The 141,191-nt window shown below is 51.2% G+C and overlaps 3 protein-coding genes and 1 long non-coding RNA gene across 16 annotated transcripts; 3 read left to right on the top strand and 1 right to left on the bottom strand.

The window, feature by feature from the left end:
* Positions 1-21,024: 21,024 nt before the first annotated feature.
* Positions 21,025-42,260, top strand: APOBEC3A (apolipoprotein B mRNA editing enzyme catalytic subunit 3A). The gene is given in 6 exon segments (XM_050806372.1): positions 21,025-21,147; positions 22,469-22,622; positions 24,362-24,597; positions 24,599-24,654; positions 25,072-25,187; positions 41,924-42,260. Coding segments are annotated over 6 exon segments (606 nt in total). The 5' UTR covers positions 21,025-21,118; the 3' UTR covers positions 41,939-42,260.
* On the top strand, positions 33,020-138,509 carry LOC126963734 (DNA dC->dU-editing enzyme APOBEC-3G). Of its 13 annotated transcripts, none has more exons than XM_050806295.1 (9): positions 127,105-127,218; positions 127,438-127,617; positions 129,093-129,246; positions 131,975-132,272; positions 132,516-132,630; positions 134,788-134,941; positions 137,056-137,341; positions 137,785-137,900; positions 138,176-138,509. In XM_050806295.1, exons 2-9 carry the CDS (start codon positions 127,568-127,570, stop codon positions 138,188-138,190), a joined length of 1,188 nt encoding a protein of 395 aa, XP_050662252.1. In that variant the 5' UTR covers positions 127,105-127,218; positions 127,438-127,567; the 3' UTR covers positions 138,191-138,509. The 13 variants fall into 13 exon arrangements, with proteins under 13 accessions (XP_050662251.1, XP_050662258.1, XP_050662257.1 ...); XM_050806296.1 differs by having other exon boundaries at positions 127,134-127,218; positions 127,443-127,617; XM_050806298.1 differs by lacking the exons at positions 127,105-127,218; positions 127,438-127,617 and adding an exon at positions 90,160-90,201.
* Positions 41,043-42,721, bottom strand: LOC126963791 (uncharacterized). The gene is made up of 3 exons (XR_007729234.1): positions 42,654-42,721; positions 41,891-42,074; positions 41,043-41,102 (listed from the first exon to the last, which is right to left on the bottom strand). It is a non-coding gene; the product is annotated as an uncharacterized LOC126963791 (long non-coding RNA).
* On the top strand, positions 61,016-68,997 carry APOBEC3C (apolipoprotein B mRNA editing enzyme catalytic subunit 3C). The gene is made up of 5 exons (XM_050806375.1): positions 61,016-61,020; positions 63,101-63,187; positions 64,554-64,710; positions 66,414-66,693; positions 66,918-68,997. Exons 2-5 carry the CDS (start codon positions 63,171-63,173, stop codon positions 67,034-67,036), a joined length of 573 nt encoding a protein of 190 aa, XP_050662332.1. The 5' UTR covers positions 61,016-61,020; positions 63,101-63,170; the 3' UTR covers positions 67,037-68,997.
* Positions 138,510-141,191: the final 2,682 nt, after the last annotated feature.

Here is a 141,191-nt window from a genome sequence, read left to right as displayed (position 1 = left end):
GCAGGAAACTGGGACAGAACATGTAGAAAGATTTTATATCTATAAATCATATATAATTTTTTTCTATGAAGGGATGCCAAGAATGGAGGAAAATGTGACTACACAGGGTGGAGATTGCAGTCCATGTGGCTTGCTGATGGAAAGGAGCCTCCAGTAGGGGAGATGGTGTGGAAAGCTACAGAGAGAAATCCACTGAAGGAGAGGCCCAGCCCTGAGCAGGAGCAGAAGGCTGGGCTTTGACAGGGCACAGACTATGGCAGACCGTGGAGTGAGGAATGGTGTCTGTTTTTGTTTGAGTCTGTTTCCACCTCCTAGAATAGTACCTGTCACATTGTAGCTACTCAGTAAAAACAATGTTGCATGAATGAATATGGACACCGAAGGAGGCAGGGTTTTAGAGGTGGAGTGAAGGTGAGTGTGATCCTTTCTGCTTTTTGGTGCTCAGTGACTGCTGAGGTGGGGTCATGGGCCGAGGACTAGGAGGCGATGGGCTGGGAATGGGTGGCGGCGGCAGTAACCGTGCGGGAGAGGAGCTGTGCTCACCGTGCCCCAGGAATGCCAGAAGGATTCATTTCTCATCCACTGGACACCACCAGCTGAATCGAGGCCCATCTTTCCACCCCTGAATTGCAGCTCCACCTTGATTATATACCAGCTTCCCAAATATCCTTGATTTTATTTGTGTGTGGCATTTTCCTCATCTCTATTTCTGCGACTAGTGCGTATACGGGTCTTTTGATTACAGTAGCTTTCTAGCTTTCCTAGTTTCTTTTTTTTTTGAGATGGTGTCTCACTCTGTTGCCCAGACTGGAGTGCAGTGGCACAATCTTGGCTCACCGAAACCTCTGCCTCCTGGGTTCAAGCAATTCTCCCGCCTTAGCCTCCCTAGTAGCTGGGATTACAGGTGCACGCCAGCATGCCTGGCTAATTTTTGTATTTGTAGTAGAGACAGGGTTTCACCATGTTGGCCAGGCTGGTCTCAAACTCCTGACCTCAGGTGATTCCCCCGCCTCGGCCTCTCAAAGTGCTGAGATTACAGATGTGAGCCACCATGCCCGGTCAGCTTTCCTAGTTTCTGATATATTGTAGGTACCCCCTCATTTCCTTCAATCACAATTATTCTGTCACTTGGACTTAAGTAACCCACTTACTACTTTAAAAAAAGAAAGAAAGCTAAGAGCAATCATGCTGATTCTATTTGTATTTGTGCTGTATTTCTGTCTATCAATGTATTTGGGATATTGTATGTCCGTTAGTAAAACTGTTCCCTTCTTTTTTTTTTTTTTTTTTTTTTTTTTTTTTTTTTTTTGAGACGGAGTCTCACTCTGTCCCCCTTGCTGGAGTGCAGTGGCCGGATCTCAGCTCACTGCAAGCTCCGCCTCCCGGGTTCAGGCCATTCTCCTGCCTCAGCCTCCCGAGTAGCTGGGACTACAGGCGCCCGCCACCTCGCCCGGCTAGTTTTTTTGTATTTTTTAGTAGAGACGGGGTTTCACTGTGTTAGCCAGGATGGTCTCGATCTCCTGACCTCGTGATCCACCCGTCTCGGCCTCCCAAAGTGCTGGGATTACAGGCTTGAGCCACCGCGCCCGGCAAACTGTTCCCTTCTTAAAAAATACAGGCTTTGAAACTGTGTTTTCTTTCAAAAATGTTTATATTGGAGTATAACTTAGAGTTAACTGCAAAAGCTTAGGTTTGCAGCTGATGTAACCATTGGCCAGATGGGGTGGAGGCTCTCACCAGAATCTCAGGTGGCTCCTGCATGTCATTCGACTTGTTCCCCTCCACGGGAAACTGGTGTTCTGACTTCTATTATCATCGATTGATTTTGCCTGTTCTTGAACTTCATATAAATTATACAGTATGAATTCTTTTATGTCTGACTTCTTTTGTTCAATATTACTTTTGTGTGGTTCACTGATGCTTTGTATGCTAGGAGTTCATTCATTTTTGTTGCTGTGTAGTATTCCACTGATGAAGAGAGTACAATATATTTACCATGTATAACATATTCACAATAGATTTTAATATATATCTTAAATTATAATATATTAAAATTGCATTATATATAATTCATATATTTAAATAATTTTATATATTATAATATATTTTAATATATACCATTGTTGCTGGACAGACCGTTATTTCGAGTTTTTTGGCTGTCATGAATAAAGCACCATGAATGTTCTTTTTTTTTTTTTTTTTGAGAGTCTCGCTCTGTTGCCCAGGCTAGAGTGCAGTGGCACCATCTCTGCTCATTGCAACCTCCACCTCCCAGGTTCAAGGGATTCTCCTGACTCAGCCTCCCAAGTAGCTGGAATTACAGGTGTGTGCCAACATGCCTGGCTAATTTTTGTATTTTTTTTAGTAGAGATGGAGTTTTGCTGTGTTGGCCAGGCTGGTCTCAAACTCCTGACCTCAGGTGATCCGCCTGCCCCAGCGTCCCAAAGTGCTGGAATTACAGGCGTGAGCCACCGCGCCCAGCCTGTGAATGTTCTTATGCAGCCTTTGGTGGACATAGCATCCATTTCAGTTGGATATTATAACACCTAGGAGTGGCATTGCTAAGTCATGGAGTAGATGCTTGTTTCGCTTTAGTAGCTGCAACCAAACATTCTATGCTGCCCCTTTTATGCTGCCATCAGCAGTATAAGAGAGTTCCATCCTTGACAATATTTGGTGTTGTCAGTCTTTTGGATTTGAGCCATCCTGGTGGGGAGGGGGTAGTGGTATCTCACTGTGGCTTTACTTTACATTTCTCTGATGATTAATGACGTTGACCACATTTTCATGGGCTCACAGGCCATTTTGATATTCACTTTCGTAAGCTGCTTCTTCAAGATTTTGGCCCATTTTATAACGGGCTGTTTTTCTTACTGATTTTCTGGAGCGCCTTATGTATTTGGGAGATAAACCCTTTGTTAGGTAGGTGTAGTGCAGACATCTTTTCCCAGTCTATGACAGACCCTTTCACTCCCTTAATTGTGCTTTCTGATGAGAGTCTGTGCTTTTCTTACTGATTCCTGGTTATCATGTATCGTTTTATTTCACATTGTGGATGAGGTTAAAAGTTGTTAATATAACACACACTAGTTAAGACAACATGTGGAGAGGGGAACGTGGCGCGGAGGATTTTCTCCTCTAGGCTGCTTCCAGTTTTCGGAGTCAATCATATTGACCCTCTGGTTTTAGTTCCTTGAGTGGTTTCCTCCAGGAACCACTATTTCTTGATTTATTAGTTCTTGATGGTATCTACTGCCTTCCCTCCACGAATATGAGAGTTTCGCTCTTATGATTCTCCAGAACTTCCCCTCCCCTTCTCTCCCCTCCCCATGTAGCTGCATCACTGCCCTCAGGTCCCCTGTGGGCAAATGCCCACAGCTTCAAAAGCTTGCTGAAACTCAACCAGAAGCAGAATCACTTGACTCAATCTTGTGAATCAGCCGCTGACACTTCCCTCACTCCTCTTCCAGCCTTCCTCCTCATCCCATCTTCTGACCTCTTTCACTTTTGCCTTCACATTATTAAGGTTGAAAATGTTTATATTCATTTTGTGAACATATCTCAGCCTCCCATGTCCTGTCTATAGATTGAATCTAAATGTTGAAAACCCAGTCTTTGAGGTTTCCATCACTGTACTTATAGGAACTTGCATCTCACCAACCTCGGCCATGATGACTTCCCTCTCCCGGACCTTCCTGTCTTAATGCTGTTCCAAAGAAAATCTTCTTCGTGTGGCCTGCAAATGGTTCTGCCTTTTTGATTTTCCACCGATGATGCTTACAATCATGCCGTGATCTTGTTGGCCTCCTCCTTGGACCATGGCTGTAGAATGTGGAAAGGTGTTAACTCTTCAACCTTTTTTGTCTGTCCAGTGCAGAAAAGGGTTAACCTTTCCACTCTGTGAGCTCTCCCCATGTTCCTTTTTTTTGAGATGGAGTCTCACTCTGTCACCCAGGCTGGAGTGCAGTGGCACGATCTCAGCTCACTGCAACCTTCGCCTCCCGGGTTCAAGTGATTCTCCTGCCCCAGCCTCCCAAGTAGCTAGGGTTACAGGTGCCTGACACCACACTTGGCTAATGTTTGTATTTTTAGTAGAGACAGGCTTTCACCATGTTGGCCAGGCTGGTCTCGAACTCCTGACCTCAGGTGATCAACCTGCCTCGGCCTCCCAAAGTGCTGGGATTACAGGCGTGAGCCACCGCGCCCGGCCTCCCCCATGTTTCTAGGTAGCCATGGTTAGTTTCTTTTGCTTGCAACCAAAGATCTCTAATAGGTAGAGAAGGTGATCCAAGATTCCAGGAAACAGGAAACAGAAGGAACATGCCATGGGGAGATGAAACAGGAGGAGCTTGGAGTGAGGCTAGGGCAGCACGGACCGCTCCACAGCACCTGGCTGTGTAGTTGCTCTCAGTTGGACTTGCCTGTCCAGCATCCCTTCCTCCACTGCCTTCGGGGAACCACTTCTCCTTTGATTGTCATCTTGATGGATTCGTGGACAGACACCCCAGGCCCCTGCCCTCTCCAGGACTAGGGCCAGTTCAGAACCCAAGTTCAGCCAATCTGACTCCCCTGGAGCTCTGACTGAACAAAATAAGACAAAACCAGAAAACACTGTCACAGCAATGTGGATCCCAGTAGTTGAGCCCTCCAGGACTGTGCATGGGTTCCTGCTCCCGGACCCTGGACCATCACTCATTCTTGTGCTTCCTGAGCCCAGATTCTGTAATTTACCCTTCAACCCCGTGAGCTCTGTTATGTTTCTCATTAGCTGTGGTCCACTTATTTTGCTTGAAACCGAAGATCCCTAATGGATAGAGAAGGTGATACGAGATTCCAGGAAATGGGAAGCAGAGGGAATGTGCCGTGGGGAGACAGAGGCGCCACAGCCCCCATCAGAGGCGCCACAGCCCCCATCAGAGGCACCTGGCTCCAGGCAGTTTTTTTCTCTGGTTCTTGAGCTTCTCTCCTCCCTGACTCACCCTCCCTCCCTGAAGGTGCCTTCTCTGCTCTCACCCTTGGGATGGCCTCTTCCTTCCCCTTTTCTGGTCTCCTTCCCTCTGGGTCCCTGCCCTGTCCGAGGCCTCAATGCTCCCTTCTCAGCCGATGCCTCCCAAGGTTGACTCCAGCTGAGCTTCTCAAAGCTCCATCTCCTGGCCAAGAACATTCGGTGTCACCTTCTAGCCTGTGCTGACTCCTTCCTGCTTGGTCCTGTCACCTTCCTGTTTGACCTTTTTTTCACACTTGTCTTTCCTCACTGGGGGCTTTGGAGCCCAGCAGACCTAACCTCAAGTCGGGTTTCTGCCTTTTCCGGGCTGTGTCTTTGGACAGTGGCTTCACCGGTAAAATGAGGGTCATGACGCTTGCCTTCTCTGCAAGGAGACTGTAAAAGTTAAATAGGAGCCTGTGTGTGCAGTGTGGATACAAAAAGTGATCAGTGTTCCTCTATGAACAAAAACAGAGAAAAAATCCTCCCAAGACCCTTTACCTCCACCTCTTTTTTTTTTTTTTTTTTTTTTTTTGAGACGGAGTCTCGCTCTGTCGCCCAGCCCAGGCTGGAGTGCAGTGGCGCGATCTCGGCTCACTGCAAGCTCCGCCTCCCGGGTTCACGCCATTCTCCTGCCTCAGCCTCCCGAGTAGCTGGGACTACAGGCGCCCACAACCGCGCCCGGCTAATTTTTTGTAATTTTTAGTAGAGACGGGGTTTCACCGTGGTCTCGATCTCCTGACCTTGTGATCCGCCCGCCTCGGCTTCCCAAAGTGCTGGGATTACAGGCGTGAGCCACCGCGCCCGGCCTACCTCCACCTCTTATGAATCTAAAGGTCTCTTGCTGCTGTGTTTTTGAGCATAAATCTATGTTTATTAATTTATCTCTAGGTCATTTCTCTCATTTCCTTTTTTCCTTCCTTCCTTCCTTCCTCCCTTCCTCCCTTCCTTCCTCTCCTTCCCCTTTCTTCCTTCCTTCCTTCCTTCTTTTTTTCCCTCCCTCCCTCCCTTCCTTTCTCCCTCTCCTTTCCTTCCTTCCTTCCTTCCTTCCTTCCTTCCTTCCTTCCTTCCTTCCTTCCTTCCTTTTCTTTCATCTCACTCTGTCATCCAGGCTGGAGTGCAGTGGCACAATCGTGGCTCATTGCAGCCTTGACCTCGTGGGCTCAACTGATCCTCCCACCTTTCAGCCTCCAGAGTAGCTGGGACAAGAGGCACACACCCGGCTAATTTTTGTATTGTTTGTAGAGATGGGATTTCACCATGTTGCCGAGGCTGGTCTCGAACTCCTGGGCTCAAGTGATCCGCCCGCCTTGGCCTCCCAAAGGACTGGGATTACGGGCGTGAACCACCACGCCCAGCCCTCTCTAGGAATTGTGTGTGAGCTGACGATATTTCAGTGTGTGCCTAGTCCATCATTTTGAAGGCTAGGGTTGTCGGTCGTTCTCGAAGGGGGTCCAGCCTCTTGACACCTTGGTCTTAAAGCTCAAGGATCTCGAAGAATTAAGCCCATTTAGGCCGATCCTCTGTGTGCAATCAATGTCCTACTCACAGGGGCTGCTTACTGCCCATGCTTCCCTTTTGCCCTCCTTCCCATCTCCTGGGATTGGAGAGCTCATGGAAGCACCGATTCTGCATCTCCTGAGGAGACCTGCTGGAGACGACTCAGGAAGGGTGCGGGAAGGTGCCCTTCGGCAGCTGGTTCAGGTTTGACTCTGAAAGCATGGGGGTGGGGCAACCTCGACTCTCTTTAGAACACTGTCTGCTGTGCCGTCAGTCTCCTGAAGGTCACACAGGTGGCAAATACACGCCCCTGTCTCTGGGCTCACCTGTGGGTGAACAGAATTGACTGTGACTCGTTCAATATCATGCACTCAGACGCCTCTGCATATGAGACCCTTTGTGTCATGATTGTCTCAGCCATTCATCGCCCTCCAACCTGGCTGACCCCTATCTGCCCTTAGGATTCATTTCAGGGACCACCTCCTCAGGGAAGCCTTCTTAGCTAGCCCTGTCCCCTCTGGGTTGTGTGAAACGCGCCACCTCTAAGCACCCCCACCTCCCCAGCACATTCCCCTCATCGTGTGGTGGCTACCCGTTGTGCCCAGGGATGAAACTCTCAGTGTCTTGAGGACAGAGTTGGTGGCTATTGATCTGTAGGGAGTGAAGAAAAAACTTCCCCTTCGTCCTCTGAAGTTTTGCTGAAAGAGAAGCTCACGAAAGGCAGACAAATTGGCCGGGTGCGGTGGCTTACCCCTGTAATCCCAGCGCTTTGGGAGGCCAAGGCGGGTGGATCACCTGAGGTTAGGAGTTCAAGACCAGCCTGGCCAACATGGTGAAACCCCCTCTCTACTAAAAATACAAAAAACTAGCCAGGTGTAGTGGCAGGCTACTATAATCTCAGTTACTCGGGAAGCTGAGGCAGGAGAATTGGTCGAACGAGGGAGGCGGAGGTTGCAGTGAGCTGAGACTGCACCATAACATTCCAGCCTAGGCAACAGAGCCAGACTTCTCCAAAAACAAAAACAAAAAAACAATGACAACAAAAAACAGACAAATTGGAGAAAAGGCACGCACATTTTATTTAACGTCTATGATGGAGCCTTCAGAATGAAGACCAAAAGGTATAGGGGAAGTCATCCATTTTAATGCTTAGTTTCAACCAGTTTTGGGCAGCCATGTAGAAATATAATTGGACAAAAAGGGTTTGATCGAATGCTAATAGACTGAGGGGGAAATCCAGCAGGGCTTGTCTCTCTAGATTCTTCTTGGCCTCTCTGAGCAGCGTTCCTTCCTTCTGGGTGTGGGGTAGGGCCCTCTCTGGACTGGGAGTCATATGACTTACAGTCAAAGTAGGTCAGAGAATTTCTTTTTTCTTTCCTTCTCTCTCTCTCTCTCCTTCCTTTTTTTTCCTTCCTTCTTCTTTCTTCCTTCCTTCCTTCCTTCCTTCCTTCCTTCCTTCCCTCCTCCCCCCTTCCCTTCCCTTCCCTTCCCTTTCTTTTGAGACAGGGTCTCGCTCTGTTGCCCAGGCTGGAGTGCAGTGGCACGATCTTGGCTCACTGCAACCTCCACCTCCCAGGTTCAAGCAATTCTCCTGCCTCAGCCTCCTGAGTAGCTGAGATGACAGGCACCTACCACCATGCCTGGCTAATTTAGATATTTTTAGTAGAGATGGAGTTTTGCCATGTTGGCCAGGCTGATCTCGAACTCCTGACGTCAGATGATTCGCCCACCTTGGCCTCCCAAAGTGCTGGGATTACAGCTGTGAGCCACTGTGCCCGGTCCAGAGAATTTCTTTATGAACAGTTTTTATACAGAAAGGCAGAGAGAAAGTTACAATAATATTTTGGCTGGTTTGGGGACAGAAGTAATATTTTTAGGTTTTATGGCTGTTTGCAGGGTGGGGATAGAAAGGGGGTTCTAGTTCCTATGGCCAGCTTAGCAAGAGAATGAGACTGAGGACAAAAGGGCAGGCAAAGGTCAGAGAAAAACTATTGCTTCGGAGGCTGCTTCTCAGGCCTTCATTTTGAGATACTGTTTTCTGAGTCCCAACACGTTCTTTCACTGAGTTTTCCCCAAACATTGAATAAGCACTGACCATGTGCTAGGAGTTCAACACCAAAACGGAGGGGTGATTTTAGTCAAATGGGAGATACTTTCAAAATGTGTGGCTCACAGCAGGGAAATGAGAGCACTGGGGACTACTGGAACAGAACTGCCTGGCCTGGGAGAATCCAAGGAAGGCTTCCTGGAGGAGGAATGGCAGAGTGGACCTCTGCTACTGCAGCAGGAATGCCCCCAGCTGCTGCTGGGGAAAGGCTTATGTTGGCTGGGTTTGCATTTGGGGCAGAGTGACTGGCAGCTCCCCCTGCCCAGCGAGGGTAGTTCTGGGGAGAGTTGCCACGCTCGGATCCCATTTCCCATCATCCCCAACACTGCGTTGGTTCTTGCCAGCAGAAGTGAAAACATAAGAAGCTGGCAGGACTTCCCAGTCTCCTTCCCCTTCTATCCCTGTGTGCAGAGGCCTCCGAGGAGCCTGGACCTTGATTTGCGACCTGGGGGAAATTGCCCATGTGCTTGGAGGAATGCCTGCATGACACTCTTGTGTGAGAGAGAAATAGACATCTGGCCGGGCGCGGTGGCTCACGCCTGTAATCCCAGCACTTTGGGAGGCCGAGGCTGGCAGATCACAAGGTCAGGAGATCGAGACCGTCCTGGCTAACACGGTAAAACCCTGTCTCTACTAAAAATACAAAAAGTTAGCCGGGGGTGGTGGCGGGTGCCTATAGTCCCAGCTACTCGGGAGGCTGAGGCAGGAGAACGGCATGAACCTGAGAGGTGGAGGCTGCAGTGAGCTGAGATCGCACCACTGCACTCCAGCCTGGGAGACAGCGAGACTCCGTCTCAAAAAAAAAAAAAAAAAAATAGACATCTTTTCTATTAAACCACTGCAGTTTCGGGGTTTATTTGTTCCCTATGCAGTGCCTCTTACTTCACCAGCACCCAGCCTATCAGATCGCTTGAGCTCCCAACCTCTGGTGGAGCTGGTCAGCGGGATTAGGAAGTGATACCTAATACAGTCTTTGAAAGTCTCTGTCACTGAGTCACTTGATCCTCATTCACTCAATGCTCATAAGCCGAGTACCTGGCGCTGATGATGCAGAGATGACACTGCCCTGTTCTTACAGGAGCCACAACCCAGTGGAGAAAACAGGCGGAAAGTCCAACAGCCACGCCCGCCTCTGTCTACTCGCTTTCCCCCAGGGCCTTCCTGGATTGATGTTTCCTAGAGAGTTGGGGGAGACGTTCCAAGCTGAGCAGGTGAAAGGAAGAGTCCCAGGGAGAGGGCCGTTGGCCAGAGAGGTCAGCAGCAGGTGGGAGCAGGGACATGTCATAGGTGGAGGAGAGAGACGTTGGTCCTGGGGCTGCTAGGGGCTGAAGTGCTGATGTTAACTGCCGGGATCACTGTCAGCCAATCAGGGCTGCCACGTACAGTTGCTCAGCCTTGCACTGCTCAAGGAGGATGAGTAGAGGCTGGCACGTAGGGAAATGTGTCTGTGCAGAGCAGGGGTACTTTTTTCTGACTATCACAAAGGTGCCAAATGAGTCGGGTGCCCCGATACCAGTGAACTCAGGATCAGCACTTCAACTCATTGCTTATCAGTGATGAGACTTCACAGATGTGGGGGTGAGAAGTGGGGGTGAGGGTAAGAGAAATAATGGAGCCACTTCTGCTGCAGCACAGGAGTGGCACTTTCTCGCTTAAGCCTCACGGCACCCACGTGGGCAAGGGGTTCTTCTGGTGCGGGGGAGGGAGTTAAGGTTAGGTGGTTTGCCCAGATCTATGTTCGGGACGTCTCAGAGCCTCAACCTCCCCGTCCATGTAATAGCAATTGACAGACTCCCTCTGAATAGGGTGAACCTGTGTCCCTTTTGCCCTGGATGGGGCTGCTCTAGCCTGCTGTCCCTGCCATGGGTGACAGCACCCCTGTCACTCTTGAAAGGGTCCTGGTTCAGATGAAAAATGCCACAGTGACCCTACTTCGCAGGCAAGGTATGAGGCTAGAAATGATCAATTGCCAGAAAGATCTTGACAGGGCAAACGCATCACCTGACAGCACAGTCAGGGAGGACAGAGCCTGTGGGAGAGGCGCTGGGGCTGCCCAGACAGGCATCTATCTGGGAAGCTGCACAGAAGGGGCTGAGGGTGCAGCTGAAGGACAAGCACCTGAATTCAAACTCTGTCATCACTCACAGAGCTCCCCACTGCTGGCCAGCCCCGGTCAGAAGGGACAGGCCAGGCAATAAGCGCAGAGCCAGCAGTGAGTCTCCCTGGTGGAAAGGGCCCACACATGTGCAGTCAGGGGACTTGGGAGCAGCCCTGTCCCCACCCCTTCCTGATCCCAGCCCCCTAGAGAGGAAGCCCAGAGGTGGGTGAGGGGCCTACCATGCCTCTTGCCACTTCCTCCTGTGTGTCCTTAGCCAGGAGACATACCCTGCCTGAGCCTCAGCATCCACATCTGGAAGTTGGGGGTAATGAGAGTTGCTCACCTAGGGGGATGGGGTGAAAATTAAACAAGATTCTGCCAGCAAGGTCCCTGGGTTTGCCCCCAACTCCTCACAACCTCCCTCTCTCTCCCACTTCCTGCGTCCCTCCCTCCTCTCCCATCATTGTCACTGTCCCCAGGCCTCCTCCCTGTGCCCTCTTTCCACTCTTTCACCTCCTGTTCCATTCAACACCCCCGCTCTTCCAGAATCAGGGAAACTGAAGGACGAGCCTCAGTCTCTAAGGAAGGCAGAGACCTGGGTTGAGCAGCAGAATAAAAGATCTTCTTCCAAGAAATGCAAACAGGCCATTCACCACCATCTCCAGCAGCTCACAGACACCAGCAAAGCAAGGCGCTCCTGACAAGTAGATTTTTTTAAAAATCAGAGTGAATTAATTTTAATTAAAAACGTGTCTTGGCTGGGTGCGGTGGCTCAAGCCTGTAATCCCAGCACTTTGGGAGGCCGAGACGGGCGGATCACGAGGTCAGGAGACCGAGACCATCCTGGCTAACACAGTGAAACCCCATCTCTACTAAAAAAGACAAAAAACTAGCCGGGCGAGGTGGCGGGCGCCTGTAGTCCCAGCTACTCAGGAGACTGAGGCAGGAGAATGGCGTAAACCTGGAGGCGGAGCTTGCAGCGAGCTGAGATCCAGCCACTGCACTCCAGCCTGGGCGACAGAGCAAGACTCCGTCTAAAAAAAAAAAAAAAAAAAGTATCTTACGTTTTGGCCGGGCGCGGTGGCTCATTCCTGTAATCCCAGCACTTTGAGAGGCCAAGGCAGGTGGATCACCTGAGGTCAGAAGTTCAAGACCAGCCTGACCAACATGGTGAAACCCCATCTCTACTAAAAATACGAAAATCAGCCAGGCGTGGTGGCATGTGCCTGTAATCCCAGCTACTCAGGAAGCTGAGGCAGGAGAATCACTTGAACCCGGGAGGTGGAGGTTGCAGTGAGCTGAGATCGTGCCACTGTACTCCAGCCTGGGCGACAGAGTGGGACTTTGTCTCAAAAAAAAATTATATTATATTTCAAGCATTAAATTATAAGATTATGGTTAATACTCTGGGAATAGTTTTCAATTTATTAATGAAATGATTATTTTAATTGGCTTCAAAGCTACACTTCTAAAATAAAATGTGAAGAATCTTCCATAATTTGTTAGGTAATTGCACCACAAATTGCAAGTGTGTAAATAAACATTAGGAAATGAATAAATGTCATTCCTTTTGGAGTGGACCTTCATGTAGGGCAAGAGTCACACTAACTCCTTCTGGGATGAGAAAACACAGTTAACTCTTCCGGGACAAGCACCTGAATTCAAACTCTGGCCTCACTTGCAGAGCTCCCTCCTGCTGGCCAGCCCTGGTCAGAAAGGACAGGCCAGGCAACAGGAGAGCCAACAGCGAGTCTCTCTGTTGGAAAGGAGCCACACATGTGTAGTCAGGGGGCCTTGGGAGCAGCCCTGTCCCCACCCCCTTCCCGATTCCACCCCCTAAAGAGAAAGCCCAGGAGGGAGGGTTTCCACATGGAGGATGGACTCTGCCCCTGGACAGCAGCCCCCTCCTCCCAATCTCAGCCATGGCGGGCACTGGCACTCTCTTGCCTTTCCATCTGCAGAGCCTGAAGCCCTTGGGTCCAGCCTCCCGGCCCTGGTCACCCTGGAAGACAAGATTGTCCAGAAAGGGCAGCCTTCCCCAGGTCTCCTCTCAGCAAACTTCTGCTCACATATCTGGGGCCAAACTGTGCCACAATGTTGACAGTGACTGTATGGGCCTGGAGGAAAATAATTAGTGGAGGGGATTAGGAGAAGCAGGGAGAGGGGATGGCGCAGGAGGGCAGGAAGAAGTCTGGCAGCCATGTAGGCCCGAAGGGAAGAGCTAGCAGACTCTGAGATCCATGGAGACATGGAAGGAAAGGAGAAGAGAGGAGGGAGGATGGGGCGGGGCAGGGTTGCAGGCAACTGCGGGAGGACGGGAGGCAGAGGACACGAAGGAGCCAGGAGGACAGGGGCGTGGGAACAGAGGGCGCTGGAGGGAGGTCTGTGACTGTAGGGACCATCAGAGCTGCCCGAGGGACTGAGAGTAGGGTTCTGTCACTACACACAACAAGACTCAGGCCCGTGGCCATGCTCAGGATCCAGGCTCTGCCCCCACATCTGCTCCTGCAGATGCGGCTCTCCTGCTGGTCACCTGGTGGCCCCCAGAGGGATGGCTGGCCATCTCCAGGCACTGGGCCTCATCCCAGGGAGGAAGAAAGAGGTTGTGGCCAAGCTGTGAGTGAAGCCCCAGGGGACAGGGGGCCTGGGCCCTTGGAAGGTGGGGTTCTGGGGGACGGTGGTCAGGTCTCCCTGGGACCTGCCCTGTGACATGACTAACTGTGGGGTTCTTTCACCAAGGTAAGCCCCTCTTGCCTCCCCTACACTGGCCTCTTTGCCCAGAATGACCGCACAATTTTCATCACTTACTTCCAATGAGTGGAGTCAGGGCTGTTGTCAAACCCAGAGTCACAAGCAAAGGGCAGGGCATCACATGGGGGTGGTAAAGGCTCCTCTGGGGACCCTCCAAGCCTGGCTGCCATGATGTGCCAGGACAGGAAGCACACTGTCCTTCCTTAAGCTCCCACAGTGTGCCCAGCCTTTGATGGAAGTCTCAATGTAATTATAAATGCAGGCTTGAGGTTGCCAGTATCAATCATCTACCCAACTAATCTATAAATGAATGCAATCACATTAAAAATGTTGATAGGACTTTACTGGGACCTGACAAGCTGGTCATTGCATTCATAGGACTTGGATCCACTCATCTGATTTAGAAAACTACGAAAGATAAGGAGAGTTGAGGTAGAAAATGTCAATACATGGCTGGGCACGGTGGCTCACACTTTGGGAGGCTGAGGCAGGCAGATCATCTGAGGTCAGGAGTTCAAGACCAGCCTGGTCAACATGGTGAAACCCCATCTCTACTAAAGATACAAAAATTAGCTGGGTGTGGTAGCACATACCTGGAGTCCGACCTACTCAGGAGACTGAGGCAGGAGAATAGTTTGAACCCAGGAGGCAGAGGTTGCAGTGAGCCGAGATCACACCACTGCACTTCAGCCTGGGTGACAGAACAAGACTCTGTCTCAAAAAAAAGAAGTCAATACTATCTTAAAGCTATAGCAATCAGAAGAGTGTGCACGGGCTGTACAAAGTCTCGATACAATTATAAAGCTATAACATTCAGAAGAGTGTGTGTAGGAGGGTGGACGGGTGCTCAGAAGGAAGCTCTAAAGCCACAAGGAAAAACTTCACCCCTTTGGACTGGAGATGGGCTGTGTTCTGGCAAATTACACAATGCAAGGTGGTGACATTCTTGCCCACTAGGGAGTCATCGAGGAAGGTCACATTGCCTAAGAGTAGCAATTTATAAAATCTCATTAGAGAGTGCCTGTGTAAATTCTTTATTTCTGGGCCCCCCGTGTACTTCCTCACTAGTAAGGAGGAGAATCGGGTGAAGCTCACGGTTGTGGATTGCTGCAGTGTAAACAGACTTTACAAAAAAGAGCTTCAACTGGTGTCCTGCCCCTCTAGGGCACTCACTGGGGCCTTCATGCTGGCATTGGAAGAGTGGGCATTGGCAAGGAGAGTGGCTGAAGAAGACAAAGAAAAGCAAGCTTTCACCTGCCCTGGGTGACCCGTGAATTCTAAAGTGTCTCCCAAGGAATACTGGGAGACCCCAGCAGTTTACACTTGGTGGGTTGAACAGGGAATGTTAGTATGAATTATTCATCCAATATTGAGCACCTACCTGTGCACAGCACGCTTGCCCAGTGAGAACGGCAGGGCTGCTGCTCCTGCTCTGTGCCCGGGAGGGAGGCAGACACACGGGCTGTCATGGGAGAAGCTGAGCTCAGCCCATGAAAAGGCTCCCATTCACAGGCACAAAAGCCCTGAGGAAGAAGCCAGCTTGGTGCACTTGATGGAACATCACCCACTTGGCTCAACAAATGTGTGGTGGTGTGTGCCTGTGTGTGTGCGTGTGTGTGCATTCTGTGTGTGCATGCGTGTGTGCGCATGTGTGCGCATGTGTGTGCGCGTGTGCATGTGTGTGCATGTGTGTGCATGTGTGTGTGTGCGTGTGTGTGCATGTGTCGGTGCATGTGTGCATGTGTGTGTGCATGTGCGTGTGTGTATGTGCATGTGTGTGCATATGTGTGTGCGTGTATATGTGTGCATGTGTGTGCATGTGCATGTGTGTGTGCGTGTGCGTGTGTGTGTACATGTGTGTCTCACACATGCATATTTATCTACATATGCAAGAGGATAGGAGGAAACACAGGAAAACACTTTTGTAATCTTGTTTTGAGAAAACTGGCATACACAAGGCACACAATGCCAAACACTACGGCCCTCGGGCCTCCCTGCCACGGGGATGCTGCCTTTTCTGCTCCGGGTGTTTCCACGAGGCGGGCATGGAGTCTTCCCTGGAGAATCGACATACCGTGGAGAGACAGGTAAGAATTTTTACACTTAGGAAGGGCGGAGCAGCCATGACCTTAGGTGTGAGCCCCAGGGAAGACAGCCTGATATATTTGACTGGGTTATATTTGAAATTTCTGCACAGTGGAAGACACCATGCGGTACACACAGGAGCCTGCGAGAGCACCTCTGCCCAGCATGAATGAATGGCCAAGTGACACGAGTGACACTATGAGCTTGGTGCCCTCTCCATCCAGAGCCAGAGGTGGAAGCCAGGCCCTTCCTCCCAGCTCAGACTCCTACATCCCCAACTTGAGCCATGGTGCACATGCTGGGCACTTACTGTGTGCACAGCAGAGGGAGCTGAGCTGCATCCAGAAACAGATCTAGGAGCTCACAGAGCCAAGGCCTGGGTCTCCATCCCTGGAGGAGGGTGGTGCCGAGAGCAGGGCCCCCAGCTCTCACTGGCCCGGAGCTCACCGTGCAGGGGCAGCCCAGGCCCTCCGGGGATGCCACTGGGGTGTCGGCGGCCAAGGAGCAGAAACAGCTGTGGGTGCTTCCCTCGGAGGACTGGGTGGGGCTGGGACCACGAGGACCTGCCCACTGCCTTCTCTATGGGGCATCTGGCTGTGTCTGGGAGTATCTCGTGGAAGGGCCCTTTCTACCATGGGGGATCGGTAGTCCAGACTTGTCTGGGAGCCAAGGATACCAGGCATGTCAAGTAGGTTCTTCTAGAAGGTTTTCCCTCCTGGAATGTCTGTGTCTCTGCCCCTCTCCTGCTGCCTGCATCAGGAAGGGAGGGAGCAGATGGGCTGGTGAAGTGAGTGATGTCAATCACATGTATCTACCGTCCAGGGCTCACTCTGTGCTGAGGGTCCTTCCAGGAATATGTGGCTCACCAGCGTCCCACCCCATAGAGAAGGTCAGGGGCCGGCCCTGGCAGCCAGGGCTGGAGCAGGAGGAGGCTGACCAGGAGTGTGGGGGTGGGAGAGGGAGAGAGGGACCCCACTGTGCCACCCCAGCACAAGGGACACTGGTCTCTCCGATTCCTGGCCTTCCACGAGGCGGGACGCCCCTCCTCCTCCTCTGGGCTCCTCCTCTGCCCCGCGGGGCGGTGGATACAGTGGGGCTTCCACCTCAGGACCTCAGGAGCCGCGTACGTGGCACACAGTGGGCCTCCTCGACAGCTGCTCATGAGCAAACAGGCCCAACCCCTTCTGGTGGGAAAGACGCAGACACACAAGCACACACAGACAGCGACGGGACAGAAAGGAACCTTCCCCAGGGTTTCCCAGACACACCCAGATGTCTACCTCAGCTCTGCCCCAAGTCAGAGGATTGCAGCAATTCTTACCGGGAAGAGTAATGGGGAAGCCACGTCATCAACCCCAATCATTTCGTTTTCATTTCTGGGTTCTGACAGCAGCCCCAGCTCCACCCCTTGAAGCAAGTGGCCGAAAAATGGACAGCGTGTAGTCACTCTGGTCAAAGAGGCCACCCCAGTGGGGGCACGGGGGACAGAGGGCCCCACCCTGGGAGGAGAGCACTGTCCCCTGTCCAAGGGCAGGTGCAGCCACCCCTCCACCTCCCTTCCCCCCCACCCTCTGTCTGCCCCCAGCTTGGCCCCTTTGCCTGGAGAGATCCTTTGGCTGTTTTGATCACTTGCTTCTAGGATGAGGAGGGCAGGGCTGTTGTCAGAGCCCAGAATCAAAGCCAGAGGAGCAGGTGGACACTGAGGTTGTCCCTTCACCCTGCTCCATGGACAGTGTTGAAGTGGGCATCTGGGTGTGTCTGGGGTATCCCAAGGAAGGGTCTTTTTGTCATGTCACTCTGTTAGGGGTGGTGCACAGAAGCAGGGAGTCCTTTCTGTCCCGAGCTCCTCAGACTCCCAGCTTCCCTGGGTCTCATCTCAGAGCTTTGCCTATGACCTGGGAGCCCTGTGGGTCCAGGGGAGGGGACTGGACACAGCCCTATGAGACTGCTGAGACCTGGACTAGGAACTGGCAGCCTGTGGTTCCTCTGGGCTGTAGGGGTCGGGGCCCCACAGTGGTGGCAGAGCCGGGACCTCATACACAGCAGCATGGACTCCAGACCCTAGCGGGACCTCTGTTCTCGTCCCAGGGTGACATGAGCTGAGTGGCCCAGCCATCAGGGGCTGCTTCAGGGTCCCTCTGCCCTGGTCTGTCCCTCTCACCCAGTCTGGACCCCTGTGGGGCACTTGCCCTGTCCCCAGAGTTCCTTACAGGGGACCTGGGCAAATCCCAGGGAAGCTTGCACCTGTTAAGGAGGCCGTTCTCCTGCCTCTCCCTTGGGGATCCAGCTTCTTCCTCTCCCCTTGGAACTTCCCCAGGCTCCCCTTGGAAACTCCAGCAAGACCTGGTATTTTATCACATTTTCACATTTATCACATTGATTGTTCAGCCAGCGTTCCAGGGACAGAAATGGGGGAGGGGCTGTCCTTCCCCAGGAAAGGGTGGAGCCTCCTTCCATCTTCCTCACAGTTGGCCTAGGAAGGGTGCAAACTCTTAACCACCCCTGGGTTCCCCTGTCGCCTTACAGACCCGCCCTGCCCCGGCTACAGGGGGACCAGGAAGGGGCCAGTTGTGTCTGGGACATTCCTGCCCGGAGAGAGTCAGGCCCTAGTGCACAGAAGGATGTGGGTGTGGTCGGTGCGGGCACTGACAGGGGGTGGGGCACGTAAGTCTCTGGGGAGCTCACTGAGAGGTTCCAGGTTGTAGCCCTTATGGAAGTTCCTGGGTCTGGGGGCTAGAGTGAGACTGTTCCCCACTCATGTCTGGGCAGCAGATGCCCAACCAGTGGCTCCCTCTGTCCACCCTTGGCCAGGGAGGGTCCTGGCCTCCCTCTCTGTTGGTGGGGACCCCCCCAACACCCTCTCTTCTCTCCTCTCTGGAGCCCTGCCTGGGTGCATAGCTTGTACAGTGAGTTACTGAGAACTGAACTCTGGACAGTACCTGGGCCCCAATTTGCTTTGAACATTTTAGTCTGAGGCCATCTTTGTCATCAAATGAGAAGGTTCACAGATGTACAGGTGTGCTGATAGTCCAACCTTCCTGGTTTGTAAAACTAGAAGGAGAAATAGACAACATGCCTGTTTCTGTGATGTGCTGTAAAGTGGATCTTACAGATTTGGAGACATTCTGGAAGATCCAGACCTGTCTGGATCAGAGAGGGGAGCAGGCATGGGGCAGTCGTGAGTCCAGTGGGGCCTGGGCTGGCAGGAGCAGCAGGGAGGAGGATGTGCCCAGGGTGGGTGAGCTGGGGAGACCCTGGAACCCAAGGCTGAGGACCCAGAGGCAGGAGACGCAGGAGACGCCCCAGGGATGCTGAGCAAAGCGTTGTCCCGTGATGCAGCTGTCCTGGGTCTCCCCGTTGAAAGCTCATGTGTGGGCTGTCCTGGCCGTGGGTCCAGGGCTGTATTTGCTCCAGGGGCATTTGATGCAGTTTAAGCCAGGGGAAAGGCCATCGCTCTGGGCAGCAGGAGCCACCGGAAAGGGTTGGGGTAGGGTTGGGTCCTCCCACAGTCCCACAGGGCACAGGAAGTAATTGGGGCTGAGAGTAGAGGTGGCTGGATTGAGATGACACCACCAAGGAAGGACAAGCCTTTGGGGGAACATGAGCAAGGACCACAGCCCATCTATGTCTGGGAACCCCAAACTTGGTACAGGTGTGGTCTCTGCCCAGGTGGGCTGTGGGTACCATGGGGCGTCCCACTCTGTGTGCCTCGAGTGTGAACTGGGAAGGGTGGTCTCTGGTCAGACTCACACAACACACCAAGATGAGCTCACACCGGAACCACCCGACACTCAAATGGGAGTTGACAGCCCCCAGGGGACATCTTCTTGACTAGAGGAGTCCAACATCGGGAGACAGAATTGGAGGGGTCCTCACAGCAGGGAACAGGGCCTCCTCTGGCCTGTCCATGAGGAGTGGCGCCCACCAAGATGACAGGGACACTGCTGAGGAGGGAGGATCGCTCCCACCTTCCTCTGAGGTTTCCACCTCAGTGAGCACCGGCCGGCCTGGGAGGGTGAGGAGCTGTGCTCGGTCTGGGTGGCCAGGGTGGGACTGTCCCCAGGACGTGGACTCCCCTGCATGGGACAGCTGGCCAAGGACAGGGGGGTCTAGTGAGAGCCAGGACAGGGGATTAGGCAGGACAGAGGCAGCCCCCGGGCCCACAGGGCCAGCACTTTCTAGGGGCAGCTGTGCTGCGTGCAGCAGGTGGACCTGGGAAAGGATGGCACCAGACCTGCCGCCGGGACTCAGGGACTCACTTGGGGCAGGAGCACAGTGTCCCTCACATTTCTGCAGGGCCCAGAGGTGGGAGAAAGGGCACAGGGTGGCCTTTCTCAGGGGGGATGTGTCCCTGCCGGGGACTCTGTTTGCTGGGAGGGGCTGGACCTCTAGGTACCTTTCAGAGCCTTTAGCATCTCCTCTGGATAATGGGGATGAAAACACTCCTCACCCTAGTTTACAATTATTAGGTACACTGATGCATAGGAGGATGCAGGACCTGCTCATCTCCCATCTCCACAGCCAGAGAAGACGCAGGACGCTAACAGACAGCCCAGGATGCAGCAGGTGCCAGGGAGCCTGGACCAGGCACATCCTGCACTGGCCACAGTGGAGGACATAAGGGTGGCTGCCCTTGAGCCTGCTCTCTGGGGCGCTGAGTGTTATTCAGGGCCTTTCTCCAGGGTGTGGATACCTGTCCTCTCACCTGCCCCCTAGTCTCCTGCCTTTCAGACTCCTGCGGCCCAAAAGGAGCAAAGTGGGGCCAGGTCTACATCCCCATTGTCACTCCACAGCGTCCGGTGGGTCAACTGTCAGAGTGGGCACATCAAAACCAAAGCTTGCCCGAAGGCATGGCAGAGAACTTCCTTGTTCTGATGCCCAGGGTGGGTGAGCTGGGGAGACCCTGGAACCCAAGGCTGAGGACCCAGAGGCAGGAGACGCAGGAGACGCAGGAGACACCCCAGGTCGCTGCTGAGCAAAAGTTGTCTTTTTCCTTCCTTCTTTTGTTTCTTTCTTTTCTCTTCTTTCACCTTTCTTTCCTTCCTTCTTTCTTTTTTTTTTTTTTTTTTTTTTTTGAGACGGAGTCTCGCTGTGTCTCCCAGGCTGGAGTGCAGTGGCGTGATCTCGGCTCACTGCAAGCTCCGCCTCCTGGGTTCACGCCATTCTCCCTCCCTCAGCCTCCCAAGTAGCTGAGACTACAGGCGCCCACAACCACAAACCCCTGGCTAGTTTTTTGTATTTTTAGTAGGACGGGGTTTCACCTGTTAGCCAGGATGGTCTCAATCTCCTGACCTCGTGATCCACCCACCTCGGCCTCCCAAAGTGCTGGGATTACAGGCTTGAGCCACCGCGCCCGCCCTCCTTCTTTCTTTCTTTCCTTCTTCCTTCCTTCTTTCTTTCTTTGACACGCGTGGCCTGAGTTGGAGAAGGGGTGGGGCAGGGTATCACTGACTCAGCAGCTTCCAGGTCGCTTTGATGATATATTAAGGCTCTCGAATCCTAAGAGAATGTTGGTGAAGATCTCAACACCACGCCTTGAGCAAGTCGCAGGACGCGGGAGGACATTGACCAGGAACCGAGAAGAGACAAGCACATGGACGGCAGCCCAGTATCCAGGCCCAGGTATGGGAAGCCCCTCTGAGCACCTCTGTGCCTCGCCTCCTCTTCGAGCTTTTCTGATGAGCACTCACCTCTCATCCTCAAACCCCTGGGGCCTCTCTTTTCCTCCTGACCCTCTCTCTGGACTTGGCCTCTTGCTCTAGGTTCCCAGTTTTGGTCTCTCCTTTCCTTTCCTTTCTTTCTTTCTTTTCCTTCCTTCCTTCCCTTCCTTCCTTTCTTTCTTTCTTTCTTTTCTTTTTTTTCTTTCCTTCCTTCTTTCTTTTCTTTTCTTTCCTTCCTTCCTTCTTTCTTTTCCTTTCTTTCTTTCTTCTTTCCTTCTTTCTTTCCCTTCCTTCCTTCTTTCCCCTCTTTCTTTCCCTTCCTTCCTTCTTTCTTTCTTTCTTTTTTTTTTTTTTTGAGACATTCGTTCTGTCGCCCAGGCTGGAGTGCAGTGGCACCATCTTCCTTCCTTTCCCTCTTTTTTCTCTTTATTTCCTTCCTTCTCTTTCTTTCTTCCTCTCTCTTTCTTTCTTTCCTTTCCTTCTTTCTTTTCCAGGATTCCTCGATCCCTGACTTTCTTTCTTTCTGCTCGGCTTTCTTGCTTTACTTTCTTGAGCTCTCACCCAGCCTCTTTCTTTCCCTTCCTTCCTTCTTTCTTTTCCTTCCTTCCCTCCCTCCCTCCCTCCCTCTCTTTCTTTCTTTCTTTCTTTCTTTTGCTGCTGCTTTCAGAGATTTTTCTTTTCTTTATGTCAGGATGCTTAGTGAGGGGCTTCCTTCCTTCCTTCCTTCCTTCCTTCCTTCCTTCCTGAACTTCCCCCATCTCAACTGCCTGAGAAGCACATTTGGGAGACCTCAGGGCACCCTAAGGGATGTGGAAAATCCTATGAATTATCCGAAAAGAAGTCCTGGCAGGTTCCTCTCCCCAGTAATCCCCCTCAGGAGGGTCACTGTCCTGATGCTGGATGTGGTAGGAGTTAACCCTGCAGGCAGGAGGAAGCCCCAGCGGGTCCATCTCCAGCAGGGATTGAGAGAGAGCTGAGCCAGGACAGGGGTGCATGGTGAGGCCAGGGAAGGAGACCCAGCTCTACCCCAGGGAGAGGGACTAAGCACACTGAGCTGACCCTGGGGAGACCCTGACAAGGCTTACACAGGCCGCAGGGCTGCAGTGATCTCCCAGTGAGCCCCAGAAGGGGTCAGAGGGGGAGGTTTGGAGGCGGTGCTAAGGGATGTGGGGAGCAGGGGGAAGGAGGGTGGGGTGCAAGGGAGGAAGTGTGGGGAGGGAGGAGGAGGCAGAGCAGTCCAGGAGGGCTCTTCCTCCTCTGGGCTTTCCCCCTGCTGTCCACAGACACTTGATGGATCCAAACACGTTCACTTTCAACTTTAACAATGACCTTTCGGTCCGTGGACGGCACCAGACCTACTTGTGCTACGAGGTGGAGCGCCTGGACAATGGCACCTGGGTCCCGATGGACGAGCGCAGGGGCTTTCTATGCAACAAGGTGACCAACTCAGCCACCTGCATCCAGGCTGGGCCCTCCCAGTCCATGGACATGCATAGGCAGAAGGTTCTGGGTGGTACCTGTGGTGTCCCGCAGAGTGTCTGTCACCTGTGCTTCCTGCAGCTGCTGCTGCTTGGCCCTGGGATTGGGGGCGGGGGGAACTTCGGCTTCAGTGACTCTCCATGGCCAGGTGGGGTGGAGTCTGCCTGACGGCAAAGTGCTTCCTGAGGAGCCTCCCAGGATCCCCTCACGGACGCAGCTCCCACCAGGAGCGATTTGGAACTGTGGGATTTGAGAACTCAGGGCCTACCTGACTCACAAGGCCGGGATGCCCCTGTGCCTGCTCTTTGGCCTCATCCTGCAGGGAGAGAGACTGAGGCAGGAGAGGCCGATCAGGGGTTCTGTCCGGCCCGGGGTGGAGTCCACAGCAAGGCCAGAACAGGCCTCATGTCAGGATGCAGGGATGTCCAGCATTTGGGGAGGAGCTGGGCCAGGCCAGGCTGAGGGGCCCTGAGCCAACGGGACTTTCTTCCCTGGACCCTACCCAGCACAGCCTCTGTCTGGAGAGGCCAGGTTCTGCTTGGCTCTGGTGCTGGAAACTGGGGGCTTCTCTGGGCTCTGTGAACTCAGTGTGGGCCTTGCTGGACCCACACACACTGCTTAGAACATCCTTTGAAGGGTGCCAGTCTCCATCACTGCCTAAGCAGTGGGACTCCCCCAGGAATGACCCACAGCTCCTTCTCAGCACAAACCGTGTCATCCACTCCACCATGCGATCCCTCTGAATGGAGTCCCTCCCTGTTCTTGTCCCCATCACAATCTTTGCTGCCCTGCTATCCCCAGTTTGACCAGTTCCTAGTCTTAGTGGAAAATCCTTTTCTCTGAAGTTTGGAGAAAATATCATATTTCTATAAGTCATGATAATGACAATTATCCCATGTCCCAGGGACCTTCCCATGTTGGAGTGAGTCTTGCTGGTCTTCCCTTCCCCACTACTTTTGGTGGCCTTTTGGCCTAAGTCTATATCACTTCTGGGCTCAGCACAGGTTGTGGCACAGAATGGAAGCTTCTAGAATTATGGGCCTGAGATGGGATGGCAGTAGGGGAGTTGATGAGTAGAGCAGGTCAATCTCCCCTCGAAAGAACCACACTCACTCAGGGGCATCAGACCAATGACCCTGGGGCTCTGCCAGCTCCTTGTCTCCCTCCCATCTCTGTAGCTTCTCCCTGCAGGGCTGGGCCTGGGGTGAGGGTCCTGAAGGCTCTGACCTTGGGTACAAAATTGAAGGGGGTTCCAAATGCTCAGTAACTAGAGAAAACACATTCTAATTTAATAATTAATGCAATATTTTAAAAAGGCAAATTTAATACAAATGGATCATGACAAATAAAACCGAAGATTTTAACGAAGACTGACAGGAGAGTGCTGTCACGTGTATATCGGAGGTGGGGCAAAATCAAACCTCATTGCTTGATCTGATTTAATGTTTTTGCTTATATTTCTGCATAACATTTGATTTGAGACAATATTTTGCTTATCAGTGGGCGATTTCACTGCATAACATTTGATATTTTTAATACTGCAGCGCCCGGCTAAATTTTGCATTTTAAGTAACTGGGGTTTTCTCGGACGACCCCTCTAAAGTTTTGTGCTGAGGCCCCCCTCCCCAGCCCCACCTGGTCCTGGCCCTCCCTCCCTGTTCACCACACATCACCTCACACTCTGTTTCCTTTTCTAGGCTAAGAATGTTCCCTGTGGTGATTACGGCTGCCACGTGGAGCTGCGCTTCCTGTGTGAGGTTCCTTCTTGGCAGTTGGACCCGGCCCAGACGTACAGGGTCACTTGGTTCATCTCCTGGAGCCCCTGCTTCAGGAGGGGCTGTGCCGGGCAAGTGCGTGCGTTCCTTCAGGAGAACAAACACGTGAGACTGCGCATCTTCGCTGCCCGCATCTATGATTACGACCCCTGTATGAGGTGGCACTGCTAAGCTGCGGGATGCTGGGGCCCAAGTCTCCATCATGACCTACGAGGGTAAGAATGGAAGGTTTGGGTGGGGTGGGGTGGGGTGGGTGGGGGCAGGAGAGGTCACTGGGAAGAAAAGGAGAAAGGCCTTGGTCCCCTGCCTGCAGAGACGATGGCTGCGCTGTGGGACCCGACTTTGCGGTCTATGGGAAGAGAGAGGCCAGACCAGGAGATGTGGGCCCGGGGAAGGCAGGGAGGGTGGCTGGAAGTGGAAGCAGAACTTGGGGCTTCCAGAAAAAATGAGAACTGGGCTGGCCCAGATCCCAGTGGGAAGGGCCTGATGAAGGAGCTCAGTCCCTAGGGGAGGGAGAGGGAAAGGAGGGACCGAAACCAGGACGTGGGAAGTCTGTCCTGAGAGTCACGGGCTCTTGGTGCCACCCCGTCCCCACAGCCGGAGTGTGACTTATCTCCCCTGTCCCTTTTCAGAATTTAAGCACTGCTGGGACACCTTTGTGGACCGCCAGGGACGTCCCTTCCAGCCCTGGGATGGACTAGATGAGCACAGCCAAGCCCTGAGTGGAAGGCTTCGGGCCATTCTCCAGGTGACGGCTTCCTCCCTCTGTCTGGTGCCCCATCGGCCTCCCCCTCCTCCCCTCTCCCCGGGCCTTGCCTTCCCTCTGCTCAGAGCCTCCTCTGGGTTCCTGCTCCCCCCAGGGCGCCCAGCTCCATCCCTCCCTTTCCTTCTCACAGCCCCCCTTTCTCTCCCACCTCCCGCATCCCTCCCTCCTCTCCTGTCATTGTCACTGTCCCCAGGCCCCCTCCCTGTGCCCTCTTTCCACTATCTCACCTCCTGCTCCATTCAACCCCACTGCTCTTCCAGAATCAGGGAAACTGAAGGATGGGCCTCAGTCTCTAAGGAAGGCAGAGACCTGGGTTGAGCCTCAGAATAAAAGATCTTCTTCCAAGAAATGCAAACAGGCCGTTCACCACCATCTCCAGCCGCTCACAGACACCAGCGAAGCAAGGTGTTCCTGACCAAGTAGATTTTTTAAAAATCAAGCGAATTAATTTTAATTGAAAATTTCTCTTACATTCTAAGTATATAATAGTAAGATTGTGCTCAATATTCTCAGAATAGTTTTCAATTTATTAATGAAATGATTAATTGGCTTTGTATCTAGACTAATAAAACATTAAGAATCTTCCATAATTGCTTTGGCTCAGCAATTGTATCATGAATTGCAAGTGCTTACATAAACACTAACAAATACAAAAAATTAGCCGGGCGTGGTGGCGGTCGCCTGTAGTCCCAGCTACTCAGGAGGCTGAGGCAGGAGGATGGCGTGAACCGGAGGATGGCGTGAACCCAGGAGGCGGAACTTGCAGTGAGCTGAGATCACGCCACTGCACACCAGCGTGGGCGACAGAGCAAGACTGTGTCTCAAAACAACAACAACAACAACAACAACAAGTTAGCAAATGTGTAGATGTCTTTCCTTGTGTAGTGGACCTGTAGTGGGGCAAAGGTCACACGACATCCCTCTGGAGCCAGAAAACTCAGCTAAACCTCACAGGAGAAGAACCTAAATGCAGACCCCACCCTCATTCACAGAGCTCCGGGCGCTGATTGGAAGGGACAGGCCCAGCAGTAAGAGGACAGCCAGCAGCTGTCTCCCTGTTGGAAAGGAGCCACACAAGTGCAGGCAGGGGCCCTCCGGAGCAGCCCTGTGTCCACCCCTTCCTGATTCCACCCCCTAGAGAGGGAGCCCAGGGGAGGCCGTGGCTGAGATCCAGGACAGGGCCAGTCAGCGGAAGCAGCCCAGGAAAGGGGGCAGGTGTCCAGGCTGGGCCCAGAGAGAGGGCTGGGGAGAGGAGCGGCCCAGGAGGCAGAGCCCAGCCACAGAGGGGAGGGGAGCTGAGCCCTGGAGACAGGAGGCTCTGGAGGCAGAGACACCAGGGCTAGGGCAGCAGGTGTCAGGGCTGTGGCTTCAGCTTGGGGTCTGTCCTGGGCCTTCCGTGCTGGTTCCCACCTCTGGGATGTGTGACTTATGTGCCTGATTACAGCAGGCGGCTCCCACCTCACGAGTTTCTGGAAAGTCCGCAGAAGCCGCGTAAAAGACCAAAAACCGGCCTCACACGCAGCTACTCCTGGGCAGAAACGACTCACTGCTTCCCTGGCCTAGACACACACAACGCACAAACACAACACACACAACACACACACACACACACACAAACACACACAAAACACACACACAACACACAAACACACATAACAAACACACACAAACACGCACACAACACAAACACACACACACAACACACACACAAAGACACACACACACCACACACAACACACACACACAAAACACACACACACAACAGCACACACAACACACAACACACAACACACACAACACACGCAACACACAAACATGCACAAGACACACATACACAACACACACACAACACACACATACACACAACACACACACAACACACACACACACACAAGACACACACAAACACACAAACACACACAACACACAAACACACACAAGACACACATACACACAACACACACAACACACGCACCCACACACAGTGACAGAGACTTGACAAAAAGAAACCTCCTCCAGGTGCCCCAGAGCACTCCAGGGCACACCCCAGCCCCGCCCTGAGCCTAGGACTTCCGCGTTTCCCACACAGGGGCGGGTGCGGGAGGGACCGGGTTGTCCAAGCCGCCCTTTGCTTGTGTCTCTGGGTTTGACAACCGCCCGAACTCCACTTGTTGGAAGTAAGTGATGAAAAACGTGCAGTCATTCTGGGAAAGGGGCCAGTGTAGGGGAGGCCAGAGGGGCTCAGCTGGTGAAAGAACCCCACAGTTAGTCATGTCACAGGGCAGGTCCCAGGGAGACCCGCCCCCTGTCCCCCAGAACCCCACCCCCCAAGGGCCCAGGCTCCCTGTCCCCTGGGCCTCAACTCACAGCTTTGCCCATGACCTGGGAGCCCTGTGAGTCCTGGTGAGGTGACTGGACACAGCCTCATGACACTGATGGGACCTGGGCTGGGAACTGAGAGCCTGTGGTCCCTCTGGGGTGTAGGGAGACGGGGCCCACAGTGGTGGCAGAGCCAGGACCTCGTACACAGCAGCATGGACTCCAGACCCAAGCGGGACCTCCATTCTGGTCCCAGGGTGACCCGGGCTGCATAGCCCAGCACCTGCCCAGGGTCCCTCTGCCCTGCTCTGTCCCTCAATATTCTGGACCCGTGCTAGGTACCTGCCTTGTCTCCACTTACAGGGGACCAGGGTAAATCTCGGGTGAAGCCTGCACCTGTGAAGGAGGCCATTCTCCCTGCTCCCATCCCTGCCGCCCACATGGGGAACCAGCTCCTTCCTGTCCCCGGGGACCTTTCCTGGGCTCCAGTGGAAACTCTAGCGGGATGTGGGGTCTTTCATTTTCCCTCAGTGTTGCAGAGGCTGAAATGGGGAGGGGCTTTCAGTCCCCAGAAAAGGGCACAATCTCTTTCCTTCCCTCCAGCTGGCCCAGGGACGGTGCACATTCTTATCCCAGTCACCCTGAGGACTGCAGCGCTGCTATGAGCCCAGAGTCACCGCCAGGTTCTATGGATGCCTTACACACTCTTTCCTGACCTCACCTCAAGAGGACCAGGAAGGGGCCAGTTCCCACTGGGTTTTTGCTGCCCTGAGAGAGTCAGTCTCCAGTGCACAGAGGAACGTGGGTGTGCAGGGTGGTGGCACTGGCAGGGGGGCACAGCAGTCCCAGGGGAGCCCTCCCTGTTGTTTCAGGTTGTGGCACTTATGGAAGATCCTGGGTCCAGGCGCTGGAGTAAAATCGTTCCCATGGAAGAGGTGAAGGTTGCAGTGAGCCGAGATCACACCGTTGCACTCCAGCCTGGGCAACAGAGCAAGACTCCGTCTCAAAAAACAAAACAAAACAGCATCTTAGAAGATGCAAAGACAGCTTAGAAGCTATCTTAAGAGCTTGAAGCGTGCTGCCATGCCAAAGAAAGCATTCCCAGTTCAACAAAACTCTTAGGCCGGGCGCGGTGGCTCAAGCCTGTAATCCCAGCACTTCGGGAGGCCGAGATGGGCGGATCACGAGGTCAGGAGATCGAGACCATCCTGGCTAACACGGTGAAACCCCGTCTCTACTAAAAAATACAAAAAACTAGCCGGGCGCGGTGGCGGGCGCCAGTAGTCCCAGCTACTCAGGAGGCTGAGGCAGGAGAATGGCGTGAACCCGGGAGTCGGAGCTTGCAGTGAGCTGAGATCCGGCCACTGCACTCCAGCCTGGGCGGCAGAGCGAGACTCCGTCTCAAAAAAAAAAAAAAAATGAGGCTAAAACAAAACTCTTAGCGAGCTTTCTTAATCTCATAAAAGGTTTCTAGATAAAAGGTTTGTCTACTACAAATATCTGCTAGATGGTAAAATCAAAGTCAAGAAAAAAGGCTGGCTCCCGAAACCCCAATCCAGCATTGGGTTAGAGGCTTCTGCCAACAGAAAAATGGGCAAAGGATATGCACAGGCAATTTATAGAAAATATGAAATAAGCAATAAAATATGCAAAATTGAACAGCCTTATTAATACACGGGTAAACACTAGTGGGAATATCACTTTGGAGAGTGTGGCAGATACTAAAGGTGGGCTCACCCAAATGAATAAAAATAAAACGTAATGCAAATAGTAACCAAAAGAGAGCAGCAGTGGCTATGCTAATATCAGATAAAACAGATTTTAACCAGATGTAGTGGCTCATGCCTATAATCTCAGCTACTCAGGAGGCTGAGGTGGGAGGATTGCTTGAGCCCAGGAGTTCAAGACTAGCCTGGACAACATAGTGAGACCCAATCTCTTAAAAAAATTTAGAGTTTAAATGATGAAATGTTATAAGACATGAAGAAAGACTTTTTTTTTTTTTGGTCGGAATTTCTCTCTTGTTGCCCAGGCGAGAGTGCAATGCCGCGATCTTGGCTCACCGCAACCTCCGCCTCCCAGGTTCAAGCGATTCTCCTGCCTCTGTTTCCCAAGTAGCTGGGATTACAGGCATGCACCACCACACCCAGCTAATTTTTTGTATTTTTAGTAGATATGAGGCTTCACCATATTGGCCAGGCTGGTCTCAAACTCCCAACCTCAAGTGATTCTCCCACCTTGGCCTCCCAAAGTGCTGGGAATAGAGGTGTGAGCCACCGTGCCCAGCTGGACATTATATATTAATAAAAGTTTTAAGGCATCAAGAAGTATAACAGTTCTAAAAATTTACACACCAAGGCCGGGGTATTGACTGATGCCTGTAATCCCAGCACTTTGGGAGGCCGAGGTGTGCTGATCACCTGAGGTCAAGAGTTTGAGACCAGCCTGACCAACGTGGTGAAACCCTGTCTCTACTAAAAATACAAAATTAACTGGGTGTGGTGGCCCATGCCTGTAATCCCCGCTACTTGGAAGGCTGAGGCAGGAGAATCGCTTGAACCCAGGAGGCGGAGGTTGCAGTGAGCCAAGATCTTGCCATTGCACTCCAGCCTGACTGACAGAGACTCTGTATCAAAAAAAAAAAAAAAAAAATTAAATTACACACTTAATAATAGATCATCAAAATATATGAGGCAAAAATTAACAGAATCGAGGGAGAATTAAAGTTCTACAATAATTGGAGACGTCAGTGCTCGATGCTCAATAATGGACAGATGTTCATCATTGTTGACCGGATGGTCTCGAATGGGGCTTGTCTCTGGATCCGTCAATCCCTAGGCACTTTGCTTTAGGAGGCAACCAGATAGAAAAAAAGGAAGGAAATAGAGAACTCAACACAATAAGCCAACTAGATCTAACAGACATATACAGAACACTTCACCCAATGACAGCGGATAGCCACTGTGGAAAACAGCACGGCAGTTCCTCAAAAAACTAAAAATAGAATGGCCAGATGATCCAGCAATTCCACTGCCGGGTGTACACTCAAAAACATTGAAGGCAGAGTCTCAAAGAGATATTTGTACACCCACGGAAACAACCCAGGTTTTCATCAATACGTGAATGGAGAGGCAAAATGTGGTCTACACATACAATGGAGTGTTATTCAGCCTAGAAAAGGAAGGAAGTTCTGACCCATGCTACAACATGGATGAACCTTGAGGATATTATGCTGAGTAAAATAAACCAATCACATAAAGAGAAACACTGAATGATTCCACTTACATGACGAACTTAGAATATTCAGAATGGCCAGCCCAGTGCAGTGGCTCATGCCTGTAATCCCAGCACTTTGGAGGTCCAGGTGAGCGGATCACCTGAGGTCAGGAGTTTTGTTGTTTTTCTTTTTTTTTTTTTTTTTTTGACAGGCTGTGTCATCCAGGCAGGAGTACAGTGGTGTGATCTTGGTTCACTGCAGCCTCTGCCTTCCCGGCTGAAGCAATTCTCCTGCCTCAGTCTCCTGAGTGGCTGGGATTATAGGGGCCCGCTACCATGCCCAGCTAATTTTTTTTTTTTTTTTTTTTTGACAGAGTCTTGCTCTGTTGCCCAAGCTGGAGTGCAGTGGCATGGTCTCGGCTTATTGCAACCTCTGCCTCCTGGGTTCCAGTGATTCTTCTGCCTCAGCCTCCTGAGTAGCTGAGATTACAAGCGCATGCCACCACCTCCGGCCATGTTTTGGGTGTGTTTTTAGTAGAGATGGGGTGTCACCATGTTGGCCAGGATGGTCTCAATCTCCTGACCTCGTAATTCTCCCACCTCGGCCTCCCAAAGTGCTGGGATTACAGGGGTGATCCACCATCCCTGGCCAATTTTTGTATTTTTAATAGAGACAAAGTTTCACCATGTTGGCCAGGCTGGTCTCGAACTCCTGACCTCGTGATCCATCGGCCTCGGCCTTCCAAATTGCTGAGATTACAGGTGGGAGCCACCTCACCCGTCAGGGTCAGGACTTCAAGATCAGCCTGACCAACATGCCGAAACCATGTTTCTACTGAAAATACAAAAATTAGCCAGGCATGTTGGGATATGCCTGTAATCCCAGCTACTTGGGAGGCTAAGGCATGAAGAATCGCTTGAACCCAGCCCTGGGCTGCCTCCCCTCTGGCTTCCCTGCCACCCAAATCCCAGCCAGGCTCTTTGCCCTGCTATGTGGTCGCCCTACAGCTGCTTCTGAATGTGCCGCCTCCCCCACCTGCACCAGCCCAGGCCCCCTGCTGAGATTCTCCCTTAAAGTCATGGCCGGGTTGGTGCTCTCCGCCCTGGGAGGGTGCTCCCTCTGTGTGCTTCCCACCATTCCTGAGCTCAGGAACTGGGAGAATTGAACCAAAGGATGATTGGAGCAATCAGGTATTTTGTCCTCAGCACTTTGATGAAATTTCTGTAATATTTACTTTGCTTAAATACAGTCTTAGGAGAGGGTGTGGGGGCAGGAATGGTCTCTGAAGCACATGATAAATCATGTCATCCAAGGATGACTCCATGGTGAGCAGATGTCCCCAGACAGGTTCCACTCTAAGGTCACTCTTCATCTTTTAGAACATGACCAGTGGCCCAGTGCGGTGGCTCACACGTGTAATCCCAACACTTTGGTAGGCCAAGGTGGGTGGATCATGAGGTCAGGAGTTTGAGACCAACCTGGCCAATATGGTAAAACCCTGTCTCTACTAAAAAAAATACGAAAATTAGCCAGGCATGGTGGCGCATCTGTAGTCCCAGATACTCAGGAAGTTGAGGCAGGAGAATCACTTGAACCCGGGAGGTGGAGGTTGCAGTGAGCCAAGATTGCGTTGCTGCACTCCAGCCTGGGTGACAGAGTGAGACTTCATCTCAAGAAAAAAAAAAAAAAAAAAAAGAACATGACCAGTAACATGGAATGTGAGAAAAAAATGCAATAATCAGGAGAAATGCTCCTTTAAAATTTAGTGAAAAGAGAGCCCAGTCCTCAACAGCTTTCCCTGCAGGGCCCGTGATGCAGAGGCAGAGGCTGGACAGGGCTGGCCTGGAAAGGGGCCCCAGCTCCATCTGTCCCCAGCTCTGTGGCCTGGGCAGGTTACCCCGCCTCTCTGTGCCTCTGGCACCTCCTCTGTAAGATGGGAATGGCCCCTGCCGGCCTAGGGCAGCATCACAAGAGCTCACATCCCTCGCAGCACTTAGAAGAGTGGCCTGGGCCTCAGAATTCAGTTCTACCATGACTTTAAAATAATGTTAACATGCAAAGTGAAACATCAGGAAGGAATTGAGCTGAAAGGTTAAAAGCTATTTTTTTACGGGTGAAGAGTTTTATTCTCTTTTGCATTTTCCTAATGGGTTGGAGAGTGGGTTGGCAGAAATACTAGGAGAGTGGGGAATGTACCCCTGGAAAGGCCAGAGTTGGACCTGAGCTGGGAGAGATCGCCCCAGTTGGGAGAGATCGCCCCAGCCCTGGCGCCCCTGCCAGCATCCCCGCCTCTTCCTCTCCCCTCAGTCTTCCTGCCTGGGAAGACAGCACAAATTCTCAGGGCTGTGGAGGTGTGGGGGAGGCCCAGGGCCATCCCAGGAGCTGTGTTCAGTGGACATGAGCCCCAAGGACTCCAGGGAGGGCTCTCTGTATGGGACGGTTTCTCTCTTGTGCCTTCAGAAATCCGATGGAGCGGATGTATCAACGCACATTCTACTACCACTTTGAAAATAAACCCATCCTCTATGGTCGGAGCTACACCTGGCTGTGCTACGAAGTGAAAATAAGGAAGGACCCCTCAAAGCTCCCTTGGGACACAGGGGTCTTTCGAGGCCAGGTACAACCCAAACTTCAATCAAATCACAGGCAGTGTTGCAGGAATTAGAGGACTGGAGAGACTGATATGGGTGAGACAGGAGGATTTATTTAGGTGCGCCAGCTCAGTAGACTCACATCCAAAAAGGCTGAGCCCTTAACAAAGACAGATTGAGGTACTTATAGGCAAACTTACAGAAGCAGAACAAAGGCAATTAATCAAACAGTGACAGGTCACATAATGTGTAGCATAACTGATGACTTGGCATAACTTGTGGCCTTGTATACCTGGTGGCCTAGAAGCTATGTCTAAAGAAAAACAGGAGCTGGCTAAATACAGACATTTGTAAAATATAGTTATAATTAATGGTTCTGGAAAGGAGAGACAGTAAAGGAATTTGTCTTTTTAAAAAATTTTTTTTATTTTCTTCAACCTTGCTCTGGAGGGGTGTGAGGGTGGTGTCTGGAGCCCATTCCTTTGGCGTTGACTTTTCAGGCAGTGTTATCTTATAACTGTCCTTGGAGTGAGCTGGCTAGGTGGAGGAAAACTAGTTCTTTTCTTTTTAACCCGTGCTACAGCAGGACCTAAGCAGCTGGGAATGCAGAAAACACAACAATAAGGAAAATGCCCAGGGGTGGGCTCTCAATTGTGTATTTTTTCCCACACTTTTTTTTTTTTTTTTTTTTTTTTTTTTTTTTTTTTTTGAGATGGAGTCTTGCTCTGGCGCCCAGGCTGGAGTGCAATTGCACAATCTCGGCTCACTGCAACCTCCACTTCTTAGATTCAAGCGATTCTTCTGCCTCAGCCTCCTGAATAGCTGGGATTACAGAAGCCCACCACCACGCCCAGTTAATTTTTTCTATTTTTAGTAGAAACAGGGTTTCACCTTGTTGGCCAGGCTGGGGAATTCCTGACCTCAGGGGATTCACCTGCCTTGGCCTCCCAAAGTGCTGGGTTTACAAGCATGAGTTATCATGCCTGGCCACGTCCCAGATTTCTTTTCTTTTCTCTTTTTTTTTGTTTTTTTTGAGACCAGGTTTCCCTCTTGTTGTCTGGGGCTGGAGTGCAATGGCTCACTCAACTTCCACCTGCCGGGTTCAAGCAATTCTCCTGCCTCAGCCTGCGAGCTGCACAGTCACGTGGGGGTGAAGGTTGTTGCCAGAAGCTCAGGGGATGCTCCAGACAGAGTGGCCTGGGATGTCGGGTCACTGCTGCTGCATGCCACGAGGACAAGAGGAAGCAGGAGTTTAGTCTGACACGCTGCCCTTCCAGATAGAAGGCAAGGGACAGAAAGAGGGGCTGACGTCACCCTTGAATAACCACAGCAGTGACACCCACAAAGGTGCAGTCCCCACAGCCTCACAGCTGCGTGTAGGTGCCACCTCTTAAGGCCATTACCATAGCAATTAACACTGAACATGAGCTTTGGAGCAGACAATCACTCAAACTAATCAGGGGGATGGAGGAAAGGAGCTTCAGTGGCAAGATCCCCTGGGCTCCTGTGCTGGCCCCTCCTCCCACTGCACCAACCCTGCCCTCTCCTCCTGCTCCCCCTCTCAGAGCATCCCCTGCCCCTGCTCCTCTCCCAGGTGTATTCCAAGCCTGAGCACCACGCAGAAATGTGCTTCCTCTCTCGGTTCTGTGGCAACCAGCTGCCTGCTTACAAGCGCTTCCAGATCACCTGGTTTGTATCCTGGAACCCCTGCCCGGACTGTGTGGCGAAGGTGATTGAATTCCTGGCTGAGCACCCTAATGTCACCCTGACCATCTCTACCGCCCGCCTCTACTACTACTGGGGTAGAGATTGGCAGAGGGCGCTCTGCAGGCTGCGTCAGGCAGGGGCCCGAGTGAAGATCATGGACTATGAAGGTGAGAGGAGGAGGGGTCAGGGGAGTGTGAGTGGGTGGAACAGCATGAGAGATGGATGGATCTGCAATGCCATGGCTGGGGGTGTCCCAGGGCAACCTACAGGGGCAGGGCCAGGGCTGACCACAACTGACCACCAGGAGAGCAGGCCTGGGAGGGCAGGACCAGGGTCAGGGGAGAGCCTGACTGCTTCCCTCCTCTTCGTCTCAGAATTTGCATACTGCTGGGAAAACTTTGTGTACAATGAAGATCAGTCATTCATGCCTTGGTACAAATTCGATGACAATTATGCATTCCTGCACCGCATGCTAAAGGAGATTCTCAGGTGAGGGTCTCCCTCTGGCCTCATGGTCTCTCTCCTCTCATCTCCTGCTCATCCTCCTAAGGCCTCCCTTGGCCAGGCCCTCCTGCCCTCCCTCCTGACCCACTGCCTGCCCTCATGGTCACACCGCCTTCCCTTAACTCCTGGTGCTCCCTCCACACCGCCTCCTCCCTGCTTTCCTGGGCCCTTCCTGTGAGTGAGAGGCCCCTTCGGCCTCCAAGGCACCAGGGTCTTGGACTAGAGGAACAAACAGCAGGACAGGGTGGCCTGAGACACCAGCCGCTGCCCTTCTGTGACATGGGGGCAAGAGGAGGCAAGAACTCAGCCTGCCAGGGAACAACTCTGGGCAGGAGATGTGGAAGGAAGGAGCTCAGTGTGGCGGCACGCGTGGCATCCTGGGGGGACATCTGAGGGCCATCCGCACCTGCTATTCCTCCCTCCAGTGGTGGCCTCTGAGTGTGAAGGCATGGAGGGAAGCAGACACCTGCCCCTCACTCTCCCTCCCTACCACATAGCTGCTGGGTGGGGGCCGTCCCTGGGATGATTCCTGAGGCCAGGATCCAGGGATCCCTCTGGAGGTCCTCCTACCCAGGTGAGAAAGCAGCATGGAGTGAGGCCTGCACTCAGATGGGCCTGGGAGGTCACTCACCGAGCCGGTGTCTCCTGGAACAAGGGCCCTGGAAGATAGAAATAGAAGCCAAGCCCAGGACTAACATCAGGGCCAGGACAAGCCTGCCAAGGAGGCTGCATGTGAAGCCCCAGATCAGGGACCACTGTGCACTCTGCCCGCGGGGCCTCTGCTGCCCCTTCCTGCCTGGTGGCCCTGCTGGGCCTCAGCCCTGGCCTCCCCCTGCCCCAGCCCCAGCCCTAGGCTCTCTCCCCTCTGCTTCCTCTGCCACCCCCACTCCCAGCCAGGCTCTTTGCCCTGCTATGTGGTCACCCCACTGTTGCTTCTGAATGGGCCGCCTCCCCAACCTGCCCCAGCCCAGGCCCCCTGCTGAGACTCTCCCCTGAAAGCCATGGCTGGGCTGGTGCTCCCCGCATTGGGAGGGTGCTCCCTCTGTGTGTTTCCCACCATTCCTGAACTCTGGAACTGGGAGAATTGAACCAAAGGATAATTGGAGCAATGTGGAATTGTGTTCTCGGCGCTTTGATGGAATTTCTGTAAGATTTACTTTGTTTTAATACAAAGTCTTAGGAGAGAGTGTGGGGGAGGGAATGGTCTCTGTACCAGAAAATAAGTCATTTCTTCCAAAGATGCCTCCAGTGTGAGCAGAGGAGGATGCACATGACCCCAGACACAGGCTCCTCCTCCGTGAGCACCATTCGCCTTTTAGAATGACACCTGTAACCTGGAATGTAGGAAAAAATATGATGATCAGGAGAAATGCTCTTATTTTAGGCTGGGCATGGTGGCTCACGCCTGTAATCCTAGCACTTTGGGAGGCTGAGATGGGTGGATCACTTGAGGTCAGAAGTTCAAGACCTGCCTGACCAGCATGGTGAAACCTCGTCTCTACTGAAAATACAAAAAATTAGCCAGGCGTTGTGGTGGTGCCTGTAATCCCAGCTACTTTGGAGGCTGAGGCAGGAGAATTGGTTGAACCTGGGAGGCGCAGGTTGCAGTGAGCTGAAATCGTGCCATTGCACTCCAGGCTGGGTGACACAGTAAGACTCTGTCTTAGAAAAAAAAAAAAAAAAATGAAGAGTAGCCTTGGCCTGGAAATTCGGTGTGATGCCAATGTAAAAATAATAATCATCATCATCGGACCGGTGAAATGGGAGGAAGGAATTGAGCTGAAATGTTCAAGCAGTTGTTTTAAGGTGAAGAGTTTTATTGTCTGTTGCATTTTCCTAATGGGTTGGGAGATGTGTGGCAGAAAAACTGGGAGGTTGAGGGTGTCCCATTGGTAGAAGAGAGCTGGGGTTCCAGCTGGGAGAGGTCACCCCAACCCTACCGCCCCTGCCAGCATCCCCTCCTCTTTCTCTCTCCCAGTCTTCCTGCCTGGGAAAGCAGCAGACATTCTCAGGGCTGTGGAGGGATGGGGGAGGCGCAGAGCCCAGGGCTGTCCAGGGAGTGGTGTTCAGTGGGCATCAGCCCCCAGGACTCTGGGGGTTGTCTCTGCATTGGCGGGTTTCTCCCTCGTGCCTTCAGAAACCCGATAGAGGCAACGTATCCACACACATTCTACTTCCACTTTGAAAACCTACTGAAAGTCACAGATCAGAACGAAACCTGGCTGTGCTTCACCGTGGAAGTTATAAAGCACCACTTAACTGTCTCCTGGAAGACGGGCGTCTTCTGAAACCAGGTAGCACCAAAGTCTTAGTTACACCCCAAATAGGAGCTAAGCAGCTGGGGGTGCCGAAAACACAACAATGAGTGACGTGCCCGGTGTGGGCTCTCCTGTGTGTACTTTCCTGCCACATGTATTTTTTTTTTTTTTTTTTTTTTTTTTGAGATAGTCTTGCTCAGTCACCCAGGCTAGAGTGCAGTGGTGTGATCTTGGCTCACTGCAACCTCTGCTTCCTGGGTTCAGGAGATTCTCCTGCCTTAGTCTCCCGAGTAGCTGGGATTACAGGCGCCCACCACCATGCCCAGCTAATTTTTTTTGTATTTTTAGTAGAAATAGGATTTCATCATGTTGGTCAGGCTGGTTTCAAACTCCTGTCCTCACGGGATCCGCCCCTCTTGGCCTCCCAAAGTGCTAAGATTACAGGCATGAGCCATCGAGCCCAGCCTCCTCCCACATTAAGTCCGTGGCCCAGATCTTCCTCCCTGACTCTCCTGGGATCGGATGGTGGAGGGGGTTTGTCTCTTCCCAGAAGGCCTTGCTTAGAGCCCAGCACCCTCACTCTTGACTTTCTTTCCCAAAATCTTGTCATGGAGCTGTGCGTCCGGAAGTCCTCGGAAACAGCAGCTGTGGGAAGCGGGGGCTGTGGTGTCCGGCACTGTGTCTGGGCCAGTCACTGCTGGGCTGGTGGGGCCGCCCCCGCCACTGCCCTGATTCCTCGATGTCAAGGACACATCATCACAGGATGGTGAACCCTTGCTCCTCACCGTGCTGCCCCCATAGGGGCCACTGACCTCCCACCCACCCTGTCATGTCCCACCCACCCCTGCAGCCCCCACTGCCCAGGCAGGAGACTTTTCAGAGTGTGTTCAGGGAGGGAGCCGCCTGTGCTCTGGGCAGGCCTGGCCTACAGCAGTGCTGGCCTCGGAAACGCCCAGGACTCAGGACTGAAGCACAAGTGTTTCCAGTTCCCACATGCTAAAAAAGTGACAAGAACTTCTCTTCGAGCTTTTCTGATGAGCACTCACCTCCCACCCTCAAACCCCGGGGGCCTCTCTTTTCCTCCTGACCCTCTCTCTAGACCTGGCTTCCCTCTCTAGGTTCTCAGTTTTTGTCCCAGCGCTGGTCTCCCCTCCGATGGTGCCAATTCCAGGTCTTCCCCCTCCTGGGGCAGGTGCACAGGGAGCCTGAAAATCCCAGTGGATAATGGTGCTGTGCCCCAGCCAGTGAAGGTGGTTGGAGAGGGGATCCTCCTCACTTGTCTTTAAATGAGCATCTGCTATTTCTTACAAATGTTCCATGTCTCTGGACTTGGCCTAAGCCCTTTTATGTTCAGTGTCGTCTCATTCTCCCTAATATTAACGAAAGGGGGTTGCTTGTAGGACCACTTTTCTTTGAGGAAGCCTTGTTTCCTTTTCTTGAGAACACAAAGTGAGTGAGTGGTAGAGCCCAGATTCATACCCAGGTCCACTCAAAATGATGGCGAACAGAGATTGATTGATTGATTGATTTCTTTTCTTTTCTTTCTTTTCTTTCTTTCCCTCTCCTCTCCTCTCCTTTCTCTCTTCTTTTGCTGCTACCTCCAAACACCGATTTTTCTAATTCTGGTTATGTCAGGATGTATAGAGAGGGGCTGGGAGAGGCCTTCAAGGTGGGGCTGGTGTTTCCAACCCAGGAGTCCTGAGCTGCCCCGTCTGGCCTGAGAAACACGTTTGGGAGACCTCATGGCATCGTAAGGGATGTGGAAAATGCTATGAATTATATGAAAAGAGGTCCCTGCCAGGCTCCTCTCCCCAGTGATCCCCCTCAGGAGTGTACCTGCCCCGATGCTGGGTGTGGTAGGAGTTAACCCTGCAGGCAGGAGGAAGCCCCAGCGGGTCCATCTCCAGCAGGGGCTGTGGGTAAGCAGAGCCAGGACGGGGGTGCATGGTGAGGCCAGGGAATGAGACCCAGCTCTACCTCAGGAAGAGGAGCAGGGTCCTCCCCGGAGGGCCTGAGCACACTGAGCTGACCCTGGGGAGGCCCTGAAAAGGCCTAAACAGGCTCCAGGACTGTGCTGACTTCCTGATAATCCCCCAGAAGGGGTCAGAGAGAGAAGATCAGTGGCCCCCACAAAATGAGTGGAAGCCCCTCCTCTGACAGGTGTCTCAGTATATGGGGAGCAGGGAAGGATTGGGGGGTGCAAGAGAGGAGCAAGGGGTAGTCCCAGGAGGAGTCTTAGGTCTTTTGGTTTCCCCCACCTTTGTCCACAGACACTTGATGGATCCAGACACGTTCACTTCCAACTTTAACAATGACCTTTCGGTCCTTGGACGGCACCAGACCTACTTGTGCTACGAGGTGGAGCGCCTGGACAATGGCACCTGGGTCCCGATGGACCAGCACTGGGGATTTCTATGCAACCAGGTGACCAGCACAGTCACCTGCATCCAGGCAGGGTCCTCCCAATCCAGGGACATGCATGGGCAGAAGGTTCTGGGTGGTACCCGTGGTGTCCTGCAGAGTGTCTGTCACCTGTGCTTCCTGCAGCTGCTGCTGCTTGGCCCTGGGGTTGGGGGGGGAAACTTTGGCTTCAGTGACTCTCCATGGCCAGTTGGGTTGAGTCAGTAATTAGAGAAAATGCAATTTAATTTAATAATTAATGCAATATTTTAAAATGCAAATTTAATGCAAATAGACCACAATGAATAAAACTGAAGATTTTAACAAAGACTGACAGGAGAGTGCTGACCCGTGTATATCGGAGCTGGGGCGAAATCAAACCTCATTGCTCCTGATCTGTTTGTATTTAATGGACAATATTTTGCTTATCTTGGGATTTCTGCATAACATTTGATATTTTTAATACTGCAGAGAAAATCATGCATCCTAATAACTGGGGTTTTGGCGACTCCTCTAATTTTGTGCTGGAGGCCCCCGCCTCCCCAGCCCCACCTGATCCAGGCCCTCCCTCCCTGTTCACCACACATCACCTCACACTCTGTTTCCTTTTCTAGGCTAAGAATGTTCCCCGCGGTGATTACGGCTGCCACGCGGAGCTGTGCTTCCTGGACCAGGTTTCTTCTTGGCAGTTGGACCCGGCCCAGACGTACAGGGTCACTTGGTTCATCTCCTGGAGCCCCTGCTTCAGCTGGGGCTGTGCCGACCAAGTGTATGCGTTCCTTCAGGAGAACACACACGTGAGACTGCGCATCTTCGCTGCCCGCATCTATGATTACGACCCCCTGTATGAGGAGGCACTGCGAACGCTGCGGGATGCTGGGGCCCAAGTCTCCATCATGACCTATGATGGTAAGAATGGAAGGTTTGGGTGGGGTGGGGTGGGTGGGGGCGGGAGAGGTCTCTGGGAAGAAAAGGAGAAAAGCCTTGGTCTGCTGCCTGCAGAGACGATGGCTGCACTCTGGGACCCGACTTTGGGGTCTATGGGAAGAGAGAGGCCAGACCAGGAGATGTGGGCCTGGGGAGGGCAGGGAGGGTGGCTGGAAGTGGAAGCAGAACTTGGGGCTTCCAGAAAAAATGAGAACTGGGCTGGCCCAGATCCCAGTGGGAAGGAAGTGCCTGATGAAGGAGCTCAGTCCCTAGGGGAGGGAGAGGGAAAGGAGGGACTAAAACCAGGACGTGGGAAGTCTGTCCTGAGAGTCACGGGCTCTTGGTGCCACCCCGTCCCCACAGCCGGAGCGTGACTTATCTTCCCTGTCACTTTTCAGAATTTGAGTACTGCTGGGACACCTTTGTGGACCGCAAGGGACGTCCCTTCCAGCCCTGGGATGGACTAGATGAGCACAGCCAAGCCCTGAGTGGGAGGCTTCGGGCCATTCTCCAGGTGACGGCTTCCTCCCTCTGCCTGGTGCCCCATCGGCCTCCCCCTCCTCCCCTCTCCCCTGGGCCTTGCCTTCCCCTCTGCTCAGAGCCTCCTCTGGGTTCCCTGCTCCCGCCAGGGCGCCCAGCTCCGTCCCTCCCTTTCCTTCTCACAGCCCCCCTTTCTCTCCCACCTCCCGCATCCCTCCCTCCTCTCCTGTCATTGTCACTGTCCCCAGGCCCCCTCCCTGTGCCCTCTTTCCACTATCTCACCTCCTGCTCCATTCAACCCCACTGCTCTTCCAGAATCAGGGAAACTGAAGGATGGGCCTCAGTCTCTAAGGAAGGCAGAGACCTGGGTTGAGCCTCAGAATAAAAGATCTTCTTCCAAGAAATGCAAACAGGCCATTCACCACCATCTCCAGCAGCTCACAGACACCAGCGAAGCAAGGCGCTCCTGACCAAGTAGATTTTTTAAAAATCAGAGTGAATTAATTTTAATGGAAAATTTCTCTTATGTTCTAAGTATATAATAGTAAGATTGTGCTCAATATTCTCAGAATAGTTTTCAATTTATTAATGAAATGATTAACTGGCTTCATATCTAGACTAATAAAACATTAAGAATCTTCCATAATTGCTTTGGCTCAGCAATTGTATCATGAATTGCAAGTGTTTACATAAACACTAACAAATACAAAAAATTAGCCGGCGAGGTGGCAGGTGCCTGTAGTCCCAGCTACTCAGGAGGCTGAGGCAGGAGAATGGCGTGAACCCGGGAAGCGGAGCTTTCAGTGAGCCAAGATTGCGCCACTGCACACCAGCCTGGGCGACAGAGCAAGACTGTGTCTCAAAAAAAAAAAAAAGAAAAACAAAACAAAAACAACAACAAAAAACGTTAGCAAATGTGTAGATGTCTTTCCTTGTGTAGTGGACCTATAGCAGGGCAAAGGTCACATGACATCCCTCTGGAGCCAGAAAACTCAGCTAAACCTCACAGGAGAGGAACCTAAATGCAGACCCCACCCTCACTCACAGAGCCCCGGGCGCTGATTGGAAGGGACAGGCCCAGCAGTAAGAGGACAGCCAGCAGCCAGTCTCCCTGTTGGAAAGGAGCCACACAAGTGCAGGCAGGGGCCCTCCGGAGCAGCCCTGTGTCCACCCCTTCCTGATTCCACCCCCTAGAGAGGGAACCCAGGGGAGGCCGTGGCTGAGACCCAGGACAGGGCCAGTCAGCAGAAGCAGCCCAGGAAGGGCGCAGGTGTCCAGGCTGGGCCCAGAGAGAGGGCTGGGGAGAGGAGCAGCCCAGGAGGCAGAGCCCAGCCACAGAGGGGAGGGGAGCTGAGCCCTGGAGACAGGAGGCTCCAGAGGCAGAGACGGAGCCCAGGGCTAGGGCAGCAGGTGTCAGGGCTGTGGCTTCAGCTTGGGGTCTGTCCTGGGCCTTCTGTGCTGGTTCCCACCTCTGGGATGTGTGACTTATGTGCCTGATTACAGCAGGCGGCTCCCACCTCACGAGTTCTGGAAAGTCCGCAGAAGCCGCGTAAAAGACCAAGAACCGGCCTCACACGCAGCTGCTCCTGGGCAGAAACGACTCACTGCTTCCCTGGCCTAGACACACACACAACACACAAACACGCACAACACACACACACAACAACACACACACACACACCACATACAACACACAAACATGCACAAGACACACACACAAAACACACAAACCTGCACAAGACACACACAACACACAAACATGCACAACACACACACACAACACACAACACATACACACACACCACACACACACCACACACACACAAACACATAGCACACACACACAACACACAACACACACGCACAACACACAAACATGCACAAGACACACACAAGACACACACAACACACAAACATGCACAAGACACACACAACACACACAACACACACACAACACACACACAAACACACACACAAACACACAACACACACACATGCACAAGACACACAACACATGCACACACAACACACAAACATGCACAAGACACATACACCACACAAACACGCACAAGACACACATACACACACAACACACACACAACACATACACACAACACACAAACACGCACAAGACACACACACACAACACACAAACATGCACAAGACACACACACACAACCCACAAACATGCACAAGACACACACACAACACACAAACATGCACAACACACACACAACACATACACACACACCACACACACAACACACACACAAACACACAACACACACACATGCACAAGACACACAACACATGCACACACAACACATGCACACACAACACACACACACACAACACACAAACATGCACAAGACATACACACAACGCACAAACACATGCACACACAACACACGCACCCACACACAGTGACAGAGACTTGACAAAAAGAAACCTCCTCCAGGTGCCCCAGAGCACTCCAGGGCACACCCCAGGCCCGCCCTGTGTTTCCCACACAGGGGTGGGTGCGGGAGGTACCGGGTTGTCCAAGCTGCCCTTTGCTTGTGTCTCTGGGTTTGACAACCGCCCGAACTCCACTTGTTGGAAGCAAGTGATGAAAAACGTGCAGTCATTCTGGGAAAGCGGCCAGTGTAGGGGAGGCCAGAGGGGCTCAGCTGGTGAAAGAACCCCACAGTTAGTCATGTCACAGGGCAGGTCCCAGGGAGACCCACCCCACGTCCCCCAGAACTCCACCTTCCAAGGGCCCAGGCCCCCTGTCCCCTGGGCCTCAACTCACAGCTTTGCCCATTACCTGGGAGCCCTGTGAGTCCTGGTGAGGTGACTGGACACAGCCCCATGACACTGCTGGGACCTGGGCTGGGAACGGAGAGCCTGTGGTCCCTCTGGGGTGTAGGGAGACGGAGCCCCACAGTGGTGGCAGAGCCAGGACCTCGTACACAGCAGCATGGACTCCAGACCCAAGCGGGACCTCCATTCTGGTCCCAGAGTGACCCGGGCTGCACAGCCCAGCACCTGCCCAGGGTCCCTCTGCCCTGCTCTGTCCCTCAATATTCTGGACCCCTGCTGGGTACCTGCCTTGTCTCCACTTACAGGGGACCAGGGTGAATCTCGGGCAAAGCCTGTATCTGTGAAGGAGGCCATTCGCTCTGCTCCCATCCCTGCCGCCCACATGCGGAACCAGCTCCTTTCTGTCCCCGGGGACCTTTCCTGGGCTCTGGTGGAAACACCAGCGGGATGTGGGATCTTTCATTTTCCCTCAGTGTCGCAGAGGCTGAAATGGGGAGGTGCTGTCACTCCCCAGGAAAGGGCACAATCTCCTTCCTTCCCTCCAGCTGGCCCAGGGACGGTGCACACTCTTATCCCAGTCACTCTAAGGACTGCAGCACCGACATGAGCCCAGAGTCACCCCCAGGGAGACATGCCCTCCGTCCTCACAAATTCTGCCCTGACCTGACCTCAAGAGGACCAGGAAGGGGCCAGTTCCCACTGGGTTTTTGCTGCCCCGAGAGAGTCAGGCTCCAGTGCACAGAGGAACGTGGGTGTGCAGGGCAGCGGCACTGGTGGGGGGCACAGCAGTCCCCGGGGAGCCCTCCCTGCTGTTTCAGGTTGTGGCTCTTATGGAAGATCCTGGGTCCAGGGGCTGCAGTAAAATCATTCTCACTCACATCTAACCTACCCTGGGCTGGCTCGTGGGAGTCAGAAGCCCAGACAGTGGCTCCCCCTGTCCACCATTGGCCAGGGAGGGTCCCGGCCTCCCTCTGTGCTGGTGGGGGGCCCCACCCACCCTGTCTTCTCTCCTCTCTGGAGGCGCTGCCCTGCTCTCTGGCTTGTACAATTTGCTACTGAGAATTTAACTCCAGACAGTATTTTTGCCCCAGTGTGCTGTAAACATTTGAGTCTGAGGCCATGTTTGTCATCAGATGAAATGGTTTACAGATGTAAAACTATTGTGTGTAGTCTAACATTTCTGGTTTGTGAACCCATCCATGTTGGCCTCCCAGCACACCCTGCTGCAGCCCTCGGTAACACCAGAATAGAGCCTGGACCCAGGCTCTGGGGCAGACAGAACCTTGTTACCAAAGCCTGCTGTGGCCACCCAGGCTGCTTTTCCTTAACAGACCCCCTGGTCAACTGTAAGCAGGTGAGAAAAATGTGACTTCTCAAGTGTGCTGTTCAGGTCACACCCTCTAGAGGGCGAGCATGCAGCAGAGACGTGCGGCATAACCCTTCGTCCCTTGCCTCAGCAGAGTCCGGTGACAGGTCGCAGGACCCCCAGGCCACACTGGAGAAGACCCTGCAGCTCCGCTTGGACACCCAGGAGTCTGTGACCTACAGAACCTGGGCCAGGTGCTGGGAAACACGGGGATGGGGCTGGCCTGCACCTGCCCCTGCTTGTCTTATTTTTTGTTTTTTTGTCTTTTTTGAGACGGAGTCTTGCTCTGTCACTCAGGTTGGAGTGCAATGGCGCCATCTCGGCTCACTGCCACCTCGGCCTCCTGGGTTCAAGCGATTCTCCTGTGTCAGCCTCCTGAGTAGCTGGGATTACAGTAGCTGGGATTACAACACTCTGGGTGGGTGCCACCACACCCAGCTAATATTTTATATTTTTGGTAGAGGCTGGGTTTCACCTTGTTGGCCAGGCTGGTCTCAAACTCCTGACTTCAAGTGATCTGCCCACCTCGGCCTCCTAGAGTGCTGGGATTACAAGCATGAGCCATGACCCCCCGCCTGCCCGTCCTTTTTGGGTTTTGTCTTTGCCACCCAGAGTGGCATCACCTGGATGACCTGCCCTAAGGCTGCAGGGATGTACGTGAGTCTGTCCCAGTCCAGGACACCAAGGCTAGTATCAGATGGGCTTTCGTGGCTTCTGGGCAGAGCTCAGATCTGCACCTTCCATGTGCTGGAACCAGGGAAGGATGGGGCCGGCTCCCCCAGTTCTGCCTTCTGGACGGGTGCTCCATGGACAGAGACCCTGAAGAGCATCATGCCAGGTGAGGCCTCAAATGGTAAAGATAAGAGAAACAGAACTTGAGGAGAAGAAATACAGAGGCCAGGCCAAGGCCGTGCACACTGTGGTCACTTTTCTACTCTGACCCCCTCCTCTGGGGGCTCCTGTGACTGTGAACATCCTCCTCCCAGCTGGACAGAACCTCCTCTCCCTGGGCCTTCTGCTCTGGCCGTGTCCTCCCTTTGGCTGGGTCCCGGGTCTCAATGTTGGTCACTTATGACACCAAATTGGATTCTTCAGCTGGACACTCCCCAGTCTCCTGGGCTGGACTCTGCAGTCACCCTTGGTGCTCCCAGCCCTTCCTCCCCTGTTCCTGAGCCTTGCTGTTTGTGCCTTTGGGAGGACACGCAGGCTATCAGCCTATGTTTGTCGAGTGCTACGGTCCTTGAGTGTGCATAGCCCCAAACTGGGAGCTGGCACTGGGTGTTATGACTCCCCTCGCTGTAAACTTTAACAACTCAAACAGAAGCAGAAATAAGCAACATCTACTGAGTGCTGACCACCCACCAGGCTCCGTTCCTTATGCCTGAAGGGGAGCAGCTCACTGAACCCTTGCGCCCAGCCCTACAGTGAGGCGCCATCATTTTCACCTTCTCTGTTCAGATGAGGAAACTGACTATTGCAGTTAGAGGTTGCAAAGCAGAGCTGAAAGTTGATCTAGCCAGGTAGGTCTCTATCCAGGTGTTCAAACCTGGCTGAGACAATTGAAACAAGTCTTGAAATCAGTTACAAAGATTCTTCCTTTCTTTTTTGTATTTTACCATTTACCTAACTTTACATGCAACTTCCTTAGTTCAGATACAATGTTTCATTTAAAAAAAAAATCTGGGCTGGATGGGGTGGCTCACGCCTGTAATCCCAGCTCTTTGGGAGGCTGAGGCAGGCAGATCACTTGAGATCACGAGTTCGAGACCAGCCTGGCCAACATAGTGAAACCCCATCTCTACTGAAAATACAAAAATTAGCCGGGCATGGTGGCGGGCACCTATAATCCCAGCTACTTGGGTGGCTGAGGCAGCAGAATGTCTTGAACCTGGGAGGCGGAGCTTGCAGTGAGCCAAGATCGTGCCACTGCACTCCAGCCTGGGAGACAGAGTGAGACTCATCTGAAAAAAAAAAAAAAAAAAAAGTTAATTAAATTTTAAATATAGAATTTTTGTTGTTTTTCTTTGTTTTCTTGAGATGGAGTCTCGCTCTGTTTCCCAGGCTGGAGTGCAATGGTGCAATCTTGGCTCACTGCAACCTCCACCTTCTGAGTTCTAGCAAGGAGGCAGAGGTTATCGTGAGCTGAGATCGCACCACTACGCTCCAGCCTGGGTGATAGAGCAAGACTCAGTTTCCAGGAAAAAAAAAAGAAAGAAAGAAAGAAAGAAACAAAGAAGACATTAAATCTGAAGACCTCAGAGCTGATGGCTTCCCAGAGCTGGGCAGGTCCACACTCCCTCAGCCTCAGGACCAAGTGTTTGAGTGACAAGGGGCCTCAGAAGCTACATGTGGGAGTCCTGAGACTTCCACTCTGTGCTGCTACACACATTGTCCCATCTGTCCTGTATCTTTTCTTAAAGCCAAGGAAATGCATACTGGGTGAAGACTAGCATGTCTCTTTTGATAGTGAATCCAAACCACAAGCCAATACTACTTGTCAAACAGAAAGATGTTGCAACTATATCAATAGATTAAAGGAGAAAAGCCACATGACCATCTCAATGATAAAAAGTAGAAAGTATTTGCTATTAAAATAGCATCTTAGGGCCGGGCACTAATCCCAGAATTTTGCCTGTAATCCCAGCATTTTGGGAGGCTGAGGCAGGTGGATCACTTGAGGTCAGGAGTTCATGACCAGCCTGGCCAACATGGTGAAACTCCATCTCTATTAAAAATATAAAAATTGGCCAGGTGTGAAGGTGAACACCTGTAATCCCAGCTACTCGGGAGGCTGTTGTTGATGGGCATTTGGCTTTGGGTGTGATGACCATGGCAGAGTGGAGGAGGACGAGGGGGGAGCGAGGGGGCTGGGGGCCACTGGAACCTCATTGTGGGTTGTGAGGCTTAAGTGAGTTTATTCATATTCATATTATAGCTACATATATTATAAAGAGCACCTGGCCCATAGTGAGCCATTTAGAATATTGGTTGTTATCTATCACCAGAAATCTGTCCCTGTAAACAGGGCGTTAAAAATCATCTTGATGGTCGGGCACAGTGGATGATGCCAGTAATCCCAGCACTTTGGGAGGGGAGGCAGGTGAATCACCTAAGGTCAGGAGTTTGAGATCAGTCTGATTAACATGGTGAAACCTCATCTCTACTAAAAATATGGACATTAGCTGGGCGTGGTGGGGTGTGCCTGTAGTCCCAGCTACTCGGGAGGCTGAGGCAGGAGAACTGCTTGAACCCGGGAGGTGGAGGTTGCAGTGAACTGAGATTGTGCCACTGCACTCCAGCCTGGGCGACAGAGTGAGACTCCGTCTCAAAAAAAAAAAAAAAAAAAAAAAAAAAAAAAAAAAAAAAAAATCTTCTTGCAGGCAAGGTGCAGTGGCTCACGCATGTAATCCCAGCACTTTGGGAGGCCGAGGTGGGTGGATTGCTTAAGCCTAAGAGTTGAAGACCAGCCTGGGCAACATAGTGAAACCCTGTCTCTACAAAAAATACAAAAATTAACTGGATGTGGAGGTGTGCACCTGTAGTCTCAAATACTTGGGAGGCTGAGACAAAAGGATCACCTGAGCCTGGGGAGCTCAAGATTGCAGTGAGCTGTGATTGAGCCACTGCACTCCAGCCTGGGTGACAGGGCAAGACTGTATCTCAAAAAAAAAAAAAAAATTTAAAAGTTGCATAAGACCCATACACAGAAAACTACAAAACTCTACTAAGAACTAAGAGAAAGTTTTTTAAAATACCTAAATCAATGGTGAGATATACCATGTTTTGGGATTGAAAAACTTAATATCAAGAGGTTAAATCGGCCAAGTGTGGTTGCTCATGCCTGTAATCTCAGCACTTTGGGAGGCTGAGGGAGACAGATCACTTGAGATCAAGAATTTGAGACCCTGGCCAACATGGTGAAACCCGGTCTCTACTAAAAATACAAAAAATTAGCCAGGCATGGTAGTGTGTGCCTGTAATCCCAGCTACTCGGGAGGCTGAGGCAGAAGAATTGCTTAAACCCGGGAGGCGGAGGTTACAGTGAGCCGAGATCATGCCACTGCACTTCAACTTGGGTGACAGAGTGAGACTCCATCTCAAAAAAAAAAAAAAAGTGAAATCTACAGATTTGATGCAATCCTACTCAAATTCTCAGGGTTTGGGGGCAGCTCTTCTGCCCCCTTGTGGAAGCTCTGTAATGTGTGCACCAAGTCAGGATGCGCCCCCTTCCCGGTAGTCAGATTTCAGGGTGAGCCACAGAAAGACCACCCTGGCAAGTCTGCTGGGAGGAAGCGAGGCTGTAGCCCTTTTCTGGCATGCTCACGTCTCCTTGGTGTGAAGCAGCACCTGGGCCTGCCGCTGCCAGGAGTGGTCCTAGATGGTCCCTGATTGTCTCTGATCCTGAGCCAAGTGTGTGTCTTTAGCTCCTTGAGGAAGGGCCCCAGTAGGACACGATTAAAGTCAGAGGCAAGAACGATGACATGGGTTCTGTCTCTCCTCGTGGGCTCCACAGCTCAGACCTGTGGGTTCTAGCTGGTTCTTGCTCTCCTCATCCCTTTGTGACGGCCCCTTGCACCACCCCGCCGCAGACTTCAAGCTCCAGCATCAGAGGCGGCGAAGACAACACTTCATGGGGGTTGCTTAACCAGCCTGCAACTGGGTAAGGTCAGATTCGTATGTTTTAAAATTCGTAAAAGAAATATATACATCTTAGTGGTTCTGTTTATTGGCTGAACCCCAACTAATAACCCCTAAAAAGCATTACTGTGGAAGGGTACAGTGGCTCATGCCTGTAATTCAAGCATTTTAAGAGGCAAAGTTGGAGCCAGGCACGGTGGCTCACACCTGTAATCCCAGCACTTTGGGAGGCTGAGGCGGGCGGATCACAAGGTCAGGAGATCGAGACCATCCTGGCTAACACGGTGAAACCCATCTCTACTAAAAAACAAAAAAAACAAAAAAACAAAAAACAAAAATTAGCAGGGCGTGGCGGTGGGTGCCTGTAGTCCCAGCTACTCGGGAGGCTGAGGCAGGAGAATGGCGTGAACCTGGGAAGGGGAGCTTGCAGTGAGCTGAGATCATGCCACTGCACTCCAGCCTGGGCAACAGAGCGAGACTCCATCTCAAAAAAAAAAAAAAAGAGGCAAAGTTGGGAGGATTGCTTGAGCCGGGGAGTTTGAGGTTGCAGTGAGCCATCACTGCACTCTAGACTGGGCAACAGAGCAAGATCCTGTCTCTAAAAAATTAAAACATTAAATTTAATTAATTAAAATTTAGGCCGGGCGCGGTGGCTCAAGCCTGTAATCCCAGCACTTTGGGAGGCCGAGGCGGGTGGATCACGAGGTCAGGAGATCGAGACTATCCTGGCTAACATGGTGAAACCCCGTCTCTACTAAAAATACAAAAAACTAGCCGGGCGTGGTGGCGGGCGCCTGTAGTCTCAGCTACTTGGGAGGCTGAGGCGGGAGAATGGCGTGAACCCGGGAGGCGGAGCTTGCAGTGAGCCGAGATCACGCCACTGCACTCCAGCCTGGGAGACACAGCGAGACTCCGTCTCAAAAAAAAAAAAAAAAAAAAAAAAATTAATTAAAATTTAAAAAAATTTTTAAATGTTTAAAAAGCATTATTCTCTGCTGGGCTCAGTGGCTCACACCTGTAATCCCAGCCCTCTGGGAGGCCAAGATGGGCATATCACTTGAGGTCAGGAGTTGGAGACCAGCCTGGCCAACATGGTGAAACCCCATCTCTACTAAAAATACAAAGATTAGCTGGGCGTGGTGGCACACACCTGTAATCTCAGCTACTCAGGAGGCTGAGACAGGAGAATTGCTTGAGCCTCAGAGTGGGAGGTTGCAGTGAGCCAAGATCATGCCATTGCACCCCAGCCTGGGTGACAACACTGAAACTCTGTCTCAAAAAAAAAAAAGAAAAAAAGAAAAAAGTATTATTCTCCTACATCTCTCCAAAATTACTTAAAATATTTTAAGGGACAAATGGATATTGATTTCCAATGAGTTCAGGGTAGGCTGTGCTGCCATGGTGTCAGTATTTGAGCTAGATTCCTGTTCTTGCTATAGTAACATGTTATTGCTCCTAAATCATTCATATGTTAAAGACAAAATCATAGTGTGAATTAGGCACACTTAGAACTCACTGATCTTTTTTTTCTTTTTTTCTTTGAGACGGAGTCTCACTCTGTTGCCCAGGCTGAAGTGCAGGGGCACGATCGCAGCTCACTGAAACCTCCGCCTCCTGGATTCAAGCAATTCTCCTACCGCAGCCTCTGGAGTAGTGCTCTAGCAAATGAACTGAACCCAAAGAGTGGGTCACGGGAACCTCAACTTGAAACCTGTTGGTCAGACACTCCAGGAGTCTGGGGTTTCTACTGGTGTCTAAAGCAGGGGCAGTTCTGGGGACTGTGCCCTCAACCTGTGAGAGCTGACACCATCTCAAGGTAGTGCTGGATGTGACTGAGAGGACACCGGCTGGTGTCTGCTGAAGAATGGATTGCTTATCTGTTGATGGGAAGAAATCCCCCACATTTGGTCACAGAAGTTTTCTGTGTTGATTGTTGTTGTGTTGGTGCGAGAACAGAGGAAAAATACGGCTTGAGTTGTGTTTTTCTACACACTCAGTTTCCCACGCCCTCTTTATTCCCGGCCGTTGCTTGTTGCTTATTGCTGAGGTCTCCCGGCCAAAGCTGAAACCCTCTTCACAAACCTTGCCAGAGCCTTTCTGTGGTGTGTCTGTCTGACCCTGACCCATCTGAAGCTTTCTTCAGGATGTTAGGTCCATAATCTCTCTTTGACCATGGTTTTAACTCCCGGTCACCCATTCTAGGGCAGATGGAAAAGTCTTGCTTGGCCTTCTAGCATACTTACATAAATATTCCATAAAAGTAAGAATCACGCCGGGTGCGGTGGCTTACGCCTGTAATCCCAGCTCTCAGGGAGGCCAGAGGCAGGAGGACAGCTTGAACCCAGGAGTTGGAGACCTGCCTGGGCAATATAGCGAGACCCTGTTCTCCACAAAACGGAAGAAAAAAAAAGACAGAAAAAAAAGGTGTAAAAGTAAGAATCACCAAAACTGACTCAAAATGAAAAAAAAAAAAAAATCACTCAATGAGGTCGATCATCAATGAGGACACTGAAAAGGTAACCAATCCTTACCTAACCTCAGGCCTTGATGGCTTTACTGGCAATTTATACCAAATTGTCAATGAACAAATCATTCCACATTACAGAAACTACTCCAGAGAAAAGAAAATGATGGGAAGCTTCCCAAATCATGACCCAGGATTATCACAACCCTGATACTACAACTGGGCAAAAATAGAACACAATTTTTTAAAAACTATAATTCATGAGTAACTTCAATCAAAGAGACGTGGCAGCCCAGGATCTGAAGAATCCCTGACTAAAAAGGCATTAAATCCAGCTGGGCGCCGTGACTCACGCCTGTAATCCCAGTACTTTGGGAGACTGAGGTGGGCAGATCGCCTGAGGTCAGGAGTTCAAGACCAGCCTGGCCAACATGGTGAAACCCCCCTCTCTAGTAAAGACACAAAAATTGGCCGGGCATGGTGATGCATGCCTGTAATCCCAGCACTTTGGGAGGCCAAGGTTGGCAAATCACCTGAGTTCGAGACCAGCCTGGTCAACATGGTGAAACCTCGTGTCTACTAAAGATACAAAAATTTAGCTGGGCGTGGTGGCATGTGCCTGTAATCCCAGCTACTAGGGAGGCTGCGGCAGGAGAATTGCTTAAACCGGGGAGGCGGAGGTTGCAGTGAGCCAAGATTGTGCCACTGCACTCCAGCCTGGGTGACAGGGCAAGACTCCGTCTCAAAAAAACAAAAACAAAAACAGAAAACAAAAATTAGCCAGATGTGTTGGCAGGCACCTGTAATCCCAGCTACCGGGGAGGTTGAGGCAGGAGAATCACTTGAACCCAGGAGGCAGAGGTTGCAGTGAGCCGAGATCACGCCACTGCACTCCAGGCTGGGTGATAGAGCAAGACTCAGTCTCAAGAAAAAAAAAAAAAGACATGAAATCTGAAGGCCCCAGAGCTGATGGCTTCCCAGAGCTGGGCAGGTCCACACTCCCTGAGCCTCAGGACCAAGTATCCGTGTGTTTGAGTGACAAGGGGCCTCAGAAGCTACATGTGGGAGTCCTGAGACTTCCACTCTGTGCTGCTACACACATTGTCCCATCTGTCCTGTATCTTTTCTTAAAGCCAAGGAAATGCATACTGGGTGAAAACTAGCATGTCTCTTTTGATAGTGAATCCAAACCACAAGCCAGTACTCCTTGTCAAACAGAATCATGTTACAACTATATCAGTTGATTAAAAATATAAAAATTGGCTGGATGTGAAGGTGAACACGTGTAATCCCAGCTACTTGGGAGGCTGAGGCAGGAAAATAGCTAGAATCCAGGAGGCGGAGGTTGCAGTGAGCTGAGATCACGCCACTGTACTCCAGCCTGGGCAACAGAGCAAGACTCCATCTCAAAAAATAAAATACAATAAAACAAAACAAAACAAAACAAAATAGTATCTTAGAAGATGCAAAGACAGCTTAGAAGCTATCTTAAGAGCTTGAAGCGTGCTGCCATGCCAAAGAAAGCATTCCCAGTTCAACAAAACTCTTAGCGAGCCTTCTTAATCTCATAAAAGGTTTCTAGATAAAAGGTTCGTGTACTACAAATAACACAAAAATGGGCAAAGGATATGCATAGGCAATTTATAGAAGAAATGAAATAAGCAATAAAATATGCAAAATTGGACAGCCTTATTAATACACAGGTAAACACTAGTGGGAATATCAACTGGGAATATCACTTTGGAGAGTGTGGCAGACACTAAAGGTGGGCTCACCCAAATGAATGAAAATAAAATGTAATGCAAATAGTAACCAAAAGAGAGCAGCAGCGGCTATGCTAATATTAGATAAAATATATTTTAACCAGATGTAGTGGCTCATGCCTGTAATCCCAGCTACTCAGGAGGCTGAGGTGGGAGGATTGCTTGAGCCCAGGAGTTCAAGACCAGCCTGGGCAACATAGTGAGACCCTATCTCTTTAAAAAAAAATTGAGTTTAAATGAAGAAAGGTTATAAGACACGAAGAAATACTTTTTTTTTTTTTTTTTTTTTTTTGACAGGGATTCACTCTTGTTGCCCAGGCTAGAGTGCAATGCCGTGATCCTGGCTCACTGTAACCTCTGCCTCCCAGGTGCAAGTGATTCTCCTGCCTCTGTCTCCCAAATAATGGGGATTACAGGTGTGCACCAGCACGCACAGCTAATTTTTTGTATTTTTAGTAGAGACAAGGTTTCACCATATTGGCCAGGCTGGTCTCAAATTCCCGACCTCAAGTGATCCTCTCGCCTTGGCCTCCCAAAGTGCTTGGATTACAGCTGTGAGCCACTGTGCCCAGCTGGACACTATATATTAATAAAAGTTTTAATGCATCAAGAAGTATAACAGTTATACAAATTTACACACCAAGGCCAGGTGCATTGGCTCATGCCTGTAATCCCAGAACTTTGGGAGGCCAAGGTGAGCTGATCACCTGAGGTCAGGAGTTCGAGACCAGCCTGACCAACATGATGAAACCCCGTCTCTACAAAAAATACAAAATTAGCCGGACATGGTGGCGCATGCCTGTAATCCCAGCTGCTCGGAAGGCTGAAGCAGGAGAATCACTTGAACCCAGGAGGTGGAGGTTGCAGTGAGCCAAGATCTCGCCATTGCACTCCAGCCTGGCCGACAGAGCGAGACTGTATCAAAAGAAAAAAAAAAAAAAGATTTACACACTTAATAACAGATCATCAAAATATATGAGGCAAAAATTAACAGAATTGAGGGAGAATTAAAGTTCTACAATAATTGGAGACTTCAGTGCTCGATGCTCAATAATGGACAGAACAACCAGATAGAAAAAAAGGAAGGAAATAGAGAACTCAACACAATAAGCCAACCAGATCTAACAGACATATACAGAACACTTCACCCAATGACAGCGGATAGCCACTGTGGAAAACAGCACGGCAGTTCCTCAAAAAACTAAACATAGAATGGCCAGATGACCCAGCAATTCCGCTGCCGGGTGTACACTCAAAAACATTGAAAGCAGAGTCTCCGAGAGATATTTGTACACCCACAGAAGCAACCCAGGTTTTCATCAATACGTGAATGGAGAGGCAAAATGTGGTCTACACATACAATGGAGTATTATTCAGCCTAGAAAAGGAAGGAAGTTCTGACCCATGCTACAACATGGATGAACCTTGAGGATATTATGCTGAGTAAAATAAACCAATCACATAAAGAGAAACACTGAATGATTCCACTTATATGACGCACTTAGAATATTCAGAATGGCCAGCCCAGTGCAGTGGCTCATACCTGTAATCCCAGCACTTTGGGAGCCCAGGTGAGCGGATCACCTGAGGTCAGGAGTTTTTTGTTTGTTTGTTTGTTTGTTTGTTTTGAGACAGGCTGTGTCACCCAGGCTGGAGTGCAGTGGCATGATCTCAGTTCACTGCAGCCTCCAGCTCCCGGGCTGAAGCAATTCTCCTGCCTCAGTCTCCCGAGTTGCTGGGATTACAGGGGCCCGCTACCATGCCCGGCTAATTTATTTATTTATTTATTTATTTATTTAATTTTGAGACAGAATCTTGCTCTGTCTCTTAGGCTGGAGTGAAATGGCATGATCTCGGCTCACTGCAACCTCCACCTCCTGGGTTCAAGCAATTCTTCTGCCTCAGCCTCCTGAGTAGCTGAGACTACAAGCGCCCGCCACCACACCCAGCTAATTTTTTTTTTTTTTTTTTTGTATTTTTAGTAGAAACAGGGTTTCACCGTGTTGGCCAGGATGGTCTTGATCTCCTGACCTTGTGATCTGCCCGCCTCAGCCTCCCGAAGTGCTGGGATTACAGGCATGAGCCACCATGCCTGGACAATTTTTGTATTTTTAGTAGAGACAAGGTTTCACCATGTTGGCCAGGCTGGTCTCAAACTCCTGACCTTATGATCCATCTGCCTTGGCCTCCCAAAGTGCTGACATTACAGGCGTGAGCCACTTTGCCCAGCAGCGTCAGGACTTCAAGATCAGCCTGGCCAACATGCCGAAACCACGTCTCTACTAAAAATACAAAAATAGCCAGGCATGTTGGGATATGCCTGTAATCCCAGCTACTTGGGAGGCTAAGGCACGAAGAATCGCTTGAACCTGGGAGGCAGAGGTTGCAGTGAGCCAAGATCGTGCCACTGCACTCTAGCCTGGGTGACAGAGCGAGACTCCATCTCAAAACAAAAACAAACAAACAAACAAACAAAGAGTATTCAAAATGGTAAAGACAGAAAGTAGAATGGTGGGTGCCAGGGCTGGCAGAAGAGAGAATGGGGAGGAGGGAATGAGAAGTTTGCGTTTAATGGGTGCAGAGTTTCAGTCTTACAAGATAAAAAGAGCCTGCTTGGCGTGGGGGCTCACGTCTGTAATCCCAGCACTTTGGGGAGCCGAGGCAGGTGGATCATTTGAGGTCAGGAGTTCAAGACCAGCCTGGCCAACATGGTGAAAGCCTGTCTCTACTAAAAATACAAAAATTAGCTGGGTGTGGTGGCGCCTGCCTGTAATACCAGCAACTTGGGAGACTGAAGCAGGAGAATCGCTTGATCCCAGGAGGCCGAAGTCGTGATGAACAGTGATCGTGCCACCAGCACTCCAGCCTGGACGACAGAGCGAGACTCTGTCTCAAAAAAAAGAAAGAAAAAAAAAAAAAAAGGAAAAAAAAAGAAAAGAGCCATGGAGAGGGATGGTGGTGGTGGTTGCACAACATTAAGAATATGTCTAATGTGTTTAATACCGCTAAACTCTGTACTTAAAATTGTCAAGATGGTAGATTTTATGTTATGTATAAATTACCACAACATTTTTAAAATTGGAAAAAAAGAAAACCAGGAGCAAAAATTTTACCAGAGCAATAAGTAGATGACAGGCACATGAAAAAGACATTCGACATCATTAGCCATTAGAGAAGTGAACATTAAAACCACAATATTACCACGGACCTATCAGACTTATCAATGGCTAAAATAACACAGTGGCAGCGCCAAATGCTGGAGAAACTGGATCATTTATACATTGCTGGGGAGAATATAAAATAGTACAGCTATTCTCCAATTTAGTTTAGCAGTTTCTTTCTTTCTTCCTTCCTTTCTTCCTTCCTTCCTTCCTTCTTTTCTTCCTTCCTTCCTTCTTTCTTTCCTTCCTTCCTTCTTTCTTGAGATAGTTTCTCGCTCTGTCACCTAGGCTGCAGTGCAGTGGCACGATCTCAGCTCACTGCAACCTCTGCCTCCCGGGTTCAATTCATTCTCCTACCTCAGCTTCCTAAGTAGCTGGGACTACAAGTGCGCACCACCACGCCCAGCTAATTTTTGTATTTTTAGTAGAGACGGGGTTTCATCATGTTGACCAGGATGGTCCCTATCTCTTGACCTCATGATCTGCCCGCCTCAGCCTCCCAACGTGCTGGGATTACAAGAGTGAGCCACCGCGACCGGCCAAGTAGTTTCTTTTTTTTTTTTTTTTTTTTTTTTGAGACGAAGTCTTGCCCTGTCGCCCAAGCTGGAGTGCAGTGGCGCGATCTCTGCTCACTGCAAGCTCCGCCGCCTCCTGGGTTCATGCCATTCTCCTGCCTCAGCCTCCCTAGAAGCTGGGACTACAGGCGCCCGCCACCATGCCCGGCTAATTTTTTTGTATTTTTAGTAGAGACTAGGTTTCACCGTGTTCGCCAGGATGGTCTCGATCTCCTGACCTCATGATCCACCAGCCTCGGCCTCCCCAACTGCTGGGATTACAGGCGTGAGTCACTGTGCCCAGCCAGTAGTTTCTTATAAAACTAAACATGTACTTAACATACAGTTCAGCAATTGCACTCTTGGGCATTTATTCCAGAGAAATGAAAACTTATGTTCACATTTTTAAAAAAACAACAAAAACCTGTGTTCATTGCAGCTTTGTTCACAATAGCCAAAAACAGCAACCAATCTAAACATCCAGTGGGCGAATGGTTCAACCTGCTGTGGTACATCCGTGCCATGAATCGTGCCCTGCAATGGAAACAAACAACCTATGGAAATCAGCAACAATTCAGATGAACCTCAAGGGTATTATGCTGAGTGAAAAACGTCAATGACGAACAATTCCATACACACATTCCATGTATAATCATATACTGATGATTCCATATATAGCAAAAGAAATCATATCAGAAGATCCCATATATATATATTCTAGATATATATTCCATACAATCATATACTAAAGATCCAATATATATAACCTTCTTTTTTATATTTATATTTATTATTTTATTTTATGTTATTTTGAGATGATGTTTCATTCTTGTTGCCCACGTTTGAGTGCAATGGCGCGATCTGGGCTCACAGCAACCTCTGTCTCCCGGGTTCAAGTAATTTTCCTGCCTCAGCCTCCCGAGTAGCTGGGATTACAGGCAAGCACCACAACACCTGGCTAATTTTGTATTCTTTTTTAGTAGAGACAGGGTTTCTCCATGTTGGTCAGGATGGTCTCGAACTCCCAACCTTAGGAGATCCCCCCCACGTCAGCCTCCCAAAGTTCTGGGATTACAGGTGTGAGCCACCGCACCCGGTCTATTTTTTTTTTTTTTTTTTTGAGATGGAGTCTTGCTCTGTCGCCTAGGTTGGAATACAGTGGTGAGATCTCCACTCACTGCAACATCCACTTCCCGGGTTCCAGCTATTTTCCTGCCTCAGCCTCCCAGGTAGCTGGGACTACAGGTGTGTGCCACCATGCCTGGCTAATTTTTTTTTTTTTTTTTTTTTTTTTAGTCGTGACAGGGTTTCACCATGTTGGTCAGGCTGGTCTTGATCTCCTGACGTCAAGTGATCCCGCCCACCTCGCCTTCCAAAGTGCTGGTATTACAGGTATGAGCTACCGCAATCAGCCATTTTTAACCTTCTTCAAATAAAATTACACAGGTGGAAAAAGTTTTTCTTTTCTTTTCTTTTTTTTTTTTTTTTTTTTTTTTTTTGAGACAGGGTCTTACTCTGTCGCCCAGGCTGGTGTGCGGTGATGCAATCATGGCTCAAGTGATCCTCCCCCCTCAACCTCCCTAGTAGCTGGAATTACAGGTGTGCACCATCACATCTGGCTAATTTGTTTTTGTTTTTGTAGAGACGGGTTTCACCATGTTGGCCAGGCTGGTCTTGAACTTCTGATATCAAGTGATCCGCCCGCCTCGGCCTCCCACAGTGCTGGGATTACTGGTATGAGCTACCACACCTCGCCCGAAAACATTTTCAAAATAATAAAATGGGCTGGGCAAGTGGCTCACGCCTGCAGTTAGAGGCCTGGAGACTTTAAGTAAACCACCCAAGGTCACACAGTAAGGAAGGGGGGATCTCAGAGTTGCCTGGCTGCAAAACTGGTGTCCCTTCCCCACTGTGCCTTAACTGCCGCCTTACAGCTGGGTTTGACGATGCCTCCCTGGTCTAGGGTTATTATTCCATTTTCTTCTACGAAGTGTGTTTCTGATAAACGGAATTGATTATTTTCCACCCATGGTCCTTTGTCCATCTCTTTCTGATGGCAACAGAAAACTTCACCTTCAAGGGCTGCGCCTCTGCCCACCGCCGCACCGTCTGAAAAGTAAGGAGCGCCTCTGGTCGGCCGCTGCATCGTCTGGGCAGTGAGGAGCGCCTCTGCCCCGCCGCGGCACCGCCTGGGAAGTGAGTAACGCCTCTGCCCCGCTGCCCCACCGTCTGGGAAGCGAGGAGCGCCTCTGCCCGGCTGCCCCACCGTGGGCAGCGAGGAGCGCCTCTGCCCGGCTGCCCCACCGTCTGGGAAGCGAGGAGCGCCTCTGCCCGGCTGCCCCACCGTCTGGGAAGCGAGGAGAGCCTCTGCCCGGCTGCCCCACCGTCTGGGAAGTGAGGAGCGCCTCTGCCCGGCTGCCCCACCGTCTGGGAAGGGAGGAGCGCCTCTGCCCGGCTGCCCCACCGTCTGGGAAGTGAGGAGCGCCTCTGCCCAGCCCCCACACCGTCTGGGAAGGGAGGAGCGCCTCTGGAAGGCTGCGGAGCAACCCTCCAGCTGTGAAGTGGCAGCCCTGTGTGTGATCTTTCTGCTCTCCCCAAGTTTTCATTTTCGACAGTAAAATGTACTTTTAAATTAAAAGATTTATATTGGGGAAGGGGGGGGGGAGAGAGAGAGAGAGAGAGAAAGAGAGAGAGAGAGAGAAGAAAGGAAAGAAAGAAAGAAAACTTCACCTTCCAAAAACAACCACTAGGAGTCCGCTTTGTGCAGAGGTAGGACAAGCTTCCATGCGGGTAGGGGCGCTGCTGCACCCCCTCCCACCCAGGCATCCTCCTCCCTATCTGCCTTCGGGTGGCAGCCAGAGGAGTTCAGAGCCTCTACAGAGAGCACAACTTCTCCAGCTGGACTGAAGGGGGCCTGCCCCTCCACACCTGTGGGTATTTCTCGAAAGGTGGAGATGAGAGACTGAGAAAGGAAATAAGACACAGAGACAAAGTATAGAGGAAGAAAAGTGGGCCCAGGGGACGGGCGCTCAGCATACGGAGGACCGGCACCAGCACTGGTCTCTGAGTTCCCTTAGTATTTATTGATCACTGTCTCTACCATCTTGGTGAGGGGGACGTGGCAGGACTATAAGCTAATAGTGGGGAGGGGGTCAGCAGTCCCTGATGTAGGGTCCGGCCCTATGGGGCTTAGCAGGTATTCTCCCCGTGTGTGGAGACGAGTGATTGTAAGAAATAAAGACACAAAACAAAGAGATAAAGAGAAAACAGCTGGGCCCGGGGGACCACTACCACCAAGACGTGGAGACCAGTAGTGGCCCCAAATGGTTGGGCGCACTGTTATTTATTGCACACAAAACAAGGGGGCAGGGTTAGGAGGGTGAATCGTCCAAGTGATTGATAAGGTCAAGCAAGTAACGTCATCATAGAACAGGGGGCCCTTCCCTACAGGTAGTCAAAGCAGAGAGGGAAGGCAGCGTAAGTCAGCCTTTTCTTCTATGCACTTATCAGAAAGATCAAAGACTTCAAGGCTTTCACTATTTCTTCTACCGCTATCTTCTAAGAACGTCAAAGAGGAACCAGGAGTACGTGAGGAACATGAAAGTGGACAAGGAGCATGACCATTAAAGCACAGCACTACAGGGAGGGGTTTAGGCCTCCGGATGACTGCGGGCAGGCCTGGATAAGATCCAGCCTCCCACAAGAAACGGGTGGAGCAGAGCGTTCCCTGACTCCTCCAAGAAAAGGGAGACTCCCTTTCCCGGTCTGCTAAGTAACGGGTGCTCTCTTGGCAGGGGCGTCACCGCTTGACCAAGGAGCCTTCAAGCGGCCCTTACGCAGGTGGGACAGAGGGCTCACCTCTTGTATTCTCGGTCATTTCTCACAACATCCCTTCAGCACTTGACCATATACCCACCAGTTACATAATAATATTGATATTACTCTTAATAAAGGAGTGTAATATTAAAGAGTAATAAAGAGTAATATTAAAAGCTAATGATTAATGTCTATACTAATGATTGATAATGTCCATGATGATCTCTACATCTAATTTGTATTATAACTATTCTTATTGTAAGTATATTCTTTACTATACTGAAACAGTTTGTGCCTTCAGTCTCTTGCCTCAGCACCTGGGTCATCCTCCACCCACACCTCTGAGGGGCTGACCTGCGCCCCACCTTCTGGAAGCTGGGAGGTTGGAAGAGGGAAGGCATGCAATGGACCCAGCACACAGCTGGGAACTTGAGGCACACCTAAGCCTTCACTTGTGCTGTGCGGAGTCCACACTTCCTTCCCCACTGGAGTCTCAAAACCTCCCTCACTCAACAGGGAGGTGCTGCTCAAAGTTCTGGGCACACATTAGGGCTGGGGAGGGGGCGGTGGAGAGGGGGCTCCAGCCTGTCCATCCACCAGACAAGGGGGCACCTGCCCCTCTCTCAGCCTGGTCTGGACCCGCCTCCCAGGCTCTGGCTGCAATGCCTTTCTCTTTCTCTTTCTTTCTCTTTGCAATTCCGTTGGGTCCTGCCCAAGACAGATAAAGACAGAGCAGCCTGTCTTTGTCTGAGCTTCCTCTGCCAGTGGGAGGGGCCAGAAGAAAACCAGAAAGAGGGCCAGAGTCAGAGAAACGTAAAGCACCCCAGGGTCTCCCACACCAGTGCCTGAGCAGGAACGGGGAGGGGCCATGACTCACAAGGCCCTGGGAGGTCACTTTAAAGAGGGCTGCCCAACTGCAAGGACTCTGTAAACGGGAAGAGAAGCCACAGCACTTCAGAAAAGAGTGGGACTGGACAAGCGTATCTAAGAGGCCGAACATGAATCCACAGATCAGGTACCTCTGCCCGCTCTGTCTGCCAGGCCCCTCCTGCCCCTTCCTGCCTGGTGGTCCTGCTGGGTCTCAGCCCTGGCCTCCCCCTGCCCCAGCCCCACCTCTGGGCTCCCTCCCCTCTGTCTCCCCCGCCGCCGACACTCCCAGCCAGGCTCCTTGCCCTGCTGTGTGGTCGCCCCACTGCTGCTTCTGAATGGGCCACCTTCCCCACCTGCACCAGCCCAGGCCCCCTGCTGAGACTCTCCCCAGAAAGTCACCACTGGGCTGGTGCTCCCCACCCTGGGAGGGTGCTCCCTCTGTGTGTTTCCCACCATTCCTGAGCTCTGGAACTGGGAGAATTGAACCAAAGGATGATTGGGTCAATCCGACATTTTGTTCTCAGCACTTTGATGAAATTTCTGTAAGATTTACTTTGTTTCAATATAAAGTCTTAGGAGAGGGTGTGGGGGAGGGAATGGTCTCTGTACCAGAAAATAAGGCATTTCTTCCAAAGATGCCACCAGTGTGAACAGAGGAGGATGCATATGACCCCAGACACAGGCTCCTCCTTCGTGAGCACCATTCCCCTTTTAAAATGACCCTGGTAACATGGAATGTAGAAAAAATATGATGATTAGGACAAATACCCTTATTTTACCCAGGGCACGGTGGCTTATGCCTGTAATCCTAGCACTTTGGGAGGCTAAGGCGGGTGGATCACTTGTGGTCAGGAGTTCGAGACCAGCCTGGCTAACATGGTGAAAGCCCGTCTCTACTGAAAATACAAAAAATTAGCCAGGCGTGGTGGCGGGCACCTGTAATCCCAGCTACTTGGGAGGCTGAGGCAGGAAAATCCCTGAACCCGGGGGCCGGAGGTTGCAGTGAGCCGAGATTGTGCCACTGCACTCCAGCCTGGGGGACAGAGCGAGATGCCATCTTAAAAAAAAATAAATAAATAAAGGTAGCCTTGGCCTGGGGAATTCGGTGTGATATCATCATCGGACAGGTGAAATGGGAGGAAGGAACTGAGCTGAAATGTTCAAGCAATTATTTCAGGGTGAAGAGTTTTATTGTCTGTTGCATTTTCCTAATGGGTTGGGAGATGTGTGGCAGAAAAACTGGGAGGTTGAGGGTGTCCCATTGGTAGCCCCAGAGCTGGGGTTCCAGATGGGAGAGGTCACTGCAGCCCTGCTGCCCCTGCCAGCATCACCTCCTCTTTCTCTCTCCCAGTCTTCCTGCCTGGGAAAGCAGCAGACATTCTCAGGACTGCGGAGGGATGGGGGAGGCCCAGAGCCCAGGGCCGTCTAGGGAGTGGTGTTCAGTGGGCATCAGCCCCCAGGACTCCGGCGGGGGGGGTCTCTGCATTGGGGTTTCTCTCTTGTGCCCTCAGAAACCCGATGAAGGCAATGGATCCAGGCACATTCTACTTCCAATTTAAAAACCTATGGGAAGCCAACAATCGGAACGAAACCTGGCTGTGCTTCACCGTGGAAGTTATAAAGCAGCACTCAACTGTCTCCTGGGAGACGGGCGTCTTCCGAAACCAGGTAGCACCAAAGTCTTAGTTGCACCCCAAATAGGAGCTAAGCAGCTGGGAATGCAGAAAACACAATAAGTGACGTGCCCGGTGCGGGCTCTCCTGTGTGTACTTTCTTGCCACATGTCTTTTTTTTTTTTCTTTTTTTTTCTTTCTTTTTTTTTTTTTTTTTTTTTTTGATATGGAGTCTCGCTCTGTTACCCAGACTGGAATGCAGTGGCGCTATCTCAGCTCACGGCAACCTCTGCTTCCCGGGTTCAAGTGAGTCTCCTGCCTCAGTCTCCCAAGTAGCTGGGATTACAGGTGCCTGCCACCACACCCAGCTAATTTTTTTGTATTTTTAGTACAAATGAGATTTCACCATGTTGGCCAGGCTGGTTTCAAACTCCTGACCTCAAGTGATCCACCAGCCTTGGCCTCCCAAAGTGCTAGGATTACAGGCGTGAGACACCATGTCTGGCCTCCTCCCCACATTTTTTAAGTCCGTGGCCCAGATCTTCCTCCCTGACTCTCCTGTGATCAGATTGTGGAGGGGTTTTGCTTCTTCCCAAAAGGCCTTGTTTAGCACCCAGCACCCTCACTCTTGACTTTGTTCCCCAAAATCTTGTCATGGAGCTGTACATCCGGCAGTCCTCGGGAAACAGCAGCTGTGGGAAGCAGGGGGTGTGGTGTCCAGCTCTGTGTCTGGGCCAGTCACTGCTGGGCTCGTGGGGCCGCCCCTGCCACTGCCCTGATTCCTCAGCAGAAGGCAGGCAGGGACCAAGGCAGACCCCAGAGGGCCAGGCCATAGCAGGGGCTGAGGATGCCTGGTGAATGGATAGCTGGGAGAAAATATGGCAGAATTCACACATAAGTCTATGAGACAGGGAAAGACTTAATAAAATAAAGAAGGAAGGGGCCGGGCACGGTGCAGTGGCTCATGCCTGTAATCCCAGCACTTTGGGAGGCTGAGGCAGGCAGATCATGAGGTCAGGGATTCGAGACCAGCCTGGCTAACATGATGAAACCCCATCTCTACTAAAAATACAAAGATTAGCCAGGTGTGGAGGTGCATGCCTATAATCCCAGCTACTCAGGAGGCTGAGGCAGGAGAATCGCTTGAACCTGGGAGGCAGAGGTTGCAGTGAGCCAAGATTGTGCCACTGCACTCCAGCCTGGGTGGCAGAGCAAGACTCCATCTCAGAAAAAAATAAAAATAAAAGAATAAAGAAGGAAGGAGAAGGATAGAACAAGGGAAACTCAATGAATAAAACACCCTGGGGCCTACTATGTACCCAGAAAAATGAAAAGTAAAGAAATAAAATAAGGCCATGTATGTGGTTTACCCTCATAGTCCCAGAGCTTTGGGAGGCTGAGGCAGGAGGATCGCTTAAGCCCAAGAGTTTGAGATGAGCCTGGGCAACATGGTGAAACCCCGTCTCTACAAAAATTACAAAAAAAATTAGGCAGGTGTGGCGGCACACACTTGCAGTCCCAGTTAATTGGGAGGCTGAGGTGGGAAGATTCCTTGTGCCTGGGAGGTCAAGACTGCAGTCAGCCCAGATTGCACCACCGCACTCCAGCCTAGGCAACAGAGAGACACCCTGCCTCAAAAATAAATAAATAAGGAAACACCCCCGGGCTCTGGCCCACCTTCTGCTCCCATTGCCTCACCCCTGCACTTCTCCTGCTCCTGGTCTGAGCTCCCCTGCTCTCCTCCTCCTCCTTCCCCAGGTCGATCTTGAGACCCATTGCCATGCAGAAAGGTGCTTCCTCTCCTGGTTCTGCGAGGACATACTGTCTCCTAACACAGACTACCAGGTCACCTGGTACACATCTTGGAGCCCTTGCCTAGATTGTGCAGGGGAGGTGGCCAAGTTCCTGGCCAGGCACAACAATGTGATGCTCACCATCTATACCGCCCGCCTCTACTACTCCCAGTATCCGAATTACCAGCAGGGGCTCCGCAGCCTGAGTGAGAAAGGAGTCTCTGTGAAGATTATGGACTACGAAGGTGAGATGTGGGGTGGCTGAGGTAAGCGGGTTCGGGAGGGACAGCATGAGGGGCAGGTGGGTCTCCAATGCCGTGGGGCGGGGCAGTGTCCCCTGGGAGTCTGTGGGGACGGAGCTGGTGTCCACTGCAACTGGCAGTCAGGAGACCTGGCCTGGGAGGGGAGGGCCCAGGGCCTGGAGAGAGGCCTGCTGGGTCCTCACTGCTTTCTCCTCGTTTTTTCTCAGATTTTAAATATTGTTGGGAAAAGTTTGTGTACGATGATGGTGAGCCATTCAAGCCTTGGAAAGGACTAAAAACCAGCTTTCGATTTCTGAAAAGACGCCTACGGGAGATTCTTCAGTGAGGGGTCTCCCCGGGCCTCATGGTCTGTCTCCTCTAGCCTCCTGCTCATGCTGCACAGGCCTCCCCTCCACCCTGGACCAGCTCTGTTTCTGCCTGGTCATCCTGAGCCCCTCCTGCCCTCAGGGCCATTCCACTGTGCTCCCCTGCCTCACCGCCTCCTCCCCGCTCTCCCAGGCTCTTCCTTCAGAGGCCCCTTTCTGCCTCCATGGCTACCCATCCACCCCCTCAGACCCCATTCCTCCAGCCTGCGTGCCCCTGACCTGGCTCTTCCCATCTCCCCAGCATAACCAAATCTTACTAAACTCAACCTAGGCTGGGCATGGTGACTCACGCCTGTAATCCCCCAGCACTTTAGGAGGCAAAGGTGGGAGAATCGCTTGAGCCCAGGAGTCCAAGACCAGCCTGGGTCACATGACAAAGCCCCATCTCTACCAAAAAAAAAAAGCTAAATGTGGTGGCATGCACCTGTAGTCCAAGCTACTTGGAAGGCTGAAGTGGGAGGATTACTTGAGCCCTGGAGGTGGAGGCTGGAGTGAACAGAGATCGCACCACTGAACTCCGATCTGGGCAGAGTAGATCGAGACCCTGCCTGAAAATAAATCAATAAATAAACTCAACCTAAATGGGTGTGAATATATGTAAATTGAATACCAGAAGTTTTGAGAAACATCCTTTGTAAATTTCATCCTACGAATTGGGTCATTCATGTCATACCCAGCTAAAACAGAGGCCAGGAGCCAGAGAGGAAAAGCAGTCAGGCCACACGCCATTGCTCCCGAAATGGACTTCTCTGCAAGCCTGACTCCTGAAACTGTGCGTTGTACCCTGAAACCAGCTTTATCCATAGCTTCTGCGATAAATGGCTGTAAGTCTTGGACTCCTTGCTCCAAAAGCAGCAACTCAGCAATGGAACCTCCCAGCTCCCAACCCTTCCTAGTGCCCACGGGCTTTCCCAAAGGGCAAGAGAACATTTCTCCTCCTATAATTGCCATCTCTTTGTTCTCCCGACATGGTGAACACCATCCGGACTGCGTGTATGTCCCAAATTACAATTCTTTCTTTGCTAATGAAATATGAAATTTAGAGGCTCTTCTCCACACTTTAAATTTGACTTGACATTTTCAAGGCAGATGTAAGTTATTAGAGAATGAGACTCTATAAAAATGACCCCTTCATGCCGTGGCCTCCATAGAAGATGCCCCGGGCCAGGTGTCCACACGGCGGGCATTTATTTTCTCGAAGATCTGGAGGCTGCAGGTCCAAGTTCGAGGGTTGGGTGGAGTTGTTTTCTCTGAGGTCAATTCTCCTGGCTGGCAGGGAGTCTCTTCCAGCCGTGTCCTCTGTGGCTTTTCCTCTATGCACCTGCACCTCTGGGGTCTCTCTGCCTCCAAATATCAAATATCAACCTTTTTTTTTTTTTTTCTTTGAGACAGAGTTTTGCTCTTGTTGTCCAGGCTGGAGTGCAATGGCACGATCTCGGCTCACTGCAACCTCTGCCTCCCGAGTTCAAGCGATTCTTCTGCTTCAGCCTCCCAAGTACCTGGGACTAAAGGCATGCGTCACCACACCTGATTAATTTTGTAGTTTTAGTAGAGAAGGGATCTCACCATGTTGGCCATGCTTGCTCTCGAACTCCTGGCCTCAGGTGATCTGCCTGTCTTGGCCTCCCCAAGTGCTGGGATTACAGGTGTGAGCCACTGCCCGCCTGGGATCATATGTTACATGCATATTTGTTTGATAAGCCTGGACTGCAACCACCTACATGAATATTCATAGCTCCTCCTGTAGCCTGTTGAATATGTATGTTTAGCGAACCTCTTCAGCATAAAGCTCCTGCCCCAACCCCTCCTGCTTCTAAATGTCTGTCTCTGGTGTTTCCCAGAGGCTGCTTTTCCCAGGCTGTAGGATGGCCACCTTGCAGGCTATCACCCTTATCAAGAAATAAAGTGTTCTTTGTAAATGTATACCTTGTATAATTTTTAGGTCTCTGCACCATGGGAGCACGCTACCAGGGGAAGGGAGCTGTGAGACCCACAGGGAGGCCCCAGACAGGCTGGCGTGGGACACCAGCCGCTGCCCTTCCATGACATGGGGACAAGAGAGGGCAAAACTTCATCCTACCAGGGAGCAACTCCGGGCCGGAGATGGGGAAGGAGGAGAAGCAGGAAGGAAAGAGCTCAGTTTGGGGGCGCACATGACATCTTGGTGGGACATCTGAGGCCCACACCCACCTGCTGTCCCCCACTCCCATGGTGGCCTCCTAGTGTGAAGGCCTGGGGGGAGGTAGACGCCATGCCCTTCACTCTCCCTCCCTGTCCCCATGGCTGCTGGGTGGGGGGTGTCTCTGGGTTGATACCTGAGGGCAGGATCTGGGAGTCCCTGCAGAGGCATCAGCCTGTCTGTCTTGATGGTGGAGAGGAGGCTCCAGCTGGGCGGGACCACCAGGGGAGGGGCCTCTGCTCTGCTGGCTCAGCGTGGTGTGGACCCACCTCCAGGCCTCTGGCTGCAATGACTTTCTCTTTCACTTTGCAATGGCCTTGGGTCCTGCCTCAAGGAGCAGCCTGTCTTTGTCACAGGTCCCTCTACACAGGGGAGGGCCCCAGATAAAACCAGAAACAGGGTGAAAGACTGAGTAAGATAAGCATCCCATGGCCTCCCACACCAGCGCCAGAACAGGAAGGGGGAGGGGCCAAGACTCACAAGGCCTTGGGAGGTCACTTTTTTTTTGAGACAGAGTCTCCTCTCTCACCGAGGCTGGAGTACAGTGGCACGATCTCGACTCACTGCAACCTCCGCCTCCCGGGTTCAAGCGAGCCTCCCGAGTAGCTGGGATTGCAGGTGCCCACCACCACACCCGGCTAATTTTTGTATTTTTAGTAGAGACGGGGTTTCTGCATTTTGGTCAGGCTGATCTGGAACTCCTGACCTCGTGATCCGCCTGCCTCAGCCTCCCAAAGTGCTGGGATTACAGGCGTGAGCCACCGTGCCTGGCTGGGAGGTCATTTTAAGGAGGGCTGCCCAACTGCAAGGGCGCTGTAAGCAGGAAGTGAAACCACAGCGCTTCAAAAAAAAGAGCGGGACTGGGACAAGCGTATCTAAGAGGCTGAACATGAATCCACAGATCAGGTACCGCTGCCCACTCAGTCCGCCCGGGTCTCTCCGGCCCCTTCCTGTCTGGTGGTCCTGCTGGGCCTCAGCCCTGGCCTCCCTCTGCCCCAGCCCCAACCCCAGACTTCCTTCCCTCTGGCTTCCCTGCTATCCCCACTCCCAGCCACGCTACTTGCCCTGCTGTGTGGTTGCCCCACTGCTGTTTCTGAATGGGCAACCTTCCCCACCTGCCACAGCCCAGGCCCCCTGCTGAGACTGTCCACTGAAAGTCATGGCCAGGTTGGTGCTCCCTGCCCTGAGAGGGTGCTCCCTCTGTGTGCTTCTCGCCATTCCTGAGCTCAGGAACTGGGAGAATTGAACTAAAGGATGATTGGGGCAATCAGGTATTTTGTTTACAGCGCTTTCTGTAAGATTTACTTTGTTTAAATACAAAGTCTTAGGAGAGGGTGTGGGGAGGGAATGATTTCTGAAGCACAAGATAAATCATATCATCCAAGGATGACTCCACAGTCAGCAGATGACCCCAGACAGGTTCCACTCCAAGGTCACTCTTCATCTTTTAGAACATGACCAGTAACATGGAATGTGAGAAAGAACGCAATGATCAGGAGAAATGTTCTGATTTTAAAATTTAGTGAAAAGAGAGCCCAGTCCCCAACAGCTTTCTCCTGCAGGGCCCTGTGATGCAGAGACTGGACAGGGCTGGCCTGGAAAGGGGCCCCAGCTCCATCTGTCCCAGCTCTGTGGCCTGGGCAGGTTACCCCACCTCTCTGCACCTCTGGCCCCTCCTCTGTAAGATGGGAATGGCCCCGGCAGGCCTAGGGCAGCCTCACATGAGCTCATACCCACGCAGCACTTAGAAGAGTGGCCTGGGCCTCAGAAATCGGTTCAACCATGATTTTAAAATAATGTTAACATGCAAAGTGAAGCATCAGGAAGGTATTGAGCTGAAAGGTTAAAAGCCATTTTTTAAGGGTGAAGAGTTTTATTATCTTTTGCATTTTCTTAATGAGTTGGGCAGTGGGTTGGCAGAAATACTGAGAGGGTGGGGAATGTACCCCTGGAAAGGCCAGAGTTGGGCCTGAGTTGGGAGAGATCGCCCCGGCCCTGGCGCCCCTGCCAGCATCCCCTCCTCTTCCTCTCCCCTCAGTCTTCCTGCCTGGGAAGACAGCACAAATTCTCAGGGCTGTGGAGGAGTGGGGGAGGCCCAGGGCCATCCCAGGAGCTGTGTTCAGTGGACATGAGCCCCGAGGACTCCAGGGAGGGCTCTCTGCATGGCAGATTTCTCTCTTTTGCCTTCAGAAATCCGATGGAGGGGATGGATCGACACACATTCAACTACAACTTTGAAAATGAACCCATCCTCTATGGTCGGAGCTACACCTGGCTGTGCTACGAAGTGAAAATAAGGAAGGACCCCTCAAAGCTCCCTTGGTACACAGGGGTCTTTCGAGGCCAGGTACGACCCAAACTTCAGTCGAATCGTAGGTACGAACTAAGCAACTGGGAATGCAGAAAACGCGTAAGTAAAATGCCCGGTGGCGGGCTCTCAATTGTATATTTTTTCCCACATTTATTTTTTTTCTTTCTTTCTTATTTATTTATTTATTTTGAGACAGAGTCTCCATCTGTCGCCCAGGCTGAAGTGCAGTGGTGCGATCTCAGCTCACTGCAACCTCTGTCTCCTGGGTTCAAGCGATTCTCCTGCCTCAGCCTCCTGGTTAGCTGGGACTACAGGCACCTGCCACCACGCCAGGCTAATTTTACTATTTTCAGTAGAAATGGGTTTTCACCATGTTGAGCAGGCTGGTCTCGAACGCCTGATCTCAGGTGATTCACCTGCCTTGGCCTGCCAAAGTTCTGGGATTACAGGCATGAGCCAGTGTGCCTGGCCACATCCCACATTTCTTTATTTCTTTTATTTCTTTCTTTTTTTTTTTTCTTTTTTTTTTTTTTTGAGACAGAGTTTTGCTCTTGTTGTCCAGGCTAGAGTGCAATGGCTCAATCTTGGCTCATTCAACTTCCGCCTCCTGGGTTCAAGCGATTATCCTGCCTCAGCTGCCTGAATAGCTGGGATTACAGGTGCCTGCCACCATGCCCAGCTAATTTTTTGTATTTTTAATAGAGACGGGATTTCACCATGTTGGCCAGGCTGGCCTTGAACTCCTGACCTCAGGTGATCCGCTCACCTCGGCCTCCCAAAGTGCTGGGAACACAGATGTGAGCCACTGCGCCGGGCCTCCACTTCCCGCATATCTTAAGTCTGTGGCCCAGACCTTCCTGCTTGACTGCCCCAGCCACTGCCCTGATTCCTCCATGGCAAAGATGCATCACAGGATGGTGAACCCTCACTCCTCACCCTGCCACCCCGACTCAGGACACTAAGCTCCCCGCCTTGTCCCACCCATCCCTACGGCCCCCTCCGCCCAGGCAGGAAACTTTTCAGTGTGTTTGGGGAGGGAGCCGTCTGTGTGCTGGGCAGGCCTGACCTACAGCGGTGCTGGCCACGGAAACACCCAGGACTCAGGAGTGAAGCACAAGTGTTTCCAGTCCCCACACGCTAAAAAGGCGACAAAAACTGGTATAAGTAATTTTAATATTTAATTTAATCCAATGTAGCTAACATATTACTTCAACATTGATTAACATAAAATTATTTGTGAGATAGTGAAGTTTCTTTTTCTTCTCACACTGAAATGAGCAGTGTATGGTGTATTTTTCATGTGCTGAGGTCTCTCATCAGAGCCCCGTTTCAGGTGCACAGTAGCCCCCTTGGCCAGTGCCCCCCAACATGGGACAGCGCAGGTCCAGTGGCTTCTCCAGCAGATGGCAGGGAAGGAACAAGGCCGACCCCAGAGGGCCAGGCCACAGCAGGGGCTGAGGATGCCTGGTGAATGGATGCCTGGGAGAATGGATGCCAGAATTCACGCACGAGGCCTGAACAGGGCCGGAAAAACTCCCAAACGAAGGGAAGCACGTGTCTTGGTGCACCTTGTGATGCTTCAACAGCAGGACTGAGACGGGGACATTGACAATGAATAGAAATGTGCTGGCTCGAGTTCTGGACGCTGGGAAGTCCACTGTCAAGGCACCAGTGACTTTCCAGGGCCTGCGAGCTGCACAGTCACCTGGGGGTGAAGGTGGTTGCCAGAAGCTCAGGGGATGCTCCAGATAGAGTGGCCTGGGATGTCGAGTCACTGCTGCTCCATGACACCAGGACAAGAGGAAGCAGGAGTTTAGTCTGACATGCTGCCCCTCCAGCTAGAGGGCAAGAGACAGAAAGTTGGGCTAAAGTTGCCCTTAAATAACCACAGCAGTGGCACCCACAAAGGTGCAGTCCCCACAGCCTCACAGCTGCTTGTAGGTGCCACCTCTTAAGGCCATTACCATAGCAATTAACACTGAGCATGAGCTTTGGAGCAGACAATCACTCAAACTAATCAGGGGGATGGAGGAAAGGAGCTTCAATGGCAAGATCCCCTGGACTCCTGTGCTGGCCCCTCCTCCCACTGCCCCAACCCTGCCCTCTCCTCCTGCTCCCCCTCTCAGAGCATCCCCTGCCCCTGCTCCTCTCCCAGGTGTATTTCCAGCCTCAGTACCACGCAGAAATGTGCTTCCTCTCTTGGTTCTGTGGCAACCAGCTGCCTGCTTACAAGCGCTTCCAGATCACCTGGTTTGTATCCTGGAACCCCTGCCCGGACTGTGTGGCAAAGGTGACCGAATTCCTGGCTGAGCACCCTAATGTCACCCTGACCATCTCTGTCGCCCGCCTCTACTACTACCGGGGCAAAGATTGGCGGAGGGCGCTCCGCAGGCTGCATCAGGCAGGGGCTCGCGTGAAGATCATGGACTATGAAGGTGAGAGGAGGAGGGGTCAGGGGAGTGTGAGTGGGAGGAACAGCATGAGAGATGGATGGATCTGCAATGCCATGGCTGGGGGTGTCCCAGGGCAGCCTGCAGGGGCAGGGCCGGCACTGACCACAACTGACAGCCAGGAGACAAAGCCTGGGAGGGCAGGACCAGGGTCGGGGAGAGCCTGACTGCTTCCCTCCTCTTCATGTCAGAATTTGCATACTGCTGGGAAAACTTTGTGTACAATGAAGGTCAGTCATTCATGCCTTGGGACAAATTCGATGACAATTATGCATCCCTGCACTGCAAGCTAAAGGAGATTCTCAGGTGAGGGTCTCCCTCTGGCCTCATGGTCTCTCTCCTCTCACCTCCTGCTCATCCTCCTGAGGCCTCCCCTGGCCAGGCCCTCCTGCCCTCCCTTCTGCCCCCTGCCTGCCCTCATGGTCACACCTCCTCACCCCAACTGTTGGTGCTCCCTTCACTTCCCTGCCTCCTCCCTGCTTTCCTGGGCCCCTCCTGTGAGTGAGAGGCCCCTTTGGCCTCCAGAGCGACCTCCATCCACCCCCGAGGCTGCCCTCCCCACAGCCTGGGATCCCCAACCTGGCTCCTTCCATCTCCCTGGCATAACCGAAGTTGTCATAACACTGGATGTAAGTGGGCGTGAATATTCACAAGCTCGACAGCCAGAAGCTTTGAGCAACATCCTTCAAGGCTGACCTGAGCACTTGAGAAGGAGCCGCCACCGTGGGAACAGAGCTTCAGGCTTCGGCTGCCATAGAAGATGGCCTGGGCCGGGTGCCCACAGGGCCGGCATTTATTTTCTCACAGATCTGGAGGCTGCAAGTCCAGGGTGGAGGGGTGGGCGGGGCTGCGTCCTCTGCGGCCGCTCCTCCTGGCCCTGTCCTCTCTGGCCGTTCCTCTGTGCACCTGCAACCCTAGGGTCTATCTGCCTCTAAATGTCCTCCTTGTTTATGGTCCCCAGTCAGACAGGATTAGGGCCCACCCTAAGGACGATGAGTTAATTTAACCACCACTTTAGTGGACCTGTCTCCAAATACAGTTATCCTGTGAGGAGGTGGGATGAGGACTTCAACATATCAATGTTGGGAAGATACAATTTAGCCCATGACAATGACCCAGGGGGGCTTTGGGTCAAGCTTGGGTGGTGTGTGCAGGGATCCCCGTTCTGTGTGTCTGTCTCCCAGGAGTCCTGCCCTGACCCTCACAGCCCCTCCCTCCAGACTTTGCTGCACCCTGGGCCGCACCCCATGGCTTCCCCACCCAACAGCACCCAGCCCGGCCCCCTGCTCACACCTGTCACTTCTCAAATCCCCCCCACAGGATGGAGATGCAGAAAGAGCCAAACACGCAGTGACCAAGGTCCCATGTGAATAAATTTTTTTTTTTTTTTTGAGACAGCTTCTTCCTCAGTCGCCCAGGCTGGAGTGCTGTGGTGCGATCTCGGCTCACTGCAACCTCTGCTTCCCAGGTTCTAGCAATCCTCCTGTCTCAGCCACCCAAGTATCTGGGATTACAGGTGCATGCCACCATGCCGGCTAATTTTTGTATTTTTAGTAGAGACGGGGTTTTGCAATCTTGGCCAGGGTGTTGAGTGAGATTTTACAAAAGCGTAGGCTTGGATAATGGGAGATTTGAGATGCCGGGAGCTTTCCAGGAAGCACAATAGAAAAGGGCAACCAGGAACTCGAGAGGCCATAGAAAGGGAGTTCAGGCCCTTGAGAGAGACAGGAACTGAGCACCTGGGTCTTGGACCAGAGGAGAAAACTGCAAGACAGGGTGGCCGGGGACACCAGCATCCGCCCTTCCATGACATAGGGACAAGAGCTCAGCCTGCCAGGGAACAACTCTGGGCAGGAGATGTGGAAGGAAGGAGCTCAGTGTGGGAGCACACGTGGCATCGTGGGGGGACATCTGAGGGTCACCTCCCACCCGCTATTCCTCCCTCCAATGGTGGCCTTTGAGTGTGAAGGCATGGGGGGAGGCAGACATCTGCCTCTCATTCTCCCTCCCTACCACATAGCTGTTGGGTGGGGGGCGTCCCTGGGATGATTCCTGAAGGCAGGATCCAGGGGTCCCTCTGGAGGTCTTCCCATCCAGGTGAGAAGGCAGCATGGAGTGAGGCCTGCACTCAGATGGTCCTGGGAGGTCACTCACAGCACAGGTGCCTCCTGGAACAAGGGCCCTGGAAGATAGAAATAGAACCCAAGCCCAGGACTAACATCAGGGCCAGGACAAGCCTGCCAAGGAGGCTGCATATGAAGCCCCAGATCAGGGACCACTGTCTGCTCTGCCCGCGGGGCCTCTGCTGCCTCATCTTGTCTGGTGGCCTTGCTGGACCTCAGCCCTGGCCTCTCCCTGCCCCAGCCCTAGCTCTGGGCTCTCTACTCTCTGCTTCCTCTGTTGCTCCCACTCCCAGCCAGGCTCTTTGCCCTGCTATGTTGTCGCCCCACTGCTGCTTCTGAATGGGCCGCCGGGCTGGTGCTTCTGAATGGACCTGCTGCTTCTGAATGGACCACCGGGCTGGTGCTCCCCACCCTGGGAGGGTGCTCCCTCTGTGTGCTTCCCACCATTCCTGAGCTCTGGAACTGGGAGAATTGAACCAAAGGATGATTGGGGCAATCCGGCATTTTGTTCTCAGCTCTTTGATGGAATTTCTGTAAGATTTACTTGGTTTCAATACAAAGTCTTAGGAGAGGGTGTGGGGGAGGGAATGGTCTCCGTACTAGAAAATAAGCCATTTCTTCCAAAGATGCCTCCAGCGTGAGCAGAGGAGGATGCACATGACCCCAGACACAGGCTCCTCCTCTGTAAGCACCGTTCGCCTTTTAGAATGACACTTGTAACCTGGAATGTAGGAAAAAATATGATGATCAGGAGTAATGCTCTTATTTTAAAGTTTCGTGAGAAGAGAGCCCGGTTCCCGACAGCTCCGCGCTGCAGGCCGGTGATGCAGAGGCTGGACAGGGCTGGCATGGAAAGGGGCCCCAGCTCGATCTGCTGCCCCAGCTCTGTGGCTCGGGCAGATTACCTGGCCTCTGTACGCCTCTGGCACCTCCTCTGTAAAATAGGGATGGTCCCTGCAGGCCTCAGGCACATGCCATGAGCTCATATGCAGCACTTGGGATAGTGGCCTCGGCCGGCCGGGCACAGTGACTCATGCCTCTCATCCCAGCACTTTGGGAGACTGAAGCAGGCAGATCACGAAATCAGGAGTTCAAGACCAGCCTGGCCAACATGGTGAAACCTGATCTCTACTAAAAATACAAAAATTAGGGCAGGGCACAGTGGCTCACGCTTGTAATCAGCACTTTGGGAAGCCGAGGCGGGTGGATCACAAGGTCAGGAGTTCAAGACCATCCTGGCTAACATGGTAAAACCCTGTCTCTACTAAAAATACAAAAAATTAGACAGGTGTGGTGGCGGGCGCCTGTATTCCCAGCTACTTGGGAGGCTGAGGCAGGAGAATCGTTTGAAACCAGGAGGCGGAGAGTGCAGTGAGCCGAGATTGCACCACTGCACTCCAGCCTGGGTGAAAGAGTGAGACCCTATGTAAAAAAAAAAAAAAAAAAAAAAAAAAATAAATTTGGTGTGATCCCAATGTAAAAATCATCATCATCATCATCAGAAGGTAAAATGTGGGGAAGGAATTGAGCTGAAATGTTCAAGCAATTATTTTAGGGTGAAGAGTTTTATTCTCTGTTGGCATTTTCCTAATGGGTTGGGAGATGTGTGGCAGAAAAACTGGGAGGTTGAGGGTGTCCCATTGGTAGCCCCAGAGCTGGGGTTCCAGCTAGGAGAGGACACCCCGGCCCTGCTGCCCCTGCCAGTATCCCCAGTATCCCCTCCTCTTTCTCTCTCCCAATCTTCCTGCCTGGGAAAGCAGCAGACATTCTCAGGGCTGCGGAGGGATGGAGGAGGCCCAGAGCCCAGGGCCGTCCAGGGAGTGGTGTTCAGTGGGCATCAGCCCCCAGGACTCCGGGGAGGGGGGTCTCTGCATTGGGGTTTCTCTCTTGTGCCCTCAGAAACCCGATGAAGGCAATGTATCCACACACATTCTACTTCCACTTTGAAAACCTACAGAAAGCCTATGGTCGGAATGAAACCTGGCTGTGCTTCACCGTGGAAATTATAAAGCAGCACTCAACTGTCCCCTGGAAGACGGGCGTCTTCCGAAACCAGGTAGCACCAAAGTCCTAGTTACACCCCAAATAAGAGCTAAGCAGCTGGGAATGCAGAAAACACAATAAGTGATGTGCCTGGCGTTGGCTCTCCTGTGTATATTTTCCTCTTACATGTCTTTCTTTTTTTCTTTTTTTTGAGACAGAGTCTCTCTCAGGCAACCTCCGCCTCTTGGGTTCGAGCAATTCTCCTGCCTCAGCCTCCTGAGTAGCTGGGATTACAGGTGCCCGCCACCACACCCGGCTAATTTTTATTCTACTTTTAGTAGAGACACGGTTTCACCATGGTGGCCAGGCTGGTTTCGAACTCCTGACCTCACGTGAACCGCCCCCCTTGGCCTTCCAAAGTGCTAGGATTACAGGCATAAGCCACCGTGCCCAACCTCCTCCCGCATTTTTTAAGTCCATGGCCCAGATCTTCCTCCCTGACTCTCCTGGGATCGGATGGTGGAGGGGATTTGTCTCTTCCCAAAAGGCCTTGCTTAGAGCCCAGCACCCTCACTCTTGACTTTCTTTCCCAAAATCTTGTCCACACGAGCCACTGACCTCTCACCCACCCTGTCGTGTCCCACCCACCCCTGCAGTCCCCTCCACCGTGGCAGGAGACTTTTCAGAGTGTGTTTGCGGTGGGAGTTGTCTACGTGCTGGGCAGGCCTGGCCTACAGCAGTGCTGGCCTCAGAAACACCCAGGACTCAGGAGTGAAGCACAAGTGTTTCCAGTCCCCACACGCTTAAAAGGCAGCAAGAACTGGTGGAAGACATTTTAATGTCTGCATTAGCTCAATTATCTCACATATGATTTCAACATATACTTAATATAAAATGCCTCATGAGGGAGTTAAAGTTTGTCTATTCTCACAATGAGATTTTGAAATGAGCTGTGTATTGTTCACAGGCCAATGTTTCTAATCAGAGCCCCATTTCAAGTGCTCAGTAGCCCCTTTGGCCAACCTTCAACTCCATGAGCAATGCTGGTCCAGTGAGCTCCATAGCAGAAGGCAGACAGGGAACAAGACAGACCCCACACGGCCAGGCCACAGCAGGGGCTGAGGATGCCTGGTTAGTGGATTCCTGGGGGAAAGGATGCCAGAATTTACGCTTGAGGGCATGATGAAACAGGGAAAGACTCGATAAAATAAAGAAGGAAGGGGCCGAGCCCAGTGGCTCACGCCTGTAATCCCAGCACTTTGGGAGGCCGAGGCCGGCGGATCATGAGGTCAGGAGTTTGAGACCAGCCTGGCTAACATGGTGAAACCCCATCTCTACTAATACTATAAAAATTAGCCAGGCATGGTGGTGGACGCCTGTAGTCCCAGCTGCTCGGGAGGCTGAGGCAGGAGAACTGCTTGAACCCAGGAAGTGGAGGCTGCAGTGAACTGAGATTGCGCCACTGCACTCCAGCCTGAGCGACAGAGTGAGAGTCTGTCTCAAAAAAAAAAAAAAAAAAAAAAAAAAAAAAAAAAAAAAAACCCAGGAGGTAGAACTTGCAATGAGCTGAAATCACGCCACTGCTCTCCCGCCTGCATGACAGAGCAAGGCTCCATCTTGTAAAAAATAAAAACAAAAAAATAAAAAGGAAGGAGAAGAATGGAATAAGGGAAACTCAATGAATAAAACGCCCTGGGGCCTACTATGTACCCAGAAAAATGAAAAGTAAAGAAATAAAATAAGGTCGTGCGTGTGGTTTATGCTCATAGTCCTAGAAATTTGGTAGGCTGAGGCAGGAGTATCGCTTGAGCCCAAGAGTTCAAGAACAGCCAAGGCAACATGGCAAAACTCTGTCTCCACAAAAATTACAAAAACAAATTTAGACAGGCGTGGCAGCACACACCTGCAACCTCAGCTAATCGGGAGGCTGAGGTGGGAAGATTCCTTGTGCTTGGGAGGTCGAGGCTGCAGTCAGTCCAGATGGCACCACTGCACCCCAGCCTGGGCAACAGAGAGAGACCATGTCCCAAAAATAAATAAATAAGGAAACGCCCTGGGGCTCCAGGCCCGCCCTCTACTCCCATCGCCCCACCCCTGCACTCCCCTGCTCCTGGTCTGAGCTCCCCCTGCTCTCCTCCTCCTCCTTCCCCAGGTTGATCCTGAGACCCATTGTCATGCAGAAAGGTGCTTCCTCTCTTGGTTCTGCGACAACACACTGTCTCCTAAGAAAAACTACTGGGTCACCTGGTACATATCTTGGAGCCCTTGTCCAGAGTGTGCAGGGGAGGTGGCCGAGTTCCTGGCCACGCACAGCAACGTGAAGCTCACCATCTATACCGCCCGCCTCTACTACTTCTGGGATACAGATTACCAGGAGGGGCTCCGCAGCCTGAGTGAGGAAGGGGCCTCCATGGAGATCATGGGCTACGAAGGTGAGATGTGGGGGGCTGAGGAGAGCAGGTGCGGGAGGGACAGCATGAGGGGCAGGTGGGGCTGCAATGCCGAGGGGCGGGACAGTGTCCCCGGGAAGCCTGCAGGGATGGGGCCAGCGTCCACTGTAACTGGCAGTCAGGAAACCTGGCCTGGGAGGGGAGGGACCAGGGCCTGGAGAGAGGCCTGCTGGGTCCTCACTGCTTTCTCCTCGTTTTTTCTCAGATTTTAAATATTGTTGGGAAAACTTTGTGTGCGATGATGGTGAGCCATTCGAGCCTTGGAAGGGAATAAACACCAACTTTCGATTTCTGGAAAGACGCCTATGGAAGATTCTTCAGTGAGGGGTCTCCCCGGGCCTCATGGTCTGTCTCCTCTAGCCTCCTGCTCATGCTACGTGGGCCTCCCCTCCACCCTGGACCAGCTCTGCTTTTGCCTGGTCATCCTGAGCCCCTCCTGCCCTCAGGGCCATTCCACTGTGCTCCCCTGCCTCACCGCCTCCTCCCCGCTCTCCCAGGCTCTTCCTTCAGAGGCCCCTTTCTGCTTCTATGGCTACCCATCCACCTCCCCAGTCCTGTTTCCCCAGCCTGGGTGCTCCTAACCTGCCTCTTCCCATCTCCCCAACATAATTAAAAAAAAAAATTTTTTTTTTTTTTTTTTTTTTTTGAGACGGAGTTTCGCTCTGTCACCCAGACTGGAGTGCAATGGCTGAATCTCCGGCTCACTGCAAACTCCACCTAGCTGGTTCAAGTGATTCTCCTGCCTCAGCCTCTGAGTAGCTGGGATAACAGGTGCCTGCCACCACGTCCAGCTCATTTTTTTTTTTTTTTTTGTATTTTTAATAGTGACTGCATTTCACCACATTGGCCAGACTGGTCTTGAACTCCTGACCTCAGGTGATCTGCCCATCTCTGCCTCCCAAAGTGCTGGGGTTACAGGCGTGAGCCACCCCACCCGGCTACATAACCAAATCTTATTAAACTCAGTCTAGGCTGGCCGCAGTGACTCATGCCTTTGGCAGGCAGAGTTGGGAGAATTGCTTGAGCCCAGGAATTTGACACCAGCCTGGGCCACATGCCAAAGCCCCATCTCTACAAAAGAAATACAGAAAAAAAAAAAGCTAGGTGTGGTTCCATGCACCTGTAGTTTAAGCTACTTGGGAGGCTGAAGTGGGAGGATTGCTTGAGCCCTGGAGGTGGAGGCTGGAGTGAACTGAGATCACACCACAGAACTCCAGTCTCAGCAACAGATTGAGACCCCATCTGAAAATAAATCAATAAATAAACTCAACCTAAATGGGTATGAATATATGCAAATTGAATATCAGAAGTTTTGAGAAACATCCTTTGTAAATTTCATCCTACGAATTGGGTCATTCATGTCCTGCCCAGCTAAAACAGAGGCCAGGAGCCAGGGAGGAAAAGCAGTCAGGCCACACACCCTTGCTCCCAAAATGGACTTCTGTGCAAGCCTGACTGCTGAAACTGTGCGTTGTACCCTGAAACCAGCTTTATCCATAGCTTCTGCGATAAATGGCTCGAAGTCTTGGACTCCTTGCTCCAAAAGCAGCGACTCAGCAATGGAACCTCCCAGCTCCCAACCTTTCCTAGTGCCCACGGGCTTTCCCAAAGGGCAAGAGAACGTTTCCCCTTTTTTTTTTTTTTTTTTGAAATGGTGTCTCGCCCTGTCACCCAGCCTGGAGTGCAATGGCGCAGTCTCGGCTCACTGCAACCTCTGCCTCCCTTGTTCAAGTGATTCTCCTGTCTCAGCCTCCCGAGTAACTGGGATTACAGGTGCGCACCATCATGCTGGGCGTATTTTTAGTCTCGGGTTCACTGCCCAGGCCAGTCTGCGAAGTCTTGCTCTGTCACCCAGGTTCAACTGATTCTCTGTCGCCCAGGTTCAAGCTCTCCTACCTCAGCCTCCCGAGTAACTGGGATTACATGTGCATGCCACCACACCTGGCTAATTTTTGTGTTTTTAGTAGAGATGGGGTTTCAGCATTTTGGCCAGGCTGGTCTTGAACTCCTCACCTGGTGATCCAGCCGTCTTGGACACCCAAAGTGCTGGGATTACAGGTGTGAGCCACCAGGCCTGGCTTAGGCTGGTCTTAATGTCCTGACCTCAGGTGATCCGCCCTCCTTGGCCTCCCAAATTGCTGGGATTGCTGGTATGAGCCACAGCGCCTAGCCCATTTCTCCTTTTCATAAAACGTGTTGCCGTCTCTTTGTTCTCCGGCAACCTCCGGTGAACACCACCCGGACTGCGTGTATGTCCCAAATTACAATTATTTCTTTGCAAATGAAATGTGAGATTTAGAGGCTCTTCTCCACACTTTAAATTTGACTTGACATTTTCAAGGCAGATGTAAGTTATTAGACAATGATTCTATAAAAATGACCCTTCATGCTCTGGCCTCCATAGAAGATGCCCCGGGCCAGGTGTCCACATGGCAGGCATTTATTTTCTCGCAGATCTGGAGGCTGCAGGTCCTAGTTTGAGGGGTGGGTGGGGTTGTTTGCTCTGAGGCTGCTCCTCCTTCTGGCTGTGTCCTCTGTGGCCTTTCCTCTGTGCACCTGCACCACTGGGGTCTCTCTGCCTCCAAATATCATCTTTTTTTTTTTTTTTTTTTTTTAAACTGAGTTTTACTCTTGTTGCCCTGGCTGGAGTGCAATGGCACAATCTTGGCTCACTGCAACCTCCACCTTCAGGGTTCAAGCGATTCTCGTGCCTCAGCCTCCTGAGTAGCTGGGAGTACAGGTATGCACCACCACGCCTGGCTAATTTTGTAGTTTTGGTAGGAAAGGGGGTTTCTCCATTTTTCTCAGGCTCGTCTCGAACTCGTGAGCTTAGGTGATCCACCCTCCCCGGCCTCCCAAAGTGCTGGGATTACAGGTATGAGCCACCGTACCTGATCTTTTTTTTTTTTTTTTGAGACGGAGTTTTACTCTGTTGCCCAGGTTGGAGTGCAATGGCACGATCACTGCTCACTGCAGCCTCCACCTCCCAGGTTCAAGCAATTCTCCTGCCTCATCCTCCTGAGTCGCTGGGATTACAGGCGCCCCGAACCACTCTCCACTAATTCTTGTATTTTTAAGTAGAGATGGGGTTTCACCATGTTGGCCAGGCTGGTGTCAAATTCCTGACTGCCCACCTCGGCCTCCCAAAGTGCTGAGATTAAAGGCAAGAGCCACAGCACCCAGCGGACCTCCTCCTTTATGGACACCAGCCAAGTGAATTTGTGCCCACAGTAGAGGTCTCATTTAAATTAATCATCTCAGCCGGGCATGGTGGCTCATGCCTACATGTAATCCTACCACTTTGGGAGGCCGAGGCCAGCGGATCACTTGAGGTCAGGAGTTTGAAACAAGCCTGGTCAACATGGTGAAACCCCGTCTCTACTAAAAATGCAAAAAATTAGCTGGGTGTGGTAGTGGACGCCTGTAATCTCAGCTACTCGGGAGGCTGAGGCCGGAGAATCGCTGGAACCTGGAAGGCAGAGGTTGCAGTGAGCCGAGATCGCGCCATTGCACTCCAACCTGGAAGACAGAGTGAGACTGCATATAAAAAAAAAAAAAAAAAAAAAATTAATTAATTAATTTGGGTTGGGTGTGGTGGCGCACGCCTGTAATCCTAGCACTTTGCGAGGCCAAGGTGGCGGAGGTGGAGGTCAGCCTGGCCAACATGGTGAAACCCCATCTCTACTGAAATTCCAAAAGTAGTTGGGTGTGGTGGTGGACACCTGTAATCCCAGCAACTCCGGAGGCTGAGGCTTGAATCACTTGAACCAGGGAGGCACAGGTTGCAGTGAGCCGAGATGGTGCCACTGCACTCCAGCTTGGGAGACAGAGTAAGACTCCGTCTCCAAAAAAATTAATTAATTAATTAATCAATCAATCATCTGTTGAAAAGGACCTGTCTCCAAATACAAGCACACATTGAGGTAGAGGGGTTAGGGCTTCAATATACTGATTTTTGGGAGAAACAGGGCAACACGGCAACAAGCTGCAGTCATTGTGGGTGGGCCTGAGTGGGGTGTGCAGGGGTTCCTGTCCTGTGTGTCTGTCTCCCAGGGGAGTCTCGACCTGACCCTCACAGCCCCTCCACCCAGATCTTCCTTGGTGCTCCACCCAGCCCACCCTCCTGCACCCAAGAGCACCCAGCCCTCCCTCCTGCTCATGCCCCTCCTTTGTCAAATCCCTCCCAACAGAGCACCAATGGGCTAGGACACAGCCTAGGGAACGTGAAAGAGAAAGAGCCAAGAAAACTTGATCAGTGATCAAGTTGGTGTTTAAGTAAGATTTTCAATAAAAAGTAGAATTGGGTACCACATGGAGGCTTGAGATGCCCAGAGCTTATCGAGAAAGCAGAACAGAAAGTAGAAGGGCAACCAGGAACCAGAGGGGCTAGAGAACCGGAAGCTCGAGCCCTCAGAGGAGACAGGGAGTAGGCACCTGGGTCTTGGGCCTGTCCACGAAAAGAGTCAGACTCTGTAAAATATTTGAAGAGATGTGTTCTGAGCCAAATACCAGTGACCATGGGCCGTGACACAGCGCTCAGGAGGCCCTGAGAACATGTATCCAAGGTGTTAGGGGTGCGGCATGACTCCCCAGACCCCTTAGATAAGAATTTGTTTTTTTTTTTTTTTTTTTTTGAGACGGAGTCTTGCTCTGTAGCCCGGGCTGGAGTGCAGTGGCCGGATCTCAGCTCACTGCAAGCTCCGCCTCCCGGGTTTACGCCATTCTCCTGCCTCAGCCTCCGGAGTAGCTGGGACCACAGGCGCCCACCACCTCGCCCGGCTAGTTTTTTGTATTTTTAGTAGAGACGGGGTTTCACAGTGTTAGCCAGGATGGTCTCGATCTCCTGACCTCGTGATCCGCCCGTCTCGGCCTCCCAAAGTGCTGGGATTACAGGCTTGAGCCACCGCGCCCGGCCAAGAATTTGGTTTTATATATTTTAGAGAAGCATGAGATATCCATCAAATACGTTTAAGAAATACAGAAGCTGGGCGCGGTGACCCATGCCTGTAATCCCAGCACTTTGGGAGGCCAAGGCAGGTGGATCACGAGGTCAGGAGTTCAAGACCAGCCTGGCCAACATGGTGAAACCCCATCTCTACTAAAAATACAAAAAATTAGTTAGGTGTGGTGGCGGGCACATTTAATCCCAGCTCCTTGGGAGACTGAGGCAGGAGAATCACTTGAACCCAGGAGGCAGAGGTTGCAGTGAGCCAAGACCACGCCACTGTATTCCAGTCTGGGTGACAGAGCAAGACTCCGTCTCAAAATAAAGAAAAGAAAAGAAATACATTGGTTTGGTCCAGAAAGGTTGTACAACTCAAAGTGAGGGGAGGAGGGCTGGGGCTCTTCCAGGCTACAGATAAATTGAAACATTTTCTGGTTGACGATTGGGTGAGTTTGTCTAGAGACCTGGCATCCACAGAAAGGAAATGTTCAGGTTAAGATAAAAGACTGTGGAGACCAAGGTTCTTTTGAAGTCTCATAGTGGCTGCCCTTAGAGACAATAGATGACAAATGTTTCCCATTCAGGTCTTTAAAAGGTGCAATTAATTAATCTGTTTAGGACTGGGAGGGCCTAGAAGAAAAGATCCAGCTATATTAATAGAGATTCTTTACAGATGCAAACTTTCCCCCACGAAGGACAACTTTGCAGGGCCTTTTCACAATATGGCAAAGAAACATGTTTTGGGGTAAAATATTTTGTCTTTTTTCTTTGTCACATAATGTTGTGCCTGAGTCAGATTGGAAAGTAACTCACAATATACAGGGTTAAATAAAACCCATCTGTGCCAGGCACGGTGGTTCATGTCTGTAATCCCAGGACTTTGGGAGGCTGAGGCGGGTGGATCACCTGAGGTCAGGAGTTTGAGACCAGCCTGGCCAACATGGTGAAACCCTGTCTCGACTAAAAATACAAAAATTAGCCAGGCGTGGTGGCGGGCACCTATAATGACAGCTACTTGGGAGGCTGAGACAGGAGAATTGCTTGAACCCGGGAGGCGGAGGTTGCAGTGAGCCGAGACCGCACCATTGCACTCCAGCCTGGGCAAGAAGAGCAAAACTTGGCCTCAATTAAAATACAATACAATAAAATAAAAATAGAACCCCTCTGACGAGGATGTGTGGTTTGTAAGGCATGAGTCCCCAGATCCCTTAGATAGGATTCTGGGCAAGATTAAATACAAACAAATCAGAGCTTAGTCTTCAGGCCTATGAAGTAAAACTAAAATCTTTGGCCCCCCCGATCCCCCCACTAGCTTTGGTCCCTAGTGGCCAAGGGTATCTCAGAAAAACCTTAAAACTGAGTTCCCGGGTGTGATGGGAGGGAAGGTCAGGCACACCTCATTATCACCCCGCCCTTTTGCAGTTGAGAAAAAACTGACCAGCGGTAATGTTAAAACAGAATCGTAAGACGGGCAGAACCAGAACAGACTCTTCATGGCAATAAGATACCAAATCACAACCAGGACCTCAGGCCGTGCCAGGCAAGGGTGAGGTCACACAGCCCACACTTCAACAGTAAACTCTGTTCTGCCTGCCACAGAGTTTTTCTTTTGCTCTAACAGCTAAACAAGCACTGCCTCCAGATAAAGATGAAAACAATCACAGCTCATCCAGCGTCCTGTCACGGAGCCACAGAGCCCCTGCTCCACAGCCCTCATTCCTGCTTTCCCTGCACAAGACACTGATTTCAGTGACTTTCTCCAGATCAGAAGACCATGGACCACAGACCATGGATCACGGACTGGTTCTGCGTGGTTTACAGACCTGGAAAATCTCGATGCCTCTATGTCCTGAAAGGACCTTTTGACATACAGGCTTAATTGTGGTACATTTAAATGTTGTCTCCACCGCAATGTGAGGAGGGATTATACGGTGGCTTTTTTTTTTTTTTTTTTTTTTTTAGATTTTTGTTTGTTTGTTTTGTTCGTTTTTTTGTTTTTTGTTTTGAGATAGACTCTCACTCTGTCTCCCAGGCTGGAGGACAGTGGCGCGATCTCGGCTCACTGCAACCTCCACCTCCCAGGTTCAAGTGATTCTCCTGCCTCAGCCTCCCGAGTAGCTGGAATTACAGGCACCCGCCACCAGGCCTGGCTAATTTTTATAGTTTTAATAGAGACGAGGTCTTACCATATTGGCCAGATTGGTCTTGAACTCCTGACTGTCACGGGCTTAGTGTAAGCAATAAGGCCGTTTATTCACTTGGGTATAAGACAGCTGAGTCCGAAAAGAGAGACAGTGAAGGGAAATAGGACAGGGGCAGCTTTATAGGACTTGGGTAGGCAGCGGAAAGTTACAGTCGAAGGTGGTCATTTGTTGTCAGCAGGGGAGGGGGTCACCAGGTGCATGGTGGGGAGACCATGAGACCCATTGTCCAGGAGAAGTGTCATAAGGTCGATTGATCAGTTGGGCAGGGCAGGAGCAAGTCATAACGGTGGAACATCTCAAGGTTGGTTAATCAGTTAAGGCAGAAACTGGCTGTTTCACTTCTTTCGTGGTTTTTCGACTGCTCCAGACTTCTTGGCTGCTGCAGGTCGTCTGGATGTATATGTGCTGTTCACAGGGGTTACAATGGCTTAGCTCCGGCTCAGAGGCCTGACACTGACCTCAGATGATCCACCTGCCTCAGCCTCCCAAAGTGCTGGGATTACAGGCGTGAGCCACCGTGCCCGCCCGGGATCATATGTTACACACATGTTTGTTCAATAAGCACGGACTGCAGCCACCTACATGAATATTCATAGCTCCTCCTGTAGCCTGTTGAATATGTATGTTTTGCCAACCCCTTCAGCATAAAGCTCCTGCCCCAACCCCTCCTGCTTCTAAATGTCTGTCTCTGGTGTTTCCCAGAGGCTGTTCTTCCCAGGCTGTGGGATGGCCACCTGCAGGTCACTCTTAACAAGAACTAAAGTCTCCTTTCCAAATTTATACACTGTGGCCAGGCGCGGTGGCTCACGTCTGTAATCCCAGCACTTTGGTAGGCCGAGGTGTGTGGATCTCCTCAGACTGGGAGTTCAAGACCAGCTGAACAATATGGAGAAACCCTGTCTCTACTAAAAACACAAAAATTACCAGGCATAATGGTGGGCGCCTGTAAGCCTGACCAACAAGGAGAAACACCGTCTCTACTAAGAATACAAAAATTAGCCAGGCATAGGGATGGCGGTCTGTAATCCCAATTACATGGGAGGCTGAGGCAAGAGAATCGCTTCAACCTGGCAGGCGGAGGTTGCGGTGAGCTGAGATCATGCCACTGCACTCCAGCATGGGTAAACAGAACAAGACTCCATCTCAAAAAACAAACAAACAAACAAAACAACCACAAAAAACAAAAGCAAGCAAATACAAATCCAAACGTATACTTTGTGTAATTTTTAGGTCTCTGCACCATGGGAGGACACTACCAGGGGAAGGGAGCTGTGAGATCCACAGGGAGGCTCCAGACATGCTGGCCTGGGACACCAGCCGCTGCCCTTCCATGGCATGGGGACAAGAGGAGGCCAGAGCTCAGCCTACCAGGGAGCAACTCCGGGCAGGAGATGGGGAAGAAGGAGAAGCAGGAAGGAAAGAGCTCAGTGCGGGGACGCACATGGCATCCTGGTGGGACATCTGAGGCCCACACCCACCTGCTGTCCCTCCCTCCCATGGTGGCCTCCGAGTGTGAAGGCCTGGGGGGAGGCAGACGCCATGCCCTTCACTCTTCCTCCCTGTCCCCGTGGCTGCTGGGTGGAGACCATCTCTGGGACGACCCCTGAGGGCAGGATCCAGGAGTCCCTGCAGAGGCATTAGCCTGTCTGTCTTGAGGGTGGAGAGGCGGCTCCAACTGGGCGGGACCACCAGGGGAGGAGCTTGTGCTCTGCTGGCTCAGCCTGGTGTGGACCCACCTCCCAGTCTCTGGCTGCAAAGACTTTCTCTTTCCCTTTGCAGTTTCCTTGGGTCCTGCCACAGAGAGCAGCCTGTCTTTATCAGAGATCCCTCTGCCAGGGGGAGGACCCCAGAGAAAAACAGAAAGAGGATGAGAGCCTGAGGAAGATAAAGCATCCCAGGGCCTCCCACTCCAGCGCCAGAGCAGGAAGAGGCAGGGGCCATGACTACGAGACCCTGGGAGGTCACTTTAAGGAGGGCTGTCCTAAAACCAGGAGCCTGTAGCAGAAAGTGAAACCCTCCTGCTCCAGACAAAGATCATAGTCGGGACTGGCCAGCCAAGATGCAGCCTCAGTACAGGTACCGCTGCCTGCTCGACCCGCTGGGCCTCTCTGCTGCCCCTTCCTGCCTGGTGGCCCTGCTGGGCCTCAACCTTGGTCCCCCACTCCCCTGCCCCAGCCCCAGCCCTGGGATCCCTCCCTTCTGACTCCCCTGCCCCCGCCACTCCCAGCCAGGCTCTTTGTCCTGCTCTGTGGTCGCCCCACTGCTACTTCTGAATGGGCCGCCTCCTCCACCTGCCCCAGCCCAGGCCCCCTACTGAGACTCTCCCCCAAAAGTCATGGCAGGGCTGGTGCTCCCTGCTCTGGGAGGGTGCTCCCTCTGTGTGCTTCCTGCCATTCCTGAACTCTGGAACTGGGAGAATTGAACCAAAGGATGATGGGAGCAATGTGGAATTTTGTTCACAGAGCTTCGATGGATTTTCTGTAAGATTTACTTTGCTTTATTTTTTTTTTTTTTTTTTTTTTTGAGACGGAGTCTCGCTCTGTAGCCCAGGCTGGAGTGCAGTGGCCGGATCTCAGCTCACTGCAAGCTCCGCCTCCCGGGTTCACGCCATTCTCCGGCCTCAGCCTCCCGAGTAGCTGGGACTACAGGCGCCCGCCACCTCGCCCGGCTAGTTTTTTGTATTTCTTAGTAGAGACGGGGTTTCACCGTGTTATCCAGGATGGTCTCGATCTCCTGACCTCGTGATCCACCCGTCTCGGCCTCCCAAAGTGCTGGGATTACAGGCTTGAGCCACCGCGCCCAGCCGCTACTTTGCTTTATTTTTTTATTTTTTTTTTTTTTTGAGACGGAGTCTCACGCTGTTGCCCAGGCTGGAGTGCAGTGGCGCGATCTCGGCTCACTGCAAGCTCCGCCTCCCGGGTTCCCGCCATTCTCCTGCCTCAGCCTCCTGAGTAGCTGGGACTACAGGCGCCCGCCACCGCGCCCGGCTAATTTTTTGTATTTTTAGTAGAGACGGGGTTTCACTGTGGTCTCGATCTCCTGACCTTGTGATCCGCCCGCCTCGGCCTCCCAAAGTGCTGGAATTACAGGCTTGAGCCACCGCGCCCGGCCTACTTTGCTTTAAATACCAAGTCTTAGGAGAGGGTGTGGGGAGGGAATGGTCTCTGAAGCACAAGATAAATCATGTTTTCCAAAGATGTCTCCACTGTGGGCAGAGGAGGATGCAGATGACCCCAAACACACACTCTTCCTCTACGATCAGCATTCACCATTTATAATGACACCAGTAACATGGAATATAGTGACTGGGCACGGTGGCTCAAGCCTGTCATCCCAGCACTTTGGGAAGCCGAGTCAGGCGGATCGCCTGAGGTCGGGAGTTTGAGAGCAGCCTGACAAACATGGATAAACCCTGTCTCTACTAGAAATATATAATTAACCAGGTGCAGTGGCGGGTGCCTGTAATCCCAGCTACTCTGGAGGCTGAGACAGGATAATCGCTTGAACCCAGGAGGCGGAGGTTGCCGTGAGCCGAGATCGTGCCATTGCACTCCAGCCTGGGCAACAAGAGTGAAATTTAGTCTCAAAAGAAAACAAAAGCAAAAACAAAACAAAAAACATGGAATATATGGGGGAAAAAAGCCTCCATGATCAGGAGAAATGTTTTTATTTTAAAATTTAGTAAGAAGAGAGCCCGGTCCCCAATGACTCCCTCCTGCAGGGCCGGTGATACAGAGACTGGACAGGGCTTGTCTGATAAGAGGCCCAGCCCCATCCATCCCCAGCTCTGTGGCCTGGGCAGGTTACCCCACCTCTCTGCGCCTCTGGCCCCTCCTCTATAAGATGGGAAATGCCCCTGCAGGCCTAGGGCAGCCTCACATGAGTTCAAACCCACGCAGCACTTAGAAGAGTAGCCTGGGCCTCAGAATTCAGTTCTACCGTGATTTAAAAATAGTAATATACTAAGGTGAAATGTCAGGAAGGAACTGGCTGAAAGGTTAAAATCTATGATTTTTTAAAAAAATATTATTATTTAAAAATATTTTTTTTAATCTTTTTTTTTTTTTTTGAGATGAATTTTCACTCTTGTTGCCCAGGCTGGAGTGTAATGGCACGATCTCGGCTCACTATAACCTCTGCCTCCCACGTTCAAGTGATTCTCCTGCCTCAGCCTCCTGAGTGGCTGGGATTACACGCACCCGCCACCAGGCCTGGCTAATTTTTGTGTTTTTCGTAGAGACTGGGTGTCACCATGTTGATGAGACTGGTCTCAGACTCCTGACCTCAATGATCGGCCCACCTCGGCCTCCCAAAAAGCTGGGATTACAGTTATGAGCCATAAAGGCCAGCCAATAACTTTATTCTCTTTTGCATTTTACTAATGCGTTGGAGAGTAGGTGGGAGAAATACCGGGAGGGTGGGGAATGTACCCCTGGAATGACCAGAGCTGGGCCCTGAGCGGGAAGAGGTCACCCCGGTCCTGCCGCCCCTGCCAGCACCCCCTTTTCTTGCTCTCTCCCCGGTCTTCCTGCCTGGGAAGGAAACAGAAATTCTCAGGGCTGTGGAGAGATGGGGGAGGCCCAGAGCCGTCCAGGGAACTGTGTTTAGCGGACATCAGTGCGGAGGGCTCCTGGGAGCGCTCTCTGCATTGGCTGGTTTCTCTCTTGTGTCTTCAGAAACACAGTGGAGCGAATGTATCGAGGCACATTCTTCTACAACTTTAATAACAGACCCATCCTTTCTCGTCGGAATACCGTCTGGCTGTGCTACGAAGTGAAAACAAGGGGCCCCTCAATGCCCACTTGGGGCACAAAGATCTTTCGAGGCCAGGTACCACCCAGACTCCGATCACTTTACAGGCAGGAGCTAAGCCAGCTGGGAAAGCAAACCACGTACTGACGAGTGAAATGCCCGGCGGCGGGCTGTCCAGGGTGCCGTTCTCTCCCACACTTTCCAAGTCCGTGGCCCTGACCTTCCCGCTGGACCGTCCTGGGATCGGATCGTGGAGGGGGTTTGCCTCTGCACAAAAGGCCTTGTTTTTTTTTTGTTTTTGTTTTTTTTTTTGAGACAGAGTTTCTCTCTTGTTGCTCAGGCTGGAGTGCAATGACGCAATCTCAGCTCACTGCAACCTCTGACTCCTGGGTTCAAGCGATTCTGTTGCCTCAGACTCCCAAGTAGCTGGGATTACAGGCGCCCACCACCATGTGCGGGTAATTTTTTTTTTTTTTTTTTTGTATTATTAGTAGAGACCGGATTTTACCATGTTGGCCAGGTTGGTCTTGAACTCCAGACCTCAGGTGATCCACCTGCCTCGGCCTCCCAAAGTGTTGTGATTACAAGTGTGAGCCACAGTGCCGGCCTATTTTTAATATTTTATTCAATCCAATGTCGCTAACATTACTTCAAGATTATTTAACATAAAATTCTTGACAAGATAGTGAAGTTTCTTTTTCTTGTCATGCTGAGTCTTTGAAATGAGCCGTGTAAGCCATGCTAGCGGGGTGGCTGGCGCCTGTATCCCAGCACTTTCGGAGGCTGAGGCCAGTGGATCACCTGAGGTCAGATGTTCGAAAACCAGCATGGCCAACATGGTGAAATCCCGTCTCTACTAAAAATACAAAAAAATTAGCCAAGCGTGGTGGCAGTCACCTGTAATCCCAGCTACTTGGGAGGCTGAGGCAGGAGAATCGCTTGAACCCATGAGGCAGAGGTTATGGTGAGTTGAGATTGCATCATTGCACTCCAGCCTGGGCAACAAGAGTGAAACCATGTCTCAACAACAACAACAACAAAAAGAGAAATGAGTGGTGTATAATGTATTTTTCAGGTGCCCAGGTCTCTCATCAGAGCCCCATTTCAAGTGCTCAGTAACCCCCTTGCCCAGTGCCCCCCACCACATGGGAGAGCACAAGTCCAGTGGCTTCTCCAGCAGATGGCAGGGAGGGAACAAGGCAGACCCCAGAGGGCCAGGCCACAGCAGGGGCTGAGGATGCCTGGTGAATGGATGCCTGGGAGAATGGATGCCAGAATTCACGCACGAGGCCGTGAACAGGGCTGGGAAAACTCCCAAACAAAGGGAAGCACGTGTCTTGGTGCACCTTGTGATGCTTCAACAGCAGGACTGAGACGGAGACATTGACAATGAATAGAAATGTGCTGGCTCGAGTTCTGGACTCTGGGAAATCCACTGTCAAGGCACCAGCGACTTTCCAGGGCCTGCGAGCTGCACAGTCACGTGGGGGTGAAGGTTGTTGCCAGAAGGTCGGGGATGCTCCAGCCAGAGTGGCCTGGGATGTCGGGTCACTGCTGCTCCATGCCACGGGGACAAGAGGAAGCAGGAGTTTAATCTTACACACTGCCCCTCCAGCTAGTGGGCAAGAGACAGAAAGTGGGGCTAAAGTCGCCCTTGAATAACCACAGCAGTGGCACCCACAAAGGTGGAGTCCCCACAACCTCATAGCCGCTTGTATGTGCCACCTCTTAATGGTTAATGGTAATGGTTATGGTTAAGGCCATTACCATAGCAATTAACACTGAACATGAGCTTTGGAGCAGACAATCACTCAAACTAATTAGGGGGATGGAGGAAAGGAGCTTCAGTGGCAAGATCCCCTGGACTCCTGTCCTGGCCCCTCCTCCCACTGCCCCAACCCTGCCCTCTCCTCTTGCTCCCCCTCTCAGAGCATCCCCTGCCCCTGCTCCTCTCCCAGGTGTATTTCCAGCCTCAGTACCACGCAGAAATGTGCTTCCTCTCTTGGTTCTGTGGCAACCAGCTGCCTGCTTACAAGCGCTTCCAGATCACCTGGTTTGTATCCTGGACCCCCTGCCCAGACTGTGTGGCGAAGGTGGCCGAATTCCTAGCTGAGCACCCTAATGTCACCCTGACCATCTCTGCCGCCCGCCTCTACTACTACTGGGAAACAGATTATCGCAGGGCACTCTGCAGGCTGCGTCAGGCAGGGGCCCGAGTGAAGATCATGGACTATGAAGGTGAGAGGAGGAGGGGTCAGGGGAGTGTGAGCGGGAGGAACAGCATGAGAGATGGATGGATCTGCAATGCCATGGCTGGGGGCGTCCCAGGGCAACCTACAGGGGCAGGGCCAGGGCTGACCACAACTGACAGCCAGGAGAGCAGGCCTGGGAGGGCAGGACCAGGGTCAGGGGAGAGCCTGACTGCTTCCTGCCTCTTCATGTCAGAATTTGCATACTGCTGGGAAAACTTTGTGTACAATGAAGATCAGTCATTCATGCCTTGGGACAAATTCGATGACAATTATGCACTCCTGCACCGCAAGCTAAAGGAGATTCTCAGGTGAGGGTCTCCCTCTGGCCTCATGGTCTCTCTCCTCTCATCTCCTGCTCATCCTCCTGAGGCCTCCCCTGGCCAGGCCCTCCTGCCCTCCCTTCTGCCCACTGCCTGCCCTCATAGTTACACCCCCTCACCCCAACTCCTCGTGTTTCCTCCACCTCCCTGCCTCCTCCCTGCTTTCCTGGGCCCCTCCTGTGAGTGAGAGGCCCCTTTGGCCTCCAGAGTGACCTCCATCCACCCCCGAGGCTGCCCTCCCCACAGCCTGGGATCCCCAACCTGGCTCCTTCCATCTCCCTGGCATAACCGAAGTTGTCATAACACTGGACGTAAGTGGGTATGAATATTCACAAGCTCAACAGCCAGAAGCTTTGAGCAACATCCTTCAAGGCTGACCTGAGCCCTTGAGAAGGAGCCGCCACTGTGGGAACAGAGCTTCAGGCTTCGGCTGCCATAGAAGATGGCCTGGGCCGGGTGCCCACAGGGCCGGCATTTATTTTCTCACAGATCTGGAGGCTGCAAGTCCAGGGTGGAGGGGTGGGCGGGGCTGTGTCCTCTGCGGCCGCTCCTCCTGGCCCTGTCCTCTCTGGCCGTTCCTCTGTGCACCTGCAACCCTAGGGTCTATCTGCCTCTAAATGTCCTCCTTGTTTATGGTCCCCAGTCAGACAGGATTAGGGCCCACCCTAAGGACCATGAGTTAATTTAACCACCACTTTAGTGGACCTGTCTCCAAATACAGTTATCCTGTGAGGAGGTGGGATGAGGACTTCAACATATCAATGTTGGGAAGATACAATTTAGCCCATGACAACGACCCAGGGGGCTTTGGGTCAAGCTTGGGTGGTGTGTGCAGGGATCTCCGTTCTGTGTGTCTGTCTCCCAGGAGTCCTGTCCTGACCCTCACAGCACCTCCCTTCAGACCTTGCTGCACCCTGGGCCGCACCCCATGGCTTCCCCACCCAACAGCACGCAGCGCGGCCTCCTGCTCACACCCGTCACTTCTCAAATCCCCCCCACAGGATGGAGATGCAGAAAGAGCCAAACACTCAGTGATCAAGGTCCCATGTGAATAAATTTTTTTTTTTTTTTTTTTTGAGACAGCCTCTCCCTCAGTCGCCCAGGCTGGAGTGCTGTGGTGCGATCTCGGCTCACTGCAACCTCTGCTTCCCAGGTTCTAGCAATTCTCTTGTCTCAACCTCCCAAGTACCTGGGATTACAAGCACATGTCACCACACTGGCTAATATTTGTATCTTTAGTAGAGATGGGATTTTGCAATGTTGGCCAGGTGTTGAGTGAGATTTTACAAAAGCGTAGGCTTGGATAACGGGAGGCTTGAGATGCCAGGAACCTTCCAGGAAGCACAATAGAAAAAGGCAACCAGGGACCAGACAGGCCATAGAAAGAGATCATCTAAGGCCCTTGGGAGAGACGGGAACTAAGCACCTGGGTCTTAGACCGGAAGAGCAAACTGCAAGACAGGGTGGCCAGGGACACCAAGCTCTGCCCTTTCATCACATATAGACAAGAGCTCAGCCAGCCAGGGAACAACTCTAGGCAGGAGATGTGGAAGGAAGGAGCTCAGTGTGGGGGTACGCATGACATCCTGGTGGGACATCTGAGGCCCCCCCACCAGCTATTCCTCCCTCCAATGGTGGCCTTTGAGTGTGAGGGTATGGGGGGAGGCAGACACCTGCCCCTCACTCTCCCTCCCTACCACATAGCTGCTGGGTGGGGGGCGTCCCTGGGATGATTCCTGAGGGCAGGATCCAGGGGTCTCTCTGGAGGTCCTCCCATCCAGGTGAGAAAGCAGCCTGAAGTGAGGCTGGCACTCAGATGGGCCTGGGAGGTCACTCACAGCGCAGGTGCCTCCTGGAACAAGGGCCCTGGAAGATAGAAATAGAACCCAAGCCCAGGACTAACATCAGGGCCAGGACAAGCCTGCCAAGGAGGTTGCACATGAAGCCCCAGATCAGGGACCACTGTGCGCTCTGCCCGCGGGGCCTCTGCTGCCCCTTCCTGCCTGGTGGCCCTGCTGGACCTCAGCCCTGGCCTCCCCCTGCCCCAGCCCCAGCCCTAGGCTCTCTGCCCTCTGCTCTCTGCCCTCTTCTCTTTTGCTCCCACTCCCAGCCAGGCTCTTTGCCCTGCTATGTGGTCACCGGTCTGCAGCTTCTGAATGGGCCGCCTCCCCAACCTGCCCCAGCCCAGGCCCCCTGCTGAGACTCTCCCCAGAAAATCACCACTGGGCTGGTGCTCCCCACCCTGGGAGGGTGCTCCCTCTGTGTGCTTCCCACCATTCCTGAGCTCTGGAACTGGGAGAATTGAACCAAAGGATGATTGGAGCAATCCGGCATTTTGTTCTCAGCACTTTGATGAAATTTCTGTAATATTTACTTTGTTTCAACACAAAGTCTTAGGAGAGGGTGTGGGGGAGGGAATGGTCTCTGTACCAGAAAATATGTCATTTCTTCCAAAGATGCCTCCAGTGTGAGCAGAGGAGGATGCACATGACCCCAGACACAGGCTCCTCCTCCGTAAGCACCATTCACCTTTTAGAATGACACATGTAACCTGGAATGTAGGAAAAAATATGATGATCAGGAGTAATGCTCTTATTTTAAAGTTTAGTAAGAAGAGAACCCGGTTCCCGACAGCTCCCTGCTACAGGGCCTGTGATGCAGAGGCTGGACAGGACTGGCATGGAAAGGGGCCCCAGCTCCATCCATCCCCAGCTCTGTGGCCTGGGCAGGTTACCCTACCTCTCTGTGCCTCTGGCACTTCTGTAAAATAGGATGGCCCCTGCAGGCCTCAGGCACGTGCCATGAGCTCAGACATATGCAGCACTTACGAGAGTGGCCTGGACCTGCCAGGCACAGTGGCTTATGCCTGTCATCCCAGAACTTTGGGAGGCTGAGGTGGGCAGATCACGAGTTCAGGAGTTCAAGACCAGCCTGGCCAACATGATGAAAACCGGTTGCTACTAAACATACAAAAACTAGTGCTGGGCACGGTGGCTCACGCTTCTAATCCCAGCACTTTCGGAGGCCGAGGTGGGCAGATCACAAGGTCAGCAGTTCAAGACCATCCTGGCTAACATGGTAAAGCCCTATCTCTACTAAAAATAAAAAAAGTTGCCTGTAATCCCAGCACTTTGGGAGGCCGAGACGGGTGGATCACGAGGTCAGGAGATCGAGACCATCCTGGCTAACACGGTGAAACCCCGTCTCTACTAAAAAAAAATACAAAAAAATTAGCCGGGCGAGGTGGCGGGCGCCTGTAGTCCCAGCTACTTGGGAGGCTGAGGCAGGAGAATGGCGTGAACCCGGGAGGCGGAGCTTGCAGTGAGCCGAGATCGCGCCACTGCACTCCAGCCTGGGCAACAGAGCGAGACTCCGTCTCAAAAAAAAAAAAAAAAAAGTTAGCCGGACATGGTGGCATGTGCCTGTAGTCCCAGCTACTTGGGAGGCTGAGGCAGGAGAATCGCTTGAAACCAGGAGGCAGAGGTTGCAGTGAGCCGAGATTGCGCCACTCCTCTCCAGTCTGGTGAAAGAGTGAGACCCCATATAAAAATAAATAAATAAAAATACAAAAATCAGCCAGGCGTGGTGACACAAGTCTGTAATCCCAGCTACTCAGGAGGCTGAGGTGGGAGAATCACTTCAACGTGGGAGGTGCGGTGCAGTTTACAGTGAGCCGAGATCGCACCACTGCACTCCATCCTGGATGCCAGCGAGATTCTGTCTCAAAAAGGAAAAAAAAAAAAAAAAACGGAGAGTATTCGGTGTGATCCCAATGTAAAAATAATAATCATCATCGGACAGGTGAAATGTGAGGAAGGAATTGAGCTGAAATATTCAAGCAATTATTTGAGTTTGGAGAGTTTTATTGTCTGTTGCATTTTCCTAATGGGTTGGGAGATGTGTGGCAGAAAAACTGGGAGGTTGAGGGTGTCCCATTGGTAGCCCCAGAGCTGGGGTTCCAGCTGGGAGAGGTCACTCCGGCCCTGCTGCCCCTGCCAGTATCCCCTCCTCTTTCTCTCTCCGAATCATCCTGCCTGGGAAAGCAGCAGACATTCTCAGGGCTGCGGAGGGATGGGGGAGGCCCAGAGCCCAGGGCAGTCCAGGGAGTGATGTTCAGCGGGCATCAGCCCCCAGGACTCCGGGGGGGGCGTCTCTGCATTGGCGGGTTTCTCCCTTGTGCCCTCAGAAACCCGATGGAGGCAACGTATCCACAAATATTCTACTTCCACTTTAAAAACCTACGGAAAGCCTATGGTCGGAATGAAACCTGGCTGTGCTTCACCATGGAAATTATAAAGCAGCACTCAACTGTCTCCTGGGAGACGGGCGTCTTCCGAAACCAGGTAGCACCAAAGTCCTAGTTACACCCCAAATAGGAGCTAAGTAGCTGGGAATGCAGAAACCACAAGAAGTGATGTGCCTGGCGCGGGCTCTCCTGTGTGTACTTTCCTTTTACATTTCTTTTTTTCTTTTTCCTTTCTTTTTTCTTTCTTTCTTTTTTTTTTTTTTTTTTTTTTTTTTTTTTTTTTTTTTTTTTGGTTTTTTTTTTTTTTTTTTGGTTTTTTTTTTTTTTTTTTTTTTTTTTTTTGAGATGGAGTCTCGCTCTGTCGCCCAGGCTGGAGTGCAGTGGTGCAATCTTGGCTCACTGCAGCCTCTGCCTCTTGGGTTCAAGCGATTCTCCTGTCTCAGCCTCCTGAGTAGCTGGGATTACAGGTGCCCGCCACCACACCCGGCTAATTTTTATTGTATTTTTAGTAGAGACGGGGTTTCACCACAGTGGCCAGGCTGGTTTCGAACTCCTGACCGCACGGGATCCGCCCCCCTCGGCCTCCCAAAGTGCTAGGATTACAGGCATGAGCTACCGCGCCCAACCTCCTCCCACATTTTTAAGTCCGTGGCCCAGATCTTCCTCCCTGACTCTCCTGGGATCAGGTGGTGGAGGGGGTTTGTCTCTTCCCAAAAGGCCTTGCTTAGAGCCCAGCACCCTCACTCTTGACTTTCTTTCCCAAAATCTTGTCATGGAGCTGTGTGTCCGGAAGTCCTCGGGAAACAGCTGCTGTGGGAATCGGGGGCTGTGGTGTCCGGCACTGTGTCTGGGCCAGTCACTGCTGGGCTGGTGGGGCCGCCCCTGCCATTGCCCTGATTCCTTGATGTCAAGGACACATCATCACAGGATGGTGAACCCTTGCTCCTCACCACGCCGCCCCCACAGGGGCCACTGACCTCCCACCCACCCTGTCATGTTCCACCCACCCCTGCAGCCCCCACTGCCCAGGCAGGAGACTTTTCAGAGTGTGTTCGGGGAGGGAGCCGCCTGTGTTCTGGGCAGGCCTGGCCTACAGCAGTGCTGGCCTCGGAAACGCCCAGGACTCAGGAGTGAAGCACAAGTGAAGTCCCCACACGCTAAAAAGGCGGCAAGAACTGGTGGAAGACATTTTAATGTCTGCATTAGCTCAATTATCTCACATACGATTTCAACATATACTTAATATAAAATGTCTCACGAGGGAGTTAAAGTTTGTCTATTCTCACAATGAGATTTTGAAATGAGCTGTGTATTGTTCACAGGCCAATGTTTCTAATCAGAGCCCCATTTCAAGTGCTCAGTAACCCCTTTGGCCAACCTTCAACTCCATGGGCAATGCTGGTCCAATGACCTGCGTAGCAGAAGGGAGACAGGGAACAAGGACGACCCCCATAGGGCCAGGCCGCAGCAGGGGCTGAGGATGCCTGGTTAATGGATGCCTGGGGAACAGGATGCCAGAAATCACACATGACCTGTGACAAGACAGGGAAAGACTCAATAAAATAAAGAAGGAAGGGGCCGAGTGCGGGGGCTCACACCTGTAATCCCAGCACTTTGGGAGCCCGAGGCGGCAGGATCATGAGGTCAGGAGTTTGAGACCAGCCTGGCTAACATGGTGAAACCCCATCTGTACTAAAACTACAAAAATTAGCCAGGCGTGGGGGTGCGCCCCTGTAGTCCCAGCTACTCAGGAGGCTGAGGCAGGAGAATTGCTTGAACCCGGGAGGCAGAGGTTTCAGTGAGCCGAGATCTTGCCACTGCACTCCAGCCTGGGTGATAGAGCATGACTCCATCGCTCAAAAAAATAAAGAGGAAAGGCCGGGTGCGGTGGCTCACACCTGTAATCCCAGCACTTTGGGAGGCTGAGGCAGGCAGATCACGAGATCAGGAGATTGAGACCATGCTGGATAAGTCAGTGAAACCCTGTCTCTACTAAAAATACAAAAAATTAGCCGGGTGTGGTGGCAGGCGCCTGTAGTCCCAGCTACTTGGGAGGCTGAGGCAGGAGAATGGCATGAACCTGCGAAGTGGGAAGTGGAGCTTGCAGTGAGTGGAGATCGCGCCACTGCACTCCAGCCTGGGCGACAGAGCAAGACTCTGTATCGGAAAAAAAAAGAAGAATAATAATAAAGAAAAACGAAGGACAAGGATGGAAGAAGGGAAATTCTATGAATAAAAAGCCCTAGGGCCTACTATGTACCCAGAAAAATGAAAAGTAAAGAGAATAAGGCAGTGCATGTGGTTTACGCTCATAGTCCCAGAGCTTTGGTAGGCTGAGGCAGGAGGACAGTATGAGCCCAAGAGTTCAAGATCGGCCTGGGTAACATGGTGAAATCTTGTCTCTGCAAAAATTACAAAAAGATTAGACAGGCGTGGTGGCACGCACCTGCAGTCCCAGCTAATCAGGAGGCTGAGGTGGGAAGATTCCTCGAGCCTGGGAGGTGAAGGCTACAGTCAGTCCAGATCGCACCACTGCACCCCAGCCTGGGCAACAGAGAGAGACCCTGCCTCAAAAATAAATAAATAAATAAGGAAACGCCCTGGGGCTCCAGGCCCGCCCTCTACTCCCATCGCCCCACCCCTGCACTCCCCCTGCTCCTGGTCTGAGCTCCCCCTGCCCTCCTCCTCCTCCTTCCCCAGGTCGATCCTGAGAGCCGTTGTCATGCAGAAAGGTGCTTCCTCTCCTGGTTCTGCGAGGACATACTGTCTCCTAACACAGACTACCAGGTCACCTGGTACACATCTTGGAGCCCTTGCCTAGATTGTGCAGGGGAGGTGGCCGAGTTCCTGGCCAGGCACAGTAATGTGAAGCTCGCCATCTTTGCCGCCCGCCTCTACTACTTCTGGGATCCACATTACCAGCAGGGGCTCCGCAGCCTGAGTGAGAAAGGGGCCTCCGTGGAGATCATGGGCTACAAAGGTGAGATGTGGGGGACTGAGGGGACAGGGTTCGGGAGGGACAGCATGAGGGGCAGGTGGGGCTGCAATGCCGTGGGGCGAGGCAGTGTCCCCGGGAAGCCTGCAGGGATGGGGCCAGCGTCCACTGTAACTGGCAGCCAGGAGACCTGGCCTGGGAGGGGAGGGACCAGGGCCTGGAGAGAGGCCTGCTGGGTCCTCACTGCTTTCTCCTCGTTTTTTTTCAGATTTTAAATATTGTTGGGAAAACTTTGTGTACAATGGTGATGAGCCGTTCAAGCCTTGGAAGGGACTAAAATACAACTTTCTATTCCTGGACAGCAAGCTGCAGGAGATTCTCGAGTGAGCGGTCTCCCCGGGCCTCATGGTCTGTCTCCTCTAGCCTCCTGCTCATGCTGCGCGGGCCTCCCCTCCACCCTGGACCAGCTCTGCTTTTGTCTGGTCATCCTGAGCCCCTCCTGCCCTCAGGGCCATTTCACAGTGCTCCCCTGCCTCATCACCTCCTCCCCACTCTCCTAGGCTCTTCCTTCAGAGGCCCCTTTCTGCCTCCATGGCTACCCATCCACCCACCAAGACCCCGTTCCCTGAGCCTGTGTGCCCCTAACTTGCCTTTTCCCATCTCCCCAGCATAACCAACCTTTTTTTTTTTCTTTGAGACGGAGTGTCGCTCGGTCACCCAGACTGGAGTACAATGGCTTGATGTTGGCTCACTGCAAACTCCGCCTACCAGGTTCAAGCGATTCTCCTGCCTCAACCTCCCGAATAGCTGGGATTACAGATGCCTGCCACCACGCCCAGCTATTTTTTTTTTTTTTTTTTTTTTGTATTTTTAGTAGTAACTGAGTTTCACCATGTTGGCCAGGCTGGTCTTGAACACCTCACCTCAGGTGATCTGCTCATCTCGGCCTCCCAAAGTGCTGGGATTACAGGCATAAGCAACCCCGCCCGGCCGCATAAACAAATCTTATTAAACTCAACCTAGGCTGGCTGCAGTGACTCACGCCTGTAATCCCCCAGCAATTTGGGAGGCAGAGGTGGGAGAATTGCTTGAGCCCAGGAGTTCGAGACCAGCCTGGGCCACAGGACAAAGCCCCATCTCTACAAAATAAATAAATAAATAAATAAAAAGCCAGGTGTGGTTGCATGCACTTATAGTTTAAGTGACTTGGGAGGCTGAAGTGGGAAGATTGCTTGAGCCCTGGAGGTGGAGGCTACAGTGAACTGAGGTCGCGCCACTGAACTCTGGTCTGCATGACAGATTGAGACCCTGCCTGAAAATAAATTCATAAATAAACTCAACCTAAATGGGTGTGAATATATGTAAATTTAATACCAGAAGTTTTGAGAAACATCCTTTGTAAATTTCATCCTACGAGTTGGGTCATTCATGTCCTACCCGGCTAAAACAGAGGCCAGGAGCCAGGGAGGAAAAGCAGTCAGGCCACACACCACTGCTCCCGAAATGGACTTCTCCGTAAGTCTGACTCCTAAAACTGTGCGTTGTACCCTGAAACCAGCTTTATCCATAGCTTCTGTGATAAATGGTTGTAAGTCTTGGACTCCTTGCACCAAAAGCAGCGACTCAGCAATGGAACCTCCCAGCTCCCAACCCTTCCTAGTGCCCATGGACTTTCCCAAAGGGTAAGAAAACATTTCTCCTTTTTGTTTTTGAAATGGAGTCTCGCTTTGTCGCCCAGGCTGAAGGGCAATGGCCCAGTCTTGGCTCACTGCAACCTCCACCTCCCTTGTTCAAGTGATTCTCCTGTCTCAGCCTCCCGAGTAGCTGGGATTACAGGCGTGCACCACCATGCCAGGCTAATTTTTGTATTTTTCATAAAAATGGGTTTCATCATGTTGCCCAGGCTGGTCTTATTTTTATTTTATTTTTTGAAACAGAGTCTTGCTCTGTTGCCCAGGCTGGGGTGCAATGGTGCGATCTCAGCTCACTGTAATCTCTGTCGCCCAGGTTCAAGCTATTCTCCTGCCTCAGCCTCCCAAGTAGCTGGGATTACATGCACGTGCCACCATGCCTGGGTAATTTTTGTGTTTTTGGTAGAGATGGGGTTTCAGCATCTTGGCCAGGCTGGTCTTGAACTCCTGACCTCGTGATCCAGCCATCTCGGACACCCAAGGTGCTGGGATTACAGACGTGAGCCACGGGGCCCAGCTTAGGCTGGTCTTAAACTCCTGGCCTCAGGTGATCTGCCCGCCTTGGCCTCCCAAATTGCTGGGATTGCTGGTGTGAGCCACAGCGCCTAGCCCATTTCTCCTTTTTATAAAACCTGTTGCCATCTCTGTTCTCCCAACATGGTGAACACCACCCGGACTGCGTGTATGTCCCAAATTACAATTCTTTCTTTGCAAATGAAATGTGAGATTTAGAGGCTCTTCTCCACACTTTAAATTTGACTTGACATTTTCAAGGCAGATGTAAGTTATTAGAGAATGAGACTCTATAAAAATGACCCCTTCATGCCGTGGCCTCCATAGAAGATGCCCCGGGCCAGGTGTCCACACGGCAGGCATTTATTTTCTCGCAGATCTGGAGGCTGCAGGTCCAAGTTCGAGGGGTGGGTGAGGTTGTTTGCTTGGAGGCCGCTCCTCCTGGCTGGCAGGGAGTCTTCCAGCTGTGTCCTCTGTGGCCTTTCTTCTATGCACCTGCACCTCTGGGGTCTCTGCTTCCAAATATCAACTTTTTTTTCTTCTTTTTTTGAGACAGAATTTTGCTTTTGTTGTCCAGGCTGGAGTACAATGGCACAATCTCAGCTCACTGCAACCTCTGCCTTCCAAGTTCAAGTGATTCTCCTGCCTCAGTCTCCTGAGTAGCTGGGACTACAGGCGTGCGCCACCACGCCCAGCTAATTTTGTAGTTTTAGTAGAGCTGGAGTTTCTCCATGTTGTTCAGGCTGGTCTTGAACTCGTGAGCTCAGGTGATCCACCCTCCTCAGCCTCCCAAAGTGCTGGGATTACAGATGTGAGCCACCATACACAACCTCTTTTTTTTTTTGAGATGGAGTTTCACTCTGTTGCCCAGGCTGGAGTGCAATGGCAGGATCACTGCTCACTGCAACGTCTGCCTCCTGGGTTCAAGCAATTCTCTTGCCTCAGCCTCCTGAGTAGTTGGGATTACAGATGCCCAGAACCACTCTCTGCTAATGTTTCTATTTTATAGTAGAGATGAGGTTTCACTGAGGAAGGAGACCACCTCTCTCATTGTCTCCTGTTTCAGAAGGAAGCAAAAAGTTAGAAAGAAGCAGAAGTAAGATCAATGGCCAGATTGTTTGGCACTGCTACCTGGGCCTGGTAGTTAAAGATCAACTCCTGACCTGACCATATGAGGAAGCATTGTGAAACTCTCTGTTCTGTTCTGCTAGCCCCCACTGCTGATGCATGTAGCCCCCAGTCACATAGCCCACACTTGCACAATCTATCATGACCCTTTCATGTGGACCCCTTAGAATTGTAAGCCATTAAAAGGGTCAGAGACTTTTTCAGGGAGCTTGGCTCTTAAGATGCAAGTCTGTCGACGCTCCCAGCTGATTAAAGCCTCTTCCTATAACCGGTGTCTGAGAGGTTTTTTTCTGCGTCCATTCCTGCTGCATCACCATGTACACTCGAGGCCAGGCTGGTCTCAAATTCCTGACTGCCCACGTTGGCCTCCCAAAGTGCTGGGATTAAAGGCATGAGCCATGACACCTGGTCAACCTCCTTTTTGGACCCCAGCCAAGTTAATTTGTGCCCACACTAGAGGTCTCATTTAAATTAATAATCTCAGCCGGGCCTGGTGGCTCACGCCTGTAATCCTAGCACTTTGGGAGGCTGAGGCGGGCAGATCACTTGAGGTCAGTGTCACCCACGTCCATGTGAAGAGACCATCAACAGGTTTTGTGTGAGCTACAAGGCTGTTTATTTCACCCAGGTGCAGGTGGGCTGAGTCCGAAAAAGGAGTCAGCAAAGGGTGGTGGGATTATCATTAGTTCTTATAGGTTTGGGCTAGGTGTACAAAGTACATTCTTAAGGGTGGGGGAGAATATTACAAAGTACATTCTTAAGGGCAGGGGAGACTATATTGTATCGGTTAGGGTGGGGCAGGAACAAATCACAATGGTGGAATGTCATCAGTTAAAGCTATTTCCATTTCTTTTGTGGATCTTCAGTTGCTTCAGGCCATCTGGATGTAAACGTGCAGGTCACAGGAAAATGGCTGAGCTTGGGCTCAGAGGCCTGACATTCCTGTCTACTTATATTAATAAGAAAAACAAAACAAAATAGTGCTGCAGTGTTGGGGTGGTGAAAATTTTTGGGGGTGGTATGGAGAGATAATGGGCGATGTTTCTCAGGGCTGCTTCAAGCAGGATTAGGGCAGCGTGGGAACCTATGGTGGGAGAGATTAAACTGAAGAAATATTTTGGGGTAAGGGGTGATATTGTGGGGTTGTTAGAGCATTTGTTGTATAGAATTATTGGTGATGGTCTGGATGTGGTTTTGTATGAATTAAGAAACTAAATGGAAGATACAAAGTCCAAATAAAATAAGGAGAAAAATAGTGTTTTTTTTTTTTTTTTTTTTGAGATGGAGTCTCACTCTGTTGCCCAGGCTGGAGTGCAGTGGCACAATCTCGGCTTACTGCAATCTCCGCCTCCCTGGTCCAGGTGATTCTCCTGCCTCAGCCTCCCGAGTAGCTGGGACTACAGGTGCCCGCCACCATGCCTGGCTAATTTTTTTGTATTTTTAGTAGAGACGGGGCATCTGCAGCACTGTAATATGTTCGTAATGGTCCCAACGCCCGTGCAGGAAGGTTGTGGGTTTATGGGAACGAGGGCAAGGAACACCTGGCCTGCCCAGGGCAGAAAACAGCTTAAAGGCATTCTTAAGCCACAAACAATGGCATGAGCATCTGTGCCTTAAGGGCATGTTCCTGCTGCAGTTAACTAGCCCAACCTATTTCTTTAATTCGGGCCATCCCTTCATTTCCCATAAGGGATACTTTTAGTTAATTTAATATCTATAGAAACAACGCTAATGACTGGTTTGCTGTTAATAAATATGTGAGCAAATATCTGTTCAGGGCTCTCAGCTCTGAAGGCTGTGAGATCCCTGATTTCCCACTTCACACCTCTATATTTCTGTGTGTGTGTCTTTAATTCCTCTAGTGCTGCTGGATTAGGGTCTCCCTGACTGAGCTGGTCTCGGCACCAAAGTGCTGGGATTACAGGCATGAGCCACTGCACCTGGCCAGAAAAATAGGTATTAAAGTACTAGGAATTGGGACTACATCCAATTAGACAGTGTCCAAGGGGGTTCAATGTAATTATTTGCTCGGTTGGTGAGTTTTGGGGCTCTATCTTTGAGTTTTTTTATGTTGTCATATACCCGGCTGGATTGATTTAGGTAAAAACAACACTCTTCATTTAAAAATATACAGTCTTCTTTTGTTAGCAGTGAGTAAGTTGATGCCTCGGTGATTTTGGAGGAAAGAGAAATGCAAAGCCAGCAATTGTTCATTAAAGAAGGATTAGCAACGGCTAGGAGAGAGTGAGATTGATGGTGTGGTGGAGATAGCGGGGGAGAGGTAGAGGGTGGCATAAGAATGGGTACCAGAATAAGAGTGAGTATAAAAGTAAAGAATAGGACTTCATCAGGGTGAAAGTATTGGAGGATACCTTGCCCCTGAAGATCTTCTATCCACTTCAAGAGAGACTTAAGGGTGGTGATTTGAGGTAAAAACAGGAGCCACTAAATACCAAGAGCCTGAGAAACCACTTGGGTGATTTGACTAATAAAGGCTGATCCGTTACCAGACTGTATAGAGGTGGGAAGGCCAAACCGAGGAATTCTGTCTAACGGAAGGAAAGAAATGATCATGGTGGCCTTCTCAGACCCTGTGGGAAAGGCCTCTACCCATTCAGTGAAAGTGTCTACCCAGACCAAGAGGTATTTTAGTTTTCTGACTTGGGGCATGTGAGTAAAGTCAATTTACCAGTCCTGGGCAGGGGCAAATCCTGGAGCTTGATGTGTAGGGAAGGGAGGGGGCCTGAACAATCCCTGAGGAGTAATGGAATAGCAGACGGAACACAGAAGTGATTTCCTTGAGGATAGATTTCCACAATGGAAAGGAAATGAGAGGTTCTAAGAGGGGGGGTAGCGACTTGTAACCTACATGGAAGAGGTTATGAAATGATGATAGAATAGAATGGGCCTGTGAGGCTGGAAGGAGATATTTTCCTTGGTCCAAGAACCATTTGCCTTGTGTGGGAAGAGATTGATAGGTGGAAGTTCCAGTGGACAAGTAGGTGGGAGTGACTGATGAGAAGGAGAAAAACTGGCCATGAGGGGCAGAAGTTGGAACTCTAGCTACTTCTTTAGCGTTGCCCTGAGCAATGGGATCTGATGCCTTTTGATGGCCCTTGCAGTGAATGACTCCAGCTTCCTTTGGAAGTAAAGTGGCTTTAAGAAGAGTTTTTATTAAGGAGGCATTGATGATGGAGGACCCTTGCATAGTGAGGAAACCTCTTTCTGCCCATATAACAGCATGGAGGTGCAGGATATGGAAGGCATATTTAGAGTCAGTATAAATATTGATGTGTAGTCCCTTTGCAAGAGTAAGGGCCTGAGTTAAGGCAATGCGTTTGGCTTGCTGAGAGGTAGTGGAGCAGGACAGAGTGGTAGCCTCAAGGATAGATATGGAAGATACTGTAGCATAGCCTGCCTTTGCTAGTGAGTGGTGATTAGGCCTGGTGGAACTGCCATCAATAAACCAAGTGTGATCAGGGTGAGGAATGGGAAAGAAGGAAATATGGGGAAATGGAGTGAATGCCAGGTGTATCAGAGAGATACAGTCATGGGTGTTAAGTGTGGTATTGGGAATAATGTGGGAGGCCAGATTGAAGTCTGGGCCAGGAACAATGGTAATTTTCAGAGACTCAACAAAGAGTGAGTATAGCTGAAGGAGCTGAGGAGCAGAAAGTATATGCATCAGGCGTGAGGAAGAAAATAGATTTTGTAAGTTATGAGAACTGTAGAGAATGAGTTGAGCATAGTTTGTGATTTTGAGGGCCTTTAAAAGTGTTAAGGCAGCAGCAGCCACTGCACAGAGACATGATGGCCAGCCTAAAACAGTAAGGTCAAGTTGTTTGGACAAAAAGTCTACAGGGCACGGTAGCTTTGCATAAGAATCCTAGTCCTTGTGTAAGAATTCCGACTGCACAGCCCTTCACTTCAGGCTATGTGTAATGGAAATGGTTGGGATGAGTCAGGGAGAGCTAGTGTGGGAGCAGTCTCTAAAGCTGTCTTCAAGGAACAGAAAGAGGAGTGGGGAAAGGATTTAGGATCTATGGGGTCAGCTAGGTTTCTCTTTATGAATTTATATAATGGTTTTGTTAGGATGGCAAAACCAGGTATCCAAAGGTGAAAGTATTCGACCATGCCTAGGAAGGAAAGAAGTTGTTGTTTTGTAGAAGGAGCTGGGGTTTGAGAGATTAGCCAGACACGATCGGCAGGGAGAACACACATGTTTTCATGAAGAATTATGCCGAGGTAGGTAAAGGATGGGGAAGAAATTTGAGCTTTGGAGGGGGATACCCGATATCCTCTGGAGAATAAATGTTGAAGGAGCAGGAAGGTATCTTGTTGAGAAAACTCAAAGGAGGGACTACCAAGTAAAAGATCACCAATGTATTGAATAAGGTGGGAAGCAGAGGGGTGGAAAGAAAGTAAATCATGAGGAAGGGCCTGGCTGAAGTAATGAGGGCTGTCCCTGAAGCCTTGTGGCAGCACAGCCCAGGTAAGCTGCTGGGACTGATGGGTGTCAGGGTCAGTCCAGGTAAAAGCAAAGAGGGGCTGGGATGAAGCATGCAAAGGAATAGTAAAGAAAACGTGTTTGAGATCCAGGACCGAATAATGGGTTGTGGAGGGAGGTATTGAGGAGAGGAGAGTATATGAGTTTGGCACCATGGGGTGGATAGGCAAGACAATTTAGTTGATAAGGCACAGATCCTGAACTAGCCTCTAAGGCTTGTCCAGTTTTTGGACAGGTAAAATGGGAGAATTGTAAGGAGAGTTTTTAGGCTTTAAAAGGCCATGCTGTAATAGTTGAGTGATAACAGGCTTTAATCCTTTTTAAAGCCTGCTGTGGGATGGGATATTGACATTGAGTGGGGTAAGGGTGATTAGGTTTTAATGGGAAGGTAAGGAGTGCATGATCGGTTGCCAAGGAGGGAGGAGAGGTGTCCCATACTTGTGGATTAAGGTAGGAAGACACAAGGGGAGGATGCGAAGGAGGCTTTGAACTGGGGAAAAGGGTGGCAATGAGGTGTGGCTGGAGCCCAGGAGTAGTCAGGGAAGCATATAATTTGGTTAAAGTGTCTTGACCTAATAAGGGAGCTGGGCAGGTGGGGATAACTAAAAAAGACCCCATAAAAGAATGTTGTCCAAGTTGGTGCCAGAGTTGGGGAGTTTTAAGAGGTTTAGAAGCCTGGCCATCAATACCCACAACAGTTATGGAGACAAGGGAAACAGGCCTTTGAAAAGAAGGTAATGTGGAGTAGGTAGCCTCCATATTGATTAAGAAGGGGACAGACTTTCCCTCCACTGTAAGAGTTACCCAAAGCATCCATGATGGTCCAGGAGGCTTCCGAGGCAATCAGACAGCGTCAGTGTTCAGCCACTAAGCCGAGAAGAACTGGGAAGGAGTCAGTCAGAGAACCTTGGGCCAGAGCTCCAGGGGCTCTGGGACTGTCTGCCGGGTGAGTTGGACAGTCCGATTTCCAGTGGGGTCCTGCACAGGTGGGGCATGGCTTAGGAGGAATCCTGGGCTTTGGGCATTCCTTGCCCCAGTGGCCAGATTTCTGTCACTTGAAGCAAGATCCTGGGGAAGGTGGTGCTGGAGGAACGCCTGGCCCCTGTGGTTTAGGTGTTCTGAAGTCCTTGTGTGCTAGAGATGTGACTGGGGTTTCTCTCACAGCAGAGGCAAGTAATTGCAACTCTTCTCTATTATTGCACACCTCAAAGATGAGGTTAATTAAGTCCTGTTGTGGGATTGAGGGCCAGAATCCAATTTTTGGAGCTTTTTCTAATGTCAGGAATGGGTTGGGTAACAAAATGCATATTGAGAATACAACAGCCTTCAGGACCCTCTGAATCTAGGGCGGTAAAGCATCTAAGGGTTATTGCCAAATGGGCTATGGACTGGGCTGGGTTTTCATATTTGATGAAAAAGCGCCTAAATGCTAACCGATTTGGGAGAGGTTGGGTAAAGAAAATGGAGCATTAACCTTGGCTATACCTTCAGCTCCAACCACTTCTCTAAGAGGAAACTGTTAGACAGGTGGGGAAGGGCTAGTCATGGAATGAAACTGTAGGCCAGACCAGGTGTGAGGAGGGGAGGTGATAGAAAGATTATAGGGTGGGGGAGCAGAGACTGAAGAAGAGTTGGGACCTGGCTCAGCCTGGCGAGGAGCAGACTGAGGAGAAGGGAAGAGGTCAGATGAGTCCATGCAAAAGGAGGATTCGAATGACTTAGAGCTTGGGGTGGAGACTGAAGGAACAGACAGGAGAGAAAGAAGATTTGTGATGAGTCTCATCAGAAGCAGAGATTAGGAAGGGACTGATGTGTAAAAGAATGCCTGGACGTCAGACACCTCAGACCATTTGCCCATTTTAGGACAAGAATGTTCTAGATATTGTAGGAAGGAGAAATGGAAAGTGCCATTTTCTGGCTGTTTTGAATCATTGTTGAGTTTGTATTGGGGCCGAGTGGTGCTGCAGAAGAAAATAAGATGCTTAGGTTTTATGTCAGGTGTGAGTTGAGAGGTTTTAAGTTTTTGAGAACACAGGCCAAGGGAGAAGAAGGAGGAATGGAGGGTGTAAGGTTGCCCATAGTGAAGGAGGCAAGCTCAGAGCAAAGAGAGGGTACAAACACAGAGAAGGGGGGCTAGTGAGCAGCCCTGCACTGCAATGTATGTGAGCAGCCAAAGCAGGCATCCCTGCAATTGACTGGCCACCAAGGGAAGGTGGGTGAATGACCAAGGCAAGTGTCCCCGTGGTGATCAGACACCAATGGAGTGTGGGTGAATAATCAGGCAGGTGTCCCCACAGTGATTAAACACCAAGGGAAGACTTGTCTTCCTGAGTCCGTGACAGGCGCCAGAGTTTTGGGTCCATGGATAAAATGTGTCTCCTTGTCTCTACTAGAGAGGAAAAAGAACTGGAATTGGAAGGACAGGGAGATTGAAGGGTAGTGAGAGAGGAAGATTGTAGGGTAGGGAGAAAGTTTGGAGAAGAGTGAAAAGAACGCTTACCCGATTTGAAATTGGTGAGATGTTCCTTGGGCTGGTTGGTCTGAGGACCCAAGGTTGTAGGTGGATCTCCTCATGGAGTGAGGGCAAGGACAGAGGACTGGTCTCCTGAAGGAGTCCTCCTGTCCTGGGTTTCGGCACCAAATGTCATGTGCGTCTGTGTGAAAAGACCACCAACAGGCTTTGTGTGAGCAACAAAGCTGTTTATTTCACCTGGGTGCAGGCGGGCTAAGTCTGAAAAAGGAGTCAGCAAAGGGTGGTGGGATTATCATTAGTTCTTACAGGTTTGGAATAGGCATACAAAGTACATTCTCAAGGGTGGGGAGAATATTACAAAGTACATTCTTAAGGGCAGGGGAGAATATTACAAAGTACCTTCTTAAGGGCGGGGGAGGCTATATCATATCAGGGTGGGCAGGAAAATATCACAATGGTGGAATGTCATCAGTTAAGGCTATTTTCACTTCTTTTGTAGATCTTCAATTGCTTCAGGCCATCTGGATATATACATGCAGGTCACAGGGGATATGATGGCTTAGCTTGGGCTCTGAGGCCTGACAGTCAGGAGTTCGAAATGAGCCTGGTCAACATGGTGAAACCCTATCTCTACTAAAAAAAAAAAAAAAAAAAAAAAAAAAAAAAAAAAAATTAGCCAGGTGTGGTAGTGGACGCCTGTCATCTCAGCTACTCCAGAGGCTGAGGCAGGAGAATCACTGGAACTTGGGAGGCAGAGGTTGCAGTGAGCCAAGATCATGGCATTGCACTCCTACTGGAAGACAGAATGAAACTGCATCTCAAAAAAATAAATAAAAATAAATTAATCATCCGTTGGCTGGGGGCAGTGGCTCACGCCTGTAATCCTAGCACTTTGGGAGGCCAAGGTGGGTGGATCACCTGAGGTCAGGAGTTCAAGACCAGCCTGGCCAACATGGCAAAACCCTATCTCTACTAAAAATACAAAAAGTAGCTGGGTGTGGTGGTGGACACCTGGAATCCCAGCTACTCGGGAGGCTGAGGCTTGAATCACTTGAACCAGGAGGCAGAGGTTGCAGAGAGCTGAGATGGTGCCACTGCGCTCCAGCTTGGATGACAGAGTGAGACTTTGTCTCCAAAAACATTAATTAATGAATTAATTAATCATCTGTTGAAAAGGACCTGTCTCCAAATACAAGCACACATTGAGGTAGAGGGATTAGGGTTTCAATATATTGATTTTTGGGAGAAACAGGGAGACATGGCAACAAGCCATAGTCATTGTGGGCGGGCCTGAGTTGGGAGTGCAGGGGTTCCTGTCCTGTGTGTCTGTCTCCCAGGGGAGTCTCGACCTGACCCTCACAGCCCCTCCACCCAGACCTTCCTGTGTGCTCCACCCACCGCATTCCTCCTGCACCCAACAGCACCCAGCCCTCCCTCCTGCTCATGCCCCTCCCTTCTCAAATCCCTCCCAGCAGTGCAGCTCTGGGCTAGGAAACAGCCCAGGGAATGTGATGGAGATACAGCCAAGAAAACACTCAGTGATCAAGTTGGTGTTTAAGTAAGATTTTCATTAAAAAGTAGAATTGGGTACTACATGGAGGCTTGAGATGCCCAGAGCTTTTCGAGAAAGCAGAACAGAAAGTAGAAGGGCAACCAGGAACCAGAGGGGCTAGTGAACCAGAAGCTCGGGCCCTCAGAGGAAACAGGGAGTGGGCACCTGGGTCTTGGGCCTGTCAACAAAAAGAGTCAAACTCTGTAAAATATTGAAGAGATGTGTTCTGAGCCAAATACGAGTGACCATGGTCCGTGACACAGCACTCAGGAGGTCCTGAGAACATGTGCCCAAGGTGGTAGCAGTGCAGCTTGGTTTCATATATTTTAGAGAGGCAAGAGCTATCAATCAAATATATTTAAGAAATACAGGAGCTGGGCACAGTGGCTCATGCCTGTAATCCCAGCACTTTGGGAGGCTGAGGTGGGTGGATCATGAGGTCAGGAGTTCAAGACTAGCCTGGCCAACATAGTGAAACCCTGTCTCTATTTAAAATACAAAAAATTAGCCAGTGTGGTGATGTGCACCTGTAATCCCAGCTACTCAGGAGGCTGAGGCAGGAGAATCATGTGATCCTGGGAGGCGGATGTGGAGGTTGCAGTGAGCCAAGACTGTGCCATTGCACTCCAGCCAGGATGACAGTGCAAGACTCCATCTCAACAAAAGAAAAAGAAAGAAAGAAAGAAAGAAAGAAAGAAAGAAAGAAAGAAAGAAAGAAAGAAAGAAAGAAAGAAAAGAAAAGAAAAGAAAGAAAGAAAGAAAGGAAGGAAGGAAGGAATATATTGGTGGCCAGACATGGCAGCTCACGCCTGTAACCATAGCATTTTGGGAGGCTGAGCCAGATGTATCACCTGAGGTCAGGAGTTCGAGACCAGCCTGGCCAACATGGCAAAACCCTGTCTCCACTGAAAATAAAAAAATTAGCTGGGTGTGGTGGCAGGCCCCCATAACCCCAGCTACTTGGGACACTGAGGCAGGACAACTGCATGAACCCAGGAGGCAGAAGTTGCCGTGAGCCAAGAGCATGCCACTGCATTCCAGCCTTTGAGACAAAGCAAGACTCTGTATCGAAAAGAAAAGAAAAGAAATACATTGGTTTGGTTCAGAAAGGTCGGGTGACTCAAAGTGAGAGGAGAGGGGTTGGGGGGCTTCCAGGCTACAGGTAAATTTAAACATTTTGTGGGCTGGGCACGGTGGCTCACACCTGTAGTCCCAGCACTTTGGGAGTCTAAGGCAGGCAGATCACGAGGTCAGGAGCTTGAGACCATCCTGACTAACATGGTGAAACCCCATCTCTACTAAAAATACAAAAAATTAGCCCGATGTGGTGGTGGGCGCCTGTAGTCCCAGCTACTTGGGAGGTTGAGAAACGAGAATGGCGTGAACCCAGGAGACAGAGCTTGCAGTGAGCCAAGATCACGCCACTGCACTCCAGACTGGGTGACAAAGCGAGACTCTATCTCAAAAAAACAAAAAACAAACAAACAAAAAACATTTTCTGGTTGACGATTGGTCGAGTTTGTCTAGAGACCTGGCATCCATAGAAAGGAAATGTTCAGGTTAAGATAAAAGACTGTGGAGACCAAAGAACCTAAGATTGTGGAGACCAAGGTTCTTTTGAAGTCTCATAGTGACTGCCCTTAGAGAAAATAGATGATAAATGTTTCCCATTCAGGTCTTTAAAAGGTGCAGTTAGTTAATCTGTTTAGAACTGTGAGGGCCTGGAAGAAAAAGATCCAGCTATGTTAATAGAGATTCTTCACAGATGCAAATTTTCCCCCACAATGGACAACTTTGTAGGGCCATTTCAAGATATGGCAAAGAAACATGTTTTGGGATAAAATGTTTTGTCTTTCTTCTTTGCCACATAATTTTGTGCCTGAGTCAGACTGGAAAATAACTCACAATATATAGGGTTAAATAAAACCCATCTGGGCTGGGCGCAATGGCTCATGTCTGTAATCCCAGCACTTTGGGAGGCCTAGGTGGGTGGATACCTGAAGTCAAGAGTTCGAGACCAACCTGGTCAACATGGTGAAACCCCGTCTCTACTAAAAATACAAAAATTAGCTGGATGTGATGGCAGATGCCTGTAATCTCAGCTACTTGGGAGGTTGAGGAAGGAGAATTGCTTGAACCCGTGAGGCAGAGGTTGCAGTGAGCCAAGACTGCACCATTGTACTCTAGCCTGGGCAAGAAGAGTGAAACTTGGTCTTAATTAAAATAAAATGAAATAAAATAAAAATAGAACCCATCTGATGAGGATATATGCTTGGTAGGGCATGAATCCCCAGACCCCTTAGATAGTGTCACACAGGTCCATGTGAAGAGAGTCCACCAACAGGTTTTGTATGAGCAACAAGGGTATTTATTTCACTTGGGTGCAAGTGGGCTGAGTCCGGAAAGAGAGTCAGCAAAGGCAGATAGGGGTGGGGCAGTTTTATAGGATGTGGGTGGGCAGTGGAAAATTACAGTCAAAGGGGGTTTTTCTCTTGTGGGCAGGGGCCAGGGTTACAAAGTGCTCCGTCGGGGAGCTTCTGAGACTCATTGTCCAGGAGAAGGAATTTCACAAGGTAATGTCAACAGTTAAAGCAGAACAGAAAGTAGAAGGGCAACCAGGAACCAGAAGGGCTAGAGAATGGGAAGCTCGGGCCCTCAGAGGAAACAGGGAGTGGGCACCTGGGTCTTGGGCCTGTCAATAAAAAGAGTCAAACTCTGTAAAATATTGAAGAGATGTGTTCTGAGCCAAATATGAGTGACCATGGCCCATGATACAGCACTCAGGAGGTCCTGAGAACATGTGCCCAAGGTGGTGGGGGTGCAGCTTGGTTTTATATATTTTAGAGAGGCAAGAGCTATCAATCAAATACATTTAAGAAATACAGGAGCTGGGCGCAGTGGCTCATGCCTGTAATCCCAGCACTTTGGGAGGCTGAGGTGGGTGGATCATGAGGTCAGGAGTTTGAGACTAGCCTGGCCAACATAGTGAAACCCTGTCTCTATTTAAAATACAAAAAATTAGCCGGCCATTTTCACTTCTTTTGTGGTTCTTCAGCTGCCTCAGGCCATCTGGATGTATACCTGCAGGCTTGGGTTCAGAGGCCTGACATTCCTGTCTTCTTACATTAATAAGAAAAATAAAATAGTGGTGAAGTGTTGGGGCAGTGAAAATTTTTCAGGGTGGTATGGAGAGATAATGGGTGATGTTTCTCAGGGCTGGTTTGAGTGGGATTAGGGGCAGTGTGGGAGAGATTAAACTGAAGAAAGATTTTGGGGTAAAGGGTGATAAGTCAAGTGTGACCAGGGTGAGGAACAGGAAAGAACGAAATATGAGGAAATGGAGTGAATGCCAGGTGGATCAGAGAGATACACTCAGTTTAGACACAACTGACCAGTGGTAATGTTAAAACAGAATCGTGAGACGGGCAGAACCAGAACAGACTCTTCATGGCAATAAGATACCAAATCACAACCAGGACCTCAGGCTGTGCCAGGCAAGGGTGAGGTCACACAGCCCACACTTCAACAGTAAACTCTGTTCTGCCTGCCACAGAGTTTTTCTTTTGCTCTAGCAGCTAAACAAGCACTGCCTCCAGATAAAGATGAAAACAATCACAGCTCATCCAGCGTCCTGACATGGAGCCACAGAGCTCCTGCTCCACAGCCCTCATTCCTGCTTTCCCTGCACAAGACACTGATTTCAGTGACTTTCTCCAGATCAGAAGACCATGGACCACAGACCATGGACCACGGACTGGTTCTGCGTAGTTTACAGACGTGGCAAATTTCAGTGCCTTCATGTCCTGAAAGGACCTTTCACGCGTGTCCGTGTGAAGAGATCACCAAACAGGCTTTGTGTGAGCAATAAAGCTTTTTAATCACTGGGTGCAGGCGGGCTGAGTCCGAAAGAGAGTCAGTGAAGGGAGATACGGGTGGGGCTGTTTTATAGAATTTGGGTAGGGAAAGGAAAATGACAGTCAAAGGGGGTTGTTCTCTGGCGGGCAGGGGTGGGGGTCACAAGGTGCTCAGTGGGGGAGCTTTTGAGCCAGGATGAGCCAGGAAAAGGAATTTCACAAGGTAATGTCATCAGTTAAGGCAGGAACAGGCCATTTTCACTTCTTTTTTTTTTTTTTTTTTTTTTTTTTTTTTGAGATGGTGGCCGCCCAATGTCATCAGTTCACTGCAAGGCAGTGGATGTGGGACTGTGCAGGTCACAGGGGACATGATGGATCCCCGTTAGCTTTGGCTCCACCGCGCCCGGCCCATTTTCACTGTCCTCCAAAGTGCTATCTGGATTACAGCTTTAGCCACCGCGCCCGGCCCATTTTCACTTCTTTTGTGCATCAGTTAAGGCAGTGGATGTGGCTGACAGGGGACCTTTGGCTCAGACATACTGACATACTGTAACAGGATGAGCCACAGACAAAACTCCTCCTCAGACACCAAGTTAAAGAAGGAAGGGGTTTATTCGGCCGGGGGCATTGGCAAGACTCCTGTCTCAAGAGCCGAGCCTCCTGAGTGAGCAATTCCTGTCCCTTTTAAGGTCTCACAACTCTAAGGGGGTGCACACGAGAGGGTCATGATTGATTGAGTAAGCAGAGCCTACCATAAAATAATGGGACCATAGCAACTTTTTGTCCTACCTCAGTGACTTGATGTATACACTGGGAACAGTCCTCAGTCTGAGGAAGGTCAGTTGAAGTCCTTACTGCAAAAGTCCAAATTTTAAGGAAAATGAGTCCCGCGATGAGTTTTCTCATGCTTTGGCCGTGCATGGACCAGTCAGCTTCCAGGTGTGACTGGAGCAGGGCTTGTCGTCTTCTTCAGAGTCACTTTGCAGGAGTTGGCGAAGCTGCTCCCGTCCACGTACCGCCCGCAGTCTACTGATGTTTAAGGATGGTCTCGGAGGTTGGGCCTGCTAGAATAAACTGAGTCCAAAACCTCTACACAGTTATGTTCAACTGGGCTCTCTGACACCAGGAGCAAGGTGGTGGGGTTTAGAGTGTTGCTAACTTCAATGGTTATGTGAGGATTTTCACATAGCAAGCTTTGGTACTTGGTTAATCTAGCATTTGTTAACCAATGACGTCCTTTGGTAGTAATTAAAGTTACCCACAGCATAGGGGGCCTTTATATTCAGGTGCTGCCTAAGGGTTAGATTACCTGCTTCTTGTGCTAACAGGGCCTTTGCTACTAGGGCCCTTAGACCTGGGAGCCAGCCTTTGGAAACCGTGTCTAGTTGTTTTGAGAGATAGGCCACTGGCGTTGGCCAGGGCCCCACAGTCTGTGTTAAAACTCCAACTGCCATTTTTTCTCTTTCTGACACATAGAGTGCAAAGAGTTTTGTCAGGTCAGGTAGCCTCAGGGCTGGGGCCAACATGAGTTTTTCTTTTAACTCATGAAAAGCTCATTGCTGTTGGTTGTAATAGATGCAGTTTATCTAATCTACATTTTTATTAACTGTCACCAACCAAAATATTGACTCAAATCCTGCAGCTATTGATTTCAAGCTTTAAATTGATCTGATATTCCTTGTGGGACTCCAATTGTGTCTAAATAGACATCAGAGTCGAAAGACCCATCAGGGGCTTCTCTTGCTTTATGATGTCTTATTTTTTTCCTTCTGGTTGATGAAATAACAGGATGAAAGAGATAACCAATTGGACTAAAGTACAAGTGCCACTCCAGTTATTCAGCAGAGTGCCCAGTAAAGGTACACCACAATACCACCACACATCCGCTCGGAGATGAACAAGGGCTGACTGATTGATAAGCTCTTGAAAATTCTTAAGCTCACTGCATCCTTTCAGGTCTCCAAGGAACACTAAGTTTCATCCCTGTTGTGAGAGACATGAAGTGCACTTAGTGTTGGGAGAAGGAGGCTGGATGGCCCTCAGGGCCTGACCCCCAGGGTGCCGGACTTTGAGATATAACAGAGAGAGCTTGGCACGACTTATTACTCCAGGCTGTAGAATCTTGGAAAAGGGCTACCATGCAGCCCACACCTGGTCGACTGGAGGACCACCTTAGTGGAAAGGGGACAATCTGGGCCTCTGGCCTGCCATGTGCACAAGCATAACAATTGCTTTTGTTTAATGTGCAGATGGAATATTTTATCCATTTTAACCAGGCACTTGCATCTTGGTATCCTGTCTTAAGTGCTAAAGTTTTTTTTAAGTCTTTAACTTCTATGATCCTCTAGTAAAATGAATGTATGGTTTTAGGAAATTACAAAACTGGTTGGGGCAGTCCATCCTTGCTCTTTAGTGGTCCACAGAATGTTGGACCAACTATGGCATGAAAGCTCTACATCAGAGGGCAAGACTCTTGGTTGGCACTGGGGTCTTTATCAAAATCTCCCTGGATTAAATGGTCCTAGTTTACTAATGCCCAGTCTGAAGAGAGTCAGGAGGGACAGAAGTACTTTTCTGAAGTAGAAAACTGTCTTTGACATGTCAAGTCCTCACAGGGTATAACAAGGCCAGCATTAAATGCAATAGTTTGAGGTGAAATTGACTTGGTTATGTTAATAACTAGATGGTCAGCAATAGAATGAGGAAAGAAGAAAGAGTAATAGAATAGATGAAAAGAGTTAGATTTTTCTTAGCTTTAGTTTGGTAGGGTTTTCCTCTGGGACTATGGCCCACGACTCTGGAGGGGATAGTGCTTTCTTGATTCTGGTGTGATGAGTCCATCCTTTTTTGCTGTATGAATAGCAGTCTTGGTGGTTACCAGCACAAGATAGGGTTCTTCCCAGGCTGGCTCAAATTTTTCTTCTTTGCACCTTTTGATGAGAATGTGATCTTCAGGCTGGTGCTGGTTTACCGGAAATTCTAGGGGTGGCACATGTGGTAAAAGACTTTTGGTTTTTGAGAGAAAGGAAATGGAAGATAAACCAAGTATATAATTGCTAAGAAATTGACCTTTTGTTTTAAATGTGGGGAACCTGGCAGTAGACTTTATAGTCCTTAATGTCTTTTTACTGAGAAATTTCCTTTAGCACCTATTTTTATTAGTTTTTAAACCAAAGAAAGCCAAATACCATTTTACATTTAACAATGCTTCTCATGTGATTTTTATACCAGATAAGCTAAATTTTATTTTATAGTAGTGTGTTATTAATGTTAAATCTAATTTTAATAAAACCTTGTAGACATATTTATCTAATTTTTAATGTTTGACTCTAAGGTAAGATTTTATAGACTCTTTTTAATGTTTTATAATTTTTGCTAAAGAGCAGGTTGGTGCTTTAAGAAAAAGCTGTTATGCTTTTACTTTAATGTCCAGTTCACAGAAAAACTGGATGATACTTCTTTAACTTTAGCTAATGTGTTTACACATAGAATTTTCTTTCCAGCTAACGTTTTAAAACTTGCTTAAACCTTCAAAACAATCATTTTTTTAAACTTTTTAATGTAGGTAAAAATGTACTTTCTTATGCCTCCTTATAATCCTTTTACTAAAGGTATATTTTACTTTTCTTATACACCTTGCACATAAACTGTTTTTTTTTCAATAGTTTTACATTCAGGAGGCCTACTTACTTTTAAATTATACAACATGTTTTACATATATTCTTTTTTAACACACACTTTTTAATAACCTTTTTTTTTCCTTTCACAGCTTTTACAGGCAATTTTTCGACATGCCTTAACTTTCTGACTTTTAACAAACATTTCTTTCTTTAAACAACCAATTAACTTATCTCAGGACAAGAATTTACAATAGAATATTCTTTTTATATAAATTCTGCCCCCCCCCCTTTTTTTTCCCTTTTTTTTTTTTCCTTAGGATACTTCTGAACTGGTGAGGTGTGCTTACAATGAGGTTTCCTCTAAAAGTTTTTTTTTTTTTTTACCTTTTTTGTTTGTTTGTTTGTTTGTTTGTTTGTTTACAAAGCAGTTGCCACTACAGATTGAATGCATTTGGGCCATCTGTTGGTTACCGGGTTAAGGATTTTTGATAGAAAGGCCTCAGTGCTTTCAGGATACGCCCTTGTTTACACTGACAACAAAGCGGTATTGGAGTGTTATAAGGTTACGGAGAATACCTTCAGTTATCAATTATAGGTTTTAAATTTACCTTGGCTTTTAAAGGAATAGAATACACTTTTTTTTTTCTTAACTACTTGTTTTTTTTTTTTTTTTTTTTTTTTTTTTTTTTTTTTTTGAGACGGAGTCTCGCTCTGTCGCCCAGGCTGGAGTGCAGTGGCGCGATCTCGGCTCACTGCAAGCTCCGCCTCCCGGGTTCACGCCATTCTCCTGCCTCAGCCTCCCGAGTAGCTGGGACTACAGGCGCCCACAACCGCGCCTGGCTAATTTTTTGTATTTTTAGTAGAGACGGGGTTTCACCGTGGTCTCGATCTCCTGACCTTGTGATCCGCCCGCCTCGGCCTCCCAAAGTGCTGGGATTACAGGCGTGAGCCACCGCGCCCGGCTTAATTACTTGTATATCTCTCTCTTTCTCTTTTTGTCTCTCTCTTTTGACTTTCCTTTTGCCTCTGTCTCTTCTTCTCTCTCTCTCTGCCTCTCTTTCTCTCTCTCTCTCTCCTTGACTCCCTCTTTGTCTCTCTCTTCCTCTCTGTCTCTTCCTCTCTCTCTTTGCCTCTTTTCCTCTCTCTCTTTCTGCTGGTCTTTCCTTGCCTCTGCCAGCCGCTTATGCTGGTTTTCTCTCAACCACTGTGTGTTGGGGCAGGGGGTCTAAAACCAACTGTAACCAAATGTCTATATACGGGAACTGGTCTGGGTTCCCTGGCTTACAGGTTACCTTGTGCCATTACCTTTGAAACAAGGAACCTGTCCAGGCTTCCTTCTAATGGCCAACCTACCTCTAATGCTGGCCAGTCTATCTTACACAAAGTTTTAAGTTTTCCTGGTGTCATAGTACTTCATAGTCTCCCTTAAATTCTTTTTTGAAAATTTTGAACATAGTTCCTAGTGGGGTGGGCTTATTTGTGCCTGACCTATGCTTCTTCGAGACAAAACACCATGCTCACACCACACACACACCACAAAACAAAGAATGGGTAAAAAGGACACACACAAACTTTTGCAGTTTGCATCAAACCAAAATCAAAATCAAAACCAGGCCGGGAGCGGTGGCTCAAGTCTGTAATCCCAGCACTTTGGGAGGCCGAGACGGGTGGATCACGAGGTCAGGAGATCGAGACCATCTTGGCTAACACGGTGAAACCCCATCTCTACTAAAAAATACAAAAAACTAGCCGGGCGAGGTGGTGGGCGCCTGTAGTCCCAGCTACTCAGGAGGCTGAGGCAGGAGAATGGCGTAAACCCGGGAGGTGGAGCTTGCAGTGAGCTGAGATCCGGCCACTGCACCCCAGCCTGGGCGACAGAGCAAGACTCCGTCTCAAAAAAAAAAAAAAAATCAAAACCAAAACCAAAATCAGAGTATCCAGAAATCCAAGCCAGGTCAAAACCAAAACCAAAGTATCAAGCAAGACAAGTCAAGTCAAAAACAAAAACCAAAGTGCTGGTATAGGCACACCGTGGGTGATCAGGCCATGCTTCCACTCAAATGGAGTAGGCAAGTTCCCAGGACCAATCCTGTCAAGCAATTCAAACCAAGTCAAAACCAAAACCAAAGTGCCGATAAAGGCACGCCGTGGGTGATCGGGCCACGCTTCCACTCAAATGGAGTGGGCAAGTTCCCAAGACCAGTCCTGTCAAGCAATTCAAACCAAGTCAAAACCAAAACCAAAGTGCCGATAAAGGCACGCCACGGATGATCAGCCCATGCGTCCACACAAACGGAGTGGGCAAGTTTCAAAAACTAGTTTTACCACGTTTTAGATGTCCAGACTCCAAGCGCCCATTCCTTCCCGGTGTTCGGCCACTGCGTTGATCCTCCATGGGGTCCTGCCTCACACTGCTCTGGCGAGGCTTCCCACCGGGGCAAATGCCTACCGGGGAGCGCTCTCAGGGTCCGCGTCGCTCGGGCTGGTTGGAGTCCCCCCACAGGGATGTTCCACAGGGCAGGCTTAAGCCGCCTAAGGAGCTGCCTTGACCATCACCAATCATCTCGCTTCCCGGTCAGGAAACCAAGAAATATAGCAGGACGAGTTGCAGACAAAACTCCTCAGACACCGAGTTACAGAAGGAAGAGGTTTATTCGGCTGGGGGCATCGGCAAGACTCCTGTCTCAAGTAGTGAGCAATTCCTGTCCCTTTTAAGGGCTCACAACTCTAAGGGGGTGTGCATGAGAGGGTCGTGATTGATTGAGCAAGCAGGAGGTACGTGACTGGCGGGGGCTGCATGGACTGGTAATTAGATTGGAACAAAACAGGACAGGGATTTTCACAGTGCTTTTCTTTTTTTTTTTTTTTTTTTTTTGTTGTTGTTGTTGAGACAGAGTCTTGCTTTGTCGCCCAGCCTGGAGTGCAGTGGCCGGATCTCAGCTCACTGCAAGCTCCGCCTCCCGGGTTCACGCCATTCTCCTGCCTCAGCCTCCTGAGTAGCTGGGACTACAGGCGCCCGCCACCTCGCCCGGCTAGGTTTTTGTATTTTTTAGTAGAGACGGGGTTTCACCGTGTTAGCCAGGATGGTCTCGATCTCCTGACCTTGTGATCCGCCCGTCTCGGCCTCCCAAAGTGCTGGGATTACAGGCTTGAGCCACCGCGCCCGGCCACAGTGCTTTTCTATACAATGTCTGTAATCTATAGAAAACATAACCGATTCGGTCAGGGGTCGATCTTTAACTACCAGGCCCAGGGTGTGGTGCCAGGCTGTCTGCTTGTGGATTTCATTTCTGCCTTCTAGTTTTTACTTTTTCTTTCTTTGGAGGCAGAAATTGGGCATAAGACAATGTGAGGGGTGGTCTCCTCCCTTAATACAGGTTTAATTGTAGTACATTTAAATGTTCTCTCCACCACAATGTGAGGAAGGATTATATGGTTGGGTTTTTTTTAGTTTTTTGTTGTTGTTGTTGTTGTTTGTTTGTTTTTGTGATGGACTCTCACTCTGTCTCCCAGGCTGGAGCGCTGTGGCATGATCTCAGCTCACTGCAACCTCCACCTACCAGGTTCAAGTGATTCTCCTGATTCAGTCTCCCAAGTAGCTGGAATTACAGGCACCCGCCACCACGCCCGGCTAATTTTTGTAGTTTTAATAGAGACGAGGTCTTACCGTATTGGCCAGACTGGTCTCGAACTCCTGACTGTCACACGTGTCCATATAGAAGACCACCTAAACAGGCTTTGTGTAAGCAATAAGGCCGTTTATTCACTTGGGTATAAGACAGCTGAGTCTGAAAAGAGAGTCAGCAAAGGGAGATAGGAGAGGGGCAGCTTTATAGGACTTGAGTAGGCAGTGGAAAGTTACAGTCGAAGGTAGTCATCTGTTGTCAGCAGGGGAGGGGGTCACAAGAGACCATGAGACCATGAGACCCATTGTCCAGGAGAAGAGTGTTATAAGGATGATTGATCAGTTAGGGCAGGGCAGGAGCAAGTCATAACGGTGGAATGTCTCAAGGTTGGTTAATCAGTTAAGGCAGAAACTGGCTGTTTCACTTCTTTCGTGGTTTTTCGACTGCTCCAGATTCCTTGGCTGCTGCAGTTCGTCTGGATGTATATGTGCAGTTCACAGGGGTTACAATGGCTTAGCTCCGGCTCAGAGGCCTGACACTGACCTCAGATGATCCACCTGCCTCGGCCTCCCAAAGTGCTGGGATTACAGGCGTGAGCCACTGTGCCCGCCTGGGATCATGTGTTACACACATGTTTGTTCAACAAGCATGGACTGCAGCCACCTACATGAATATTCATAGCTCCTCCTGTAGCCTGTTGAATATGTATGTTTAGCCAACCCCTTCAGTTTAAAGCTCCTGCCCCAACCCCTCCTGCTTCTAAATGTCTGTCTCTGGTGTTTCCCAGAGGCTGCTTTTCCCAGGCTATGGGATGGCCACCTGCAGGCTGTCACCCTTATCAAGAAATAAAGTCTCCTTTCCAAATTTATATGTTGTGGCCAGGCACGGTGGCTCACGCCTACAATTGCAGCACTTTGGGAGGCTGAGGCTGGTAGATCTCCTCAGGTCACGAGTTCAAGACCAGCCTGACCAATATAGAGAAACCCTGTCTCTACTAAAAATACAAAAATTAACCGGGCATGGTTGCAGGCACCTGTAATCCCAGTTACTTGGGAGGCTGAGGCAGGAGAATTGCTTGAACCTGGGAGGCAGAGGTGGCGGTGACCTGAGATCACGCTATTGCACTCCAGCCTAGCCAACAGAGCAAGACTCCATCTGAGAAAAGCACAAAAAACAACCAACCAACCAACCAACAAAAAGACAAATGTATATACACCTTGTGTAATTTTTAGGTCTCTGCACTATGGGAGCACGCTACCAGGGGAAGGGAGCTGTGAGACCCACAGGGAGGCTCCAGACAGGCTGGCCTGGGACACCAGCCGCTGCCCTTCCATGACATGGGGACAAGAGAGGGCAAAAGTTCATCCTACCAGGGAGCAACTCCAGGCAGGAGATGGGGAAGGAGAAGCAGGAAGGAAGGAGCTCAGTTTGGGGGTGCGCATGACATCCTGGTGGGACATCTGAGGCCCACACCCACCTGCTGCCCCTCCCTCCCATGGTGGCCTCCTAGTGTGAAGGCCTGGGGGGAGGCAGACGCCATGCCCTTCACTCTCCCTCCCTGTCCCCATGGCTGCTGGGTGGAAGGTGTCTCTGGGATGATCCCTGAGGGCAGGATCTGGGAGTCCCTGCAGAGGCATCAACCTGTCTGTCTTGAGGGTGGAAAGGCAGCTCCAGCTGGGCGGGACAACCAGGGGAGGGGCGTCTGCTCTGCTGACTCAGCCTGTTGTGGACCCACCTTGAGTCCTGCTGCACAGAGCGGCCTGTCTTTAGAAATGTCCCTCTGCCGGGGGAGGGCCCCAGAGAAAACTGGAAAGAGGGTGAGAGCCTGAGGAAAACAAAGCATCCCAGGGCCTCCCACACCAGTGCCAGAGCAAGAAGGGGGAGGGGCAATGACTCACAAGGCCCTGGGAGGTCACTTTAAGGAGGGCTGTCCTAAAATCAGGAACCTGTAGCAGAAAGTGAAACCGTTGTGCACCAGACAAAGATCATAGTCAGGACTAGCCCGCAAAGGACGAATCCTCAAATCAGGTACTGCTGCCCGCTCTACCCGCTGGGCCCCTCTGCTGCCCCTTCCTCCCGGGTGGTCCTGCTGGGCGTCAGCCCTGGCCTCCCCCTGCCCTAGCCCAAGCCCTGGGCTCCCTCCCCTCTGGTTCCCCTGCAACCCCCATTCCCAGCCAGGCTCCTTGCCCTGCTGTGTGGTCACCCCACTGCTACTTCTGAATGGGCTGCCTCCCCCACCTGCCCCAGTCCAGGTCCCCTGCTGAGACTCTCCCGTGAAAGTCATGGCTGAGGTGGTGCTCCCTGCCCTGGGAGGGTGCTCCCTCTGTGTGCTTCCTGCCATTCCTGAACTCTGGAACTGGGAGAATTGAACCAAATTATGATTGGAGCAATGTGGAATTTTGTTCACAGAGCTTCGATGGATTTTCTGTAAGATTTACTTTGCTTAAATACCAAGTATTAGGAGAGGGTGTGGGGAGGGAATGGTCTCTGAAGCACAAGATAAATCATGTCTTCCAAAGATGTCTCCACTGTGGGCAGAGGAGGATGCAGATGACCCCAAACATACACTCTTCCTCTACGATCAGCATTCACCATTTATAATTACACCAGTAACATGGAATATAGTGGCCAGGAAAGGTGGCTCACGCCTGTCATCCCAGCACTTTGGGAAGTCGAGTTGGGCGGATCGCCTGAGGTCGGGAGTTTGAGACCAACCTGACAAACATGGATAAACCCTGTCTCTACTAGAAATACATGATTAGCCAGGTGCGGTGGCGGGCGCCTGTAATCCCAGCTACTCGGGTGGCTGAGACAGGAGAATCGCTTGAACCCAGGGGGTGGAGGTTGCGGTGAGCCGAGATCGCCCCATTGCACTCCAGCCTGGGCAACAAGAGCAAAACCTCATCTCAAAAGAAAACAAAAACAAAAACAAAAACATGAAATACATGGGAAAAATGTCAATGATCTGGGGAAATGCTTTTATTTTAAAATTTAGTAAGAAGAGAGCCCGGTCCCCAATGGCTCCCTCCTGCAGGGCTGGTAATACACAGACTGGACAGGGCTGGCCTGGAAAGGGGCCCCCACTCCATTTGTCCACAACTCTGTGGCCTGGGCAGGTTACCCCGCCTCTCTGCGCCTCTGGCCCCTCCTCTATAAGATGGGAAGTGCCCCTGCAGGCCTAGGGCAGCCTCACATGAGTTCAAACCCACGCAGCACTTAGAAGAGTGGCCTGGGCCTCAGAATTCGGTTCTACCGTGATTTAACAATAGTAATATATAGAGGTGAAATGGCAGGAAGGAACTGAATTAAAAGGTTAAAAGCTATTATTTTGGGGTGAAAAGTTTTATTCTGTCTCTTTCTCTTTTTTTTTTTTTTTTTTTGAGACGGAGTCTCGCTCTGTCGCCCAGGCTGGAGTGCTGTGGCCGGATCTCAGCTCACTGCAAGCTCCGCCTCCCGGGTTTTTACGCCATTCTCCTGCCTCAGCCTCCTGAGTAGCTGGGACTACAGGCGCCCGCCACCTCGCCCGGCTAGTTTTTTGTATTTTTTAGTAGAGACGGGGTTTCACCGTGTTAGCCAGGATGGTCTCGATCTCCTGACCTCGTGATCCACCCGTCTCGGCCTCCCAAAGTGCTGGGATTACAGGCTTGAGCCACCGCGCCCGGCCGTCTCTTTCTTTTTTTTCCTTCTTTTTTTTTTTTTTGAGACGGAGTTTCGCTCTTGTTGCCCAGGCTGGAGTGCAGTGCCGTGATCTCAGCTCACTGCAATCTCTGCTGAAATTCTCAGGGCTGTGGAGGGATGGGGAAGGCCTAGAGCCATCCAGGGGGCTGTGTTTAGTGGATACTCGCCCAGAGGGCACCCAGGAGTGCTCTCTGCATTGGTTGGTTTCTCTCTTATGTCTTCAGAAACATGGTGGAGCCAATGGATCCACGCACATTCGTCTTCAACTTCAATAATAGACCTATCCTTTCTGGTCGGAATACCGTCTATCTGTGCTGCGAAGTGAACACAGAGGACCCTTCACGGCCCCCTTTGGACGCAAAGATCTTTCAAGGCGAGGTACCACCCGGGAAAGCAAACCACGCACTGATGAATGAAATGCCCGGTGGTGGGCTAGCCAGGGTGCCCTTCTCTCCCACACTTTCCAAGTCCGTGGCCCTGACCTTCCTGCTGGACCGTCCTGGGATCGGATGGTGGAGGGAGGTTGCCTCTGCACAAAAGGCCTTGTTTTTAATTTCTTTTCTTTTTTTTCTTTTTTTTTTTTTTTTTGAGACGGAGTCTTGCTCTGTCGCCCAGGCTGGAGTGCAGTGGCCGGATCTCAGCTCACTGCAAGCTCCGCCTCCCGGGTTCACGCCATTCTCCTGCCTCAGCCTCCCGAGTAGCTGGGACTACAGGCGCCCGCCACCTCGCCCGGCTAGTTTTTTTTTTTTTTTTTTTTTTTTTTTTTTGAGACGGAGTCTCGCTCTGTCGCCCAGGCTGGAGTGCAGTGGCCGGATCTCAGCTCACTGCAAGCTCCGCCTCCCAGGTTTACGCCATTCTCCTGCCTCAGCCTCCCCAGTAGCTGGGACTACAGGCGCCCGCCACCTCGCCCGGCTAGTTTTTTGTATTTTTTAGTAGAGACGGGGTTTCACCGGGTTAGCCAGGATGGTCTCGATCTCCTGACCTTGTGATCCGCCCGTCTCGGCCTCCCAAAGTGCTGGGATTACAGGCTTGAGCCACCACGCCCGGCCCGGCTAGTTTTTTGTATTTTTTAGTAGAGACGGGGTTTCACCGTGTTAGCCAGGATAGTCTCGATCTCCTGACCTCGTGATCCACCTGTCTCAGCCTCCCAAAGTGCTGGGATTACAGGCTTGAGCCACCGCGCCCGGCCCTTTTTTTTTTTTTTTTTTTTGAGACGGAGTCTCGCTCTGTCGCCCGGGCTGGAGTGCAGTAGCCGGATCTCAGCTCACTGCAAGCTCCGCCTCCCGGGTTTACGCCATTCTCCTGCCTCAGCCTCCCGAGTAGCTGGGACTACAGGTGCCCGCCACTGCGCCCGGCTAATTTTTTGTATTTTTTAGTAGAGAGGGGGTTTCACCGTGTTAGCCAGGATGGTCTCGATCTCCTGACCTCGTGATCCGCCCGTCTTAGCCTCCCAAAGTGCTGGGATTACAGGCTTGAGCCACCGCGCCTGGCCGTAATTTCTTTTCTTTTCTTTTCTTTTTTGAGACGAAGTTTTGTTCTTGTTGCTCAGGCTGGAGTGCAATGGCGCGATCTCAGCTCACTGCAACCTCTGCCTCCTGGGTCCAAGCGATTCTGTCGCCTGAGACTCCCAAGTAGCTGGGATTACAGGCGCCCACCACCATGCCCAGGTAATTTTTTTATATTTTTAGTAGAGATGGGGTTTCACCATATTGACCAGGCTGGTCTGGAACTCCTGACCTCAGGTGATCCACCTGACTCAGCCTCCCAAAGTGTTGGGATTACAGGTGTGAGCAACCGTACCCCACCTAATTTTAATATTTAATCCAGTGTAGCTAACATATTACTTCAACATTAATTAACATAAAATTCTTGACAAGATAATGAAGTTTCTTTTTCTTGTCACACTGAGTCTTTGAAATGAGCTGTGTGGGTCATGTACGGTGGGTGGCTCGCACCTGTAATCCCAGCACTTTGGGAGGCCAAGGCAGGTGGATCACCTGAGGTTAGATATTCGAAACCGGCCTGGGCAACATGGTGAAATCCCGTCTCTACTAAAATACAAAAAAATTAGCTAGGCGTGGTGGCAGTCGCCTGTATTCCCAGCTACTCGGGAGGCTGAGGCAGGAGAATCGCTTGATCCCATGAGGCAGAGGTTGTAGTGAGCCGAGATTGCGTCATTATACTCCAGCCTGGGCAACAAGAGTGAAACACCGTCTCAAAAAAAAAAAGAGAAATGAGCGGTGTATTTTTCAGGTGCTCAGGTCTCTAATCAGAGCCCCATTTCAAGTGCTCAGTAGCCCCCTTGGCCAGTGCCCGACCCCCCCGAAATGGACAGTGAAGGTCCAGTGGCCTCCCCAGCTGACCGCAGACAGGGAATAAGGCAGACCCCAGAGGGCCAGGCCACAGCAGGGGCTGAGGATGCCTGGTGAATGGATGCCTGGGAGAATGGATGCCAGAATTCACGCACGAGGCCTTGAACAGGGCCGGGAAAACTCCCAAACGAAGGGAAGCACGTGTCTTGGTGCACCTTGTGATGCTTCAACAACAGGACTGAGACGGGGACATTGACAATGAATAGAAATGTGCTGGCTCGAGTTCTGGACGCTGGGAAATCTACTGTCAAGGCACCAGCGACTTTCCAGGGCCTGCGAGCTGCACAGTCACGTGGGGGTGAAGGTTGTTGCCAGAAGCTCAGGGGATGCTCCAGACAGAGTGGCCTGGGATGTCGGGTCACTGCTGCTCCATGCCACGGGGACAAGAGGAAGCAGGAGTTTAATCTTACACACTGCCCCTCCAGCTAGAGGGCAAGAGACAGAAAGTGGGGCTGAAGACGCCCTTGAATAACCACAGCAGTGGCACCCACAAAGGTGCAGTCCCCATAGCCTCATAGCCGCTTGTAGGTGCCACCTGTTAAGGCCATTACCATAGCAATTAACATGAGCTTTGGAGCAGACAATCACTCAAACTAAACAGAGGGGATGGAGGAAAGGAGCTTCAGTGGCAAGATCCCCTGGACTCCTGTCCTGGCCCCTCCTCCCCCTGCATCACACCTGCTCTCCTCCTGCTCCCCCTCTCAGAGCTTTCCCTGCCCCTGCTCCTCTCCCAGGTGCTCCTCTCCAAGGCTAAGTACCACCCAGAGATGAGATTCCTCCACTGGTTCCGCAAGTGGAAGCAGCTGCATCATGACCAGGAGTACAAGGTCACCTGGTACGTATCCTGGAGCCCCTGCACAAGGTGTGCAAACAGTGTGGCCACGTTCCTGGCCAAGGACCCGAAGGTTACCCTGACCATCTTTGTTGCCCGCCTCTACTACTTCTGGAAACCAGATTACCAGCAGGCGCTTCGCATCCTGTGTCAGAAAAGAGGCAGTCCGCATGCCACCATGAAGATCATGAATTATAACGGTGAGAAGTGGGAGGCTCAGAGGTGTGGGAGAGACTGAGTGAGGCTCTGTGATGGGTCCCTCCCACACATACCTGTGGATCTGCTGTGATGCCTGCAAAGGCCAAGTGTCCCAGGGGAGCCTGTGGGGTTGGGTCTGGCACTGACTGTAACTAGCATCCAGAGTCTGTCTGGGAGGGGAGGGCCCCAAGGTCACAGAAGACAGGCCAGGCGGGCCTGACTGCGTTCTCTCTTCTTTTTCTCAGAATTTCAAGACTGTTGGAACAAGTTCGTGGACGGCCGAGGAAAGCCATTTAAGCCTCGGAACAATCTGCCTAAACATTATACATTACTGCAGGCCACGCTGGGGGAGCTTCTCAGGTGAGGGTCTCCCTCCAGGCTCATCGCCTCTCTCCTCTCACCTCCTGCTTACCCTCTTGAGGCCTCCCCTCTGTCCCAGACCAGGTTCTCTCCTGGCCAGGCCCTCCTGCCCTCCCTCCTGCCCCCCTGCCTGCCCTCATGGTCACACCACCTCGCCCCAACTCCTCATGCTCCCTCCACCTCCCTGCCTTCCCCCCTCCTTTCCTGGGCCCCTCCTGTGAGTGAGAGGCCCCTTCTGCCTCCAGAGCAACCTCCATCCATCCCCGAGGCCGCCCTCCCCACAGCCTGGGATCCCCAGCCTGGCTCCTTCCATCTCCCTGGCATAATCATATTTGTCATAAAACTGGACGTAGTAAGTGGGTATGAATACTCACAAGCCCGACAGTTAGAAGCTTTGAGTAACATCCTTCAAGGCTGACCTGAGCCCCTGAGAAGGAGCTGCCTCCGTGGAAACAGAGCTTCAGGCTTCCGCTGCTATAGAAGATGGCCCGGGCGGGTGCCCACAGGGCAGGCATTTATTTTCTCACAGATCTGGAGGCTGCAAGTCCAGGGTGGAGGGGTGGGCGGGGCTGTGTCCACTGCGGCCGCTCCTCCTGGCTGGCAGGGGGTCCCTTCCGGCCCTGTCCTCTCTGGCCGTTCCTCTGTGCACTTGGACTCCCGGGGTCTCTCTGCCTCTAAATGTCCTTGTTTATGGACCCCAGCCAGGTGAATCTGGGCCCACACTGAAGGCCTCATTTAAATTAATCATCTGATGAAAGGATCTGTCTCCAGGCCAGGTGCAGAGGCTCACACCTGTAATCCCAGCACTTTGGGAGGCTGAGGTGGGTGGATCACCTGAGGTCAGGAGTTCGACACCAGCCTGGCCAGTGTGGCAAAACCCCATCTCCATCAAAAATACAAAAATTAGCCGGGAGTGGTGTTGGGCGCCTATAATCCCCGCTACTCGGGAGGCCGAGGCAGGAGAATCGCTTGAACCCGGGAGGCGGAGGTTACGGGGAGCCCAGACTGTGCCACTGCCCTCCAACCCGGGCCAAAGAGCGAAACAACTTCTCAAACAAACAAACAAGAAAGAAAGGACCTGTTTCCAAATACAGCCACCCTTTGAGGGAGTGGGGGTTAGGGCTTCAATACATTGATTATGGGCAGAAACAGTGAAATGCACGGCAACAAGCTGCAGTCATTGTGGGCAGGCCTGGGTGGGGAATGCAGGGGTTCCTGTCCTGTGTGTCTGTCTCCCAGGGGAGTCCTGACCTGACTCTCATGGCCCCTCCACCCAGACCTTGCTGCGTGCTTCACCCACCCCATTCCTCCTGCACCCAACTCTCCTGAGTCCCTCCTTAGCCACCCCGACAGGCTCCCCTGCCCCACCACTTCCGGGCTGCTCCTCTTCTCAGACTCTCTCTGGGCCTCTTTGGGGTCCCAACGTGACCCCTCAGCTGATGCCCGTGGCTTCCCCAGCCAGACCCTTCCCAGTTGCAGGCTGCGCTCTGCAGAGTCCTATCAAAGGTCACATCCTCCCCTCTGTCCAGCCCGGGGTGAAGACCTGGTGTTTCTGGTTTGGAAATGCCTCTGCACTGGGTGCTAATAATTCACTTTTACCTTTATAATTTGTGGTTTCGTAAGGACAGGTATTATTTTTGGCAGCAGAAGCAAATCCTGTGATTTAAAAAAAAAAAAAGTCCCTGGCAGGCTCTTCTCCCCGCTGGTCCCGCTCAGGAGCGTCTCTGCCCTGATGCTAGGTGTGGCAAGAGCTAACCTTGTAGGCAGGAGGGAAGCCCCGGTGGGTCCACCTCCAGCAGGGACTGACAGCGAGCAGAGCCAGGACTGGGGTGTATTGTGCGGCCAGGGAAGAAGACCCAGCTGTACCCCAGGGAGGGGGCCTGAGCACACTGAGCTGAACCTGAGGAGGCCCTGACAAGGCCTAGACAGGCCCCAGGGCTGCAGCGATCTCCCAGTGAGCCCCAGAAGGGGTCAGAGGGGCAGGTGTGGAGGCTCCAGCAAGTGAGCGGGAGCCCCTTCTGACAGGTGCTAAGGGATGTGGGGAGCAAGGGGAAGGAGGGTGGGGTAAAGGGAGGAAGCGTGGAGAGGGAGGGGGAGGCAGGGCAGACCACAACGAGGGCTCTTACTCCTCTGGGCTTTTTCCCCCGCTGTCCACAGACATTTGATGGATCCAGGCACGTTCACTTCCAACTTTAACAATAAACCTTGGGTCAGTGGACAGCATGAGACTTACCTGTGTTACAAGGTGGAGCGCCTGCACAATGACACCTGGGTCCCGCTGAACCAGCACAGGGGCTTTCTACGCAACCAGGTGACCAACCCAGCCACCCACATCCAGGCAGGGCTCTCCCAATCCAGGGACACGCATGGGCAGAAGGTTCTGGGTGGTACCTGTGGTGTCCCGCAGAGTGTCTGTCACCTGTGCTTCCTGCAGCTGCTGCTGCTTGGCCCTGGGGTTGGGGGCGGGGGGAAACTTTGGCTTCAGTGACTCTCCAGGATTGGCGGCTTCCAACCCCACATGCCTAACCAGCCACATGTCTCAGGGGCTGACACCACTAGTCCAGAGTCACCCCCAGGCCCAGGGCTCAGCCATCCCCACTCCTGCTGTGCTCTGAGAGGGTCGGGGCAGAGGAAAAGGGTCTGCACCAGGGCCAAGTGGGGTCAAAGGCAACGTGCTTTCTGAGGACCCTCCTAGGATCCCCTCACAGACGCAGCTCTCACCAGGAATGATTCGGAACTGTGGGATTTGAGGCTCGGGGGCTCCCCTCCCTCACAAGGCCAAGATTCCCCAGTGCCTGCTCCTGGGCTTCCTCCTGTGGGAAGAGAGACTGAGGCAGGAAAGGCCCACCAGGGATTCTGTCCTGACCAGGATGGAGCCCACAGCAAGGCCAGAACAGGCCCCAAGTCAGGATGCAGGGATGGTCAGCATTTGAAGAGGACCTGGGCCAGGCCAGGCTGAGGGGCCCTGAACCCGTGGGACGTTCTTCCCTGGCCTTTGCCCAGCACAGCCCCTGGCTGGAGAGGTCGAATTCTGCTTGGCTCTGGTGCTGGAAACGGGGTTCCTCTGGGCTCTATGAGCTCAATGTGGGCCCTGCTGGGCCCATACCCACTGCTTGGAAGCCACTTTCAAAGGCGCCGGTTCCCATCACTGCCTAACCAGTGGGACGGGACTCCCCCAGGAATGACCCACAGCCCCTTCTCAGCACATTTGGTGTCATCCGTTCTACTCCGAGTCCTCTCTGCACTGGACTCCTTGGCTTGACTAGTTCCCAGTCGAAATTTGGACAAAACACCATCATTCCTTGGGCTCAACAAGGGCAATCACCCCATGACTGGAGCCCTTCCCAATGTGGGGTTAGTCCTGCTGGGGACCCCTCATCCCCACTTCTCCCTGCAAAGGGAGCCCTCTGGCCTCAGTCTGTCACTCTTGGGCTTAATACAGGCTAAAGCACAATGCGGAAGCGTCTAGAATTATGGGTCACAGAAGGGGTGGGGCGAGGGGAATTGATGGATAGAGAGGTCAGTCTCCCCACGAGGGAAGCACACACAGCTCAGTGGCATCTGTCTTGCCTCCCCCAGCTCTACAGCCCCTCTCTGCAGGCCTGGGGCGGAGTGAGGGTCCTAAAGGCACTGATCTCAGGTGCAAAATGAGAGGATGCTCCAAATACTCAGTATCAGAGAAATTCCATCGTAATGGAAAATTACATTATTTAACGGATTATCATAAAAATCAGGTCAGGTGTGGTGGCTCACGCCTGTAATCCCAGCGCTTTGGGAGGCTGAGGTGGGTGGATCACTTGAGGTTAGGCATTCAAGATGAGCCTGGCCAACATGGTGAAACCCTGTCTCTACTAAAAATACAAAAATTAGCCAGGCGTGTTGGCACATGCCTGTAGTCCCAGCTACTGAGGAGGCTGAGGCACGAGAATCGCTTGAACCTGGGAGGTGGAGGTTGCGGTGAGCCAAGATTGTGCCACTGTACTCCAGCCTGAGTGACAAAACCAGACTCTGTCGGAAAGTAAAGGAAGGAAAGACAAAGACAAAGAAAATTGGGGTTTGGTTCCCCCTGCTAATTTTGTGTTGGAGGCTCCCCTGCACCCAGCCTCACCTGATCCAGGCTGTCTCTCCCTGCTCACTAAAAATTACCTCGGCCAGGCATGGTGGCTCACACCTGTAATCCCAGCACTTTGGGAGGCTGAGGAGGGCAGATCACCTGAGGTCGGGAGTTCGAGACCAGCCTGACCAACATGGAGAAACCCCCTTTCTACTAAAAATACAAAATTAGCCTGGTGTGGTGGTGCATGCCTGTAATCCCAGCTACTCGTGCACTCCAGCCTGGGCAACAAGAGTGAAACTCTGTCCAAAAAAATAATAACAATAATAAATAAATAAATAAATAACCTCACGGCTTGCTTTCTTTTCTAGGCTCCAAATATACACGGTTTCCCTAAAGGCCGCCATGCAGAGCTGTGCTTCCTGGACCTGATTCCCTTTTGGAAGCTGGATGGCCAGCAATACAGGGTTACCTGCTTCACCTCCTGGAGCCCCTGCTTTAGCTGTGCCCAGGAAATGGCTAAATTCATTTCAAATAACGAACACGTGAGCTTGTGCATCTTCGCTGCCCGCATCTATGATGATCAAGGAAGATATCAGGAGGGGCTGCGCACCTTGCACAGGGATGGGGCCAAAATTGCAATGATGAACTACAGTGGTGAGAATGGAGGCCTAGAGTGGGGCGGGGTCGGCTGGGGCAGGAGGGGGCCCTGGGAAGTTACTAGAAAGTGGGGAGGGTTGGCATCCCTGAGGGAAAGGCCTTGGTCCGCTGCCTGCAGAGACGATGGCTGCACTCTGCACCCGACTTTGGGGTCTATGGGAAGAGAGAGGCCAGGCCAGGAGATGTGGGCCCAGGGAGGGCAGGGAGGGTGGCTGGAAGTGGAAGCAGAACTTGGGGCTTCCCGAAAGAATGAGAACTGGGCTGGCCCAGATCCCACTGGGAAGGAAGTGCCTGATGAAGGAGCTCAGTCCCTAGGGGAGGGAGAGGGAAAGGAGGGACCAAAACTAGGATGTGGGAAGTCTGTCCTGAGAGTCACGGGCTCTTGGTGCCACCCCGTCCCCACAGCCGGAGCGTGACTTATCTCCCCTGTCCCTTTTCAGAATTTGAGTACTGCTGGGACACCTTTGTGGACCGCCAGGGACGTCCCTTCCAGCCCTGGGATGGACTAGATGAGCACAGCCAAGCCCTGAGTGAGAGGCTTCAGGCCATTCTCCAGGTGACGGCTTCCTCCCTCTGCCTGGTGCCCCATCGGCCTCCCCCTCCTCCCCTCTCCCCGGGCCTTGCCTTCCCTCTGCTCAGAGCCTCCTCTGGGTTCCCTGCTCCCCCCAGGGCGCCCAGCTCTGTCCCTCCCTTTCCTTCTCACAGCCTCCCTCTCTCTCCCTCCTCTCCTGTCATTGTCACTGTCCCCAGGCCTCCTCCCTGTGCCCTCTTTCCACTCTCTCACTTCCTCCTCCCGGCTCCATTCAACCCCCCCTCCCCCGACTCTTCCAGAATCAGGGAAACTGAAGGATGGGCCTCAGTCTCTAAGGAAGGCAGAGACCTGGGTTGAGCCACAGAATAAAAGATCTTCTTCCAAGAAATGCAAACAGGCCGTTCACCACCATCTCCAGCCGCTCACAGACACCAGCGAAGCAAGGTGTTCCTGACCAAGTAGATTTTTTAAAAATTAGAGTGAATTACTTTTAATCAAAAATTTATGTTACGTTTCAAGAATATAGTACTAAGATTATACTCAATACACTCAGAAAAGTTTCAAACCTACTAATCCAGTGACAATTTGAATTGGTTTTATACCTAGAGGAATAAAATGAAATACTAAATCTTTTCTTATATTTTTTCCCTGTGTGATTGTATCATGAATTGCATGTGTTTCCATAAACACTAGCAAATGTGTAGATGTCTTTCCTTGTGTAGTGGACCTGTAGTGGGGCAAAGGTCACACGACATCCCTCTGGAGCCAGAAAACTCAGCTAAACCTCACAGGAGAGGAACCTAAATGCAGACCCCACCCTCACTCACAGAGCCCCGGGCGCTGATTGGAAGGGACAGGCCCAGCAGTAAGAGGACAGCCAGCAGCCAGTCTCCCTGTTGGAAAGGAGCCACACAGGTGCAGGCAGGGGCCCTCCGGAGCCCGGATTCCAGTCGGTTCTTGGTGAATGTCATCCCCCTACCCCACCCTCAGAACAAATACAGACGTTCAAGATCTACCGCTTTTTTCTTTCCAATTTCCTACCCATGGAAGAATGAATGACCATCTGGAGACAGCAGGGAAAGTTGTTGCTTAATCAAGATGCTGGTGTGTTTCAGGGAGCTGGTCAGGGTGGAGTGAGCTTGTGGCCCCGTTCCCTTGGTGGGAAGACTGAGATGGAGATGGGGGTGGTCCAGGGACTGTCAGGAGCAGGGCTGGGGGAGGTGGCCTGGCACAGGCCCGTGCCTGCACACAGAGCAACTACGCTCACCATCAGGTCTGCCCTGTGTCAATCAGAAAATTCTGGACAGAGACCGTGACTCTCCGTATCACTCTGGGGCAGGGAGTGATGGTTCCACACACTTCTATGGGGACCTGGAGAGTGGAGACCAGAGCACTGGCAGGCGAGCCTGGGTCTAACAGCCCACTGTGCCTGCTACTGTCAGGTACCTCGGCACATCACCTCCCCTGAAACCTCTCTTTACTCATCTGTAAAGTGGGGGCAATTATACCTCCTCTCAGCTGTGCACTTGGAGGGCAGTGGGGGCTGGATTTGGGACCGACCTGGCACGCACCAGGCGTTGGGCCAATCTGAGTCTCCTCCTCTCCCTGAGTGAAGCTGCCTGAGGTCATGGCAGTCTCCCTGCCCACAAGGTCTGGTCCAGACCCCCCACCCAGGAAGCCCTCGGGGAGGTGATGCCACCGGCAGCGCTGTGGTTTTGGTACCCACAGGCACAGGATGGGCTGCCGTGGAAGGTGCCTGCTGCCCCTCAGGGTCTGTACCTCGGCCGCCCTCCAAGATGGGGCCCTATCCTCCTCCCACTGCCTTCTCCAGCCCTCACCACCTTAGGCAGCCACTGCTTCCCAGAGAGCCACCAGGGTCAGGAGTAAAGTGGCCTCTGTGGTCAAAGTCTGAAAAAGTTGCCCCCACACCTGCCTAACGGTGCACAGGGCTTTCTGGGGGGGGATAGTGGGGAGTCAAGCAAGGCTCTGACACCTTCTCTGAGTCACATCCTTTCTACCGGGGCCCTGAGTCTGCAGGATGGAAGGATGTGGCCTTGCGTGTCGGAGGGTTCTGAGAACACAGAAGGCTCCTGAGTCCTTGAAGGGCATCCTCAGTGGGAGAGCGGCCCTGAGCAAAGAAAAGCATAAGGGGCAAGGCACACCTCTTGAGAGGTCTGTGTCAGCAGTGAGCCTGTTTGCCTGTAGACATCTGTCTCCCCTCTTTATTTATACATTTTTTTGAGTAAGGGTCTGACTCTGTCACCCAGACTGGAGTGCAGTGGCAACATCACACCTTACTGCAGCCTCAACATCCCGGGCTTAACTGATCCTCCCACTTCAGCCTCCCACGTAGCTGAGACTACAAGCGTGCGTCACCACACCCAGCTAATTTCCGTGTGTGTGGGGGGCGGTGGGGGGGGAAGAAAGAGATCAGCCTGTTACTGTGTCTATATAGAACGAAGTAGACATAAGAGACTCCATTTTGTTCTGTATTTGAGATGCTGTTAGTCTGTGACTCTACCCCCAACCTTGTCCTTGCAAGAGACATGTGCTGTGGTGACTCAAGGTTTAATGGATTTTGGGCTGTGCAGGATGTGCTTTTGTTAAACAAGTGCCTGAAGGCAGCTTGCTGGTTAAAAGTCATCACCATTCTCTTAATCTCAAGAACCCAGGGACATGTACACTGCCAAAGGTCGCAGGGACCTCTGCCTAGGAAAGCTAGGTATTGTCCAAGGTTTCTCCCCATGTGATGGTCTGAAATATGGCCTCGTGGGAAGGGAAAGACCTGATCGTCCCCCAGCCTGACACCCGTGAAGGGTCTGTGCTGAGGAGGACTAGTACTAGAGGAAAGAAGGCCTCTGGGCAGTTGAGATAGAGAAAAGCATCTGTCTCCTGCCCGTCCCTGGGCAATGGAACATCTCGGTGTAAAACCCAGTTGTACGTTCTGTTTACTGAGAAAGGAGAAAACTGCCTTAGGGCGAAAGGTGGGACTTGCTAGCGCAATGCTGCTCTTTATGCACTAAAAAGGTTTATGGAGATATTTGTATATGCATATCAAGACACAGCACTTTTCCTTAAACTTATTCATGTCACAGAGATCTTTATTCATATGTCTTACTGCTGACCTTCTCCCTACGATGATCCTATTATCCTGTCACTTCCCTTTGTCTAAGATGGTAAAGATAATGATCAATAAATACTAAGGGAACTCAGAGACCGGTGCAGGGCGTGGGTCCTCTGTATGCTGAGCGCCGGTCCCCTGGGCCCACTTTTTCTTTCTCTATACTTTGTCTCTGTGTCTCATTTCTTTTCTCA

This window comes from Macaca thibetana, chromosome 10 (assembly GCF_024542745.1).
Source record: "Macaca thibetana thibetana isolate TM-01 chromosome 10, ASM2454274v1, whole genome shotgun sequence".
NCBI classification, from domain to species: Eukaryota; Metazoa; Chordata; class Mammalia; order Primates; family Cercopithecidae; genus Macaca; species Macaca thibetana.
The sequence above is the reverse complement of the archived record's forward strand: the minus strand, read 5'-3'. Positions and strand labels throughout refer to the sequence as shown.

Coding starts and splice junctions, on each gene's coding strand:
- LOC126963734 (XM_050806293.1), top strand. CDS start 33,173: ATGGGACGGTTTCTCTCTTGTGCCTTCAGAAATCCGATGGAGCGGATG. Junction 71,666..94,431: donor ACTGGGAATGCAGAAAACGC/GTAAGTAAAATG, acceptor CTCCTCTCCCAG/GTGTATTTCCAGCCTCAGTA. Junction 94,712..94,918: donor GAAGATCATGGACTATGAAG/GTGAGAGGAGGA, acceptor TCTTCATGTCAG/AATTTGCATACTGCTGGGAA.
- APOBEC3C (XM_050806375.1), top strand. Junction 64,711..66,413: donor CGGGCGTCTTCCGAAACCAG/GTAGCACCAAAG, acceptor CTCCTTCCCCAG/GTCGATCTTGAGACCCATTG. Junction 66,694..66,917: donor GAAGATTATGGACTACGAAG/GTGAGATGTGGG, acceptor GTTTTTTCTCAG/ATTTTAAATATTGTTGGGAA.